At 40.4% G+C, this 135,791-nt stretch overlaps 1 protein-coding gene across 13 annotated transcripts; it reads right to left on the reverse strand.

The window, feature by feature from the left end:
- Nucleotides 1-31,584: 31,584 nt before the first annotated feature.
- On the reverse strand, nucleotides 31,585-121,496 carry LOC126491516 (transducin-like enhancer protein 1). 13 transcript variants are annotated; one of them, XM_050127246.1, is made up of 21 exons: nucleotides 121,333-121,496; nucleotides 120,633-120,733; nucleotides 119,195-119,258; nucleotides 119,051-119,095; nucleotides 87,572-87,634; nucleotides 86,029-86,103; nucleotides 73,131-73,332; nucleotides 72,391-72,407; nucleotides 60,129-60,239; nucleotides 56,824-56,877; nucleotides 56,172-56,324; nucleotides 54,401-54,545; nucleotides 53,714-53,815; nucleotides 53,234-53,430; nucleotides 51,659-51,735; nucleotides 39,693-39,942; nucleotides 38,381-38,628; nucleotides 36,017-36,164; nucleotides 33,919-34,069; nucleotides 32,262-32,338; nucleotides 31,585-32,162 (listed from the first exon to the last, which is right to left on the reverse strand). In XM_050127246.1, exons 1-21 carry the CDS (start codon nucleotides 121,354-121,356, stop codon nucleotides 32,055-32,057), a joined length of 2,412 nt encoding a protein of 803 aa, XP_049983203.1. In that variant the 5' UTR covers nucleotides 121,357-121,496; the 3' UTR covers nucleotides 31,585-32,054. The 13 variants fall into 13 exon arrangements, with proteins under 13 accessions (XP_049983203.1, XP_049983202.1, XP_049983201.1 ...); XM_050127245.1 differs by having other exon boundaries at nucleotides 73,131-73,335; XM_050127244.1 differs by having other exon boundaries at nucleotides 85,999-86,103.
- Nucleotides 121,497-135,791: the final 14,295 nt, after the last annotated feature.

Consider the following 135,791-nt stretch of genomic DNA (forward strand, 5'->3'; position numbering starts at 1 on the left):
CTTTTATCATAAAGGGATGTTGAATTTTGTCAAATACTTTTTCAGCATCTAATGAAATGATCATATGGTTTTTTTCTTTCAGCTTATTTATATGATGGATTACATTGATAGATTTTCGTATGTTGAACCAGCCCTGCATCTCTGGGATGAAGCCTACTTGATCATAATGGATAATTTTTCTAATGTGTTCTTGGATTCGGTTTGCCAGTATTTTGTTGAGGATTTTTGCGTCGATGTTCATGAGTGAGATTGGCCTGTAATTCTCTTTCTTGGTTGAGTCTTTGTGTGGTTTTGGTATCAGAGTGACTGTAGCTTCATAAAAGGAATTTGGCAATGACTCTTCTGCTTCTATATTGTGAAATACATTAAGGAGTATAGGTATTAGGTCTTCTTGGAAGTTCTGGTAGAATTTCGCATTGAAACCATCAGGTCCTGGGCTTTTTTTGGTAGGGAGGTTTTTGATAACAGCTTCTAGTTCTTCGTGACTAACAGGTCTATTTAGGTTGTTCACCTGGTCCTGGTTTAACTTTGGTATATGGTATTTATCTAAAAACGTGTCCATTTCTTTTACATTTTCCAGTTTTGTGCCATACAGGCCTTTGTAGTAAGATCTAATGATTCTTTGAATTTCCTCTGTGTCTGTGGTTATGTCCCCCTTTTCATTTCTGATCTTATTAATTTGCATATTCACTCTCTGGCGTTTTATTAGTTTGGATAGAGGTTTATCAATCTTGTTGATTTTCTCCAGGAACCAGCTTTTTGTTTCATTGATTCTTTGGATTGTTTTCTGTGTTTCTATTTTGTTGATTTCAGCCCTCAGTTTGATTATTTCCAGTCTTCTACTCCTCCTAGGTGAGTCTGCTTCTTTTTTTTCTAGAGCTTTCAGGTGGGCTGTTAAGTCTCCAATGTGTGCCTTCTCTGTTTTCTTTAAGTGGGCACTTAGTGCTATGAACTTTCCTCTCAGGACTGCTTTCATAGTGTCCCATAAGTTTGAGTAGGTTGTTTCTTTATTTTCATTGAATTCAAGGAAGACTTTAATTTCTTTCTTTATTTCTTCCTTGATCCAGGTGTGGTTCAGTAGTTGACTGTTCAGTTTCCATGAGTTTGTAGGCTTTCTGGGGGTAGGGTTGTTGTTGAATTCTAACTTTAATCCATGGTGATCTGATAAGATACAGGTGGTTACTAATATGTTTTTGTACCTGTGGAAGTTTGCTTTGTTACCGAGTATGTGGTCAATTTTCGAGAAGGTTCCATGAGCTGCAGAGAAGAAGGTATATTCTTTCCGATTTGGGTGGAATATTCTATAGATGTCTGTCAAGTCCAATTGATTCATTACCTCCATTAATTCTCTTAGTTCTCTGTTAGGTTTCTGTCTGATTGACCTGTCCATTGGTGAGAGAGGAGTGTTGAAGTCTCCCACTATTAGTGTGTGCGGTTTGATGGCTGCCTTGAGTTTTAGTAATGTTTCTTTTACGTATGTGGGTGCTTTTATATTAGGGGCGTAGATATTCAGGATTGAGACTTCCTCTTGATGAATTGATCCTGTTATGAGTATAAAATGTCCCTCTCCATCTCTTCTGATTGATTTAAGTTTGAAGTCAAGTTTGTTAGAAATTAGTATGGCCACACCTGCTTGTTTCTTAGGTCCATTTGCTTGATAAGCCTTTTCCCAGCCCTTTACTCTGAGTAGGTGCCTGTCTCTGTGTTTGAGGTGTGTTTCTTGTAAACAGCAGAATGTTGGATCCTGATTTCGTATCCAATCTCTTAGCCTGTGCCTTTTTATAGGTGAGTTGAGCCCATTGACATTAAGTGATATTAATGACCAGGGGATGTTAACTCCGGTCACTTCTTTAGTAGTAGAGTTCGTGTGCGTCCCTTCTTTGAGTTGCGCTGGTGACGGGTCTCTAGATGTCTGAGTTATTGTGGTCATTGTTGGACTCCTTGGTTAGAGATTTTCCTTCTATTACTTTCTGTAAGGCTGGGTTTGTGGCTACGTATTGTTTAAATTTGTTTTTATCCTGGAAAATTTTGTTTTCTCCATTTATGGTGAATGAAAGCTTGGCTGGGTATAGTAGTCTGGGCTTGCATCCATGGTCTCTTAGTTTTTGCAGTACATCTATCCAGGACCTTCTGGCTTTCATGGTTTCCATAGAGAAGTCAGGTGTAAGTCTGATAGGTTTACCTTTGTAAGTAACTTGGCCTTTTTCCTTTGCGGCTCTTAATATTCTTTCTTTATTCTGTATGTTTTGTGTTTTGATTATTATATGGCGAGGGGATGTTTTTTTTTTTTTTTTTTTTCCAGCCTATTCGGTGTTCTGTATGCTTCTTGAACCTTCATAGGTACATCTTTCTTTAGGTTGGGAAAGTTTTCTTCTATAATTTTATTAAATATATTTTCTGGGCCGTTGAGTTGCACCTCTTCTCCTTCTTCTACTCCAATTATTCTTAGGTTTGGTCTTTTTATTGTGTCCCATATTTCCTGAATGTTTTGTGATGAGAATTTGTTGGTTTTGCTGTTTTCTTTGATCAGTGTGTTTATTTTCTCTATGGTATCTTCAGTATCTGATATTCTTTCTTCTATCTCTTGTATTCTGTTGGTAGTACTTGTCTCTGTAGTTCCTGTTCGTTTACCCAGATTTTCCATCTCCAATCTTCCCTCGGTTTGTGTTTTCTTCATTACTTCCATTTCATTCTTCAAGTCTTGAACTGCTTCCCGTACCTGTCTGATTGCTTTTTCATGTTTCTCTTGATTTTCTTGGGTATCTTTAAGCGATTTATTCATTTCCTCTACCTTTTTGTTTGTAATCTCTAATTGTTTATGGCAGTTTTTCACCTCCTGCTTAAGGTCTTCTATTATTTTCATATAATTCACTTTTGAGTCGATTTCTTCTAATTCTTCTGGAGTAGGGTGTACAATTCTTCTTATTTCGGGATCCCTTGATTCTGGAGAAGTCATGTTGCCTTTCAGGTTGTTGGAGGAAGTCTTGCATTGGCGCCTTCCCATCTCCTCCTTCAAATGGAGCCAGGAGAGGCCTGGTGTCTTGGTCCAGTCTTTGCTGTGAATGAGTCTCTGGGTGTATCTTTTCAGTGTAGAAGCAGGGACCGTCCAGTGGAGCTGGAACTCCTCAGCACCCAAATATGGATGACGGTCCAGATGGAAATCCTCAGGACCGCTCTGGGTAGGTTGTGGATGCAAGCCTGATGTCTCTCCTGGTGCGGGGTGTGGATCTCCTTGCTGCTTGGGTGGCTTGTAAACAAATGGCCTACCTAGCTCACTGCAGGCAGGGTAGTGGGACAAAGGAGCTACCATTCTCCCATTTGCCCTGCCGATTCGGATTAGGTCCTAGAGCCCGAACAGGCTGGGCTGGGAGCTGTTATGTGGTCAAAGATGGGAGGGAGACAGACGGAGGGGGGGAGGGTTGTGGATGCAAGCTGGGTGGGATAGGAAGAGAGAGGAGGTATCGGGCAGAGTAGCCCCTGAGGATGACCAGGAAGTGTAGGAGGGATGTCTGAGTTCCCTGTCCAGGGCTGCTGCCAAGGTCAGAAACTCACTCACCCCAGTGATGTCTCTCCTGATGCCTGGACCGGATCCTGAACCTTGAAATTTTATAGCTTAGTCCATGTCTTGTCCACTTTCTGGTTCCTCTTCCAAGACATGAGGTGAAGAATTTAATCTGTATATTCCAGTCATCATGGAAGTTCCTGCTGCTACAGCATCCTCTCTATGGTCAACTGTAACCCTCCAACTATGAGCTGAAGTAAAATGGTTCCTTTTTTAAGTCACTTGTAAGGTATTTGGTCACAGAAACCAGAAACTAGTTCACCCAGGAAGCATTAGGAATTGAACATCAAAATTTCAAGTATATCTTGTTGTTGCTGTGTTTTTTTCTTTTTACTCTTTGTTCTTTAAGGGCCTGCCACCCAGCTCCCAGATAAATACATGGACACCTATTCTTTCTTATAAATATCCAACCTTAGCTTGGCTTTTTTCTAGCCAGTTCTTCTTTTCTATTTTATTTTTTCTAAAAAGAAAACAAGCTATCTTTTTTTTCATTATACATACCCAATCCAAGCTTTTACTTCCTCTCCTCCTCCCATTCCCTCCACATAACCCTCACCCCAAACTCCACTCATCCATTCCTCAGAGAGGGTAAGGCACATTGCTTTGGGGGAAGGTCCAAGGCTCTCCCTACTATATCTAGGATGAGCAAGGTATCCACCCAAAGAGAACAGGTTCCCAAAAAGCTAGTACAAGTAGGAATAAATCCTGGTGCCTCTGATAGTGGCCTCTCAGTCTGCCTCAACCATGCAACTGTCAACCACATTCAGAGGGACTAGTTTCATCTTATGCTTATTCCTTCTCAGGCTGGCTGGAGTTGATGAGCTCCCATAGCATAGGTAGACTGTTTCAGCAGATGAATCCATCATGGTCTTGACCTCTTTGCTCACATTCTCACTCCTCCCACTTTGGGACTTTGGGAATTCAGTCTAGTGCTTCGATGCATGTCTCTTTTTCTGGTTTCATCAGTGCTAGCCGTTTTTCTTAACTTAAATTATCCCATCTGCCTTTTGCCTCTGGGCTTTTATCTTTCTGTTTTCTATATATCTTTCTTTATTTCTCTGTGACTTGCTGTGTAGCTGAGTGTCTGGCCCCTAGTGTCCCCTCTTTTTCTCCTTTTCTTGCTCCTTGATCCTCTCTTCCCAGATTTAGCTTTCTATTTATTCTCCCTGCCTGTCAATCCCACCTATTCTTTCTCCTCCTAGCTATTGGTTATCAGCTCTTCATTAGACCTCTCAGATGTTTTAAATTGGCAAAGTTTCACAGGTTAAACAAATGCAACACAAAAGAATGCAACACATCGGGCTGGAGAGATGGCTCAGTGGTTAAGAGCATTGCCTGCTCTTCCAAAGGTTCTGAGTTCAATTCCCAGCAACCACATGGTGGCTCACAACCATCTGTAATGAGGTCTGGTGCCCTCTTCTGGCCTGCAGACATACACACAGACAGAATATTGTATACATAATAAATAAATAAATAAATAAATATTAAAAAAAGAATGCAACACATCTTTGTATCATTAAGCAAATGTCCTACAGCATAAACAAATGTATCACATCTTCAACTAATATTTCACAACAATTCTTTCTATGAACTTCACCTTGTGTTTGTATAACAGCAAAGCTGAATTATTGTAAAGTGAACTATGATCAGATCAAGGCCATCTATGTCCATCTACTACCACTTACCTAGTTGAAAACCACACCACTCATTTACTGCTGTCTAGCACATCTGGTCTATGCATGTCTACATGTTATATTCTAGAATTTTAAAAGTCTTGGGCTTTTAGGGAGCAAATTCTTCCACCAAGTTCTTCCAAGTTCTTGATAGATCAGACTTCCAATTCATGCAGACAAAACCCAGATTCTTATGCCTCTCCAGGGAGGGAGTGGAATATGGATTTGTTCTGTGGATGATTTAATAATGTGATTCAATAAAGAGTGTCAGGAAGCCTCGCTTCCTACATGGCCACATGTCACTGTGGTACTACTTAAAGTTCAAAAAGTAAAGTTCAATTTGGTAATGACATTTGGGTTAGATGGTTTTTCTTTTTGTTAGTTTTTCTTTTCTTTTCTTTTTAAATATCAACTTTAGTTTTACTTTAAAAGATCAGGATTTCACTGCCACCTGTGGCCATGGTAACATCTGGGCCTGGGATGCTGCTGAAGATTAAGTCCTACTGCAGCCAAGGTCTGTGTTTGTCTATGGCATGTATCACAATCAAAGGGAATACAGATGCCTAGGTTCTGGTCCTCTATCTGTAGCCATGTGCCAGTCTGATTGACTTGTACAGCCACTAGTAGCATTGGAGTTGACCAGGCTCACACTGAAGTTGATAGCCATATATGGGTCTGTGGTCCTACCATAACCAGGGAATGTGTTGATGTCCATGACTCCTGTTACCACCAAAGGCTGTGCAGATGCACGTGGTCTAGACCAGCACCTGAAGCCATGCGGTATCTGAGGGTCATGCTGCCAATGGGAACATACTGATCTGAGTGTCCTGCACCACCACCCACAGCCATGGTGACATCAGGTCAAGCTGCAGCTCATAACCATGTCCGGGTCTGTGGTCCTACTACAGCCAAGTCTGTGTTGGTATACATGGGGCCTGTTACCATTGAAGGATTTGTGGTTGCTCAAGGTCAAGACCACCCATTGGGGACATGCTGGTGTTCGAGGGCCACCTTGTAGCCAGACTGATGCCAATCTGAGTGCCCTGTGCTACTGTCTAGAGTCATGGTAGCATTCAGAACCAGGATGCTGCCAAGTACAATATTTAGTTCCACGGTCCTGCTACAGATGGATCTGTCTTTATGTCCATGGCCTGTGTTGCCACTAAATGCCACAAGGATGCCTGGGTTCTGGACTGCTACCTTTGGCCATGTTGGGGTCCAAGGGATGTGCCACTGCTGGGGCCATGCCAATCTGAGTGGCCTGTGCTGCCCCCCCCCCATGGTCATAGTGTTGCCCAGAGCAGAGCTGTTACTGAGGGCCATATCTGAATCTGTGACCCTATCATAGTCAGGGTCTGCATAGATATCCATGGCTCTGATTATCACCAAGGCAGTCCAAGTGCCCAGGATATGGGCCAAAACTTGAATTCATGGTGGTGCCCAAGGGTCATACTGCCACCAGGGACATATAGATTAGGGTGGCCTGTGCTGCCACCCAGGGCCATGATGACATCTTGTCTGAGCTGTGGCCAGGGTCCATGTCTGTGTCCACGGTTCTACAGCAGCTATGGTTTGTGCTCAGGTCCATGGTTTCTATTACCATCAAATATCATGTTACTTCTGGGGATCTCAGCCCACACATGGAGCCATGTAGGAGTTCACGGACCACATGAACTGCTGCTGGGCCCATGATTTCAGAGGCTCTTGCTGCCACCTGGGGCTATGGTGACATCCAGGCCCAACATGTTGCTAATGTCCATGCCTGGATCCATAGTCCTACCACAGCTGGGGTTGATGTCTTATGCCTGTGTTACCACAGGTGCCCAAGGGAACTAAATGTGAAGTACAAGGAACATGATGAGCTTGCCCTATCCCTCACTGGAGAACTTTCTTCTCATCAGCCTTGGGATAATGGACTTTGATGACCCTGGCACAGGAGAGTTGCACCCTCTGCCCTGACAAACTTATGAAAGCTGGCCCCACCCCTCACCATGGGCAGGGGAGAGCTAGTTATGCCCTTCACTTGAGTAGGGGTAGTCCCAGCACCTGGGATTGACCAACTGAGCTACCATACAGACATACATTCAGGGCTTTAGTTAGCACTCCTCAACATCTATCCCATCTAGGACATGCTGGAATGTGTGAAGGGACTGGTCCTGAGCTACCATAAACACAGGATCTCAACGACTCCAGACAACAGCAGGATATGCCAGAGGAGTTTTGGTGAAGGACCAGTATTGACGGTGTACCAGAAACAAGAGGCTCTGGACATGACCAATAACACATTATACAATGAACATTTGTGAGTAAAGCTCTTTGGACAATTGGGTCTACATAATACCACAGTATCTCCCAATGCCACAAGATGAATAAAGAGATAATGAAGAGGTGAGGCAGGAAAGATGCAGGAGTTAAGTGGGGGTTTTTGTTTGTTTACTTTTTTGCTTTAATATTCTTATTTGTATGTTTTATTTCTATTATTTCATTTTAGGTTTCCTCTCAGGGGGTATGCTAACAAGGATGAAGGGTGGATATGGAGGGACTGGGAAATGAGTGGGACTGGGGTGCATGATGTGAAATTCCCAAAGAATTAATAAAAAATTAGGTTTTAAAAAAATCAGGATTTATTTTTGTAACTTTTCTCAAGTTTCTCGTGACTGAAATGTTGATCAGAATGATTTAAAATATATTGAATACTGGTAAAATATACAGAGTTGGAATTTTAAAAACTGAAATAGCCATTAACCATAGTAGCTAAAACACACCTGTTGACAATTGACATTTGTGAGATGACCTAAGAAAAGGCTAGGGAATCCTTCACATTCTAACAACCCAACACTGCTATATTCAGATTATGCTAAGAAGATACTCAAAGGTTTCACAATATCCAAGGTGATCCATTTAATAACCTCTTTCAAGACAGCTGTCAGCTTGTAAGGCCCAACTTTACTACATACAATGAAATTGATTAAAATCAAACCAAAAATATAGACATGTTAACACAACCTTTACCCCCACAAGCATCTCCCAGCCTAAAGCAGAGAACGCCTATATGCACAAGAGATTCAGTGAATCCCAGGCAGGATGGCCTCTTTACTCATTCAGTCACTTTGAAGAAAAGAAAAGAGAATGGGAAGGAGGGTAGTCTACTCCTTATTTTCCAGTCTGTGGTAACAGGAACTAGCTAGTGATTTATCTAATATATGTCTGCAAGTACAAGAAAAAATGGCCAACTACTGATCTACTGACCAGCTCCTCTTCAATTACCACACCCTCAGAAACATTCTGGAAAGCTTCCCTCAACTGTTTGTAGTAAGAGAAGCCATAGAAAGGAGTTCTTTAGACTGAGGTATTGTATTACATGCATTGCACAAGTAGGTGTTCTGCTGAAAACTCAGTTATCAAAGTTATCTATTGTGTCCTACCATAAAGGGCCAGTAGCAAATATTTGCTAATATTTGCTAAATGTAAAGCATTTAAGACCTCTCTCTCTGTCTTTTTGTCTCTCTGTCTCTGTCTGTCTGTCTGTCTCTCCCTCTCTCTTCCTCTACTACTACTTCTTATACCTATATACTGATGGTAGAGGAGGTTGACATTTTACCAGTTAGATCTAGAGTGCAGAGCAGATGGTCACCATGTAGGCTAAGTATGAGTACAGAAATGAGAAAGGCAAATGGGACAGAGGGATCTGCACACTGTTAAAGGAATTCTGAGAAAAGTGACACAAATCATTTGGCCATATTCTCCATGATAAACTGCTTGTTAAAACAAGCATCAAAAGGATGCCAGACACCTAGAGAGACATAGATATGCTGCATGTTGCTTCCTGTTCATAGCCTTTCTCATCTTGTTTTCACAAAAAAAGAATGTTAGATAGGTGGGGGTAGTAGAATTAGGTTTTTTTCTCAACTATTTCAGATGAAATGTTGAAACCCCTACTCTTGGCACCTATCTGAAGCTGGTTTCCATAGAAACAGAACCAGTGATGCTGGCACCTATGCCAGAAGCTGAGAACAAGAAAGACTACTTTGCTGGTTCAGAAGACAGACTGTATATGGGCTACAATTCAAATAGGCATAAAAAAAGAGAAGTTAGAAGGGCCCTGAAACTTCTTCACAAGATGTATTAGTCAGGGTTCTCTAGCCTGTAGCATCTAGAATAGTGGTTCTTAATCTGTGGGTCATGACCCCTTTGTGGGGTCAAATGACCCTTTCACGTGGGTCCCCTTTCACAACAGTAGCATACTGCCATTATGAAGTAGCATCAGAAATAATTTTATGGTTAGGGGTCATGACAATATGAGGAACTGTATTAAACAGTTGCAACATTAGGAAGGTAAGAACCATTGGTATAGAGGAACAGAATTTATAGAATAAATCTATCATCTGTCTAGCTATCATCCATCTGTCTGTCTGTCTGTCTATCTATCTATCTATCTATCTACCTACCTACTTACCTATATATCTATAGAAAGGGGCTTTATTAGAATGCTTTACAGATTGTGGACAAGTTAGTGCAACAATCACTTTCTACAAAAGGAAGGTCTAAGAATCCTACAGTTGTTCAGTTTTTGGCTGGATTTCTCAGTTGGTTTTTAGTATATGCCAGAATCAGAAAGAAGTAGGTTTTAATACCAGTGAAGGAAAGATAGTGTGAGAGCAAACAAGCAATGAGAAAGAGTTTCCTTCTTTCTTTTCCTTTATATAAACTGCCAGCAGAAGATATGGCCCAGATTCAAAGTGGATCTTCCAGCCTCAAAAGTACTGTATTAAAGATAGATATATCTTCCGACCTGAAAGGTCCAGAGTAGAAGTGGTCTTTCCACTTCAAATGACTGAATTAAAAACAAAGTCCCTCACAGCTATACCCAGTCAATTGCATTTTAGTTAATTCTAGATGTGGTCAGGCTGACAACCAAGAATAGCCTTCATAAGTACATATCTTTTCAATTTGACAATCATATCTCCTTGTGCCATGTTTAATTTCCAAATGAAAACAATAACCATTCCATAGTCATGCCTAACATAATATAATATCCCACATATAACTACAAACATACAATATACTTACACATGTCATAATTATGCCGAATATGATTTAACTATCCCTTGTACAACCACAAATACATTATAAATTTAGAATAGATGGCAATTCCCTTGAGGGACATTCTTTTAGTGTCTCAAAGTTAGATATGATAACCACTGATATTGTCTTACATTACATTACACATTACATGATAAAAAATTAAGAAAGTAAAAATATCTGCACAAACACATTCTTTTTTAAAGATTTATTTATTTATTATGTATGCAACATTTTACTTCCATGTATGTCCACATGCCAGAGGGTGCCAGATCTCATTACAGATGGTTATGAGCCACCATGTGGTTGCTGGGAATTGAACTCAGAACCTCTGGAAGAGCAGCCGGTGCTCTTAACCACTGAGCCATCTCTCCAGCCCCACAAACACATTCTTAACAAAATACAATAGAAACAAACACTGGTGTCAATTATAATGCTCATTTCTGCAACTGGTCCCATGGCCTTAGCTGGTATTTATAGCCACTTTCTTCTACCTTCATTCTGTATGTTCTTCACACACAGTGATTTGGTTCTTTTCCTGTAAGAGGGATCCATATTGTCATTCCTTAAGGGTCTCTGCCTTTGTCATCCTGCCTGGATTAGGTTGTTGTAATTTGCCATTGACTGATGTGGGATTCCCCTTTGTATGCTGTGAATACCATTGGTTAATGAAGAAACTGCTTTGAGCTCATAGCAGAGCAGGGCAGAACAGATCTAGGCAGAAAAATCTAAACTGAATGCTCGGAGAAGGAAGGTGGAGTTTGGGGAGAAGCCATGGACCCATCACCGGAGACAGAAAGATAAAAGATAAACTTTCCAGAGACAGACATGCCGGAACCTTGCCAATAGGCCATGATCTTCATGATAAAATATAAGATACTAAAAATGGGCTAAATTAAAATGTAAGCATTAGCCAATAAGAAGTTAGGGCTAATAAGCCAAATAATGATTTAACTAATACAGTTTCTGTGTGGTTATTTAGGGAGTCTTGGCAGCGGGGAAATGTTGTAAGCCTCCTTACAAAAAATTAGTGCTCCAACATGTGCTAGCTACATCCGTGTAAAACCTAAAAGCTTAAAATGTCATTTTAGACACATAAGAACAGCATGATTTCTTGGTAGTCAGCATTTTGCTTACAGCATGCCACAGCCCCTTTAAGAGAGGTTTTCCTGATTCAACAGTAGCAGAAAAAAAAAGGCTGTGCTGTTTTGAAATGGCTTCAGCTTCCTGGGCCATGCCGCCAGTATCAACTTTGACAAGGTCCAGCTATGGAGCATTTAAATGAGTATTGTGAGCAGAGTGTGGCAACTTGCTTAATGGCAACATAGACTGACTGTGTGCCTGAGAATGGGGCAATGTACTTGGCTCTGAGGCAGGGAACAGCTCCACCATGCTGGACTAGGTGGGGCAAGCAGGTAGTGCCATATTTCCCCTAGCAATGCTACAGTTTAGGTTCTTAAGAAGTGCTTAGCATTTTAAAAAACAATCCTGGTCAGAAAATAATTACAGATATACGATGAAGACAGATTCAGACAGATATAGACCTCTAAATGGGTCACAGTGTTGGATAAAGGTACATATATTTGGGAGAGAGAAGAAAAATAGTATAGAGTTAAAAATAAAACAAAGTCTTTAAAGAGACAGAGTACAGACAGTCAGATTAAAAGGAGTAAAAATCAGCCATGTAAAGAATGAAAAATACACAGAGTCTGGATTATGTATATTATTGTGTTTTCTTTGAATTTTTTGACTGAGAAGGAGCTAAGTAACAAACATATATACTTTAATGGTATTTTGTCTTCAAAATATGAATCTAAAGATATGTTGCTTTAGAAAAGAGGTTCTTCTTTTGTTTCCACAGAAGATGAGAACCTGTGAATTAATTCTAGACAAAGACATCCTGAATGATTGCTGTGAACACCCCCCAAAATACTTTGCCCAATAAACAGCAGGAAGCAGTTTAGAGAGAACTATGCCCAAATTCCCTACATGATGGTATATAACTGCTTATTTACATTTAAAGGGGTATATGCTATAGATATTTGCATTGGTATGAATCCTGGTTTATTGATACAAATTTAAGGTCATTTTTGTTATACTGTGTATTTCTGCTCTTGACTAAGGTATTGTGTTTGTATAGCTCATTTAAAAATGTAATGTATAATTAAGAAATATAGGTTAATAGATAATCATCTATAATAGTCAAACTTGTAGTCATGTTAGTTAGATGATCTAGATATATAGAGATATATTTCAGTAAGATAAGTATTCTTCCAACCTTTCAGAGACCTTCAGAATATGGCATTTAAAATGTTTTAAGAAGTTGGGACTTTTCATGACATGAGACACATCTGCAGCACCAATTACTTCAAGAGGAAGATGGGCATCGAAGAGGCCCCTTATGAAGTTTGCTAGCCATTTCGCAAGAAACTGCTCTTGCCTGGACTGCTTGATGGTATGCTGTGTGAAATGGACATGCAGGACCCACAGAGAAATGACTGATGAATTTGCCTAAAGGTGAGACTGTCTTTCAGGGTTCCTGCTTTGTCAAAGAGTTCTAGACATTCTGCAGGACACCGAAAAAAGTGACTGACAAATTGCCAATATAGGTGGAACTATCTTTGAAATTTCTTGCTTTGTGGAATACATAGTATCTGCCAAAAGGAGTAGGCTGAAGATGGAGGCCCACAACAGTACAGAAGACCTTTGGGTGACTGTCCAGGCAGCGATAAATCTCTGTCAACTCTAGAGTTTCTTACAATGTAGTTCCTGTTTACTTGGGAAATAGTATATCCTTCTGTAATCTTTGATGGAGTTGAAGAATATGTAGTTATAATTATAGTTTTCTTTAGTTAGGATAAAAGATAAAATAGATATAAATATTGTAACTGTAATTCTTGCTTAATACCTGTTTCGTTATATGTAATTTTTACTGCTTAAGTTAAAACCTTTATTTTTATATTAAACAGAAAAGGAGAAATGATGTGGAATTCTCTGTATGCTGTGAATACCATTGGCTAATAAAGAAACTGCTTTGAGCCTATAGCAGAGCAGGGTAGTACAGAGCAATGAGGGAAAAAACTAAACTGAATGCTGGGAGAAGGAAGGTGGAGTTTGAGAAAAAGCCATGGAGCCGCCACCAGAAACAGACATGCTAGAAACTTGAGTAGAACTCCCTTTTCAACACATGGATTGTGGCAATGGGAGAAACAGTACCACATATTAAATGCATATACTACCTTCTGGATAATCTACCCCAACTCTGTATGATGTTGCCACCGAATTGGTATGATAACTCTGTCTTCAAAAGGTCATTCTATCTATCTTTCTATTAGGGTAGCTGCTTCTGGATAGAGGGAAACATGGTAAGACCAGGGAATTCCATGATCCTGGGCCTAGTGTCATACTTCTCTAGCTGTGAAGTAAGTTTCTTGATTAGAAGTAGTACTGTATGGAATAGCATGACAATGAATAGGCATTCTGTAAGTCCACAGATGGTTTTGGTAGAAGCATTACATATAGGAAAGGCATATCCATAACCAGAATAAATGTCTACTCCAGTAAGAACAAAGTGATGACTTTTTCACGGAGGAAGTGGTCCAATGTACTGAGTCTGCAACAAAATTGCTGACTGGTGCCATATCTGGGGCTCTTTATTGGCCTTTGCTGTTGGTAGATCTGGTACTCAGCAACAACTGTAGCTAGGTCAACCTTGGTGCATTGCAGTTTATGTTGAGCACATGCATTATGTTACTGGGTAACCCTATCACTGCCACCCTGGCCACTTTGTTCATGGCCCATTGGCCAAGGAAAGGGATCTTCAAAGAAGCAGACTGACCACAGGATAGTTCATCCTATCTACTTGATTACCAAACTCTTCAGCTGAAGTCACCTTTTGATGAGCATTTACATGGGATACAAGTATTTCAACATCCTTCGCCCATTTGGAGAGATCTGTCCAAACTTCTTTCCCAGATGTCTTCCTCATCAATTATCCAAATGTGCTCTTTCCATGTCTCTGATCATCCAGACAGTTCATTGGCAAAGTCATGAATCAATTAACAATCACACATATAGCCCTTTCTCCTTCCAAAAGAAATGAATGACCATGTGTATCCCCTGAAAGTATGTCCATTGTGAAGATCTCCCTTCCCAGGTGTCTTTCAGAGTTATCCCAGAAAGGAGTTATAATGCGGTTCACTTCTGAATGGTGCCTGCATAACATACAGAACCATCAGTAATCTTGGCCCTATTCTTCTCTTTCTCAGTCAACCATAGAACTATAGGTACATTCTTGGCAGAAGAAGGCATTATAACAGGAGTAGAAACCATAGGCATTTGGGTAACTTCTTCATGTAATGCAATTGTGCCTTCAGGATGGCTCAGGCCCAATCACATATATTTGAAATAAATAACTTCCATTTCTTGATGGATTGTTGCTATGCGTATACTACTTTATGACTTGGTGGATCAGATAAAATCTAGGTCCTGATGGGAAGCTGAGGTCACATGGGAACTTGGTGGTCCATTGTCAAATGTTCAGTTTCCACTAAGGCACAATAGCAGGCCAAGAGCTATCTCTCTAAAGGATAGTTATCTGAAAATGATGACTGCACTTTGCTCTAAAATTCTAAAAGTCTCTTCTGTGATTAACCTATAGGGTACTGCCAAAGACTCCAAATAGCATTTCTATCTGCCACTGACACCTCAAGTACCATCAGGTCTGTTAGATCATATGGTCCAAGTGGTAAAGCAGCCAGGACTTGTTGAAGAGCCTTCTTCTGTCCCAGGACCCACACAAAGGTAGCAGCTTTCTGAGTCACTTGATACATGATCCAAGGAAACATTTGAGTAAGGAATGTGCTGTAGCTAGAATCCTAATAAGCCCACGAGATAGATGTACTTCTTTTTAATTGATGGGAGGGGTCAGATGCAGTAATTTATCCTTTACCTTAGATTACCTTAGCTTAAGTTACCCTTACCCACATTACTGGATTCCTAAGAGTAGAAGGCCCTTGAATTTTGGTTGGACTTATTTCCCATGTGCATTATGTGTTACCAAAAAGTTCAAAGGTGTTGCCTCCTACTCACTGGTCCAATTAGCATAATGTCATCAACATAGTGGATCAATGTGATATTTTATGGAAGAGACAAATGATCAAGAACCCTTTGATTTAAGTTACAACACAGGGATACAGAGTTAATATACCCTTGAGGCAAACCAGTAAAGGTGTATGGCTGCTCTTGCCAAATGAAAGCAAATTGCATCTGCTAGTCGTTATGGACAGGTATGAAGAACAAGGCATTTGCTCATCAACAGCTGCATACTATGTGTTAGGAGATGTGTTAATTTGCTCAAGGACGCTACATATGGCACAGAACTAGTCACTGTCATTCTCCATAATCTATCTGTCTTCTGCACTGGCCAGACAGGAGAGTTAAAGGGAGATGTGGTAGGAACCATCTCCACTGAATCTTACTTGATGGTGGCACTAATTACTCCAGGGATGTGTGATACTACTGTTGACTCACTATTTTTTTCCCTGGCAGAGAATAGCTCCAATGTCTTTCATTTAGCTTTTCCAACTATAATAACCCTCACTCCACAGACCACGGAACTAATGTAAGAATTTTGCTAACTTCTGATTGTATGTACCCCATTTTTACATTCTGGGACTGGGGAAATAACTGCAGGATAGTTCAGGTGCTCACAGGACCTTCTGTGAGTTGGACTTCAGCCCAAATCCCATGATTCATCTGATATTCATTAAGCCCCTATTTGAACACAATGTTTATTGGGGACTCATGGAATCAGCACCATTAAAAACAGGTATCCAATAGAATCCCAGAAAGTCTGTTTCCTTTCCCCCAGTGTACAGTTACTTTGTAAAAAGGTCATAGGTTCCACTGGGAAAGAACTGGAGAAAGGTTAAGAGTAAAACTCTTAAAAATTTTATCAAGGTCCAACCTCAGCGGAACTTGGCTATCTCTTTATTCAAGGGGTTCTGCATCTGCTAACTGACTCAAAAACTGAAAATTGGTTCACAGACCTAAATTCCCTTTTACAATTCAATGAGGACTTCTTTTCATTTGTTTCAGAATTTTTCTGCATATACAGATCAAACAAAAATGTAATAGCTTCCTTATGTCTTCCATGCCTAGTAACACAATGACTGATTAGCCAATAGTAAAAGTTCATATGAGCCAAGCCACCAAAAAATTCACTTTGCCCGTGCTGTCCATTTTGGGTCAGGCCATTATGGACATTGCTTTGTCTGTGCTGTACATTACAATAACTAAGATCACACTGTCTTTGGTGATTAAGTGCTGGTACCTGGCCCTTGCTACTTCAGGGCCCAATTAAATCCATTGCTTGTAATTCATCCAACTCAGCAGCAGCATCTCCACCCCTAAAATATGGAAAAAGGAAAAGATCAGTAACAAAGCTACTCAAATGTGCTGGTGTGCCTTTCAGTATTTTCTATCTTATAGGGTTAGTAAAGGAAGCCTTCTCATTGTGGAGGATTGAGTTTTACTCAGCATACTGTACCTATTCTAGCATTGCAATTTTCCTAAGCCTTAAAATCCCTTCATCAACACTAAGCCAAAGGATATCAGACATCTTCAACTCCTTTTCATTATGCCGTACCTTGACAAATGCGTCAGCTAACCATTCCAACTTTTGACACCTTCTTATCTGTGTGAGTTTCTATATTAAACCTAGAATTTTCACTCAGTGGACCCCTATAGCCTGATCCAGTTGATGTTCCTTCCACCTTTATACCACACCCTTACAATCTATTCCCACACACTATTCCCCAGACTTGTTCTTGAATGGATTTGAAAACTCATTAAGCTCTTTAGTAGTGTAGCACTCCTCCTTATGGACTATACTTTGTATCTCTCTTCTAGGAACCTTCTTAGCCTTAAGTCTTGTTATAGCTCTAGAAGCAAGTATAGGTGGTCCCTGAGGGACATCAGTATTGCTTTGCCTGCCATCTCTTTCAGAGGAAGTCATTGCTGGTATAGCAGATAATACAGGACTAATTTCCTCAGTCAAAGGTGGGAAAGGCATTATTTCAGGGGGTGCAGATGAGAGGACATCTGCTGAGAGTGGAGACTTCTTCAGATAAGATAAAACCTTAAGAGAGAGTTCAGAATTCTCAGGTTCAATAGTGTCCTCCCACGCATCCCTATCCCAAGTTAGTGGATCCCATTCTTTAGTATCATTACTTTAACCACGGATGCCATCAAGGCTGGGATTTGAATTTTTGCTGTAATTTAGCCAACCTTACAATGAGGATTTCAGGGTATTTTCCACCATTTGAGTTTTGTGGCAGTTGGAGAGAGGACTGTCTTCCAGGTCACACTTGGAAACCTTTAGACTGCTCATGCACATCTAGACCTGGCCAGTTTTATCACTGAGTTCATTGTTGTCCTTCACTGTATTAAGAGACATGAGACAGAGCTCATTCTTTCCCTTGGTCAATTTATCCAGAGATACTTGAAGCAACTGACCAGCATCATCATTTCCTTATTTTTCTTCAAATTGTTAAAAGTTTTGTATACAGTCATTGCCTTTAACAACTGGTGAGTTAGGATAAACAAATGTATCTGTCTCCTTAAGTTTGTAAAATAGTTCACACCATGGGTTTTCAGTACTCTCAAAGCTTCCAGGAGAAACTTCAGTGACTGTATGTGCTGGCAAATTGGAAAGCTTATTCCAAATATTTAACATATACTTAAAAAAATTCATCCTTATACTTTATTGCTCAGAAGCACCACTGGCTCCAAAATCTGTTCTTATCAAGTTTCTCTAGCAGAACAGAAATTCTAGAGAGGGAACACACTATAAAAAGGGGGGCAGTTATTAGGACGGCTTATAGACTGTGGACCAGCTAGTCCAACAATGGTCCCCCTCCCCAACAGTAGGTCCAACAACTGAGTACTTATTCTGTTTATGAGGCAGGTTGGGTGTCTCATCTGGTCTTCAGTATATGCTAAAATAGGGAAGCAGTAGGCTCTAATGCCAGTAAAGGAATAGACTTCCCATAGAGTAAGAGCACAGGCAAAGAAGCAAGTTTCCTCCTTTCTTGTACTTATATAGGCTGTTAGTAGATGATGGTCTAGATTATGGGTGGCTCCTCCCACCTCAAAACATCTGGATTAAAGGTATATTTTATTTATGGTTTCTACTGTAGTGATGAAACATCATGACCAAAAAGCAAGTTGGGGAAAAAAAGTTTATTTGGTTTATACTTCTACAATACAGTCTATCACTGATGAAAGCCAAGACAGGAAACCAAAAGTGGCAGGAACCTAGACACAGGAGCTGATGCAGAGGCCACGGAAGGATGCTGCTTAATGGCTCGCTCTCCATAGTTTGCTCATCTTGCTCTCTTATAGAACCCAGGATCACTATCTCTCCAGGGGTGGTCCCACATCAATTAGTAATTTAAAAAATTAAATTACGGGCTTGCCTACAGCTCAATCTTATGGAGGAATTTTCTCAATTGGAGTTCCCTCCTCTCACATGACTCTAACCTGAGCCAACTTGACATAAAATTATGTCAACATACAAAGTGTATCTTCCTACCTGAAAGATGTGGATTAGAAGTGGGTATTCTCTGCTTGGTATGACAGCACACATGTTTAATCCCTGTACTTAGGAAGCAAAGGCAGGACGATCTCTTACAGATCAGTGTCCAGAGTGGGTTTCAGGACAGTCAGGATTACACAGTGAAAAAAACATACCGTTTTCCATAAAACAACAAATAGAAATGGGTCTTCTCACTTCACATGGCTTAATTAGGAAAAGAAATCCCTCATTTGTGTACCCAGTTGCTTAGCTTTTAGTTAAATCCAGATGTTGTCAAGTTGACAAGCAAGAAAAGCCATCACAGAAGGTTTGAAAAAATACACCAAAGTTTTTATTATTCTAAGACTTAGTCATTCAATCAAGTAAAACACATAACAATGTAGATAAGGCCTCACACAGACCATAGAAACTGTGGCCTGGTGACAACTATCTCAGTCTCTTATCCTCAGTCCACACAGCTCTCTCTTAATGACCAACAGTTTATACATTTTTTTCTTTTTAAATTAATCATGTTCACTTTCTTATATGGGACAAAGAAGAAAACTGCAGACAAGTTTCACTAGGTCAGTCACCCATGGGTTAGTATGTCTTCACACTAACAGATTTTTTTTTATAAAGAACTACAGTTGTTTTTCTAAAAGACTTTCACTACAGTTCTGTAAATGGAGAATATATGGTATGAAAATGGCTATCTGCTTAATATTTTATACATACATACATACACACACACGCACGCACGAAGAAAGGATACACATGTATGGGGGAGAGGGGTTTAGGAGAGTTCCTCTGAGTTAAACTAACTATTAAGAATCCCTCACTTCACACTCCAAAAGTGAGGTTATGTGTTGGGTTTTTGCAGCTGTAGAACATTGCACCTGGACCCAGCAGAAGCACTGGATACCACAAAAAGAATCTGCTCCCATTTGGGAAAACTCTAGACAGCCATTCACCCACTCATTCAAAGAATAAAAGCTCTGTCTTTCTCATTAATGTTCTTTTAGAGAGAGTAGGACATGAATCACTTCACACATTTCCAAAAAAACCAAGAGCATACAAGCTCTGGCACTGACCTTGCCCAAGAGCTTACAGTTTGTATTATGGAAAAAGATGGTTTGTTCCTTCAATTTTTTCACATAAAATGTTCCTTGTGAAAGGTGCTATACCAAAAATGCTTAGTAAAAGAGAAGCCTGATTGAGGTAATTGTTTTGTTCTGAGGCAGTTAATTTCACCTACATGTTTTATTGAAAAAAAAATCATCAAAATCAAATATGGCAGGATGTGGACATGGGATGGAGGCAAAAAGAGGAGAGAGGGGAAAGAGGAGGAAGGCGTAAAAATACACTTACAATATATACTTACACTCTATGACCGAATAGTCCAAATCTTGAGAAAACTTCAAGGTAACAGCTCAAAAAAAAAAAAAAAAAAAAAAAAAAAAAAAAAAAAAAAAAAAAAAAAAAAAGGCAGCATTAGTTATTGAATGTTAGAATGTACATCACTTAAGTAATTTCATGATGGCTTTTCATCTGACTGAGGAGTCAATCAATGTGTCAACTCTGAGGACACAGAAAGTGTGAGAACTTGCAGAATATAGACTGCTTACATATGCATGTGTATGAAAATTAATTCAAGGGAGCACAACTAAATAGAAAGATTAGGGCGGCAAAGTTTGGCTCCTGTTTACCACTGCAGTTTAACACTCATAGTTAACCTCTTCCTTTAGTTACACGGCATGGATTCTGGATTAGACTCAACCTCCTACACGGTCTGCAAATAGCTTTGGATGTTGTATGCACCTAATCACATCAGCTTCACAGATACATTAAAGCTGGATCATTTTGTTGGACAAAATTGTTGGACAATTTTCTAACTAGACCTAGAGCAAAGAAAACAAGATACAGAATACCTTACTCACAGCAAGGGATGAACATTTGTAGCAAAAAGTCACAGTTCTTCAAGTAATAAATACGTATTATTCAGGGAACAGAATTTATAGAATGAATCTCTTTATCTATTTACATGCATAGAAACACAGGGTATATTAGAATTGCTTATATAACCCAATAACAGCTCACTATGAATGGAAGATTCAAGATCTATCACTTGCTCACTCCATGAGGCAGGATGTCTCAGCTGGTCTTCAGTATACACTGGAATCCTGAAGAAGCTGGTTCTAATGTCAGTGAAGGAATGGACTTGCCAGCAAGAATGAGAATGAGCAGGAAAAGAAAGCTTCCTTTTTCCATTTCCTTTATATAAGTTGCCAGCAGGTGTGTTTGAGGTTAAAGGCAGATCTTCTCACCTCAAAAGAATTGAATTAAAGGTATATTTTCCTACTTCAAAGATCTGGATTAAAAATGGATCTTCCCACTTCAAATAATTCAATTAAGAAAAAAAAATCCACAGGTACGTACAGCCATTTAGGTTTTAGTTAATTCCAGGAGTAATCAAGTTGACAACCAAGAAGACTCACCACATCCTTAAGTGAAATGAAGCAGTCTTGAGTTTACTGGTTACATGGCATGAAAGGTTCTGTTGCTCTTACCCAGACACCTATTCATGACCAAAGGCAACTGCAGGTAACCACCATTTGGTGGGTTCAAGAGTCAAACTGGGCCCAATTAGAAACGTCTCAAAAAATATATATTAATTTCTCAAAAATACTATAACTTCTTTAATCCTGTTAATAGCCCTGTGAGGTCGTTTTAGTTTTTCAGTTTAAGAAAGACCTTAACAGAGCTAAGACATAGCCAAGGTTACAGAGTAGTGATAAACGTGTATTCTACCTGGGGGTACACTTAGGAGGGCCTTCATTCCAAAGCATTCTTCCTAATACACAGTTCCCACTGGGCTATTCTTTAATGACATTCTTATCACTATTGCAATGCTACTTATCCAACTACAGAGCTATTAAAATAGTAGTACTGGACAGACTACACATCTCTGCTCTAAAGATCTGCATACTATTAAAAGTTCCTGTAGGTAGCTGGAATCTGAAACATCTCACAAGGGCTCCTATGTTAAGGGCTTGGTGCCCTGTTTAAGTGTTTTGCAAAAGTTGCTGTGGCTATGTCTTTAAAAGGGACAGTGAGACCCAGGGCCTTTTCAAAGACCACTTTCTATTGAGTTATAGGTATTTGCACCACCACACACTCCATGATGTTTAATCACAGCACTAGCAACACATTTTCTTGATCAAGAGCTGGAACTCCAAAGCCATTAGCCAAAACAGATTTCTACTTTCTACTTTTTTGTTTTTGGAGACAGATTTCTTGTGTGTGTGTGTGTGTGTGTGTGTGTGTGTGTGTGTGTGTGTGTGTATGTGTAGCCCTGGCTTGAACTTACTCTGTAGAACAGGCTGGCTTTGAGCTCACAGATATCCATGTGTCTCTGCCTCCTAATTGCTGGGATTAAAAAAATATGCCATCACTGTTCAGCTTTAACTTTTTTTTTTTTTTAACATTCGCAGAAAAACAGTGTATCATTGAATTACAATCCCAGACCGAACCTTTCCACTTTTTAAATTGAGTCCAACAGGTATTGTGTAACGAAAAGAAGATTCAGACACACTTAATTACCCCTTTAAGGTAATCAAAGGATCAGGAACACATTTAATTTTCACAAATTACTGATTCTTAATACTTAGAATACAAGTCTATATGAAATAAACAGGAGGGTGGTAGAGGGATGGGGGGGTGACTGACAGACACACAGAGACAGGCTGGCTGGCTATAAAAGTCGTTCTGTAGGAACTAAGTCAAACATCTACTGTTTGGATACTTACACTGGATGAGCTGACTTCTTATGATCCTTTAAAAGAATTAAGGTCGTTGAACACTTCCAAGTACAGCTGGATACATGCAGCCACAGAGGAAAGGACAGGTAGTGCCCCAGGGTAGTACTGAATACTGCTTTAAAAACCAAAGCAGACCTGAGCAAGGAGTATGTTAATACGAAATTGAGAGCTTCACAAAACCAGTTACCCTAACCTACCAAAAGTCTAGAGCCAAGGGTCTTGGAGAGAAAGTTCTTTGACTCTTTCCCAAGGTAATCAGCAAAAGGAGGCTGGAACAGTACATGAGCTGACCTCAACACAAAAACAAACAAAACAAAAAAGATTCCCCGACCCACCCCCACAGCTCTAGATAAGAGTCTATGGGAACCTACATGGGAAGTTGCACCGCTTAGACTTCTACCCCTGAAAGAGGGCCTGCAGACCCAGAGGTGCAAAACAGGAGAAGTCCAAACATAGAGACTCAGAGTAGGGTAAAGGGATCCTCAGCATCCTGCATCCTGGAAGCAGGAAGACCAGCATGATGTGTAGGGAAAGTACTGTGTGCTGATGGGCAGATTAGGGTGAACACACAGGCAGGGTCTCCCCAACCACAAAGAGAAACTGACTGAGAACATAATGACTATTTCAGTCTACTGTTTGAGTTTATATACTCTTAATCTTTAATTTTTATTATATATATATATCTTTTAAGTTAATTTTTTCCCTAAATTGTTTTTCCTCTTAAAAGACACAATTTTGCATTTTTAAATGTTCAACTGATAGGTTGTGACTTGTGTATTGAGAAAGAGTCTCTTCTGTCCATCTTTCTCTCCAAACCTCACAAAGAGCATTATCTTTGCTTTTTATACCTCTAGCTCAAACACTTTTCCTTATTCATACTCGATCTCCACTGCATTGCATAAGCATTTTCCCCAATCCTAGTACTCCTATCTACAAACTTCATAGGGGACACGAGTCAAAAGTGTAGCACCTTTCCTGGTAGCTAACACTGGGACTGCTGTAAAGTCATCAGAGTTGAGTATGCAGTCAGCTTTACCAAATTGAAGGCAGCCCACAAAGATTCATCAAAAACAAAAAACAAAACAAAAAACAAACATAGTGTTGCTCCAAGGACATAAAGAGGCTTTGTTGGGCTTATACCTTTTCTGAGTCCTGACATTAAAAAGCATAAAACACTGCAGAGATCTGGAAACAATACCTCACTTTCACACTATATGCTTCCTCCAAATAAAGATGAAAGCTCAGAGCTAGATCATACCATAGAACAACTCTACAAGCAGGGCTACAAAATGTTGTGCCCAACAGATAAAAAATATTGTCTTATCCGTGACACATAACATTTTAAGTAAAACTGAACACATTTTAAGCACACACTAGAGCGCAGTTTTTTCTAGCCTGGTAACCTTGGTGCAAATTGTGTAGCTGGAGGTACCCTCTGAGACATTTTTATAAGTTTGTTTTTCTTAGTCAAACTACAGAACTTATCTTTACAGAAGATGTCATATGCACTTTACAATTTTGATATAGTCATGACTAACCTGTATCAAAGAGATTTAGACAGATACAAATCCGTATGCTTTGTTGTATGTGTGGGATTGAATTAATTAGTACAAAAACAGTTTTCACCAGATTTTGCTGTCTTTAAATATGCCTAAAATAAACCATTCAGGGTTAGACTCCCTAAGTTTGAATCACCAGCAGCTGCTAAGTCATGTTGCATTGAACTGTCTTCTTGCCTCAGGTGGCTGATCTCTCTTCTGATCTCTCCTCTCAGTGAAGTTCATGGAGGCCCCAGCAATTAAAAGTAAAAGAGAAATTAAAATTTCCCATGATAAAACACATTAAAGGAATCAGTTATATAGGGGATAACAGAAGGAATAAATACTTCAATCTGAAGAGAGCAATAAATATACCCAAGGGGTCAAAAGGAACAATCAAACTAGCAATATCAGGACAAATAATCTAAAGAGATAAAGACAAAATAAACAATAACAATAACAACACACACATCAACAAAATGACAAAAATTAATATGCATTTCAACTAAACAGCAATAATCTCAATTCCCAAATAAAAAGACAAACTACCAGACTGAATAAGAAAAGGAACCTTACTATTGCTGCCTTTAAAAAACACACCTCACCATCAATGATAGACATAACTTAGGATAAAAGAATGAAAAGGAGCAGTCCCTGAAAATGGAACTAAGAAAAAAGTAAGCAATACTATTATAATATCTGATCAAAACTGAACATGAGATAAGGAAGGGCACTGCATGCTCACTAAAGGGAAAAAAATCTACCAACAGGATTACAATCTTAAACATATATGTACCAAGCATAGTTGCATTTCATTAAAAACAAAAACAAAACCACCATTAGACTTAAAAGTACAGGCTGACACTAACACAGTAATAGCAGGTGAACTGCAAAGTCATCTAAACAAAAACTAAACAGAAACTGTGGAATTAAATGCATCATAAATTAAATGGACCAACAGACATCTATAGAGCATTCAACTTAAACACTATAGAATGTATATTCTTCTCAGTTGCCCATGAAACTTGCTCCAAAGTCAACTATATTATGACACAAAACAAGCCTAAAATTACAGCAAACTTCAAATAACATCCTACATCTTATCTTGCCACAATGGAATAAAGAGCTGGGTATCAACAATAGAAACTACACAGTACACAAACTTATGTACAACAAATAAAGTCCTACTGAGTCATAACTGGGTCAAGGAAGAAACCAAGAAGAAATTTTAACAATTCCAAAAACTGAATGACGTTGGGTGTGGTGGCACATGCCTTTAGTCCCAGCAATTGGAAGGCAGAGGCAAATAGGTCTCTGTCAAAAAAAATTCCAAGACAGCAAAGGTTATGCAAAGAGAACAACAACAACAACAAAAAAACCCACCAAAATAAAAAGAAAACCAAAAAAACCCAAAACAACAAATAAACAAAACCATGAATAAAACACAACATTCCAAAATCTATGGTACACAATAAAGGCAGTTCTAAGAGGAAAAAGTCCACAGAACTAACTGCCTACATAAAAAAAGAGGTCTCAAATTAGTAAGTTCTGATACACCTGAAGGCTAGAGGTGGTTCTTTGAAAAGTTTGACAAAGCTTTAGCTAAATCAACCAAAAAAAAAAAAATCCAGATTAATACCAAGTAGATATTACAACAGACAGTAAGAAAATTCAAAGAATCATAAGGATATTAAACAAAATCGAAAATCTAAAAGAAACAGATGCATTTCTAGATACACACGACCAATCAAAGCTAAAGGAAAATGAAATAAATAACCTAAATGGAACCATAACATACAACCAGATAGAAGCAATTATTAAAACTTGCCCACCTGAAAACAGCACAGCACCAGATGGATGAATTCGGCACAGAATTCTAATGGACCTTCAGAGAACTCATATAAATACTCCTCAAATTATTACACAAAATAGAAAATTAAGGAACATTTTTAATTCACTTTTACAAAGCCAGTATCACTCTCATTAAAAAAAAAAACACCAAAGATTTCCCCACAAGGAGAATCATAATGCATACTCTCTAATGACTAAGAATATGAAAATTTTCAGTAAAACACTTGCAAACTGAACGTGAGAACACATCACATAGACTATCATTCACCACAATCAAGCTGCTTCATCACAGGGAAGGTGCTTGTGCAGGGATGGGCTTTCTGAATAGGATTCCTATAGCACAGTCATTAACACTAACAAATAAGTGGACATCATGAAGCCAAAAAGCTTCTGAAAAACAAAGAACACTACCATTGAGGGAAGAGAGCCCACAGGGGGAAAACACTTTAACAGCTATGCTTCTGATAGAGGTTAGAATCTAGAATGTAGGAAGTACTCAAAACAGTAAACATTAAGAAAACCAACAAGAGGCATAGACCTAAACAGAATGCTACGAAAAGATGAGCTATGAATGGTTAAGAAACACTTTTTAAAAAGATGTTCAACATATTTTTAGCCAGAGAAATGCAAATTAAAACTACTTTTGAAATTTCACCTTAGAGTAAAGGCAGAATGGCTAAAGATGAGAAAAGCAAGGAAGAAAGAAACAACAAATGCCGATGTAGATATGGGGAAAGAAAAATGGTAATGTACTGTTGATGGGAGCACAAACTGGTTTAACCACTATGGAAATCAGTGTGAATACTCAAAAATACTAGAAAAGATTGTCTTAGTTTGGTTTTCTATTATTGCAAAGAGACACCATGACCACAACTCTTATAAAGAAAAACATTTAACTGGGGCTGGCTTACAGGTTCAGAGGTTTAGTCCATTATCATTATGAAAGGAAGAATGGCAGTGTACAGACAGACATGGTGCTAACTGAGCAAGGAGTTCTGTATTTTGACCTGCAGGTAGCAAAAGTGAAAACTCTGTACCACACAGGGGATACTTGAGCATATATTACCTCAAAGCCACCTCCACAGTGACACATTTCTTCCAAGGCCACACCTACTCCCACAAGGCCACAACTCCTAAAGTTGCCATCCTCTATAGGCCAAGCATTCATACACGTGTCTATGGGGGACCATATTTATTCTAACTACCACATTCCACACTCCCTGGCTCTCATAGGCTTGTTACCATAACATAATGCAGAATTGCATTCAATTCAACTTCAAAAGTTGCCATAGTCTGTAATTCCTTTTAAGTGTCCATCTTTAACAGTCTCAACCCTGTTTAAATGTTCAGTCTCTTCGGAGATTCATACAATCTTTTAACTGCAATCCCCTGTACAATCCAGAATAAAAAAGTACATCATATACTTTAAAAATATAATGGCACAGGATACATATTACCATTCCAAAATGAGTAAAGGAAGCACAGTGAGGAAATACTGGACCAAAGCAATGCAGAAAGCCAGCTGGGCAAACACCAAACTCTGCATCTCCATGTCTGATGTCAAAATGTTCTTCGGGTCTCCAAAACCCTTCAGCTTTGTTGACTGTAACACACTTCTTCTCTTGGGCTCGTTCCACTCCCTCTTGGCATCTCTCCTCAGCAGGTATCCCATGACTCTGGTGTCTCTAACATCTTAGGGTCTCCAAAGAAATCCAGGCTTCACAGTCACAGCTTCACACAATGGCCTCTCTGAGCCTTCATGGAGGCTTCACATGCCTGGCCTCAGCAGCTTTCTTTGGTTGAGGAGGGTGAATCCATATTTCCTTTCTTGTATCCTTGACTCTAAAGACAGAACCACCCGGCCAAAACTGCTATGTTCTGCTGCTTTCTGGGGCTGGAACATGGTCCCCCTTATTCAATTACATCTTCACCAGATTTCTGGTTTTGATGGTTACCTTTACTTTACTGCCTGATGTTGGCTGTCCTGGAACTTGCTGTGTAAACCAGGCTGGCCTTGAACTCAGACACCAGTTTGCCTCTGTCTCCTGGGTGCTGGGATTAAAGGTATGTACCACCATACCTGAGCCTAAATTAATTCCTTTTCACTATTTGGAAGTTTAACTGGGAAGGATCTTGCCCTGAGGAATCTACTCCCTTTATTCCATTTAACATCAGGCTTTCATTTAATCTGCTTATTTCCTTGAACACGGGATTTAGCTTTATTTTACTTCTTGGTGTTCTTTTTCTCCTCAAATTGTACATTTTGCATTTTTCTTTGCTCAGCTTGCTTCTTTCCATTATAGATCTTCACAAGAGTGAATGTTAATCATACAACAGTTAATACTAGGCTGTTTTGAGATTTCCTCTGCCAGTAGAATATAAAACTCTTCACTTTACCCTCAAGCAGACTTATCAGACAAGGGCAAAAACCATCCACATTCTTTACCAAAATATCACAAGAACAGCCTCTAGGGAACATGCTAACATTCTTCTCTTGAGCCAGGTGCTCAAAGTTCAAATCATCCTCAGCACCACTGTCTTCCATGCTATTGTTATGTCCCATTAAGCCTACATAAAACACCCAGCTGTTTTTCTAATCCAAACTTCAAGTCCACATTCCTCCAAATGAAAGCATGGTTAGGCACTATCACAGCAATACCCCAGTCCCTGGGACCAACTTCTTTCTTAATTTGGGTTTGTATTTGGTAAAGATACCATGACCACAGTATGTCTTATAAAGGAAAACTGGGGTTAGATTACAGTTTCAGAGTCTATTATGATCATGGCAGAAAGCATGACAGTGTGCAGGCTGATATGGTCCTAGAGAAGCTGAGAATTCTCCATTTTCATCTGCAGGCAGCAGATACAACTGTGTATTGGGCATAGCTTGAGTCCTCAAAGTGGCAAACTTCTTCCAACAAGGCCACACCTGCTCCAAAGAGGCCAGATCTCCTAATAGTGCCATTCCCCATAAACCAAGCACTCATATATACATGTGAGTCTATGGCGCTATAGCTATTCAAACCACCACACAGATATACCACAGAACAAAGTTATTCCATTTTTGGACACAGACCCAAAGGACTCTATATCCTACTACAGAGATGCCTGCTCATCAATGCCCATAGCTGCTTTCCTCACAATAACCATAAAATGGAAACAAGCCTACATGTCCATCAACAGATAAATGGACAATGAAAAGGAAGTATATTTACACAATGGAATTTTAATCACCTGTTACAAAAATGAAGTTAGGAAATTTACAGGTAAATGAAATAAAGTTGGAAACAATCAGTGTGAGTGAGGTAACCCCAGATTGAGAAAGACAATCAGTTCATGTTTTGCCTTATTTGTGGATGCTAACTTTGAATCTTCAGATGTGTATGTTTTGTCTGGAATACCTACAGATGTTATAAATTAGTAAAGGAGATGGTTTTAAGGAAGAATATATAGAACATGGTTGTATAAAGGGTTGAACTAGAACAATAAAAGATGAAGTAATGAATTCAAGTGGGAGATGGAAGTGCAGGGCAGAGGAGGAAAAAACAGGATAAATAACACTAAAAGACTTTTGAAAGAGCCATATGTAACCAAATGTAGAAGCTCCCGTACACACACACACACACACACACACACACACACACACACACACGAGAGAGAGAGAGAGAGAGAGAGAGACAGAGACACAGGGGGTGTTAATGTGGAGTCACACTATAATGGGGAAGACAATGGACTTATCTATGCTGCATTTGTGAGACAGGTGTCACTAGATCCTGCTGACATAGCAACTATGATCCTTAAGACCTTGAGCAGTAGGCACAACAATTTTTGTCATTCACATTCTACAAGTGAGAAACAATGACCTGGACAGTTTTCCAAATTCCCACTTCCCATTCTCAGCTCCCACAGCCATCTCTCTTTAGGCTGGACACACCACATTTGTTTCAGCTAATGGACTGGTAAACGGAAGGGATATAACAGATTCTATTCACTAGCTTATTTCCCAGAACTTCCAATCCTTCCTTACTTGCAGGTGGAAGTGAATTTGTAAACCCACAGCAACACTGCTGTCCTGTGCCTGAGTCTTAAGTATGGAGAGAAACAAATCCCTGTGTTCTTTTACCACTATACGACTGGGTGTCTGGGTAGAAAGAGAAGAGAGGCACAGACAATTACTTCACAATATAGGGAAGAGGGGCAGAAATCAGCTTTGGCCATTAGGGTTACTATCTGCTTAATGGAAAGCATTTAAAACTTAAAAAAAAAATTGGGGGGGGGGAGGGTGAAAACTAATGTTTTAAAGATATAAAAAGATCTTGATAAATGAAAAGCATAAAGAACTGCTAACTCACTGAATTGTAAGAAAACAAGGACATGGGAAATTCCTTAGTTACTGGTACTTACCAGCCATTATTTTCTAGCACATAGTAGTAAAGAGCAGTATATAAAGCAGGAGTTGTGTAGCCTCTTCAAAACAAAACATGTTGGTAACTTATTAAGAGCCCAGCATTACAGATATCACCTAATCAAATTGGTAAAAGCTTGTCTATAAAAATAAAGACAAAAGATTAATGACACACTGCAATGTCCAGAGCTGCAGGGACAGTCTTAATGAGATGAACTGGGCAAGGTTTGCTGGAGTAAGTAAATTAGCATAATAGATCACGTAACTACTAATGAGACATAACCAGCTGACTTTCCACCTCACTTTTCCAGGGACATGAACTCCACAGCTTTCCGAACAGCACACATCATAAAACAAAACATAAATCATCTATACATTTCTTGAAACAAAAGGGAAAAGAATATGGGTAAAAAAAAGATTGGGACTTCCTAAAAAAAAAAAAAAACAGATTCTGCCTCTCAGTGAGACACCAGGAAAAGGCAGAACTTTAATTTGTGACCTTGAAAAAAAGCTTACGTATTTGCTCTCATAGACACAATCTAGAATTAACCATAAATATAACTCACACTTATGCAATATGAAAGCAGAAGGGGTCTCTTTCGGGTGAGGAAAGAGAAGAAGACAGTAGGGATGAATGTGTGAAACAGGTTTGTTACATTATCTAAACTTAAAAAAAGGCCAGGAAAGATGGTGCACACTTGTAATCCCAGCTGAGGCAAGAGGATTGCTACCAGTTCAAAGTGAGCCTGTGATATGAAGTAAGACCCCATGCTAAAAACAAAATAAAAATCATGATAATAGTTTGTGAGTTTTAATCATAAGTCTCAAAGAATGAGTATCAAAGTAATTTCAATTTCTTCTATTAAAGTTGTCATTCACTGACAGTTCCAGTTCTGATCCTTAGTCTCTGGTGATCCACAAGGACTTGACATGATCAGTCCCAACACAGCAGACGTCCATTTCAGATACGTGTGTGCAAAGACAAGAGCACTGAGAACTTACCTACACGTGCATGGACTTTACTCTCAAAACCCAAATCCAAAGTGTTGATTAAAAACAATCAAGGAGGAAGACCACTTACTGGTACTAAAGGCTTTACTGTAATAAACCAAATATATTTACAATTTATACAAATGTTGAACCAACAAAAATACAAAAAAAAAAAATCACAAGATGCAAAATCAAGAAACAAGTTCGTTGGAGACACCACTGCTCTACAGAGGACTCAACGTGAAGTAAACTGCAAGGAACAAAAAAGTAAGCTCACAGTTGGGCAAGGTGTGACTGACAGGCAGCAGCTTGCTCCTCTAGCCCACATTTGTGGCCTCTGTGTGGCTGTGGTGTCCAAAGGTAGACAGGTAGGTGACTGTCTATTCATAGACTTGTTGCCTTTTCTTTGTAGACTCAAAGTAGTTCTGTGTCAGCATTTGGAAACAGGTTTCTTCGAATGTTTTTGTTTGTTTGTTCTTTTTAATTATAACTTTTCTATTTCTACAAATTTCAAACATTTGGCCCAATTCAACTGTAAATACGAAGCCACAGTGTTTTCAGTAGATGACTTCATACACGGTAGCCTTTTTGTCCCCTGAGCCAGTGACTATGTATTTGTCATCCACAGAGATGTCACAGCTAAGCACTGATGAGGATTCTTTGGACTGTAAGGAAAAACAACAGGCAGAGGATATTTAATGTGTTCCATTCTAAGGTAACCTCATTAGTTGTTTCAAAGGACACAAGGTAGCACACTTCTGTACCTGGAATATGCTGGCTCCGTACGGTGTCCGCCAGGCATTGAGGAGGTTGTCTTTTCCAGTACTCACAAACCACTTGCCTAGGATTAGCAAAGGAACATATAACTCCAGCAATATTAAAATTTCCCGTTGGAATTGTTTTTAGTGTGTGTGTGTGTGCGCGTGCGCACACATGCGCATGTGCACAAATAGGTCAGGAGGCATGTGTAAAGGTGAAGTGGACAGCTTGTGGACTTGGTTCTCTTTCCCCCTTTCTGAGGCAGGGTCTCTATTACTGTTTCTATTGCTGCCCTATTAGCTTCTGGCTTCCATTCTCCTGTTTCAGCTCACTCTCAGCTCACTGTAGCAGTTTGGGATTATAGGTGTTCCCTAGCTCATCTAGCTTTTTAACATGGATTTCAAAGACTGAACTCAGGTCATGAGGCTTGAATAATAAGTGCTTTTACCCATGGAATGATCTAGCTCACCCAAAAGAGTTGAGTTTTTGTTTGTTTGTTTTTTTTTTTTTTCTGAGACACGGTTTCTCTGTATAAACAGCCCTGGCTGGCTTAGACCTTTTTGTAAACCAGATTGGCCTTGAACTCACAGAGATCCACTTGCCTCTGTCTCCTAAGTGCTGGGATTAATGGTGTGGACCACTACAGCTGGCTCAAAAGAGAGTATTTTTAACATGTCAAGTACAATGTCCAAAGGGCTGGTCTATATAATCCAAGTAAGCTCCTTAGTGTTATCCTGTTTGTAATCAAAAAATTGTCAAAGGACTGAGGAGATGGCTGAACACGTGCAAGCTTGTCCATCGAGTTCAGATTTCTGGCATGTAGCCTTGTGTACTTGGAATCCAACTCCCAGAGACAAGTTGGGGAAGGGCATAGAACAGGTAGGCCATCTAGTCTAGCAAAAAGACAAGCTCAAAGTTTAGTGAAAAGCCTTCCTCATCAAGATGATGAGTGGCTTTAGGATAAATGATAAAGACCACAGGCTTCTACACCCACCTGAGCTTGTGTGTGTGAGCACATGTGTGTGTGCATGTGAGCACATGTGTGTGTGAGCACGTTTGTGTGTGTGCTAGTACAATGAGTCATTTAATACTTTATTCAGCATCACAGCCATTTTCAGTCTTATAGAAATAATAAGAGCAAAAAGAATTAAATACTGAATTAATGTGAAATGTTTGTCAAATCAGATACCTATAGAATGTCCAATTTGGGTTAGTTACACATTCACCCATCTATCCTTAACGCCAATGAACAAATATATGACTATTTGAAGCACAAAGACAGTCTCCTCATAGACTTTCCTTTCTGTTCTCATTCAGAGAAAAAGAGTCTGGGTGCAACTAACCATACATCTGCCCCTGTATCCTCAGTATAGTCAGTACATAGTGATTCCCGCCATTCTTGAGCACTAACAATTACCTCCACCCCTACCACAAAACAAGTTGTACTCAAAGCTTATTTCAGTGCCTACTGACTTTTCTCAAATTAACAAAGCAGGCTGAGACAGACATTGCTCGCCTCTGTGGGTCAACAGAATTATAAATTAGAATTACTGCATCCAGCTGCACGGAGAGGAACATTTTCCCCCTTAGATACCATCTCTAACCATGCTTTTAAGAAGTATTTTCCATTCAGGCCACTGACAGCCTTGCAGCTAAACTCACCACAATAAGCAAATTTTAGGGACAACACGCAGCTCTCATGGAGGTGCAGCTGGTACTTGTCAGGCTTGTTCACGTGCAGAACTTCCACGTTGCTGCTTTCCATCCCCACAGCAAGCCACTCCCCAGTTGGGCAGTATCCCAAGGAGAAGATCTGTTATAAGTAGGACGAGATCACTGATGATTTTACTCAATAAATTAAGAAAGTGAAAAGGCAGCATGGGATGGCAAAATCGAGGTTTAATTAGCCAGCTCCAGTCTGGAAGAGGCATGAGATGCTGCAAAACCCAGGACCCTCTACTAAACAAGCCGAAGACTGAACAGTTTCATTCATGCTGTGAAGTAAGAAATTATCTTGGAGAATGGCACTAAAAGTCATCATAAAGATATACTAACTGACATACTTGTGCAAGAAAAGATGATGTCTAGAATCTGAAATCCAGTGTTTGGAGTGAGGACGGCAGAACAGACTGGACAGCTGCTGACAACTGCTTAGGAGAGGTAATGCACACACCTAACTCTGTACTTGTTACAGGCTTACATACATTTGACATTTACGGCCATTAAACACTTTCAAAAGTATAAAAATGATGACCAAAAATAATATCCTGAGTATTCTACAGAAGGGTAGAGCAGGAAATATAAAAATAAAATAGTGGTAGTCACCTAAAATCAGTATTTAGTGAGCAACTGTTTGAACTGGGTTGTCCTATAGGTATGCCTATGAAGGATTTCCTAGTTTTTGCATTATTTAAGTAGAAAGACCCCAAAAATATAAGTCACCACTTCACAGGCTGAGCCTTGGACTGTATTCTGGACATAGAGATTGTGCTAGCATGTGTGCAGTACTTTCTTCCTCTCTGCTCCTTGACTGTGGATGCCGGGTGACCAGCTATCTCAAGCTCCTGGCACTGGAACTTATGACAAAGGCTTCCTGTAAACTGGAATAATCATCTAAAATAATCATGGTATGTTATCAAAGCAACAGAAATGAGATTTTTACCCTATGTTTTATTTTATTACTAGTAATCAAGCAAGCAAATAAATACTGAGTAGTAACAAAAGAACAACTCTAACTATGATGAAGGCACCAGAAAAGCACAAGCACTGCCTTAGCCCAGGAAGTCTAGATCCAGACATGTGACATCTGATTACTTCCCAAAAGTTACTATGTCTTTATATTGCTTTAAAACTCCAGTTAGTAATAACAGACATCTTCAAGTCTAGTACTCCATAGGACTGCCTTGCATTTGAAGCTAGTCTGAAGATAGTCTACAGAATCAGAACCTAGTTTAAAACAAAACAAAATACCCCAAGCAAAGACCTAGTTGGTCATGATATTTTTTTTCTACTTAAAACATTTTTACACTATGTATTCTGATCATTTTCCTGTCTACCATCTCCACAAAGATGCTTTCCACCTTCTTACCCACCCACCCTCCCTACCCACTTTTACATTCTTTCACACACACACACACACACAAATACAAAAACACCAATGAGACAAAAAATGCCCAAACAAAACAAAAAGCATACCCCTACAAAACCCGGAGTCTGAGGTATGGGGCCTGCCCAGAGTTCGGTAGATCTACCTGGCGACGCTCCACTGGAGAACACTGATTTTCCTTTGCTAGTGAATATCAAAATTACAAATAGCTTTTTAGTTAGGGATGGGACCCAGTGTCCACTTGCCCCCTTAATGCTGGGACTTCGCCATGATTATTTTCAAGGTTAAGAAATGAGATGGGTATCCATATGATCTTAGACGCCTTGAAACAAATCAATTTTCATTCCACACTCATTCTGCATTTGATAGTGAGAATATAAACGCAACAAACTATATCCTGCTGAAGGAAACATGTATATTCTGTACTGCATAAACTCCTTTTACCAAAACCATGTGTACATAAGGCATCTTAATGTTTTGTAACTGTCCCCTCCTTTGGCAGGGGTAGATGAAGGGGGTGCTGTATTCTATGGTTTTAAGCATGTAACTTTAAATTTAATGTAGATCTGTTTATCTGGCTACCGTCATGCTGGGGTGGGAGAATGATCCATACAAGCCCTCTGACTGCACAGCAGGCTGGAGCCAAGCACTCACCTGTGATGTGAAGTCATGCTGCTGTAGCTGCCGCCCTTCTCTCAGGTCCCAAGACCTCACAGTGTTATCCAAACCGCCTGTCCAGAGCTTGGTGCCATCATTAGAAATGTCAATACAGCTGGCTCCGTCTGTGTGGCCCTGGAATTGCCTGATAAAACAAACCAGACTGAATAATGATTTCCTGCCAGAGCTCAAAGTAAACACTGTTGTGTTGTTGGTTTTGGACTCACTGTGTGTCATCTCAGTGTCTGTTGGTGTGCAATATCAAACTAACCTTCCCCCGAGGAGCACAGGAAACAGCCCCTGCAGGTTCTGTTTCTTTTTTCAAGATCCAAGGCCTAAAGAAATGGAATGGCATTGCAGGCTGCTGCCAGAAGAAAAGTATGCTACTAGGGCCACCTCTGATAAATAGGCCCAGTGAAACTCTTTCAAGGTCTGGAAAAGAGTTTAAGTACTAAAAGACAATAAAGATAGACAAACAAAACCCAAATCATTTCCTTAAGGAATAAAAACCTGTCCGTCAGTGGCCGAGGTTTGAACCCACAGAAAGGAAAAGGCTTATTCCAAGAACACACATTCAGAAGAGAACTGACCAGCAGTGCCCTTTCTGCTAGCACAGTGTGAGCTCTCCTGTGTACTCAACCTTGCCATTCTGAGGCAGAAATGTGGACTTCCAGAGACCAAGGGTCAAGCAGGCCTCTTGACCTCAGAGGTGCTAGGTAGAGACAAAGAAAAGGACTGAGGACAACAGACGCTTGCCAGATCCCACCCCCAAATGCAAAGCTTTCTTTATAGGGGATACTCATGCAACGTCCAAAGAGCATTCAAATCAACTGGATGGCAGGGATTTTTGACCCCTGAAAGGGCATGAGGCAATAAGACAGGCTGGCAGTGGAGAGAGCAACATGAGCACAGAAGGGTCTGGGGTTGGCAGATGGGGAGGGTACATGCAGTGGCTCTCACAAACGTGACTCTACATGCTGAGCATGCACTGGCCAGGGCAGATCAGAGAGGTCAGGACCCACCTTCAGAACCAGGAAAGACCCAGCATAGAACTGCTTAGGAATTTCAATGCCAAGAAGGTCCTTTCTTTCTCTAGGCCCCCCATACCTTATTGCCACAGAGCGCCAAGCTTAGAATTTAAAAGTGTAAGGGAAGGAAGAAAATCACCACTGCTGCCCCGAATTCTCAGCCAAGATATGAGCCAGAAATCGTTCTCTCACAAATCCAATCTCTAGTTCAGGTCCTGTCCCAACTAGTCCCCTCGCCCCACACATGCCCAGTACTCCTGCGGTTGCCCAGAAAGTGAACCTCAACAGCGCTAACAGGCCTCTCTATGATCACCACAGGCTGAAGGAGTCCTTGTGGCACCTTTCTTTTCTTCAAACAACTGTCACAACCTTTTTCCTTCATCCTGACTTCTTACCACCTCTTCAGCTGAGTTAATTATTAGTTCTTTACGCCAAACATTTCTCCGTGAGGACTACCAGCACTAGATGGGTGCTGCTCCAGCCTCCCCCTCCTTGCACACTCTACTGTGACTGCCAAATTGTTGACTGTTGAGAATATGCTGTGTCACAGAGCAGCCACTGGCCACACATGGTCGGTCCAAACTAAAAGACATACAAAACACACCTGCCCCCACCCCATATATGTATGATTGGTGCTTCTCCAGGCAGCCAGCATACAGAATGCCAGATCTGACTACAGGGCCAATGCAAAGTAACTTCTGTGCCTGGGTTCCTCATCTATAAAGTAGAGGTTAGCAATACAGACAGATGTGATTTAAAATCCTCCTGTTTCCATTTCTCAAAGGCTGGGGTAATACGCCTTTACCACTACACTTGACTTAAGTGCTTACTCTTAAACATAGTTTTTTGGAACACCTCTGGTATGAGCACTAAATGGAGCCAGATAAGCTGCTAAGAGAAGAGGGAGGATCTAGAAGCCTAGCAGAAGCCCATGTGTTCCCAAGAGCAATGACCCTCTTAGTTAGCTACAGAAATATAGATACTTTAAAGCCATTTTGTGCTTTCAATTCATGGAAGCTCATTTTTAATGTTCTTTTGTTGTCTTGTGTCAGTAGATTTCCGTTCGCACAAACAAGACTCTGGCCAAGCTCAAAACATCTACATTAGAGGCCCTTGTGCTGTCATTTATTCCACATAATATTGTTCCTTGACAAAGCAAGATCTTTCATCTCAATGTGGACCACAGAATGGGAACGTGATGTGTTGATGACACTCTGGCATATGGAAAGACTGTATTCCTCACCCACAGCTGGCCACAGTTTGCCTTTGTATCCACACTCAACAAAAGCAGCCTCTTATTTGAGGCTTCCCCTAGGAAGGACCCTGTACTCACCTCACCAGGGTCTGGTTGTGCAGGTCCCACACTGCGATGTTGCCATCACTGCAGCAAGAGAAGCAGACTTTGGAGTCAGGGCTGATGGCCAGGGCATAGCAGGCAGGGGCTGAGGATGTCAGCTCTGCCTTTATGCGAGGAGTTGGAGCTGCCAAGTCCCAGATGGACAAAGTACTAGCTTCCCCTCCTACTATGAGAGTACAGCCATCAGGTAGCAATTTACAGGAACGGATGTAGTTATCTCTATTCTGTGAAATAAAAGAATGTAATCACTGTAGAACATTGTCAACTGATAATACTGTATATTCCTAAATGCTGTTCTGGTTTTTTAACTTCAAAAGAGACGTTTCATGGACATTCTATTTTACAGGAAAGATCAGGGTCCAACTGCCATGGTTTTCTTCCAAAGAGTAAACAAATTCACAGGGCTGCTCAACCATATTCGTTCCTGATTTCCAACTGCACAGACAGACCCAAAAGCATACAGATGTAACGTAGGTGTGTGTGAGTGTACTTCCTTGTGTGGAACAGGTCTTCTCGCCAACATTTACTGTTAGATAGTGCAGACGCACCAAATACGTTTTTGTTTTCATTTTTCCTGACATTGTCCAATGAGCACTGACTACTTACCTAAGAATTTAGTGTATTGACTGTCTCAATATTACCATGGCTAATACTGGGGTTAGGGGAACAGATAGACAGACAGACAGATGCAGATCTCTAAAAGAATCTTCCCTTCTCATTTGAGACTAACATCTTGTAGATATGCAGGCAGTACAGCCGAGTCCACAGTCTGCTGAAGACTGTACAGGTCTAACATTCTTAAGGCAAATGGATGTCTTTAAACTCTCAATGGGGTGGCTGGGTACTTTGAGAGACAATTGTTTCTGTTCCTGTCTTACTGAAGCTATGGAAGGAAGGCAAAATCATCTCCTCCACCTCTTCAACAATACCAAACCTGTTTGGAAGGGTTTTCCTGCCATATTAGCAAATGTTGAAGGTTTGGTATTTATCTGGAATTTACAAAGAAATTTAAAGGTAAGCAGATTGCAGGGATCAAAGTCCAAAAGTACTGTCTTTTCTATTGCATGCGACACCATTTTAGAAAGCATGTCTCAAGAGTGAGCTCCAAACCACCACAAAACATCTCCAAAAACAAACTCATCAACACTAGGACTTAACCCACATAGTAGCAGTAATGGAAACCTGCCCAATTTGGGGGAGGGGAGGGGCTTGAGCAGCCAACAGAAAATAGAGGGGATTCTATTCCCTCCTAATAGAAGTGAAGCTCAGGCCCCTCATGCTCGCTCACCAGACAATCCAGCTGAGAGACGGGGCTCTTGTTGCCAGGGTGGCTGATGTCCCAGACCTTAACGCAGCCCTTGCCACCTGTGTACACGTGCCTTGTGGGGTTGCTGATGGTCACTGCGCACACCACCTCCCCATGGTTGAGGGTGTTGATCTGCCGAGCATGTCGGGGGATCCCAGGTCCAATGAGGGCATCAGGGGGAAACGGGACAGGCTGCATCTGGCCATCAGCAGTAACATGGAAGGAGTATGCTCTGCATGAAAGAAAAAAAGACAGACTTATCACAAAGGGAGCCATAGCCTGGAGATGGGAAAAGGTAGGAACTTCCTTGTCAAGGCTTCTCCTTCTGAAATTAAAATATATTGAAGAATTTTCTACTGGAAAACATTTAAAGTCTATATTCAAGCTACTATTTTTATAATGTTCTAAAACAGAAAACTCCATTTTAAATATTTTAATACATAAAAATAGTTCTTAAAAATTTTACAAAGCATTCTCTCAAATCTTGCTATAAAAATGTGTGTCTAAAGTACATTGGCCTTCCACATACCTTATATATGATTTCTTAGTATAATTTAAAATACTTAAAATAAGGTCTTTAAGAACTTTAATCACAAAGTAAATAATACCTTAATATTAAAGTAAAAATAAACAACAGCTTTTGGGGCTGGAAGAACACTCAGTGATTAAGAGTACTGACTGCTCTTGCAGTTCTATTCCCAGCACCTACATGATGTTTCAGAAACATCAGTCACTCTAGTTCTAGAGGCTCCAAGACCCTTTTAGCCTCCACGAATACCACATGTGTGGTATAATTAATAATACATAAACATAATTTTGAAAGACCAAAAAGAGCTCTTTAAAACATACTACTTTAAGTTTTTGACTCAAACTCCTTTTGTATAACCAAAGAAGGGGGAAAAAAGGTGATTCTTATATCAGATGACAGAGATTTCCTGCCAGCAAATTCTCATCAATTTCTCATATTTACCCAAGAACCACCAGTCCCAGTTTTATCCTCAGGCAAGACACCCAGCTAAATGAGCATCTTCCAAGCCTCCCTTTAGTCAGGGCACCACATGCTGGACAATGAGAGGCAGACAGAACATGTTGAGAGCATAGTCAACCTAATCCTTTACTTGAAAGAAGAGCAGGAGAGGGGGACATCTGAGACCTTTTTAAAATTTTGCCACGAGCCTAAAATTTAAAAAACACTTCTAAAAATTAGTGTTTGCAAGATTTCAAAAGTGAAGCAAACTGGGGGCAGCTCAGGGCTGGGCCCTTGCTGGGATGTGCAAGGCCTTAGAAGAGATGCTTGTCTTCCCAGTGCCTAACTAAACAAGCTGACTGAACTCAGGAAGCCCTTCAGACTACAAGGTGACTTTGAAGATGGGAAGTAACTGCGGAAGGAGGTAGATGTTGCCCTCGGTTGCTGACTGTCATGAGAAGTCCATGCTATTTGTCTGCTGTTCACTCCCCAAGTAAGCACAGATGAGCCAGGTACTGGCCATGCAATTTTATCTCTGGCAACAAAATTCAACATGTTTTTTTTTCTTCCAATATATTATTACTTGACCCCCAAGAGGCAGCCCACAATGGGCATCACAAAACACACAGCAAACGTACTTTAGAGAACGGCAGGCACACAATGTTTCCACTCCCTTCCCAGGCTGAAAAGTGCTGTTTCCCTCCTATCTTGGACACCACAAGATCTAGGGGTTTAAGTCATTGAGCATAAACAAAGCCTGCCAGATTGTTCTATTCCTGTAGCCTACATCTGTAAAAATGTGTCCTTTCTGGATCCTGTCCTTGACATTTTAACACATATAAACACCATTAATACTAACACAGTTCTCAGATTTTTATTTTTCTAATAACTCAATTTGTGCAAAACAAAACTGAAAACATACTCAACATCAAGTCTCTATGAGACTGCACTCAAAATGAACATTTATCAGCATGGAAATAAAAAAAAAAAAAACAGGCTACTATTCCCCTCCACAGAGGCAGAATATCAAATAAATGAAGACTTTTAAAGTTTCCTTTCAGCCAAAGGAAAGATCGTACATGTCCACTATCTCCCAGAAAACTGGCTCCAGTGGTCAATGAAAAGTGGCTGTTCTCCCAAGCTGTTAACAATGCTGTTTTATAAGGACTCCCACCGTGATAGGCAAAGAATAACGGTTGCTCTGATATTTTGGTTTTTCTTCTTTCCCCTTGCATTATAGAGGATTGAATCCAAAGCCTTATACATGCTGGGCAAGCTCTCTACCGCTGAACTGTTTCTCTAGCTCCTTTTAAAAACGCTTATTTTGAGGCAGAGTCCTAATAAGTCATCCAGGATGGCCTTGAATTTGTCATCTTCCTGTCAAACCTTCCCAATTAGCTAGGGTAGCAGGTGTGTGCCACCAGATAGTTTAATTTAGTTTGAATTACAGAACCACAGAATGGGAGCCATGCAGAACTTTCTGGGAGAATACACACACACACACACACCTATATATATTCACACCACATGCCTTAGCCCTTGTTTCTTCAATCCTCAAAATCCGTGTTTTTTTTCAACCCAGCAAAACCCTCTGTATTCTTAATACATAAATATATACGCATATTACAGTTATCTGAATAAAGAACCACACTACTTCTTATGGGATATCTGCAGCTTCAATCAAATAGTACTTTGCTGCTCTTGGAGACAAACCTACCAAAACACGGAGGTTTGAGTATATAACCCCTGTCTTAGAAGATAACTGGCAGGGCAAAATTCAGTAGTAAGTGATGTAACAGTTCAATTTCGTTTCTGTTGGATAAAGTATGCTGACAACAATCACCTAAGGGGAGAAGGTGCACCTGGCTTGCAATTCCATGTTACAGCCCACTACTATGGGAAAGTCAAGGGAGGAACTTAAAGCATCATGTCCAGGCAAGAGCATAGAGAATAAACACATGGGCTTTTGCCTCTTAATATTATTGAGGACATCCTTCCTAAGGAATAGCACTGCTCATAATGGGATTCATATATCAATTAATAATCAAGATAATCTCCCACAGACATGCCTACAGGACAACTATATCTAGATAATTTCTTATTCAGACTCTCTTTCCAGGTGATTCAAAGTGCATCTAGATCTACTATATAGAGTTGCCTTATTAACACAGTGACCTCAAATACCACGTACCATGACCCATGGCCAGGGTCCTAAAGAGACGAATGAGTATTCAATTGGTGCAGAAGAAACACTGCCATAAACGACACAACTAGATTTCACTATTTTTAAAGAATGATGGTTGCGATGTAGGGAGAAGCTGCCCATCTGAATTTCTGACTAAAAGAGCAATGGCAGAGCACAGGCAGAGGCTGAATTCTTATGCCATCAATCAAGATGAAAACCTACAGGTGAGAAAAAATCAGGTGCTGAAAAAAAATTTCAGATTTTCAGGGGGAGGCTATTTTATCTTCAATTAGATTTCTGCTAATTACAGACTTAAAAGTTTAAGATTAATAAAGTATCTGTACCAAGTAAAGATAGGAAATGGTCTGCTAGTCTTTGGGTGACCCATTTCCCGGATGTGTTCTTCTTACAACACGGGGGCCAGTAAGCATCATACTGTGGCCATTTAAAATGGATTCACAGTGCAATGAGAACTATGAACACCCGTCTGCCCCATGGGAAGCCCATACAGGCAATGAGCTCTCCTAAAGGGATCCATATGGAAAAAAACAATAAGGAAACAGAGATGGCTGGAATCATTCACCCACAAAAATAACAGAAACTTTCCACAACCCATGTCCTGACAATGTTAGAGACCCCAAAGGAGACTTATCTTCTCTATGGGTGAGGAATGAGGCATAACAACACCAATTAGGGTGGAGAATTTGCAAACAGGGAACACAACTGTGGTTCCTTATCCCACGGGGATACATTTCTGGGCCCCAGACGAATGCCTTAAAAACAAACAAACAAACAAACCAAAAACCACCACACTATTGCTTCCCAAAACAAAATCTATGGTGAATTTTAACTTAAAAATCATTAAGAATAAGACAGTAAAAATGAAGTAACAAGTATCACACATTCTAATCAAAATATTAGCACCACCCTTACACTCTGAGTCCACTATTACTAAGGACACAAACAACACCACAATGCACAAACCACAACAGATGACCTTGACTGGGATGGCACCACTCAGGGGGCAGAGGTAAGGGAACCCTGAATTTGAGCTTAGGTTGGGTAGTGTAGCAAGATAGTGACCCACTGTGTATACATTCACTGTATATGGAGCAGAACCAAGGGACAAGAGAGCAACTGATTTCCCATGTGAAATGAAGCAAATCTACTTACTACTCAGAATGCCAGAATCTAATTTCTAAGTGTCATATACCAAAACATACACACTTATACATATTCCCTCTCTAAATGCATGAAAAAAACCTGTGTGTTTATACTGCTAATAATTTCAGACTGCACTTGACCTGAAACTGTAGATAAGTGATGACTATACAGTGAGTATATTTAGACCTCAACTCCAGATGAGGTCAGACAAAAGAATGGCTTATGTTTATACAAACTTACTGATAGGCAAAATGCATAGGTTATGGAATTGGTTCCCCTCATGACTGAAGTGACAAGCAGAGATTTGGAGAGAAGGATTCACATTGCTCCTCAGTCTGAGCAATGTTCTAAGCAGTGTTCTAAGAGGCAGGAATCGGCAGTGAAAGGCAATTGAGGGGTACACACGACACATGCACTGCTCTGCTCCTGCATTACACCTGCAAAATTGATGCCTTTGATTTTTTCAAGACAAGGTAGATGGAAGGTCTCCTAACCAACTCACCTACCATATTAAGTCCATGACCAGGTTGAGATCCCAGACTTTTCTGTTAAATGGACCTGACTTGCACCAAGTGTGTATGGTCTAACTCACCAGTTAGTCTGCATCCTATGATGTATCTGTTTCCTGATCCACAAGGCAGAAAAACAAACAAAACAATACAACGTAAGCATAGTCTAATTCTAAAAAATTGCTTGACAGCACAGGGGTCTGTGTGTTATTTCAACGGCCCTTAGAACTTAGGGACAGAAGAAAGTGGGAACAAGAGAACGTACCCAGCTACGAGACAGAGCCAGGTGTCTAATCCAGATAGGCTCAGTACAAATGTAGTCCTTAATTTTACTTTAGTAATCAAGCAGCGTCTTTCAGGAGAATGTGAAACCCATCAGGATGGTAGCACTACACTAGACATGGATCCCCAGGGCCAGTACAGTTCAAACACTGCAAGCTAGGTCCAAACACTGAAGGCTGGAGTAATTGGCTCCTAAAACAAATAAGAATTATGTAATTTATGATTTTTGGAAGAATACTCATGGCCTGAAACTAATAAAGTTAATGAGGTTTGAGATGGAGGCAGTAGCACAGGAGTGCAAAAACATTTCAGTCTTACTAATCTAAGAATTTAAGGGGATAAAGTAAGTCCTAAGTCTATAATGTATCTACTTATAGGACAATCTCCTGCCAATGTAATTTATTTCCACAACTATTTAAGGTCTATAGTAGTTCCCTTTTTTGTCAACATGGCAAAATACTAGCAGACACAACTTACTAAGGAGGGATTTTATTGTTGCTCACAGTTTTCGAGGGTATAATATGGCAGAAATGGCTAAATGGGTAGAGCTGCCTGGTCCATGGGGACAGGAGCATGCTGTGAGAATTATCCATATGCTGGCAAATCAGGAAGCCAAAATGTTATTTAGGTGGAAACCAAAGGTGCCCATAATCTTTAAGGTTCACCCCCAAACCCACTTCTGCAAACCAGGCCCATTTCCCACTACAACCTCCTCACATAGCACCACCATCTGGGGAACAAATGCTTACTCAAGTCATGAGTCCATGCAGGCTAGCCCACATTCAAACCACAGTGGGATTTATATATACCTCTTTTTTAATGTTTATATAAATTAATTAGACTTTTAAAGACAGTTTTAATCTATAGAAAACTCAAGCAGAAGTTAAGGAACCCATGCACCTCTGTTTCCCTTTTTAATAGTTCATGCTATCATCATGACCGACAAGCCAGTATCAATATACTGCTATGACCAACTATGTTATTGTCAACCATTATTATAATTAACTAAAGTCCGTGGCTTATAATGCGGTTCACTGTTGGCAATGTGCATTAAATGATTCTTGAGAAATGTGTGGGGTCATACAGCTACCACATGGAATAATTTCACTGGTCTCAAACGCACCCATCCTTTCTTGACTTTCTTTCCCTATCTAAACCCATGACAAGCACTGCTCTTTTTATTCTTTATCATTTTTGCCTTTCCAGAATGTTGTGTTATTGAAGTGATATGGTGTGTAGTCAGATTGACTTCTTTCACTTAAGAACACTGCATCTAAAGTTACACCATGTCTTTTTGTGGCTTAGTAGTCTCTTCTTCATTGATGAATAGCATTCCACTCTCCAAATGAACCACAGTTTATTTATACATGTACAAGGGTATCTGGTTTGCTCTCTATATTTCAGCAATTATGAAAAAATTTGCTATAAACACTTGCATGCATGTTTTTGTGTGAATATAAGGTTTGAACTCATTTGGATAAATATGGAGAAAAAAATGTGAACAAGAAATACACCACATATATTTCTACCTCATAAATTCAAAGTCATTTCTGATAAGATAAAGAGGGAGGGACAACCTTAACTACAAAAACTACAAAAAGAAGCTCTGCTTCAAGATAACTGGAGAAAGCCGGGCGGTGGTGGCGCACACCTTTAATCCCAGCACTCGGGAGGCAGGCGGATCTCTGTGAGTTCGAGACCAGCCTGGTCTACAAGAGCTAGTTCCAGGACAGGCTCCAAAACCACAGAGAAACCCTGTCTCAAAAAACCAAAAAAAAAAAAAAGAAAAAAAGATAACTGGAGAAAGCAAGACACAGGAACTGAAACCACGATAAACTAAAACTCACACAGCAAAAGCAAAACACCAAACACACACTGTTTTTAGCAGGCAACAGACTTCAAAAGCCAAATATCACTGTGATGGTCAAGATTATGTGTTAATCTGCCCAGGCTAGGAAGTGCCCAGATGGTGTAAAGTTCTAGCTGTGTCTGGGAGGTGCTTCTGAGATTAGTATCTCATTGGTAGACAGAATAAAATGAATTACCCTCACCAATGCAGCCAGGCAACACGGCGAGGGCATTATCCAGCCCACTGAGGGGCCAAAATAGGACAAAAAAAGTTGAGAAAGGGTTCATTCACTCTCTGCTTAGGCTGTCATCCATCCCTAGTTCACAGGTCAACAAGTTTGGACTAAAACTGCTACCCCTCATTCTTCCTGTTCCCTGCCTTCAAACTTACAATTGTTCAGTCAGCTTTCTTAGGCTTTCAGATAACTGATAGGCTACAGGATCTCTCAGTTTTCATAGTCATTCTTCCTAATAAGTTTCCTTCCTTCCTCCATATCATATATTAGTTCTCTTTCTCTAAAGAACCCGAACACAATCCTACTAAGTTTGAAAACTAGGTTTTCAAATACACTAAAAAACAAAAACAAAACAAAAGAAAAACAAAACAAAAACAAAACTAGCCATCAAACAAACTAAGTCATCAAAGGCAGAGAGAGACAGAATGGAAGCTGCTGGCACTGAAACCCCTCCTGGCTAGAAGCTACGATAAAACACAGTTTCTTCCTGAGACGTATTTTCTCTCCAATGGTAAGATTTTCTTTTCCCTTTAGGCACTACATCCAAAAAGAAATTTAAAAGCCCAATTGGAATGCTACCCGAGTGGGCAGAAGACTTCACAATTATGAGCCTGGCCTTCAAACAAATGGTGAAAGAACCTAACTACCCGATCATCTAAAGGCAAACTACCATTAGTATGAGCTATGATTACCTAAAGGTGCTAGCATTGGGGTGGGGAGCATGGATTTACTCATAGGGAGAAGTGCTACAGGAAAAAACAAGCTGCACTTTTAAACTGATCCTCACAGATCTCCTAAAACTAGGAACAGAGTCACATTAAACTGACTTACCAATTACATCCTGTTCTAAGCATTTAGAAATATTTAGGATCTTCTTTTACAAACCAACTAAACAAAGTTAGGATTTCCTCTTATAAACCAACTCTAACAGTGAAATGGAAAAACCATTCATCTCCCTTCAAAAAGGATGGATCAAGGGAATCTTACAACATCCTAGGCTCACGTAGACTTATTAAATGCAATATGTTTACTACATATTTCTGCTCAAGGGACAAGGAAATTTCAGGAACTTTAATTCTACTAGGAAGAGGACAATAGAAACAGGACACATGAGAATAATCCAACGTCAAGGTATGTGTCACAGATCTAACAAAGAGTTATCAGAACAGGAATGCCTATGAGAACACATCTGCAAAGACTCCGTGAGCATGGCACCTGAGAGGGTATTTGATGGGAGAAAACCCTTCAGCAGAGCTATGGTTTGGGTAAGCATCCCACCATTGCCCAGCCTAAGCAATGCCCAGTTTAAATGTGGTCCTGGGAGGTGTTAGGAAAGACAGCTGACCATGCACCTGAGGCAGTAATAAGCAGCATCCCTCCATGATTTCTCCTTCCGTTCCCCCTCCAGGTTCCTGCCCTGATTCTCCTCAGTGATATGCTTGGTAGTGTAAGTCAAGTAATAAACCATTTCCTCTTTCCTCCCCAAGCTTTTTGTTGTTGTAGTCTTTACCACAGCAATGGAAAGCAAACTTGGATACCATCTAAATAATGTTTCTTTGCACTATTAGTATGACGGACTCTTTGTATCATCTCCCATAAAATCAAGTCCTAAATCTTCCCACCTTGCAAGTTATCACCGAAGTCTAGGAATCAATGCTGAAATCGATCAAAATAACCCCTTTTTCCATTCATTTCCCAACACCTCACAGCCCACTACAACTGCCTGCCTTGAATCTAAACTCTTTCTCTTACCAACATTCCCTTCTGTGTAAGGTATATGAGTTCTCTGCCTTGATACTTCTGTGCAACTTTCTTTTGAGGAATCTCAGGATTATATAAAACTTAATACAATTTATGTGGTAATCTGTTAGTTTAGCTCTTAAGACAATCGTAACAGTCACAAAATTACAGTTATGAAGTAGCAACAAAAATAAATTTATGGTTGGGGGTCACCACAACATGAAGAACTGTATTAAAGGGTCGCAGGATTAGGAAGGTTGAGAATCACTGCCCTAAGACCTCAGGGAAAGGACAAATGCCTCGGCCCCATCGCACACTTCCTGGGTTGTAAGCTCCTATCTGGGTTCCTACTAACCAGGCAGTAGGTCCCAATGAAAGCTGTTTGAGGTGCATAGTAAGGAAGTGACAGTGTCTGGAAACTTGAGCAGACGTGGGGACCTCAAACTGCACCCTAACCGAAAAGACTAAAGCAGTGGGGAAAAGGCTGCATGTTGCACTAGAGCCTGTGAACATCACGAGGATGACAGATCAGCAGCAGTCTGGCCTCTGGGGGTATGAATGACAAGGCTGAGAGTTAAACTGCAGCTCAAGGGCCTGAAGAGGTTCACATTCCCAAGCTTCCTGTCCTTGACGTATCTGTTCAGAGGCGTGCTGATGTATGGAAAGGCTAGCATAATCAACTTGATACAGATCTGCACCACAGATGTGAATGTCCCTCCAACCCATTTAAACCTAGAGGTCAGTCTCTAAACATCTATGTGCCCGAGTCCCTTACCTCCTGTTCTACACATGATCTGACTGTCCTGATCCGTGGATGCTAGGTGACCTATGCCTTCTCACAAATGCCTTAGCTTCATGTCTGTGTCTCATCTCAGTTCTGCTCACATGCATACGTGCATACGTGCGTGCTTGCCTGTCATCTACAGCTATGTCTCTGTATAACTTATCACAGTGCAATTGTGGTTGGTAGCTTTCTTTTAAGGGTCACTCCCTCAGGCCCTCAAAATAGGTAACACAGGGAGAGACCACTTTCTAGAGTCCTTTGTCTGCGCACAGGGCACACTGTGAGGCCATGGATCCCTCCTCTAGCAGACCTACGAACCACTCCCTCAGCTGCTCTTTCTCAGACTTATTTGCGTAACCTTTCTACTTTGTTCACCCTACCCAAGCCATGTTGATTTGTCTTTATTTCTTTTAAGTACCTCAGATCAGCTCTACTCGTGTGGTCTGTAAACATTTGCCATTATCGCTCACAAATGAGCACAGTCACTAAAAGCTTTACACAGCTGACAGTCATTTCACGGACTCTTATAACAAATAGTACTTAGATTTTGTTGTCTTTTCCCCAGACTAATTTTATCCTGTTTCAGAAATACCATTCTTTGGCTAAATCTGTCACCATAAATCTCTAAGAAGCACTGAAGCAAGAATGGTTAAGTAATAACAGATAACACATTCTCTCATGTAAGCTAATGGATTAAGATTAGCAATAAGACTATATAGCCAGAACCTAGCAATGGGGATCCTTTTATTAATCCTGTATTCCTTACATAATGACAGTCATGATAGCTCAGATCCAGATACCAATGGACACCTTAAGTCTTAAAAATCTGCTATTATGCCCTCTGTTTCTGTGCGCATTGTAATTATGAATTACAGTTTTTTTATATTATTATTGCTGTTGTAGTAGCTGTGGAAGGACTGTATTAGATAGACCAGGCTTCTTCAAAGCTAATCTGCCAGACTCTGCCTCCTGAGTGCTGGGGCTATAACATGTACCACTATGCCTGGTATTAGCGCACCTTTGAACATAAAAAAAAAAAAAAATACAAGGTACTCACAAGGCAAGGAAGGATTTAGCAGTTCCAATTAGACTATAATATTTGGAACTGCTAAATCTTATCTTTTGCTGCAATCCATGCATGTATGCATGCTTAGGTGCACAGGTCACCTGTAATCATGTGCACACAAACATACGCATATATAATTTTAAGAAATTAAGTTCTACATTAGGCAGTCCCAGATCACTAGCCCTCTATACTAGTATTGCAGATTGTAACTTTTCCTACCAGACTGCTACTTGTCCTCCTTATTACCCCATCATGCACGATCAAAGGTAAAGGCAAGCTCTAAGGGCAAGAGGTGGGATAAAGACGAAGTGGAGGCCTGAGAGGCATAGCCCTCAGAACATCTTATTTGGAAAGTCAGCATTTCATAATGTCTCCAGCCCATACCCTACACACACACACAGAGAACACTCACAGACACGCACACACACAGAGACAGAGAGAGACTGGCCTTCACGTTTCAATTCTGCTTTGTATAAAACAAAAAAATTAGAGATTCCTTGAAATTATGCTTCTAATAACTAACATTGAAAGGGAGCGAGTTTTGTTTGTTTGGTGAGTCATAATAAACAACGGGGCGTTTCCACAATCTGGGTGCCTTTTAAGTCCCTTGTTTCTCCACAAGGAAACTTTGCTGTTGAGAAGTGTCACATGGCAAAGTAAAGCACCTATCCAAACTGGGACATGGGAGCCCCACCTATAGGACGGACCAAGTAGTAACTTATTTCTACCAAATTAAGGAAAAGGTTACACTAGCCTAGGCAGAGAGATGACAGTACAACCCTCGAAGGCTTCAAGGATCCCTGACTGCTGTGCTGTGCAGAGCAGCTGTGCAAATGTGGCAGCTGCCTTCCAAGCACACACCAGAGCAGCAGTTTCCTGCAGAAGGGTCAGGCAGGAGCGCCTAACACCTCCAGCTCCTTCTTCCTACCTGTCTTCATATTCGAAAGTTTCTCCTCAAAAATAACTAAATGCATGAACTCAGGAGCTCACGCACAGGGAGAAGCCAGAGGCATGACACCTACAAGGTGTCTATTTATAGAAAAGTGTTAACACTCCTCAGAAGTCTCCTTGGAAACGTCCAAGCCTATCTTCCCCTGTGAATATTCCAGACTACTGACACTACCACCTCTGAAACAAACCAAAACCAAGGAAAAAAAATGTACTTACGGTTTACCCCCAGGTATTCCTGCCAGGTTTGGGGGAATGGAAGGTACTCTCATGTGGGGAGGAGGATCAAAACCAACCTAGAAATAAAAGCGTGGCAGACTCAGCTTATGCAAGGTAGATACTGTGTGGACATTGAGTTTATACAAGAAATTCATTTACCAAGCCAGTCGGTAGTGCATGCCTTTAATCCCAGTACTCGGGAGGCAGAGGCAGGCGGATCTCTGTGATTCGAGGTCAACCTGGTCTATAAGAGCTAGTTCTAGGACAGGCCCCAAAGCTACAGAGGAAACCCTGTCTCCAAAAAGAAAAAAAAATCTTTTACCACACAATATAAGCGGGCACTGTAACTATGGCTTAGTATTTCTGAAATGAAAAGGCACAATGTGGCAACTTAACCACCTCTAAACACCACAAAACAGACTTCTCCTTTTTGTGATGTGGAGGAGGATTTACACACTCTGGATATCAGTTTCCTAGGATAAACATTTTCCATAGATACTGGATGTCCTACCTCACCAATAAAGTGTGTAGGATACTGGCCAGCCTAGCACTAACATCCTGGGCTATTTTGTTACTTTCTTCCTTGGAGCAGTTCAGAGAACCTTGGAATGTTGCACAGCAAACAGGCTACTATCCTCAAGTTCTAAGAGCACCACCCCAACTCCCTACGCCTTTGCTGTGTTAACCAAGACTGCTGCGGGCACTCACTCATCAAGGTCAGTATTTACAGATTCACACACCACCTCTGTGTGTACACCATAAAAACAACCAGCTACTTATCACACTAGATTACAAGGAGCAATCTAGTTAAGGAGATGAAGAAAAAAAAATGCTGTCCATGATATATTTCAAATGGCTTACAGGGAAGATTTTCTGTGAGATTTATTTTACTCCCTTTCCTGGTACAATTTTACCCTTCAAATATAGCTTTTTATCTTTTAGGTAAAACACTGAGCCATTTGAGTGACGGGGCAGCATGGAAAGCCTGTATCTATGGTTTTAAAATCTGTCCATGTCATACACAAATAACATCTTGTACATAAACCAGTGTATTCACTTAAAAAGAACATATAGGCATGGAAAGAAAAAAGCAAGGCTTCTCCATTTTTTTTTTAAGATGTAGAAAAAGAAAAACAGCTCAAAAAAAAAAGCACTAAAATCATGTCAATACGTTCAGATTAAAATTTTAATTTGGTGAGAGAAAGCCTTATCTATCCTGGAACCATCCAAGAACCTCTAAGCACTGCCTTTTATATCCACAGACACAATGAAACAAAGGGCATTCGCCCTAGCTTAATAAGCCAGCACACCAACCAAGGCTGACAAGAGGAAGGTAAATACATGGCTTGAACAGCAGGAATCATCTTTACTGTTTGTTCCCAAGCATAGGGTTGGCTGTATCTTTCTCAGGGCAGTCAGGGCATGCATTCTAGACCCAAGTACCAAGGATGCAACTGAATGCCCATCATCGCAGTCTGCATACCCAGAAGCCTACTTAACCCCAGCCCCACGCTTTGGGCCCTGCACCCTTTGAGCTGCCCATTCCTTGGGGGCATGCCCAAGCAGATGACGTACCATTGGGGAGCGCCCATAGGCAACCACTGCCGCAGCGGCTGCAGCAGCTGCAGCACTCATCTGTGGAGACATGCTGTGTAGACCTGCATAGGCAGCTCCAGGGCTGGTCAGCTCTCCATTCATGCCTGCATGGGGCACCATGCCGAAGGGGGCAGGGTATGGGCCCGGCACTGCCAGGGGTGTCCTCAGGCCAGCTGCTGCAAGGAAACATGGCATGTGTGATATGACTGACCATCAGGTCAAACCTGACCAGTGAATCCAGTCTTAGTTATTGTGGTGAGGGGGATGGAGATCATCAGCCCCAATATATACACCGGGTCCATTCCTTCCCAGAGCTGAGTTCTTCTCCAAGGACAGAAAGCACAACCCCCACATTTCCTCATTGGCAAAGCAGCTGCACCAGGAAGCCAGGAGGATTAATCAACATCTTTGTACCCAATTCATGAAGGGCAAGCCAAGGAACAGATACTCCATGTTTACCTGACTTAATCTCAGAAGAAGATTTTCTGGATAAAATCCAAGATTTCTCCTTCAGTCCGAACTTTCCACTCCCTGGTACCAATTCCAAATGAAAACCAAATCCTGGATTTATGCAAACCAGAGCAGGGCTTTAGGAGGGACATTCGAGTGCTATTTCTCCCTGGACGTGGGCTGTTACTTTTTAACTTGTCCAGTGAGGAAGAACAAATTCAAAGTTATGAGTGACCTCATGGGCTAGAGTCTCAGCAAAGCCCTCCCAACTTCCAGCAACGTACCACTGATCCCTTGAAGTGAAACAAACAAACAAATACTAGGCAACTATAAGCAGCAAAAGGTATACTTTGGCTATAAAATCAGCCAGCCATTTTTGTTAGTATTAGCAACATCAGACACGTAATGGAAGATTTTATAAGATTATGTTTGAAATAATTACCACAAACTTTACAGTAATCCCTAGGACTTGATTTACTTTGAATTAAAAGAAAAGCTGAATGTAAATAGTTGGAGACTAATTGGTGCAGCTGCTGAAACCCAGGACAAATGTGTTTGTTACCAGGCCTTTTCAGAGCCTGGAGGAGGACAGCTCTAAGTGCTTAACATTCAGGGGCAAACTGTCACAGGATCAGCAAACACCACACAAAGCTGGGGATGGAAGAAACAAAGCACAATAGGAGAAGGGGTGCTGACCTGCTTGGTTGACAAGGGGCTCCATAGCTGGAGGCTTGCCGAGACCTGGACGGAGGCCTGGAGTAGCACTGGTGCCCGGGGTTGGCATATCGCTCCGAGGCGTTGGTGTGCTGGATTTTAGAACAGGCGTGTTGGCTTTTTCATGCTGGTATCATTAAACAAATTAAATGAGTATTATTTTTAATCCAAGCCATATTACACTATTTATCACAACAGCAGCTGGGACACTGGGCACCTTCTAGTTACTCCCCAGCCAATTTTCATAAATCCACAAAATGTTGACAGCATTAACTTGTGAGAGAGAAATGTTGACCTTTCCTCTTCCTGCCGGATTAAAACTTGAGCAGGAGACACAGAGCATGATCACACTTCTTCCTCCACAAATTTTATTTTGAAAAGAATTTTCCATCAAGCTTGTGAACTTTGGCTCTATGCCATGTTAGAATGACGACCATGCAGATTCTTTCCAAGTAACTTGGAAGGGCATATCTGGCTTCCAAATCTGAAGTGGAGCCCTTTTCTTAACCTCATTTTTTGGGGATTCAGATTGACGGTGATGGACAGTGAAACTGTCAATTATTTCAAAGTCAAAGCAGCATTTCCAAATTAAAAGTTCTAGAAGCACCTGTCCCACAAAGCCCTAGGAAGAATTCTCCTTTGGAGAGACATGTAGCCACCCATGAGTTAATGAGGCTTCACTAGTGCAGATAGGAGACTTATCACCTGCCAGAGATCTTTATATCTTGAGACAGTAACAGGATAAAAAAGGATATTTTCTCTTATCTCTCAAGATTCCTTGGGTCCCTAGAACACAACTCAAGAACTAGCAGGGTGTAGAAAAAGAGTGTGCACCAAATACCCTAGGTCTGGCCTAGGATATGATAGAATGTTTTCAACAAGTCGTTCAGGTTTGACTTTACTCTACTTGGATAAAGGGATAACGCTGAAGCCACCATGAGAATTAACTTCGAGGTAGTTTCATAATGTAGCACAGACTCGACTTTCACCTCAAGAGCTCCCCTTCCTGCGTATCCTCTCAAGCACTAGCACTGCAGATACGTTCCACCATCCTCAGCTATATGAAGTTCTTCAGTTGAATAAATGACCACATGAATGGGCTATGATGCATTCGCTACAATATCCCAAGCCTCCATACCAATTCTGATTTGACATTCCCTGGCACAATGGCTGTTTTCTAATAAACAGCTGCTTAACAAAATCAAGATAGCTTAAGCCCATGGTTCTCAATCTTCCTAATGCTGTGACTTTTTACTACAGCTCCTCATATGGTGATGACCCTCCATCACCATGACCTTAAATGTAAAATTAAGTTTCATTGTTACTTCCTAACCATAACTTTGCTACCGTTAGGAACCGTAATATAAATATCTAATATTACGGTTAGGAACCGTAATATAAATATCTAATATGCAGGATATCTGGTAAGTGACCCCTGTGAAGGGTCATTTGAGCTCCCAAAGGGGTCAAGACCCACAGGTTGAGAACCACTGTCTTAAGACAGTTATTCTCTGCTAACTGTTAAGTTTCACAGAGTCATAAACATATCTAAGAAAGAAAATGACACAAAAAGAAGCCTGCACAGCCACTCTCGCCGTGGCCCAGTAGACAACTGACGATAGCAACTCGGACAGAAAGGCTTCTTCTCAATACTTCAACTTTTATGCAGCCAAATTACCAATTTACACACTTCAGGGTTCCAAGTTTCACAAAGATGGCAGTGTCACCCAGGGGAAGACCAGCTCCTACCTACCAGGCTCACTTCTTTGGATTTCAGGGAAGAGGAACTTCCAGAGGAGGCTGTGGATGCCGGGCTGCCTGAAGCATCTTTCTTCAGCAGGCGGTTTTTGTCAACGCCATTTTCCCGGGGTGAGTGTGTGGGACTGGCATGTGGAGAAGAAGGGTCCTCAACACACAATAAGAAGTTGACATGTTCAGAATGGACATCTTTTTCCATATTCTCAATTAAAGGGTAATACTGAAAATCTTTTAGAATTGATAAGTATCATACTCACTAAATGAGCAAGATGATATTTATAAACATAGGACCACAAGAAAAACAATCACATCTCTCCCAGGTGTGTTGTCTAGCCAGATATCCAACACAGAAATTCAAAATGAATTGGGAAACAGTTTTTCTTTCTGGCAGTGCTGGGCATCAAACCCAGGTCTGTCTGGGCCAATGGTAGGTAAATACTCTTCAACTGAGCTATGTCTCCAAACCTCATGTATTAAAAGGGAAATTATAGTTTCAGTTACCTTATGACTACCCCATTCCCAAAGAGCCATTAAATTCTTGATATGTGAACACATAAGACAGAGACACAGTGATTCAGCTTCATTCACTTACAAATGGATTTTTCTCAATACTATTTGAAAGAAACCTTGATGAAATGCATGGTTACCTCATTAGATACATCCACAACTAAATTGTCATCACTCTTGTCCCCATCACTGTCCTGAAAAAAAAATTAATTTTGTTTAGAAAAGGCAAAGAATAAATTTTGAATTGTGCAATTTCTTTCAACAGTTCTTGGTAGCAGACAAGCTAAACACTTAGGACATGCTTGCAGGCTTCCTTCCAGACTACAGGCATTTACCATCAGCCTCCTTGCCTCTTCCTCTAACCTGGGGTACACAAAGCCCCAGCAGGAATATGCCGCTGCAGTGAAATCCGGTTACCAAAACCAAATTTGCTCATGGAAAGTACACTCTAAGCGCTGGGTGTCTACAATGGTAGTATCTTTCTTAGAATCTGAATTTTATATACCATCATACCAGTCTACTGGTTTCAAAGAGCAACACATCATTTCTTTTATACATATCAGTTTGAAGATGCACAGCTAGCCAATATGGGGCTCACAGACAATTCATGACTATAGAGATAAATTTACTTACATCATCTCCCCATGAGGCTACTAGATATAACAGAAAACCAAAGATCTAATCTCTTTTGGGGACGGATGATTAAGCTCAGTTCAGAGTGCCTACTACTGACAGAGCCTTGAGTTTGGTCCCCAAAACTGCACAATTATCAGGTGTGGTGCTGCACACCAGTACTCAAGTCATGTAGGTTTAGGTCAAGGCCATACTTGGCTTCAAAGTGAGTTAAAGTCATCCTACCTACTATAAGAGATCCAGAGAGAGAGAGAGAGACAGAGAGAGAGACAGAGAGAGAGAGAGACAGAGAGAGACAGAGAGAAAGGGGAGACAGAAGGGTGGGTGAACAGATGTAAATCAGTGGCGAAAGTACTTGCTATGCAAAAGGACTGGCGATCAGATCCCCAGAAGTCACAGAAATGCCACAGGCTGAGGTCACCTGTAATCACATCACACAGCAGGAATAGACAGGTGATCCCTGGGCATTCTAGGTAGATGGACTCTGAGAAATTGGTAAGACTCTGACTCAATAAAACAAACAAAAAAACTGGAGAGCTTCAAAGATACACAATGGCAACTTCAAGCATGTACATTCAGGCATACCAACATACACATGGGAATTACAAAAAAGATAAGGCTCTTTAGCATGAAATATGGAGAGATGGAACTACAAAGTTGGTTAATCACAGCAAATTTCTAGGTTACATTCAGTCTGGAAAGCATTAAGAAAAGTTGTTAAACTTAAGATGAGTTCACACCCATATCAAAGTTTGAAAATTTCTCTTTTCTTAGCATGCTGGTTCAAATAAGAATGCCCTCTATAGGCTCAGATGTCTGAATACTTGGCCCCTAGTTGGTGGCTATATTTGGTAAGTTTGGCTCTGCTAAATGAAGTATGTTACTAGAGCGGTAGGTCTTTGAGGTTTCAAAGTTAAGTACCACTTCTTGTATAATATAAAAGAGCCACAGAGTTTACCAACAACATAAATTGACAGCCAGTGCTGAAGTCAGAAGCAATTCAAATTAAAATTTTACGGAAACGCTTTCATTGAAAAAAAAAAGGGATAAAGAAAATCTATTTTCTCTTACTATCAGATAAAAGCACAAATGCTCTCAGCTGTCAAGAGTAGAAATGGTGAACAAATACAAACTAGAAAAGTTTTGCTTTTAGAAAAAGAAATATAAAGGTGATCATAGTAGAAACAGTGAATGGAAAACTACAACAAACAATTTACTGCCACTCCATTCCTTTTTAATTCAGAAAAAAAAATAACCTTTCTCCTTTCAATGAAAAAGAAATATATGAGGTACACCTATACAGTATCACAATGATAAAAGTAGAATAATTAGTATTCCCATCTTTTTATCACTTCTGTTTGAGACCTCAAACTCCTGTCTTATACTTGTTCATAAACATATAACAGGCTGTGATAAACTGAATTTGTCTTACTTTGCAATATAGCACTGTCTTCCTCCTATCTAAGTGCTCATACTGTCTAAGTACTTTGCACCATTATCCAGATCCTCAGTTCCAGCACCCCCTTAGTCCACTAAAGGAGTATTGAGGTGAATCATTCATGTCTTCTGCAAGTGAAACATAGCCTTGTAATAGACCGTTCTGCAAATATAAGCCAGTATTATACAGTAAACTTTTGTCAAAGAGTCCTAGGCTTTGCCTCCCACATGTTACAATATAATCTCCTTATCTCATTCCAAGCCCATTTTTCTAACCAGACAAGACCTAAGTACCATAAAACCATAAGGGTAAGATATTGATTCTCAGTCCAGTCCTTCATTGTTGAATTAAATACACAAACCTCATGGAGAGCTAGTAACACAGAACTGGGTATCAGAATATTTCCTACCTTCTGAATATCACAGACCACTTGTTTGATTGTTAACATTTAATGTTAGAAATGAAAGCAAATACAAGCACCTCTAGGCAACAGATAGGGGCAGAAACATATTTAAAGGGCTTGGGTTAAAGTGGAGAGAGCCAATGATGAGTTCTTATAATATATATTAAACCACAATACAAACTGTAGACTGATCTTGGACCTCTAGGGAAATGCCAATTCTAAGAAAAGGTTGAAAGTTTCAACACAGCATAGTTTTGGCATAAGGTGCTTCCCGAGTTCCACTAACCATGACCTCTGGTGAAACACAAGCTCTGGGTAAGTTTCTTTAGCTATGAAATGGAGAGGATACCCAACTTGGCAGGTTAGAAGAACTAAATAAAATAATCTGTGTCAGTGCACAGGGTTCCTGGCACTAATCCTGGCATGCAAAATGTTACTTATTATTAGCTGAAGCCTTGGGCAAGCCCCAGGAAACAGAAGCCTGTGTTTAAACTTTCCCAAGTAGAGTTCTTCCTCCAAGGACCACATTTTGTTTGGAGATTTTTTTGGTGTGTGTGTGTGTGTGTGTATGTTACCATGCTGGAAATCAAACCCAAGGACTAATATATGTTAGAGAATTATTCTACCATAGAGCTATCTCCATAAACACTGATTTTCACACACACACACACACACACACACGTTTGGAGATAAGGTCTCAGTGTGTAGACCAATTAGCTGTGACACTGCAAACCTTGTGCTTCAGCCTCCAGGTACTGGTGCTAAAGCCTTACACAACAGATACTCACAAAGTGACTAAAGTAATTAAGTTAGAAAAAAACTAAGCCCAAATGAAGTGTATAACACACAGCCCTGAAGGGAAACAACATTTCCAATGTAGGAACTTACCTGCTTTGCTATATGAAGTGGTACAGAATTACGAAGAAAGCAGTAAGTAAGCAATTATTATAGGAAGTCCTTTATTCACTTACATAATTATCCTTATCATCCACCTTCCTTTTTTTGATGTCACTGGAAAACTCTGGACCATTTCTGCGTTTATCTGTGCCTCTTAGACTGTCTGGGACCAAGAGGGAATTACTCTGTAAGACAAAAAAGTACTAATAAAGGTTTCTTCCTAGGCTTCTTTGTACGTATGAAAATGCAACCTGGAAGAACTGCTTAAGAAAACAGCATCCCAACAATCTTGCACCCCTGTTAAATCACGTCTTAAGATTTCCATGACAAGCATTTAGACAGAGCTTAAAAGGAATCTTATATCAAACTGTTTAAACCCTGGTGGATCCTTGAGGCTCTATTCTCTTCTGTTTAGCACTGGAAAATTAGACACTTGATTATTACTGTGTGTAGATTTTTTTTTCTTTTTCACTGCAGCTTCTTGGTAAGGAATATGAACAGCCTTTAAGCAACTCCTGAGATCATTCCATTAGGCATACATTATGACCAGAAGTCACCCTGTGCCATTCTAAAAAGGCATCAAATACGCAGGTGGGAGTAATAGAAGTTCCAAAGCAAATCACTTTTTCCAAACACCAATAAGAGACTTTTAAATTCTTTAATTTACTGTTGAAAGTAAGATCTGGCATTGTTAGCCAATACCACTGAAATTTAATTTAAAGATTTCCTAAGAGGGAATCTTAGTCAGTAGTGAACCTCTAATATCAAAAGCAGTTCTCACATAAGAGGACTAATCCTTGCCACAAACCACACAAGACACTTTCATCAGCATATGCTGAATATGAACTGTTGACTCAAAGAAAACAGGCATTTTAGATATTTTTGGGTCACATGACATGACCTGGCCAGCCCTTCAATTTCCATCTCCCTTCAGGCTAAAGCAGAATGTGTTACAAAGAGTTCTTTTAAGAACTGGATTAGCATATGCAAGGGGGGCAATTTGTTCAGTGATGTGTTATTGCCTTGAACAATGCTGAATGAGCTACGCAAAAAACTGCCTTTCACAAGGCCCAGATAACCCCAATTTCTGCCAAGATGCCCTAGAAGTAAGCATAGGGGTGGGGCCCAGGGTCAGCAATTATGCTACCTTTCCTGACACAAATAAGACCACAATACAACAGTCTGTACAAAAAACAAATGTTTCATGGCACTCTTTTTAAGGCCCTGGTTTTCCATTCCTTACCAGTTAGCCATAATTAACCAGGTGGCTTGCTTGCCAAGTTCCCGGGGATAAAACATGGATCCTACTTCAACGGTATTCCCAGCTTCACCACACACAGAAGAACGAAAAAAATAAAAAAAATAAAAGAAAAAAGAAACCTGGGGACCACAAGGCAGTGTGAAGTCTCTCGTCTCACTTCAGAGCTGATTCTAAAAGCTGAGTTTTTTTATTCATGATTGTTCAAACAAAACAAATGGCCAGGAAGATTAGATAAAGGGAGAGGGACTCACACAATTCAATATGGAGAGGCTCAAAGGCCCACAGTGGCCGAGGCTGCAAGGTGAGCAGACTGGATCCATGAACTAATTATAATCACCTCTTTACAACACTCAGACTCCAATCAGGGCCCAGGACAGGCTACAGATGCAGAGTTAATGCAGCTCCTGCAAAGCAGTTATCAGTATGTTCAAAAGATCTGAATCAGAGCAAATGGATCCGGAGCAGAGCTGTATTGCACTGCACAAGTCCAGGCAAAAGCGTGACTGAGTCCAGGTCTAGGGCAACTTCAAAATCTCTCCTGCAAAATCAGCGGTGATTGCCCAGAGACTGCAGTCTAAACTCCAAAGAATGCTCCACTTCTCCAGGAACACCATGGTTTCTTCTGGGACAGTAACACTGCAGCGGCAGACCTTTACGGATGCCATGCTTCCGTGAATTAAGAACATACTACTTTAGTTTCCATTTCAGCAGCTTAAATGAGGCCTGTAACCTGAAAAGGTTTAGAAAAGCTCTGCAATGTCCCCTAAATTGGTACTGGGATAGTAATTAATATCCCTGCTTACCTGAAAATGGGCCCCATTCAACTAGCAAGCTTGTTACCAAATAAAGCATCTCTATGCCTTTAAAGTTGTGAATTTAATTCAAAGCACAGAAGCAAAGGTGGGCCAGAGAGGCCTAGAGAATCACAGTCAGGGATCCCCGCCTCATGCTACTGACAGATATCTTAAACTTTATGTTCACCCTCCAAGGAAGAGACCACACACCCTTGTAGCGTTGTCTCCTGAAGCACGATTAATAAAAGCTTAGAGATAGGTTTGGGGTTCAACCTGAAGGTCAGAAAAGCAAAACAGCCAGCCATCGGCTCTTACAATCTGATCCTGCCTCCAGGAATCTTAGAATAAGACTGCAATTGAGTGCTGTCTCTTCCCATTTTATAATCCTCTCCAGGGATAGAATCAAAGGCATGCACCACTGGGATTAAAGGTATGCACTGCCGGGCTTCTATGGCAACTAGTGTGGCTACTGGGATTAAAAGTGTGTGTTACCACTGCCTGGCTGGCTGTGAGGCTGACTGGTAGTGCAGTTTTCCTCTCTGAACTTCAGGCAAGCTTAATTTATTAAAATACCAATGAAATGTCACTACAGCCTCCATGAGCAGTTTTTCTGAGTGCAATGCCCTAGCGCTGCACAGCTAGCAACAGAAAATGTCTTGGTTTCCAACTACTCCTAAAATCCAAAGTAACTGCCTGGGTACTGCTGAATTTCTTATGACAACGAAAGTACTGCTCTAGTGACCCACCTGCTGCTAGCTCCTATGGCTAAAGATGAGACAGCTATTTTGATGGTCATTTATGAGTTACCAATATATGTATTAAGAAATAAAAGACTACTAAATACTGACTGAATGGCTTCTTTGGTCCGTCAGAATTTACAAGGTATCTAGAGTCTACATTATCTAAAAAGCATTTAAAAGAAGACTGAAAAAAATGAAATTGTTTCAAGTTCCTACAGAGCTGGCCACACAAGCACTTGCCTAGCATGTAAGAAGACGTTAGATGAATCTACAGCAACACAAGCGGGGAAAGAGCAAAAATGCATCAAACATAAAAGACAGCCAGATTCATGCATGGGAAGAAGCCAAGGCTACCTTTAGGAGACATCTTTTCTGTTTTATGTTTTACCTGGAACACCAAATGTCCAGACAGTAGAGATGACTGGCCCAAGACTAGAACTATTCTACCACTTACCGATTCAAATGTACAAGTACCTCCTCTCCCAGGAAGGTAAATTCTAAGCTTGGTTTCTAAACAGAAATATTTGTATCCAAATATATTACTTAAATAAAAGCAATAATGGCTCTTAAACTAGTGATGCACATTCTAATGTGACATACCCATGCCTGATACATGCTCTCTGATACTCCTTCCTTAATATCCATCTCTTGATCTGCTTTACAGACTTTCCACACCAAATGTGGATATACAATTTTAAAAGATGAATATAATCTACTTCTAAGTGAGCACTAAGTGAGCAGACCTTACTGGGAAATATTGCATGAGATTCCTTTCTCTTTAAAAAAAAAGAAAAAAGGAGGGGGGGGAATGGGGTGGGGGGAACAAGAGAGAATGCTCAGTGGCTAAGAGCATTTACTGTGCTTGAAAAGGACTGGGTTCAGTTTTCAGCACCCATATCAGGAGGATCACAACTTCCTGTAACGTTAGTTCCAGGGAATTCAACGTCCTGGGCCTCCTTAGTTATCTGTACACACACTGTACATATAAACTCATGCAAGCAAGTAGGCACGCACGGACACACAAAGAATAAATAGAAAATGTATAACAACAAATAATAAAAAAACAGCAATAAGGGGCTGAGGGACGGCCCAGTAAATAAGATGCCCACTATGTAAGCATGGGGACAGTGCATTTGGATCACTAGCAACTATACAAAAAAAAAAACAGGGCGTGTCCTGTCACCCCGGCACTGACAGGCCACAGAGACTGGTGGATCCATTTGTCAGCAATGCTGACAAAACAAACTACAATTCTGAAACTACAGTGTTGTGCTCACTGGCCCACCAGTCTCAATGAAACGGCCAGCATCAGGTTCAAAGAGGACCTGTCTCAAAAACTAAGGTCAGAAATGACCTAAGAAGATAGCCAAAGTCAACCTAAAGCCTCCCTATACTCTCTCACAGGTAAGCACACCTCCACACACACAGTACCAAAAAAGTTAACACTTCCTGCCTTTCCACCAACAAGCCAAGATAAGCACTGGCAAAGCCCTCTGCAGAGCCACAAGCAATGATTTACTCCTACCATACCCACGGGCGCTAGTCCCTACAGACACCCTGCCATGGCAGTGGGCTTTTCCCAGACCTCCTATTTTCAAGATTTTAATTAACCACACAGAACAAATAGACAATATTTTAAAGTATTCACCTACCAGGTCAAGATTTAACATCAAGTCAGATTTTGACCAACATGCGAACAAAAACCAGTGTTGTCATGCTGACAGGGAGGCTTTTGCGTGGCCAAGAAACCAGGCTGTCAGTTCACATTGTAATGGATAAACTTAAACAATCTAAAGGGCTTCTCCAACACTGTCACTTCTCAAACACTGTCAACTCTGGGCAGAATTCTATTACAAATATATCGAGGACTGAGATTTTCAAGCTGTATATTAAGTTTTGCTTTTACATTTTTAATAAAGAAACAAAATCATCTTACTTGTCTTTATTTTTTTTAAACAAAAAAAGTAACTCAAACTAGGATGTATGCAGCCCAAGGGAATATGAAAAACATGAGCAAATCAAAGTCTAAAAACAATGTTCACAAAACAAACTAAAATTCTGAAACTATAACCTTATGTGCTGTACATGCTTATGCTCTGGAGCCAAGTACAGTCTAAGGGGAGAGACTTATCTGATGTATCTGAGAAAGAAAACAGATCAACCTTACTTGATGACTTCCTCCTCTTTGTATGCAGAAACCACACAGGAAATGGCTGGACAAGGTTAAGAGCAAAGGTGTGCTACCCAACATAAAGGGGCGTGTACATCAGCCACAAAAAAAAAAAAAAGAGTATTGCAGATATTTGCTTCTTAAGAGTGACATCTACCCATGCTACCCATAGAACAGCTGTAAAGTTCTGCAAGACAGGAGCTCCTAGAAACACAACCTGGGAGGTGGCAGACTGGTACAGGCCTGGAATTGCAGCATTCAGGAGGTATAGGCAGGAAGTGCAAGGGCAGTCTGGGCCACATGAACACCCATCTCAAAAAAAGAAAAACCATTTTTTTCCCAAAAGAAACCCTGTGTGCACTGCCTTGAGGTGACTCTCTGTAATGACAGGGAGCATCCTTCAGAAAACACACCAGGGCCTTTTCTACTGCAGTAAAATGGCTAAGACTGAGCAAGACAGTCAGCAAAGTGTTCAACCTAAGCGTAAAGGAGGTCAACAGTTTCTTAAAATATCTAAACATCCAATGCAATTTTACAACCATACTTTCCTGTAGGAAAGTACAGTATATGCATCATCTACCTTGATCTGTCATTGCATGCTGAGAAGATACTAAATAAAGTAGCAAAGACCTAGGTGCTTTGATAAGGATACAAATCAATTTTATGGTCTTGTTCCAAGAATTTCACTCTTTAGCATCTTATCAGTAATCTGATAAGATTACTATGCAGATCCTAAAAATTTAAGTTAATGGCAAGCCTTGTGAATACATTTCTCAAACACTACTCTCAAAAGCTTCACGCACCTGAGTAACTTCTGCCAAGGAATTTAAACTTTGAAGCCACGAATAGTGAACAGGAAAAGTACTGTGACAGAGTAAAAGTTACACAGGCTTTCCTAATATCAAAACAGCACAATTCCAATGGGTTCTCCAGCTGCTATTCTGATTCCCAAGGGAACATTCTCTGCCCTGCAGGACAAGTGTTTGTGTGAGACGCACAGATTGGAGACTCGTGACACCTCATTTATCCTCGGTTACACTAAGACAAGACGGTGGGAACCTAATTTGATAGCATACTCCACACTGATAATTAACTTCTCGGGGAACATTAAAACAATTAGGTAAGGATGCACCCCATCACATCTGTCTGCTGTCTCCATCTACACATGACGGCAATTAAGCCATCACCCTACACTCTACTTCTGCAGCAGTGCAAATCAGCCATTCACATTTTCTGATACCCACTTCAAATATATATATAATATATATATGTATATATATATATTTCATCTCATAACCATAGGGATTAACTACTTGTCAAAGGCATAGAAAGTACAAGATTGTGTCTACAGAGCGCAAACATAACTTCTCTAACTCTGCAGCAGGCGTGATGAGTCTGACTCATCTGTCTCTCAGTTACATGCAGAATGTGGTTAAGTTGTCCCTGGACCACAGAGATCTATGCTGTCAATGCAATGTGGCCTTGAGAAGATGACAGTGAGCCTGTGATATTGTACTGGGATATCACGATCTAAACTACAAGACTCTGTCACCACCTCTCAAGCCGCCATTTACCCTTCACTCTGGAGGAGAACAAATACATAATGCCCCCAACCCATAACTTAAGAGACAGCAAAGTCAGTGTGCCAAGCCTTTCTTGTTTGGTGCCTTTCAGTTTTCTACAACCCAGATACGGATGAGAATCTCTACTATAAATTCCAAAGCTCCTAAACCAAAATTTTTGAGCACTTTGGACTTTTTGAGTGCCTTGGACTTCAGAGCCTATATGTATTTCCAAACAAAAACTCAGATCTGATACACTTTCAGACCCAAGCACTTTAAATTAAGATGTTCAAACTGTTTTCTAATATAAGAACTGGTCCCACATTGACAAAACGTTAGGCCAGTACCTGAGTCATTTGGATTTCTGACAGCACTTTATGTCCACAGCTCTCCTCAAACAAGCAGAGGTTGTACTAGTTGCTGATCTGAATTTCCAGTGGTGAAACAGCAATCATCAGAATGACAAAAGAGTAAGGGAAAAGAACCACATGCCTGCTCACAAAGCTTTGAATTATAAGGCACAATATGAAGTCTAAAACTGGCTATGGAGACTGGACTGACGGCTCAGTGGTTAAGAGCTCTGGCTCTTATTCCAAAGGATTTGGGTTTATTTCCTAGCACTTATGTGGCAGCTTACAACCATCTTCAAAGCAAGATCCAATGCCCTCTAGCCAGTGAGGCCACTAGGCACACTGGTGGTGCATAACATACACACAGGCAAGTCACCTATATATACACCTTAAACACACACCCATGCACACACACCACAACAAAACCCAAATGGCTGTGGGTGAAAGACACCAGTTTTTGTAATAATCACAGTGGCACAGACCTAAATATTTTTCTAGGTGGCACAGGCCTCAGCATTCATCTGATGAAAGAAATCCCACCCCCAACCTGTTGCAGGTACACACAGCAATCCCAGCCACATAAGATCACCAGGCCTGCCACCTTCAGGTAACAGCAGTGATGTCAGTTCCAAGCAGTTTTAAATTCTGCCAAAACAGTTATGTGCAGAGTGGCAACTGCTTAAGAACACTTCACATTTCCTACTGTGCCTGAAAGTTAATATTTTATAGGAATCATCTCAATTTTAGCCTGTATTTCCAAGCTATCTCTTCACAAGTCCAGTCAAAATTTAATTAGTCGGCGATCAGGCAGAAGAGTCCTTGTTATCCTTGCTTACTTTCAACAAAGCTGAATGTACTATACTGAGCATGTCTGCTTGGTTCGGTCAGCTCAATGGATAGATAATATACTGCCATCCAAGCAAATGGATCCTCACATAAACAACTGCACTGTATAACTTGAAATTTTTTAACATAGTTTTGCTTTCTGAGTATGTGCATGTACCCTTAGGGGTAGAGATACCCAGCACAGAATTCCCGTAGAAGTCAGAGGACAACTTGCAGAAGTCAATTCTCTTTTTACCACGTGGGTCCCAGAGATTGAGCTCAGGTCATGAAACACCTTTCCTTGTTCTTACTTGTATTTCAAAGGGGAGAAATACCCACACTTACTGGAATTTCAGATGTGCACTTACCACATCTACACTGTTATACCATTTCTTTTTAAAGATATATAATTATTTGTTGGTTCTCCAATGCCAAGTATTTCAAGTAATGTGTTTAAGTGATACTCCTTTTAGTCAAAATGTAATGCAAGTCACCTTTAAACCAACTGAAACATTTGTACAATAATTTCTTGGGGTTTTTTTTGTTTGTTTGTTTTACTATTAATAGCTAAGTGGTGAAGAACACTTGCTGCTCTTGCAGAGGATCCAGGGGCCACACAGTGCTTAACAAATGTCTATTCCAATGAATCTATCAATGCCTTTTTCTGGTCTTGGCAAGTAAGAGGAACGCATGAGGTGAACAGGCATGTGGGCAAACACTCACACACTTCAGTATTATTTATTTGTTCAATAGCTGTACTTAAAAATTAAAAAGCAAAATGACAACAAACAGGCATGTTAAAAAGGAAGAGGCTAGCAAGTTGGCTCTGAAAGTAGAACATAATGATAAGATGAATGACTCAAGTTTGATCCCTGGATCCACTTGCTGGAAAGAATCCACTCCTATAAATTGTCCTCTGACCTGTCCATGTGCACCATGGCATACCTGTGACCATACACATCTGCACACAAAATAAAAAAGGCAGGCAAAAAATTGATTTGGGGAATTATAGGTTAAAACATATGACAATCAGGACAAGTCCAGGTGATACAAGTCCTTCATGATTATTTATTACCTTCCGGCTCATCCATGGGGACATTCTGTTCTTAGTATGTTTTTTTTTTTTTTTGTTTTTACATTAAAACATACTGTCCATGTTAAGGTTCATTTATTTTCTAAACTAAAAGCATAAACAAACAAACTGAGTAATATTATCATTGGAAGACAAAGATGAAGCACCTACCAAACAGTGGTAAACCACATTGCATTTTCTCTGGGTCTGCGCATTTTTGCACCTGACTTAAGAAATACTGATATCAAATAGCAGGAAAAATAGCAGTAAGGAGTCAGTATATTCATGGTTTAAGTTGTCTAAATTTGAAGAACCACGGGCAACAACCACCTTACCCCAAAAAGGTACCAGAGACTTTCACTTTCACGTTAGACAAATTTTCATGGAGAATGACAAATGGAGTTGGACCGTGGTGGCGCACGCCTTTAATCCCAGCACATGGAAGGCAAAAGAGATTGATCTCTCAGTTCAAGGCCAGCCTGCTCTAGTTGCCAGACAGGCCCCAAAACTATGGAGAAACCCTGTCTCGAAAAGCAAAACCAAAAAACAAAACAAACAAAAACAAAAAAAGGAATGACAAATGGAAGCAACTGTACCACAGACTGAATACACAGAACCTAGCCAAGCTTCTTTTAAGCCAGCATTACAAATATTTGCAAAATGAAAAAAGCAAATTCATGAAAAGCATTTTTAAAAAACATTGCTTTTTCATTAATATTAAAAAGTAACTAACACAACTGAATAGCTCTGTACCTATTTTTCTTTTTAAGTTTTATTCTAATCTTGTAAATATCAGAGCATCTTGCCAAGAAAACCAATTCCTTAAGGGTACTCAGTAATTTTAATTAAAAAGGAGAAACATTGAGTCCGATCAATTGGAAACCATCAGCTTGTAGCAACCACCTTCTTCTCTCTGGTGAAGGAAGACACCAGCAAAGAGACAAATAAATTCAGATAAATTCGGACTCACAACTCCAAATGCTTTCTCAAGAATAATACTGCAATATTTTAGACACTAAGAGTACACATATCTCATTACCCATTGTTTCTCATATTCAATTTTACTCCAAGTTGAGAAGCTACTTAGTTTTATATAACTGCATCAAAAAATAACTTAGATAATCATAACAATTTAGCTCCTCTACAGATTATGTTAATGTTTGGCTCCAGTTAATATACTTTCCCCATTTTATCTCACCACCCAAGATCGTGCAGTTATGAGGCAGGAAAAGCAGTAGATATACATATATACACTTGTAAATATGTCAAAACTCTGATATGTTAAAGGACACAAGTCATCACTTCTTTTATATTATTCTGTGTGCCTGGAATCCTCCACCTATCTATGATGTTCACTGACTCTAATACACACTTAGAAATAAGCCACAGCTTCCTAAAATTCGAGAACTGCTTTCTACTCCATTAAGGATACAACGAGAGGGAAGGGCTATTTCAAAGAAGGAAGGAGACACAAAGAGAAGTGAAGGACAAGGGGAAGGGACAAGTAAATATGAACAAAGAAATACACATAAGTCTGAAAAGGCATAATGAAACCTATTATTCTATATGCTACCTAAAAAAAACTAATTTAAAAATAGAGTATGCAAACTTATCCCCTCCTTCCACATCCTTACCTCCTCCCACGACTAAGTACTTGTTTACATCTTTCAGCCAAAATTATGAGGAAGTGGCCACTGTAGAAATTATATACAGGTAAGGCCTCAAGCAGCCTCAGCATGAAAACCTGTTTGTGCAGAAAGCATTTCTGAGTCCTGAACCAATGGAAACACTTGCAGAGCTGTGACATCACAGGTGTGTCTTTTAGCACTTCTGTTACTTGTCTTGTCCTTGACAGATAAAAATGCCTTTGTTGCATAGCTACATATGTATAACTGTAAATGCCTCACATGTAGGGAGCACTCAATGAGTGCATTCACATAAGGTGGAAGAGTAGAGAGGAGATAAATATTAAATAAGAAAAGTCGCCTCTCAAATAAAATGAATTCACATAAAAATAACACTCTTCCACCACATCTGCTGATTTTATAGGTCCAAAGCTGGGTCTTAAAATGTTGTACTCCACTGAATAAACATGGAAGAAAAGACAACAGTCTACAATAATAATACCAAAATAACAAAACATGATGGTCACTTCATAACTCAAAGCCAATTTCCTCAACCTTAAACTCTTGTCTGTCAGGTACTTTAGTTCCCAGTTAAAGCTTTTGTCTATCTTCTTCCTTTCCTCCTAAAACCACCCAGAAAACCCTACACTACAATAATTTAAAACCTCTCAGCTTAATAATTACCCATATCCCTTGACAAATCCCTATACAAGAAGCACAGAAGTAGCTATCTCAAAGAGAAATTTTAAAGCAGTCCCTATTCTAAATTGAAAGGTGGTAGCGGATACTTAGCTTGTCAAAGTGCAATCTTCTTACTATACTCCAAAAAGTCCAAGATGCGGGATCACACCTACGACCCAGCACTCGAGGCTACAATGTGAGGCATAGCTCATAGGATTGTGTGTGTGAAAAAAAAAAAAACAAAAAAAAAAAAAAAAAAAAAAAAAAAAAAAAAACAAAAAAAACACACACACACACACACACACACACACACACACACACACACACAAGTATGCGCGCACACCTGGGGAGTGGGGGCAGTACTGGGAGCAAGTTCCACAATATATAATTCTCCTTCCAAGCATGAGGCCCTGGGTTCAGTTCTCAGCACAAGAAGAAAAGGAAGAAAGAAAAAAGAGAGGGAATGATTTAAAACTCAGCATCCCATTTCATTTTTTTAGACCATGCTTTAAATATAAGCAGGAAGAATCTGTAGGGCACCTCATTTAAACAGAGCAGGTCTCATTCTGCATCCTTAAAATGTGTCTCTCTCCCATTAACCGGCATGTGCTTGCCATCCAGCACATGAAAGGGTATATATGTGAAAAGATGAGCTCTATAAACACACAGCCCTGTCTTTGAAGCTCCATGCTTTCAAGAAGTTATGGTTGCCAGACACAGTCTTAGCTCTAAGGGAAATTTTGATCAAGTTTAGACTTGAACAAAAAGGATACAAAAAAAAAAAAAAAGCAGAGGAAAAACAGACATGGAAAATTAGCAACTAAGATGCAGTCACAGAAGAAAACAAACTGTTTAGATAGAAATAACAGTAATTCATTCACAGATGGGCAATAACTGTAAAGGTGATGTTAAGAGAAAAATGAATATTCTCCTAACTACATGGAACCTAGACTGCACATATAATGCATACTTAAGCAGGTCTGGGCTATACATCGAGTAGTAAGGAATCACAGCAAACAATTTCAGCAGGCACCTCTCCTCAAAGGCCAAGATTATAAAAGAAACAAGAGGGCAAGCACTCAAAGAAATAAAATGATTTTTAAAAAGAAAAAAAAGAAACAGAAAAAAAAAAAGAAGGAACCCAGGTCTCTACACACGGGGCGTCTGTGTGTCTGCTTGGTGCTTGTGTTCGAAGAAAGGCAGTTTGGGACGCAACTGGATCTGTGTTCATGTGCAACAGGCGCTGGGGTACTTACCGTGCCCGGTTCTCTGTCTGCTCCCGAGGTTACCAAGAAACGCACAGACACGCCCGTTCAGACACAGAGGCAAGAACAGAAATAAAAAAAGGGGGGAATAATTAGAACACAGGCCCCAGGCAGTTTTAAAAATGGCTTTATTTATATAAGTCATTGCACATTCCTAATACAGTGATTTCCTGAAAATTACAGTATTTTGTAAACATAAGATTTACAGTTTAACCATACACAAAGCCTATTTTTAATTTCTTGACAGAATAAATTACTTTTCTTCAAAAAATTAGTCAAGTGCAATTTGCCCAATATTTAATGCATACTAGGATTAAAGCCTACAAAACTAGTAACAGATGCAACTGTCAAGCCTTTCATTTGAACACATTCACTTTCAAATTTAACTTCTTATTTCGCCCCATTTAACAAACATCACTTTCTTTGAAAATTACCCAATTAAGCAGTTAACAGTTCTCCATAATATGGTACAGGCCACTGGCATTAAAAAGGCAGTTACCAAGATGTCAGGATGCCTGCAGGCTAGCAAGACAGAAAAACCCACAGCTGCCCACAGCAAACCTTGAAGAGTGGCAGGGTGAACTGAGTGTCAGTGGAAAGCTTTTCAACAGCTCCTGTTCTCTCACTGTTTGCTCTCTGTGTGGGGCTGGGGCTTTCCACAGCGAGGCACAGCTCTGCAGCACTGTCTGAGTATGAGAGCAAAGCCTAATCTGGCTTGCCCAGCCTCTCACCTCTGTGGCGTTCTGCATCGTGGTGTTTCTTGTCATCTTTTATTGCCAAGTGAGACTGCCCACTCAGAGCACTAGACAGCGCTAGAAGGCTGGCACTGCCCCCAAGGGGCGGGATGCCTGGAGGCTGAAGTCCTGAAGGGTGAGGCGTGAGAGGTACTGGGGGTCCATGGCCATGAGAGAGATGCTGAGCTTGCAACTGCTGCTGCTGTTGGCAGTGGTTGGAGAAAAAGAAGAGGACGAAGGGCAGAAAAAGGAAGAACAAAAGAAGGAAAAGGAAGAAGAGGAGGAAGAGATGAGGTAGAAGAGGAGAAGTAAAAGCAAGAAGAGGAAGAAGTGGAGGAGGAACAGGGGGAAGGAAAGGAGGAAGAGAAGAGGTGGAAGAGAAGAAGGTGGTGGTGGTGGTGACAGAGAAACCATTCAGGAGAAGATAAGAAATAACAGAAGATGTAAGAAAGAACAGAAGTTGGACATAGAGAAGGGAATGGAGACAGAGGTAGGAAAGAGGAAATGAGGTTAGTGCTTTTAACTCATCAAAAGTTTTTGCCCCTCAGTACTCATCCCCCAGCCAATCCCAAAATCTAACCCAAGAGTCTACACCTGCCACTTTATACTGTAACCAACCTGGACAATAAAACTTTATTATCAGGCAAGTCCGGCTACTTTAAAAGATTGATGTGCGAATCTCATCTACATTCTAAGTGCCACTCTGTCACTGAATCTAAGCTGTGCACTGCTTCTGAGTTTGCTGAAGTTCATCAGGGAACATAGGTATCCCACAAGGAAGTAACTACACTATTTAGAAAATGAGTACATTTTACCCAACATTAACTATCACAATGATGCCATGAGTAAAAGTCAGAAGCCAGAAAGCAGGAAGTGCTGGTATTTGGAAGACACCCTGCACTTGTGTCCTTAACTCAGCCAAGCCCTCTGAGAACTGTAAGGAAGCAATGGTATCCCCATTGCTCAGAGCAAACAAGCAACCATGGGCTGGGAACTCGCTGAGGTTCAGTAGCGTGAAAAAGTGTCAGTAAGCGCTGCACTTGCGCCCAAACTACTCTACATGGTACCTACTCTTCTGACTGCTAGAAGAAACCCTGCAGCCAATTTTTTTAGAATCCTTCCACCCAACCCTTCTTCCTGAAATCCAGCCCCACAAACCTCTTCTAAGTTAGAGAACAAAGTGCTGAGACTAAGAGGCTGAAACCTTGAGAAGTAGTTTTTGACTGAAGAGATCTAGAGAAACCCAGGTGCCCCCATTCTCAGGTTCTTTTTCCCTTTTCTAAGGTCCACTTGGCCTCCACCTAACCCACTCCAGAAGTTATAAACTTGCAAGTAAGAAACCGTTCTCTTGTTCTCATGTATTACACTTAAACAAATATACAAGAAATAGCCATGAACCATCTATCTGGATGTGTCTCAGCTGTCCAATGTAGAATTTGTTTTTGACAGTAAAAACAGTTAAATCTCAATGTCTACGGTTTAATGTTAGAAAATGCTTAAGATTCTAATCCATATTGATTTCTCAAGACGGAACTGCTTGTTTATTTACTGCCTCCTCCTCACTGGAACACACAGGAACACTGAACTCCTCACAGCCTCCACCCACACCAAAAGTCCATCTAATTCCATTTCACATGTGCTTCCTACCCTCAAGAATAAACAAAAGGCAACATCTTAAGCACTGAAAACCAGTGATTTTACAGTAAATCTTCAACCACTCTCAGCACCCTTAAAAATCTTTAGGAGCCCACCTTCTTTTCAAACTGCCACTCCTTACTAAGAGAATTAGTTTTAATTAGAGGGGTAAATGGAAAACGGGTGAGGTCTAAGTAGACACATTAATAGCATTCTTGGAAATTATTTATAAATTACTCATTCTCCCCTTGAGCTCACAATCACAGTTTCTTTACATGTAAAATCACCTTCCCGTCATCCAAAAGACACTAATTCTTGCTCTGTCACCTTTTCAGAGTTCGGCAGCAGTGAGACATAAAACTGAAGAAGCTGGCAGTAGCATCGCGGTCCAGTAGGCATGCTCATTAGCACTTAATTAGAAACGAGACACCTGCCACAAGAAATGTGCTTGGAGGAGGATGAAGAGCAGGTCTGCCCTACTAGCAATTACTATCATTACGTGGCGAGCACGAGCCACGTCCAGCTTCGAAGAAGCAGTGAAGCAAACACAAGCCCACCACGGGTCATTAGGCACAGCATTGATTAGAGGGAAAGAGACTGCACAGAGCGGAACAGACAGCCACAGCATGACACCCCTTTCCATCTACAAACTTGCAGGATGAAACCAATGGCTAAGGACTCAGAGACAGGATTTTAGTTGGTAGCAAATCTGTGGTAGGAAACAAGTACGACGTACACACTGTAAAGACGTTCTCCCCCAAAATCCAAGCTAACTTTAAGAACAACAACAACAAAAACCCCTAAAAAGCAGATTATAATACACTATTAAAGAGGGCTCAGCTTACTTAACCATGAACTTTGTCATAGCTGTGAAGTAGTTCTGTGGTTAAACCCAAGAGTTGAGGTAATGAAGATCAATGGGAGTATTCAACAGACTAACTGGCCTCAGAAACCTTCCACTTCTACCCTGTCCTATTTTCTCCAGGCCCTGCAAAACCAGTTGTCTGTTACCTAGAAGTAACTGGACTCATCCATCCTTGGCTTAGGAAACCTGAAAGCCTTTTTGATTCAAACAAAATATTTCTTATAAATAAAATTACATAATTTATAAAAGCAAAATATTATGAAGTAGTAAACCTAAAGAACAAAGAAAGAGATGGGTCACAGCCATCAAGACACTCTAAGCTCCAAAACCTTGAATATATGCCTCCCATCTTCCTCTTGAGCCAGAGTAACACTGACGTTCATTATCCCATCTGAGTTCTCACCTATGGTAGGGTGTGTAGGCAGTGGGCTCAAAGAGATATATGACACAGTGCTCAGAGCCACAAGCACTAAGACCTTTTCAGCTACCCAAAAACAAGGTCAAGTTCACATCTGTAGCACAAGGAAAAAGAAGGCAACCTCCTCCAAAGACAACTGTGTTTTTCTCCCAGTGTAGCCAAGATAAATGCTCTTGAAATTACACAATTCCATGTACTCAGTCATAAATTCACTTTTACCAAGGAGCCCAAGGCAGGGATAAAGACAATCTAGTTCTTTGGTTTCATGAGCACACCTCCTCTCAGTTGCACTTCTTAATGCTTGTTCCTGTATCCCTGCTCTCTTCCAAGGAGACTTGTAAAAGGCAATCAAGCTCCCAGACACAGCATTGGCCTTTCTTTTAAAAGAAGATAGATAATATTGGAAAAGTAAAGGCCTAAGATAAAATATTTATTTACATAGAGGGCTTATATCAGAATAAGTTAACTACAGAAGGGCAGCCCAACTTGACTCCATCTCTTAATAAAGGAACATTTTCTCTCAACAAAGTTTCCAGAGACAATCTGGTACATATCACCTTTGCCCAGAGCAAAAGCGGCAATACCATTTAAAAACATGTCTTAGCACAAATACATACTGGCATTGCTAGACAGCCACATAATAGTTCTACCATTTAGAAAAATTTTATGCACCTGCCCTCCCCAAACTCAAATGTCATCTGTCACTTTTTTCAACACGGCAGCAAGGATAAGATAATTCAAACTCCTATCCAGACACTACTATTTAAAAAAAAAAAATCAGACCTTTAAGTTGAGGTTTATACCATATAGAGGAACAAGACAAACAGTGTGGTGTACAGCTGTCGTTCTAAAGCAGAATTTTAAAGCCCGGAAGTCAGGCTTAATGGTAGAGGGAAGCCTGGCATGCTCATGCCTATTCATTCACCTTAGAACCTTCATCTGGCCATGGATCGAGATAGAGACAGAGACCCAAATTGGAGCACCAGACTAAGCTTTTAAGATCCAAATGAGGAGCAGAAGGAGGGAGAACATGAGTAAGGATGTCAGGACCATGAGGGGTGCACCCACACACTGAGACAGTGGAATTAACTGATCTACTGAGAGCTCACCAAGGCCAGTGGGACTGGGACTGAATAAGCATGGGATGAGACCAGACTTTCTGAACATGGCGGACAATGAAGGCTGATGAGAAGCCAAGGACAATGGCACTAGGTTTTGATCCTAATACATGAACTGGTTTTGTGGGAGCCTAGCTTGTTTAGATGCTCACTTTCCTGGACCTGGATAGAAGTGGGAGGGAGGACCTTGGACTTCCTGCAGGGCAGGGAATCTGGACTGCTCTTCATTCTTGAGAGGGAGGGGGAATGGAGTGGGGGGAGGGGGAGGAGGCGATGTGTGGGAGGAGGGGGAGGGAAACGGGGAGGAGGCGGAAATTTTTTTTTCAACAACTAAAAATAATTAAACAACAACAACAACAAAGAATTGGGAACAGGCTGAGTGAGAGACAAAAGCAAACCAAACCCCCGAGTTAAGGGTCCTGGAAACCCACAAGAAATAAAGTAGCCTCATGCATACCACACAACAGCCTTGCTATTAGAATCTAGCTATATTAGCCATGCTATAAAGAACCTGGCTGTGCTGCTAACATTCGGAACTATATTGCAATGGTGTGTATGGCCACTGGCACTTTTGTTCTAAATCACAAGTGTAATGAAGTACATCACTACAGAGCTACCCAGAAAGGACACAAACTATGGAAAGACTCAAAACTCCATGCTACCAGCCACCAGATTCCAGAAATTTAATTCATTTTACAAACCCAGAAAAAATCATGTAACAAAATCATACTTAGCCCAACTGGACTGAAAGCTCCTCAGCTGGCATCTCCATGCCAAAATTATAGCAAACAGCACTGACAACAACATGTAGGTAAACAGTTGTAAGGAAGACAAGATGTGACAAGTGGTATTACTGAATGCTATAGAACATTCTTCCTTAGTCTCTAGTTAAACACTTAGTTCTTACCTTGGGAATGTAGAGGACAGAAGAAAACAATAAATTTGTTCAGTGCATAAACAAGTGTCTATCTGGCAGCAGTGGCATCAAGGCCACTACAGCAGCTGCCTAAAAACTTCCTATTACATGAATGGCTTTTCTCTACAAGAGAAACAACGGTGACAAACAGAAAGAAGCTGCTTACTGGGGCCAAGAAATCTCCAGCCACTTATAAACAATAAAGATATAGTAGTAATGCACTAAGGGGCCCAGAAAAAGACATGGGAGAAAGTTCCTACGAACCATACATCTGAACTTAGCTCAACAAGAAACAACAATTTAACAAACATGAGGAACTCTCAAAAGAAGAGTCATCAAGAAAATGTAAAAAGGCTTCCCATTGCTTCATCAGTCTCCAGTCTGATGAGTGTGAGAGGCACTGAGATGCCTGTCAGGATGGAGATAGCAAAAAGAACCAAACCAGTTTTAATAAAAGGTATAAAGAAAAGTGAACCTACGTGTTGCTAGGAATCTACACTAGCAACTTCGTTAAAGAAAACACTGGCAGCTTCTAAAAAAGTAAAGTTAAAAACAGAACTTCCATGTGATGCAGAAACCCTACTCAGAGATATACCTGAGGGAAATAAAATTTTCTCAGAGACATCCGCACTTATATGCTCACTACAGTATCATTCCCAACAGCTAAGATACACAAACAACTGAATTCACCAACACGTGAATAGACAATGAAAACGTGATATACACATATAGTCTTGGAAAAGTAGCAAACACAATGAGGTATGAAGCAAAATCCTGTGTCAACCAAAGCAAACCCAGGAAATCCAACCATTTATAACAACATGGGTGACTCTAGAAGGCATCACACTATCTGAAATAAATCTAATTTTAAAAAAAATCAGCCAAATATAAATGACTAATACGTATTTATTTATATAGTGTCTTGAACAAGCCAATTGATGGCCACTAAGTGTTAGAAGACATGGGAAGTCAATGATAATAATACAAGGCTTTGTTCAGTGGTGATCAAAATATTTTAGAAGGAAATATTAATGGCTGAATATACTAACTAATGATCTCTATAACAAAAGGGGTCAATTTAATGTGAACTGTATCTCAATTAAAAAAAAAACATATACCCATGTACATGTTTAGCCTCTAAATTGGGATGTTTTACTTTCTATGGAGCAGTTTCTCCCTTTTAAAAACATTTTTAATTATGAAATGGCTTTATCAAGGAATAAACTAAAATTCATATAGTAGCACCTAGCAGGGTGCTAATTAAAAGAAACAAACATACCACCAACTTGTTTACTAACTAAAATGCATATTAACTGTGGGAAAATCCAGACAGCAAGGCCAATTCCAGATCTATTTGAGATACTAGGTAGTATTCTATTTAAAAAACTAACAAAAATATCAGACTGACTTAACCTGGTTTGATGTGGGAGTCTTCTGTTTTGAGTTGATTTCATTGGTTAATAAAGAAACTGCCTTGGCCCATTTTATAGGCCAGCCCTTAGGTGGGTGGAGTAGACAGAACAGAATGCTGGGAGGAAGTGAGGCAATCCCCATGACTCTCCTCTCTGGGCCAGATGCGATGAAGCTCCAGCCCAAGATGGATGTATGCTAAAATCTTCCTGGTGGGTCACCACCTCGTGGTGCTACATACATTAATGGAGGTGGGTTGATAAGGATGTGAGAGTTGGCCAAGAAGAGACTAGATATAATGAGCCAGGCAGTGTTTAAAAGAATACAATTTGTGTGTTGTTATTTCGGAGCATAAGCTAGCCAGGAGGCCAGGAGCCGGGCGGCAGGAACGTGGCCCACAGCTCCATCTACACTGGTTGAATAGTATACACAGAAATAATGATTTTTCTAGCTGGGTGTGGTGATATACACATCCTTATATGAGGGAAGCAGAAGCAGATGGATCTGAGACAAAGGCCAGCCTGAGCTATATACACAGTGAGACCGTTTTATGAGGAAAGAAGGGATGGAAGCCAGAAAAGGGTAGGACTTCCATGTAATGTTGCCTTTGTAAATTTAATACAGAGCTAGACTATTGTGATTTAAGAAGATTTCAGTCTTTGGAACTAGAAGACATACATTTATTGTACCTTCTCAGTCTTCTCCGAGTAGCAGGACACCTACTCTTCTAGAAAGGCACTAAAGGCTGGATTTAAGACGGGCTTTCCAGGGATTAGCTGCATAGTCGTAAAGAATAAGAAGCTCATCCTCTTTAAACTTCACACACTGCAATCTCATCGATAGCTGACAGCTATAGCTAAAGGAGAAGGATAATCCAAAGTGTGCTAATTCCTGAACCAAGCACCTCATGTAACAGTGGTGCACCTTTTAGGTCTGTAATTGATTATTTTAGGCATACAGTCTCCTCCCTCTGCAGATATACAGCCACGCCATACACAAACATACACATAGTACACAGCTACCTAGCACACAATACTCCAAATAAAGTTGTTTATACAAAGTTGTTTTCAGGTATAGAGAGGTACAAGCTTGCCTATAAAGCAGGAATGTAAAAGTTTAAGCAATAACTGAAGCCTCCTGGTCTTCATAGAAATTTTATGTATGAAAAATAAGTCACACTGTATCCAAATCATTTACCAAGAAGAGTAAGTTTACCTAGGTTAGTCCCAATTTGAGTTCCCAGAGTTCAGATACTGCAATGTAACTGTTCAGATTTTCTTATTCAATCAACAGTGAAGCCAAAATCCAAAAAAAGCTAGCATTTTGTGGATAGCAATCTCTCCTGTAACTCCCAAAATCTCAATAGCAGAGTACTCTTCTGTTGAGTATGAGAAACAACACTGGTCTGTCCTAACTCTGTCTCCAATTGTCCTCATTTTAAAGCTAAACAGAGGCTGGAGGGATAGCTCAGCAGTAAAATGCTTATACAGTACATTCAAAGTGTAGGTTTGCAGAGGGTGGGAAGAGAACAGCAGTGCCTTTTCACTGCTAAATCATACTGTAAGGCCATGCATTCCAGGAAACACATGAAACTCATGAAAAGGGCAAGGTGATAGATGACGATCTAGAGCAACCATACATACAAGGGCACACCCAAAAGCTTAGGCAACTACATTCAAAAATCTATTATAAACACTCAGAAACAAGACAGACAAAACTACAGTTCATGAAAGTGGGATCACATGCTGGGTGAAGGGTTTCCAGCCAAGGTTTTAGCTCCTCAAAAGGTATCAAGCAATGTGTTATCTAGCTACAGATTAGGAAACTGAAATGTTCCTATCTACAGTGTATGAACACCAGAAAATTAGGGAACAAGTGATTAGAAATAAAAATATACAACCAAGAAATTGTTTTCTTTAAATTAAGAGATAAATGGCTCTCAGCTTTTATTATTACATTATTTTCACTCAAAAACCAACTATCTTCTCTCAGTATTCAGTAAAATATACTAAAAAGCAAAGAACATACTGGATGGCAGAAACCACATGTTCCTTATGAAGTGTGGTTACTTGATATATGAAGGAGCCATAGTGATCAGATAGACATTTCAAACATATGTATTTCATGGCACAGAAAACATGTATTAAGTAGAGAAAAAAACATGCAGCTGTGTAGCTTATAGCATATGGAGATCCACAGTAAATTTTAGTGATAAAACCTGATTGAAAGAAAAATTTATTTCACTCTAAATTAAGTTTGAGCAGGGTGAAAGGAGCTTTTAGTTCCAATCTCAAACAGAACATGGCATCACCCTGAAGTTCTTTAAGTCTATGTTTCAGGTAGCTATTAGCCACCCCACTAATATGATATTAAAACATGAACAGCCAATTTTATTTTAAGATTAATAAATATTCAATTTTTATTGAAAAAAGTTTTAAGAATATTGCTGTAGGTTCTTCCTTCAAGAACAAGGTCTCAAAACAATGCACTCCCTTTCCTACAATGCAGTGTTTTCTAACAGTGTTTGTGTGTGAAACCAATCAGACCTGAGCCAACTTAAGATCTTTGCCCTCTATAGGCCTCAAACTACTACTACTACTACTACTACTACAAAAAAAAAAAAAAGCAGCTTCTTTGATGAGGGGTGAGAACTATTCTGATTAGTGGCTATAAGGATAAGTAAGTATTTTAATAAATTTGGGATATTATAAAGTGGCAGGAGTAGGTTCTCCTAAGGCCCATGATCTAATTAGCCACCCATAACTGGCTGGGTTTACAGTATAAGGCATGAATTCCCTTCTATACAGTGGGTCTTATGTTCAATTAGAAAGTTGTTGGTAACTGCCAAGCTATAAGTGGCAGTATTGTACCCTTGGTGTTTTCTTGCCATGATAGAGATTGCTGTGGTTCGTAAGCTTTACAGCTGTATGAGATCAAGCTGCATCCATGAAATCTCAACAACATGACAACCTAAAACAAGACCTGCACAATGACAACACTGGTTGACACTCCAATGTGGATAGGGAAATCTCACCAGGCCCCACCCCTAGATGAAGAGATTAAAATCAATTAATGGATGCTAAAAGTGATAATCCACAAGCTCTTGATAATTATCTAATCCAAGGTGGTCAGCCCTAGACACATAGGAACAACACAAAATAGGCATGTGCACACGTGTGTGCATGAGCACATGTAAGGAAGAGAGGGAGGGAGATAGAGAATTAATTAATTAATTAGATAATAAATTTGAAAGAAGGTGAGGACAGATGAACTTGGAGGAAGAAGAGCAAGATGAAACAATGAAAATTTAGTACATGGAAAGATTCAATTAAAAATCCTACTATGGACTGGGTGACTCAGCAGAAAAGCGCTTACCTGTCAGCCTAGTGACCCAGTTTGTCCTCTGAAATACATGTAACAGTGGAAGGAGAGAATCAACACACACACACACACACACACACACACACACACACACACACACACACAAAACCAAGCTTAAAAATAAACTTTCTGGAAATTGTTATAATAGAGCACATTAGCAGCAAAAGATTTTGAGAAGTATGATTCAAAAGGCAGTGCTATCTGCTTGTAACAGGTCAACAAAAGGCAAGGTGTGGAGACCTTTAATCCTAGCACTCAGGAGGCAGAAGCACGTGGCTCTCTATGAACTGACTCCCAGCATAGTCTACACAGCAATTTGCAAGTCAGACAGAGCATGGTAAAATCATTTCTTAAGCAAGAAAGCAAGCAAGCAAGAAAGAATAACAAACTATTTCAGTAGTTAATCCAAAAATTAACTATGTGAAAACTGTTTTTTAAATATTAATATTCTAGATAAAGGTTGAAGGCAAGTAGAAAAAATCTGAAGTTTAGTATGTCTCCTAGATTGGAGAGGCCAGGAACAAAAGCTGAGCTCACCAAAAGTTTGGTGACCTTGACAAGACCAAGTTACTCTCCTAAAACAAAATATCTTTAGCTTGGCCTTGCAAACCATAAGGGTCTTGATTGTACCTTAAATGGAAGGTGATGGTTTCAGTCCATTTGCATTTTAAAGGGTTTTCTTTCATGATCTTTCACACTTGAAATAGACATCTAAACCTTTTCTTTTCTTATTCTGAAAGTCAATGAAGATGAAGAGCTTGGCCTCCTCCATTGTTCTTCAACCCAGAACAATACTGACAGCTGCTATCAAACAGGCTGCATTTTCTCTGCACAGCTGCTGTATGAACAGTCTCCCAGTGCTTCCTCCCCTCTGGCCAGACAAGCTGGCACACTGCATGTGCAATGAAGGAGTGCAAAGGTCCACTGAATTGTCAGCCCAATTTTATGCTACTTCGATTTTCCAGGATGTGCAATTCTTTTCAAGCAAAAATCAAGCGTATGCCAAAGTAAAAGACAGGCTATTTCTGATCACTGAAAGTATTCAAAGAGCCTGTCATAAATTAATATACTGATCCCAATACTGGACACACCACAATGCATTAATTCTTGCATTGGGCCCAATTCATCAACTTGGGTTATTACTACTAAGCTATCAAAGCTAACCTGTCTTGCCATACATAAAATGTGCAAGGCATCCACCCTTCTAAAATAACCTATTCTTATTTTCTGATTCTATTCAAAATGAGTATTAATTATAAGTATCTGGTGAATACATTTCCCCTTTGGAAATGCAGATCCAAATAAGACTCTCAGGATTTGAGGTCTTTGAGAACTCAAAACTAGCATTGTATTATTGAAAAATTACACATAGCTAGCCATGTACTTCACTTGCAGAGTGCTGTACTAGTATGTGTGCGGCCCCAGGTCCAATCCCTAGTACTGTCAGAGAAAAACCAGAAAAATTACATGTAAAAAATTAGAGCCTATCAGAAAACAAACATGTCCCACACAGTTGAACAGGGCCCTTGAGATCTGCTTTGCATGTTTTCTTTTAATCAAAACAGGCTTTTCCATCCTCAGTCATTTGGGTTAAAAAATTCCTTGCTCTAGCTACAAGTACAATTGCTATTAGTCTCTTCTAATCAAACACAGTACGTGCAAAAATGCCAGTGAATATTTGATTTGATCTCTGAAATAAAGCAATTCATTACACAAGAAAAGGGTAGAGAGGGCAGCAGACAAACGCAGGCATAATTGTGTTTTTTGTTGAATGTGATTAGAGAGCCCACTAAGTAACAGTCAAAAAATGTGATACAGAAGGGGAAGAAAGACAGAGCCAGACCTGGGGGAAGGAGGGAGAACTGTTTATGCAGAGCTAAGCTGTCAAGTGCAATAAAGCGGCTTGAATAAAATCTAAGCTGAAAATCCACTGAAGCTCCCAGGTTCACGGAGGAAAAAGCTATTAAAAGGAAATGAAGGTCACCCTCCCAGTTTATTTCACCTAATTGACTGCCAATAGCTTACCACAGGCACCCCAACTGCAGATCTGCAATTGAGAAACTGATGAAAGGAGGGTTTTCAAGCTGAGGCTCATTCTTTAATCCTCCTTGGCTCTTGTGTTTTTCCCATCTCCAGTGGGGATGTAATTTTAAACCTTGATAGATTAACTGGTTCCATTGTCTGTCACAGCACTGGACTACGGCACTCTTAATCCCTACAGCAGCATGTCTAATTATCATTACAAAGTGTCTGAGGGAACTATAAAGACCAGCAGGGCATCTTCTCACAAGCAATTAACATAAATTGATAAATGAGTGATTTTGAATCCATTCAAGGAACTCACATATGAATAAAATAAAGCCCTCCCCTCCCCAATTTCAGCCACTTCTTTCCTTTAGTCTAAAAGGGGCAGAGCACATGAGAACCACCTTAGGTCCTACTGTGGGTGGGGCCGAACTCCAACAAAGAAAGAGACAGAAGGCCTGGTTCACTAGATCCCTTAATGCAGAACAAATGACTTGTGATTGACAACAGAAACCAGCTATACCAGCAAGAAGAGATGGCTAAACTCCAGAGGAGAGGTGAACCCTGAAAGGTCACAGAGCACTAGGGCAGACAATTAACACTCCTTCCCTGGCGAGGGAGCTTTTCATTGGTGTGCCACTTTAAAATTCATAAAAGGGACACAGGAAAGAAGAACCAAACAACCGCAGAGGTTCCAGTGCCCTAGAAAGCAAAAGGCAAAGGCAACTCCAGGGATAATTCAGAGTCCTATACTGACCTCACTATGGTGGAACAGTACTAGATAGAAGCAAGGAAAGTGTTTAGAAACTGATCTGCATCCCCTGCCTCACTAACAGCACAGCAACGTTGGTCTTAAGTATCAAGTCAAAATAACTTAAGATTTACAAGTTATTTTGATTCCTCTTCTAGTGTTACTCCTCGCACCCTCCTTGGGCTACTATGTCTTCTTCCCTACATATCTGCACACACATCCAAACCCCCTTTCACCCTCCCTTATTAATCAAATAAATCATCTCTAATTTACAAAAGCTTAGTTTTGTGTATGTATGTGTGTTATGCCATCAAACCATAAAGAAATGAAAGCTGATGATACACACTGTAGGAGGTAGACCTGGTAGGCCACGTACCCCGATGATGGCATTCAACTCTGCCATGGTCACCTGTTTGGCACGTTCGACAGCCTGGGCCACCTGTTGTTGATGCTTTGAAAACAAGAAGAAAATGTGTTAGCAACAGCTAAGAACTTCCCTGTTCATTCTGATAGACAGATAAGCAGGTCCTCATGCATGTGTCACTTTACAGAACACAAACGAGGGACAATGGGATGGTGCTACTATTTATTTCTGAAGGGTTCCAGTCACCACTGACCTAGTGGGGTAAGGACATCAGAAGGGATATCAAGAACGGTAACTAGAGGCTTTGGATAGATACTACAGAGACCAGGACAGGGAGGCCTGTCATAGCTCACAGGAGTTTACAGTGGTGTTTGGGCACATGACGTTTGAAACAATTCAAACACCCATCTTGATACTAAAAACACAATCAGTGACTGTGGTTTCTCTAATTAAAAAAAAAATCTAGACGCATCAGAAAATTTTTAAAAAGCTATGGGAATTCTCCATGTTATTTATTTTAGCCTTCTGCTGTTTTACCCTCCAAGGAGAAAGCACCGTTTTCAATTTAGAGAATGAAAACTCACTTTGCCCACTCCCCAACACTACACATATTTGAAATATAGCCACAGTCAATTTGAGGAGGCTGGTGGAAGCCAAGGGCACTGAAAGCTGGCAGCAAATCTATAGAGGGAGCACAGGGTGCTCTACAGCCAACTCCAAAACTCTACACCCCACAGCAGTGCCTCCCCCATGGCATCATACACTCATATTCACATACTATTCTCCTGTGCCCAGAAAGAAGATAAAACTTTCAAAGCAAAACTGAAACACAATGCTGAGTAAATCTCCAATGCCTTCAATGAAGGACTCCCTCTGAATATGTTAAGGCAACTCAAACCACATGGCTTATCTGTGTTTCTGAGTCAAAACCATGTGAATACTCGTTTCATCTTTATGATGATTATCATCTGATATCTCTATGGAATGCATACGACAAATGAACTGCCTACTTTCATATAGATCCACCTAATGCAGTCAACTTTCAAGTCAACTCAAGAAAACACAAAAGGATATCTGAATCCTATCAAGCAATTATTACTTAAACACACACACACACACACACACACACACACACACACACACACATATATCCAGGAGTGCTGGGACAGATCTTAAATCAAAGCACTGAGGAGGGAGGGGCAAGCACATCTCCTGTGAATTTGATTTGAGGTCACCTTGGTCTACCTAATGAGTTCATCATAATGAGATACAGATAGTCGCATGCATGCAAACACACACACCAAAGCTTTCTTTATGCTTGATAGTCGCTGTGCAATTTTCTAATAATAATAACAATAATAATTTGAGGTTAAGATGACACCCCTCCAGTAGCCTGCCCTTAGATGCCTTAGACAGAAGGACAAAGTTGACACACTTCAAATAACAGATGTTCATCACACTTGTTCCTTGTGATAAAATTCACATCTTAAAACTGACTAATTTGCAAACAGAGAAGCAACATAATTGCACTTTAACAGCTGAACATTTTACTTACTTCCTGAGACAGAAATGGGATGACTTGTGCACAAATGGTATTCAATCTCTTGGCGATTTCAGTCTACAAAGACAAAGCCATATATGTTTAGAACACCTCCCAATTAGTTCAGAAAGTGAAACCTGAGTCTTCAACCCTCACTCCAGAGGACAGAAAAGTGTTTACTTAAACCACAGTACGAATAATTACCTGGAGATAAACAATAGATAGCAGTGCTCCCTGTAGACTAGTGAACATTTTACTAGTTACTTAAAAGATAATGAAGGAGCTGGAGAGATGAGTCAGATTAAAAGCACTAGCCGCTCTCCCAGAGGACCCAGGTCCACTCCCAACACCCACATGGTGGTCCATAGCTAGTTGTAATTTCAGCTCCAGGCCCTCTTCTAGCCTGTGATTACTAGCCATACACGGTGAACACACATACATGCTGGCAAAATACCACATACATAATATTTAACTAAAAACAAAAAATAGAGTATATGACTTGAAAGAAATCTACATGGTTTAGGTTATATGGTCAATTAAATCTGGAGTTGGTAAGCCCCTAAGACTTTCTCATTGAGGGTATACCGTGGGACATTTTTACAGTTACAGAAAGTTTAGTCAAAGTAGTATAAAAAAACATGATGTCAAAGCGATCTGGCTTTCAAAGATGCAAAGCACAAAAGCAGAAGGGGTACCTACACCTTCTCCATTGTTTCCATTCGCTATACACTGCTGGTACAAATGCAAAGTGCTGCAGTCACTACACAAGTGTGGAGATACCTTAAAAAACTGAAAATACAACTACTGCAGGATCCAGCTATATCACTCTTGGATAAGTCAATGCACCACGTGTAATCTCACTATTCACAATTGTCAGGAAGTGGAGCCAGCCTAAATGTCTATCAATACATGACCAGATAAAGGAAATGTGGTTCATATACACAACAGAATTTTGTGCAAGCATAATGATAAATCACAACATCTGCAGAAAAGTGCATGTGTATGCATGTTCATGTGTGTGCCGTATGTGTCTGTATGTGTTTGAGAGAGACAGAGAGGGAGGGGGAGAGGAAAGGAGGGATGAGGGATGGAGGGAGGGAAAGGGAATCATGATCAAGAAGGAAGAGACCTTGCAGGGGGTAGAGAGGTTAACAGAATATGTGACATTAAAGCAGAACTAGTAGGCTGCTTGAAGGGGAAAAAGAGACCAGCAAGAGGGTGCAGGGCAGGGATAATACATGAGGGCAGCCAAGGGGGATGAATCCACAAAATATGACACATAAGCATGAAAATATCATACTACAGCCTACTACTCCGCTAACTTAAATTCCCCACTCATAAAAGGATTTTAATAAAATCCTACATTCCTTCATGATAAAAGGTCCTAGAGAAAAAAAGAAATATTTTGGACATATCTCAACATAACAAAGGCAATTTATAACAAGCCCACAGCCAACATCACTTTAAACACAGAGAAACTCAAAGCATTCCTACTAAAATCAGGAACCAGACAAAGAAGTCAATATAGTATGCAAAGTCTTAGCTATAGCAGTAAGACAACTGGAAGAGATCAAGGGAAAGAAGTCATCCGTATTTGTAGAGAAGAGGATTTTATACATAAAAGACCCTAATGAAACCACCAGGAAATTGCTACAGCTATAAGAAGTTTCAGCAAAGTAGCGGGATAAAAAATTAACACATACATCGGGAGGCAGAGGCAGGCGGATCTCTGTGAGTTCGAGGCCAGCCTGGTCTACAGGAGCTAGTTCCACGACAGGAACCAAAAAGCTACGGAGAAACCCTGTCTCGAAAAATTAAAAAAAAAAATTAACACATACAAACCAGTAACCTTCTTATATACAAATGACAAACATTTTAATAAAAAGTCAGAGAAACAGCACTTTTCACAGTAGTCTCAAAAGAGATCTTGCAACACCTCTAACCAAGTAAGTGAAAAATTTATATAACAAAAACTTTAAGAAACTGAAGAAATTGAAGTAGACACTTAAGGAGCAGTAGGATTAACATTGCTTTTCTATAGGTTCAATGCAATCCTCATCAAAATTCTTCACAGAAAGTAAAAACTAATCTTAAACTTCATATGGTAACACACAAACACAGAAAACTGAAATAGCTAATAAAAGAATGGATAGAATGTTGAGTAAAACAACTGCTGGAGGTATCATTATCCAAGATTTAAATTATACTATAGAAAAATAACAATAGTAAGGGAAAGTGATACACTGATCAGTGGAATAGAACTAAAGATCTGGACATAACTCCAAAGAAATAAAAAACACATCCTGGAAGTAATAAGAGTTAACAAATGGTTCTGATGAAATTGGATAACTGTATATGGAAGAATGAAAACAGAGCCAATACCCTTTAAGATACCGGCCCACTTTGGGCATGGTCTCATGTACTATAAGTGAGAAGAAAAAGCCTGCATGGCCTTTTGGCTGCTGGATTCAATTCCTGTTCCCAGCACAGGCAGAATACTGAAGATGACTACACTTTTTATGAGTTTATCCCCCAGATAAATAAACCTTTGTTATACTCCATTGGGGCTACTGTCGAACTCTTTTGTATATGGCCAGAGTCTACACCATTGCCAGGTCCTGCCCAGACCCCGTCTGCAGCTTTCTCCCCCGCCTTCCACGCACCTGTCTGGCATGCAGCTATGCACTGTATTGCTGGCCTGACTCAAGACAACTTGGCAATTTCCCACCTTCCACGCCCCTGCGTGGTTTGGTCCCGCCTACTAAGCTGCTGACTTACTGCTGCCCTTGGCAATTTGCTGAAACTCCTCCATAGCTTCTCTGGCTTCTGCCAACTTGCTCCAGCTTGCATTCACAGTTCAGATCCACGATTGCCTGGCCCAAGCTCCGGCCAGTAACCTCACAGCTTGCGACTGCCCGCAAGCTCTGGGTTCCTTGATATTCTACCCAACTCAAACCTTCTCCATATATGGATGTGCTGCTCTTAAATAATTAACTAAATTTGTTAGTAATTAAGTCTCAGGTAGTTCAGGCACTGATCTAGGACATGCCTTACTACCGCAACTGTGACACCTCCTGGCCAATCAAGGCTATTACACCTACAACAATTTTATATATTTTCTGAAAACTATAATGGAAGTTAATTTAATTAAAAAAAATAAGTCAATAAATTTGAAAACTGTAAACCAAACCTAAGATAACTGCAGACAATATCACCATCCAGGAAATTAACAAGTTTTTTGTTTCTACAATGGACAGAATTCTGCAAGAGCTGTGTGCTACCTTGTACATATATTTTTGTAATCATGGTGGCTATTTACTCTGTTCTTCATATTACATCCTTAAAGAAATGGCTTGATAACAGAGTCAAGAATGAGAAACTTTTAGGAAGGATATAATCCTTAGCTGAAAGGATTCATACTATTGAAAATGGTAACCTTAGTTTGACGGGCAAAATTTAATCCATATCAATGGGTTATGAATCCTTACAAAAGGGTACAGAGAGATTATCTGAAAGAATTCATATTGCTGAAGTTGACAATCAAAACCTGTTATAAAGTTATGATAAGCTCACAGATTTTAGAACATCCCTTCAGGAAGGCAATCCACATGCCATCCAAATAATATCTAAGGATGAGAAGATAGCATTAATGGAAAAAAATTAAAACCTTGGAATCACATTTGCAAAATGGGAACCAAAAATTAATTTGATGAATTAGAAACATTCACAGGTCAAGAGATTCAGGCTTTACAAAATACAGTGATAAAACGATCTGAATCAACCGAGGAACTTATCAGAATCGATAGGCAAGAAGAGGAGGTACAGGCAAAGGATTTAGCATCGCCAGTACCTCTCAGAGTCAGAGATGACTTACCAAGAGTTTTACCTACTTATCCTGTTATTACCTCTGAAAAGCTAGCAAATATTCAATACGGAAATGGATATAAAGAATGTAAATGGAAACCTACAGGTATTAAAGATCTAAAAGAAATTAAGCAAGCAGTAGTATCTTATGGCATGCATTCACTATTTGTTAGGGAGATGGTAAGACATGGGCTTCAAGCAATAAGGCTACTCCACACGATTGGCTTCAATTGGTCTCAGCAGTGCTAGAAGATGGACCACAGTTACAGTGGAAGGGCTATTGGAGAGAGGAGACTAAAGACCTAGAACAGCAAGGTAGAGTCAAAGGATTTGAGGCTTGCCAAGATGAAATTCTTGGTGAGGGTCCTTATGCTGATCCACAGTAAATGAAACTTTGGGTGATCGCCCAGGTAGCTGGGTGTCTATGCCATTTTTTGTACCTTTCAGAAGTTGCTTGATTGTATTTCCTGTATACTCAAGTAATATTATTTCCTTCTCAGGTCTTTGATGGGGTTGAAGACCAGAAAGTCATAGTTACTTTCCTCTCATGACTTAGCCACACCATGTTTAATATAAGACTTAGAATCCTGGGATACGATAACTATTGAAACATTCAGTATATGCCTCTTCTTTTTCCTGAACAGTATCTGATATCTGTTCTTACTGTATATAGCTTTGTATTAGGCTCAGAACTCTCTTATTTAGACAAAAGGAGAGATGCTGTGGAACCTCTGTCAGCCAAAAGTCTTTAAGATACCAGCCCACTTTGGGTGTGGTCCCATGTACTATAAATGCAACAAAAAGCCTGTGCGAGCTTCTTGGCTACTGGATTCAGTTCCTGTTCCCAGCACACACAGAGGACTACAAATTGCTACTCTTTTCTGTGAGTTTATTCCCAAATAAACTTCTGCTATACTCCATTTTGGGCTACTGTGGGATTCTTTTGTATGCCAACGAAAAACAAAACTTCTGGAGGTGTCATTATCCCAAACTTAAAATTATACTGTAGAAAAATAACAACAGTAAGGAAACGTGATATACTGATCAATGTAATACAACTGAAGATCTGGACATAACTCCAAAGAAACCAAAAAAAATACCCTGGAAGTAACAATGGTTAACAAACAGTTGTGATCAAACTGGATAGCTGTATATGAAAGAATGAAAACAGAACTAAGTGTATAAAACTATAAAACTCAAACTCCAAGTAGATCAAGGACCTCATAACACCAGACACCTTCAATCTGATAGAAGAGAAGGTAGGAAACAGGCTTGAAATTATTGACACAGGAAAAGACTTTCTGAGTAAGACCCTGAAAAGTACAGGCATTAAAGCTAACAATTAATAAATGGGACTTCAGGAATTTGAAGCTTTCATATAGCAAAGAATATCATCAACTAAGCAAAGAGGTAAGTAGCTTCAAGAGTAAAATACTTTATGAATTAGACATATAGCAGATATTTCATATCTAGAATATACAAAGAATTCAACAAACTGAATTTAAAGATGGCGTAGAGAACTAAACAGAGTTCTCAAAAGATGAAACTCAAAAGGCTGAGATAAAACATTCAACTCCCTTAGCCATCAGGGAAGTGCAAATTAAAACTATTCTGAGATTTCATCATACCCCATCCCAAATGGCCAAGATTAACAAAACAAATGTGAGCAAATAGTGGTGATGATCTATGGAAAGAGGAATACTCATTGCTGGGAGTGGACCCTATACAGTCACTATGGAGATCAGTGTGAAGGTTCCTCAGGAAGCTGAGAATAGATCTACCAAGATTCACCTATACCACATTTAGGCATATATCCAAAGGAACTACATCTTACTCAGAGATACTTGCTTAACCATGTTCATTGTTGCTATATTCATAACAGTCAGAAACTGGAAACACCCCCAATGCCCATCAAATGACACACAATGGAACAATGAAATGTGTAGGTAAATGGATAGAGATAGAAACCATCATCGTGTGTGTGAATGGTAGTTTTTAAGCTTTAGATGTGTATTTCATTCAGAATACACGGATGTTAGCTAGAAAAGGATCAGGGAGGAACAGGGAAGAGGCAATAGTGTCATAAAGAAATAAAGGGGAAACTAGAATAAGATTAAATGGTGAGAGAAGGGAAAACAGAGTAGAAGATGGAATACAGGGGCAATAAGTAACACTAAAGACCTATTAAAAAGTCATATGGAAACCTACTACTACAGAAGCTTCCTAAAATATATATATGAAGCTATCATATAATGGGTGAACATTACCCAACTAGACACCATAGGCTACCAAATAAAACCACAGTACCAAGAATGAGTTATATCTTTTACATTGGCTACAGGGGTCCCCTAGATGTCCCTATTACTCACTATTGCCAAGGCTACTGGTTACCATCCAGAACCTGATGTTAATACCTTATTGCTAAAGACACAACTTATGTATGCTTTCAAAGGAAAAGTGAAACTGGTGTCCAACAAGAAGATTCACTGCTACTGACTAGTATTCACAATGTCTGAAGATACTATACACACTACTGAAGGGAAAAAGTAATCATCAATCTCAATCAGCTACAAACCCAGGAACCTACAATAGCGACCTGCCTGAAAAAGACCCACAGGTACAATAACAGCACAAATTCAAGCAAGCAACTGTGCTGGATATTTTTATGTCAACTTTACACATTTTGGAAGAGGGAATCTCAACTGAGAAAATGGCCCCAGCCAGACTGGCCTGTAGAAAAGCATGTTGTATACTTTGACTGATGAGCTGGAAGGGCTCAATTCACTGTGTGCGGTGTTACCCTTAGGGGCTTTGTTCCTGGGTGCTGCAAAAACCAGGCTGAACAAGTCACAGGAGCAAGCCAGTAAGCAGCACTTTTCCAAGGCCTCTGTCTCAGCGCCTATCTATGGATTCCCACTCAGTTTGAATTTCTAACTTGACTTCCCTCGGCACTAGACTGTTAACCGAAATAATCCCTTTCTTCCTCAGGTTGCTTTTGGTCATGATGCTTTATCACAGCGAGAGAAACCCTAGAATAGTAACCAACCACCCTTTCATTGTATTTAAGACCAGTTTCTTGAAATGCAACCCAAGCCTGGCATTGTTAATAAGGCTAAGTACCTCATTACTCCACTAAACGAACATAGAAATAACATGACTCCTAATGACATCCTGCTATACCTAAATAGAAAAGCATCAGAAACTTTTTCTTACCCAGTGGAGGTGGTGCATGCCTTTAATCCTAGCACTTGGGAGACAGAGACAGAAGGACGTCTGTGAGTTCAAGGTCAGTCTGGTCTACAAGAGCTAGTTCCAGGAGAGACTCCAAAGCTATGGAGAAACCCTGTCTAGAAAAAACAAAAAAAGCTTTTCCTTGCAGCAGATATGAATTAACGCAGGGACCCAAAACAGAAGACTGTGCAAAAAGTGAGAGACCTTGGAGCACTCTGCACAAAATGGGATGTTTTGTAGTAACATTTCAATTGTATTTTAATAAATAAAGTTTGCCTGAAGATCAGAGAGTAAAACAACTGCCCAGGCCAGCCTTCCAGATCAGGCAGTGGTGACCCACTCCTTTAATCCCTTATTTATTTATTTATTTATTTATTTATTTAATCCTCATTGGATTAAAAAATCCAATGAGGATTAAATAAATAAATAAATAATCAAGAAAGCACATAAATCCTGAAAGAACAAAGAAAAAGAAGAGAGCAAAAAAATGAGGGGAGGAAGGCAGATGAAGAATGAGGGAAGAGGATAAGGTTCCATAAAGAAGCCCAACAACAACCTTTATTATTTAATCAGTGTTCCTCTGTAAATACCAGGCATGAATCTGGTATACATACATACATGTCAGCAAAACAATCAAACACATAAATTCCTAAAATAAACCTTTTGGTTGATTTTCTGTTTTATTTTGAGTGATATGTTTGGCTGGAAATGTAGTTCCAGAGTCAAGGTACTTACTTACCTGACAAGCAGAAGTACCAGAGTAGGAGTCCCAAAAGGGTAAAATGTAGAAGGTAAAATGCATCACAACTCACTCTGAACATGTAACACATACACACAGTAATACATGGGTAGAAAAGCATGACAGAAAGCTAAAACACTAAACATGCCATCCAGAAATAGTAACAGATATGTTAGGTGTCCTTGGGCCACCACCATTGCAAGCTCTCTCTCAATTCACCTAAAGCCCAAAGTAGGGAACATATTTTATTACTAACAGTTCTTATCCCACACAACTGCTTTCTATAATTTATTTTCCACCAAGAAAGAACTGCCTAGTCAATGAACAGTACTGAGTATATCAGCATATTCCACTTTGTGAGCTGACATCTAAACAATGACACCAGAAGACACTGATGTTTTACTCAATTTTCCAGAATTTCAAACTCTTTTCCAATATGCTCAATATGGATCTCTAAAGGCAATCCATGAACACACTCTGAGCTTACGGGTCAGACTGTGCATGCCTGTGAACCTTGCAGCCCAGGAGAAAAGCTCTATGGATGAAAGTGTCTGCTCTCCTGCCCATGTCAATAATGGATTTTCTGGACATCTTTGAATTCTTATCCATTAAGTAGATTTTTCTTTCTGAAGTCTAACATGTTTCCATGGATATGTATTAATCTATTATTTTTCTCCTTTTTCCTTTTTCTGTTGATGTTTATACCCTGTCTGTGTAGATATTCATATAAAATAAATATAAATACGATCATTCATTGGTTTACCCGATGTGATTTATGTTGCTGGGATATACATCATGACCAAAAGCAACTTGGAGAAGAAAAAGTTTATTTCAACACCACTGAGGGAAGTCAGGATAAGCACTCAAAAAACCTCCAGGCAAGTAAGTACTGAAGCAGAGATCATGGAGAAAAACTGCTTACTACTTTGTCCCCTATGGTGTGTTCAGCCTGATTTTTATACAATGTATGACCCAAGAGTAGAAGCCTCCACAGTGAGCTGGACACTCCTACATCAATCACTAATAAAGCCTTGCTTGCCTACAGACCAATCTGATGGAGGCATTTTCTCAACAGAGACTCCCTCTTCCCCAATTAACTCTACCACGTCAAGTTGATAAAAAAAAAAAACAACCAACACACCTAGCTTGCCGCATATCTCCCAGCTGTGCCTAATATGGATTTTTCTGCTGCTTATAATCTTCAGTACATGGTCCAACCAATGAGCTTTAATCTGCTGTTCTGGCTTTAAGGTTAAAGAAAGAACATACTGAGATTATACAAACTATTTGTAGTTTGTTTCTCTGTTGCCACAGCTATTCTCCTTATACTAATTTAACAAGTTGAAATTAACTCTGGTTTACAGAAACCAAAATCCTCACCCTTAAAAGTAGTATGTGTTATTACATAAAATGGCATCAAGGTAAACTTGAAGATGGTCCAAAGACCATTAAGGCCTATGTGTGATGGCACCAGACTATAATCCCATAACATAGAAGACTAAAACCTAGTACTGAGCTCAAGGCCACCCTGGGTTATATAGTGAAGCCTTGTCTCACAAAATAGAAAAGGACCCATTTTGAACAGAATGAACTTAACAGTATAACTTTTCATAGCTACAGTGAGCAAGAAGCAAACAGACAAAAGATTAATGTAAAAGCAATATCAGGTTAGATCAATTGAGACTGAGACAAGATGATGGAGATTAAAGCTTCAAAAGTGATGAGAAGCCATCAGAAGGCATGTCATACGCTTTGCAAATTCTATACAGATGCTGGAGAACGGATGGACACAGAGCAGGAAGAGGAAACTTACCTCAGCGGTTCCCTCCCATTGCCAGGTCTCTAAACAAACCTTAAACCATCTGACCAGAAAACCAGGAGGAATCAATCCAAGTCTTTGCTGCTTCTACTCACAAGTGACTGAGCTGCATAACTCTGTCTACCTGTACGGTAACTACAAGAGCACCTTCCTTCTGGAAGTGAAGATACCACCTGCACCTAACCATGCTTAGTGAGCTCTGTCAGCAGCCTCTCAACTGCCCACATCCACATTTTCCTTCCCTTCAAAATGTAGGTGGCAGCAGTGGGGCCTCGGGGCACATAAACAAACAAACAAACAAACAAATGAAGAATGAATAAGTAAGTGGACAAATGAGTGAGTGAAAAATGGTGATGATGATTCTTGGTACTGTCTACTGTCTAGCTATCAAGGGGACTCTGATAAAATTCTTAATTTAGTATGAATTAATAATCAGTAATGTTTTACATCCAATCTAGGTCTCAATGCTGGCAAGCAGGTTTTATCAGGCCCTACTTCAGTTAGTATTAAGAGTTTCATAATCTAGGGGCTGAAGAAATGGTTTGGTGGTTAGGTATCATTTGGTGCTCTTGCAGATAATCTATGTTTGGACCCTAGAACGCACATGGTGGCTCATAACCTATATAACTCTCTTTCCAGGAGATCCAATACTTTCTAACGATCTTCTGACATCAGGCATGTGTGTGGTACTCATATATATCTGCATACAAAACTCTCATAAAATAAAAATATTCATAAAAATGTAAACCCTTTGATACCACCTCTCCTGAAAACTATACAATCCAATAAAACACATGTGACAATTGTATTTTCCACCGACAAAGGACTTTTCCTCAAAGCTGAAAATATATTTGGTACTGCTAGGTCACAGTTGACACTTTTAAAGCAGCCAACAATAAATCAGCATTTAGAGGCCATTGCCAACTCAACAAGCAGCTCTCCACACAGAACTAGGTGTGTTGTATTAGTATGTGTGTTGTATGAACATAAAAGGTGAGCGTATCTATGTCCAATCTTAAAGACTAGTGGAGAGTGTGGGTGTGATTATCCTTGGTATTCCTCATCTGAAGCAAGCTTCATTAGCTAGGCAGGCAGCCAGGACTACACCCAGCAACCATCCTGTATGTGATCTCACATGTGCATAAGAGACTGCATGAGTGCTGCGATCAATCTCTTTTCTTTGTGATTATGTTGCAAGTACTCTTAGCCACTGAGTCACTGCTCCAGCTGTGATTATTCAGAAATGCCAAGCCAGGTTCTCAGAATAAGTCTTACATTCTGGACTAACTGTACCCACCCAGGTAGGAGGGGGCAGTGGTATAATTTACCTATCTAGAACAATCTTTTATGCTTCTGATATATATTTGATCCCCATATTGATTTACCCTTATGAAAGGTACCATAACCCAATAATTTAGATTCATACCTTAGGTGTCCAAGTTAAGATTCAGCTGCCAGATCATGGTTGTGCTATCTGAGTAACAGGGATCTGACTACTCTATCTCAGAATTCGATCAAAGTCAAGTGAACTAATGTATAGGCTACAGGTATTCTACTCCGTGGTGCTACACAAACCTAAGAGGGCTTTCAACTCCTCAAGGCTTCCCTCAGGTCCACTCAGAAGGTGCTTTGCTCATAATACAGTAAGCATACTCTTCTTTGTGCTCTTCAAGATCCTCACACTCACTGTTATTTGATTAAAAAAAAAAACTTAGATACTAAAAAGTCTGTGTTATAACTTTCTTAGCCATCCAACAAATCATCTCAGCATTACATGATGGAGACAGGAAAACATTCTGACAGGCCTTCTCCCTCCAAGATCCTACTCAAACTCATTATCAGCTCACACTCATCACACCATCCAAGTCAAACTTGAAGTACAATGTTGATTCTCCTATACCTCTCAACTCAATGGCTAAGATATACCAGATAAATCATCACAACAAAGCAGAGAGTAACATCCTGCTTACCAAAAAGAGACCATGAACAGGGTAACAGGCACAGATGTTAGCTGAGTGTGGTACCAGATGCCTCTAATCCTAGTACTTGGGAATACTAGTTTCAAACTCAGAGAAATCCAACTGCCTCTGCCTCCCAATGCATGAGCAATTAAGTATACAGGAATTTGGGACTTAGATGAAAAGCAAAACACGCTCTCAGAATGCACAAAGCCCTGGGTTTGATCCCTAAGACAACCCAAACAACAGCAATGTAGAAGTGTATGTATCATTCAAGGAGCTAAAACCATGAGATACCCCAAAGCCCAGCAATGGAAAAAACTGGAATGTTTTGTGTGGCTTTTAAACTGAAGTGTGTCCCTGGGGGAACTACATTGGACAATTACAGAATTCTGATTCCTAAAAGCTCACACCTTGTCCTATTACAAAGATTAAAGAGTCCACTCCCCGGGGATCATACACTCCCCCACTACACCCAAAGTTAATGCATAATGAGTGCTGTTTGAAGCTCGAGGCAGGGTAAGGAGGTGAGAGAATAATTGCCCATAGGTCTCTTGGCAGTCCCAGGGCTCTCTGCCCAAAGTCAGTTTAGGGAAGTGAAACTCCACCAGGATTAAATTACAAAGTGAAGGATCCTAAAAAGTAGTGCTTCCACTAAAGGCTGCCAAAGTGATTTTTTTTCTCTTCCCCCTCTATCAATCTTGAGGTTTAGAGAAAAATCAGTAAATGAAGTGTTGGTAAGTTCTTCATAAGGTGGGTCATTTGGATCTTGTTATTATCACTTAACATTATATATAACATGCATATATAATGTAACATACACACACACTGACTAAGGGTAGCAAATTGTTTGTCTAACATGTACAAAGCACTGAATGTAAACTGTAGTACCCCAAAAAAATGGGTATTATGGCACATGACTATAAATCTCAACACTTGGGAGAGGAGGCAGGAGGATGAGTTCAAAGTCATTATAATTACAGAGTGAAGCAGAGTTGAACCTGGGCTACATTAGCCTCTGTTTGAAAAAATAAACTTTTTATTACAATCTAATTTGAGTATTCAGGAAAGGTGGACTAAATACATGTCACTGAGGACAGCTAGATAACACAGTGGTCATTCTTGGTTTTGTTTTTAGCAGCACTGGGAAGTGACACTAGGGCCTCTCGCATGGCAGACAAGAGCTCTACTACTGAGCTGTGCACCTGGTTCCGATACAATTGATCTTGGCAATAAGACAGTGTAGTATCAAAACCAGAAAATTATCTAAATCCTGGAATAAAGCTCCCCAGAGCTAAAAATTACTAACAAGGAAATATTTCAAATTGAAAAGCATTCCATATGTGGAAAAAAATTCACTGCATACATTGTTTTAAAAGCAAAGGGGGAAAAAGGAGATAGATTCAATAGTAGTTTAACACATTACAAATTTCCACAGTTGTTGAGAAACCTAACATTTGCCTCCTGATAAATCAGCTGTGTAATACTTAAGGAATGGTAAAATACATGCCAACCCACAGGCATGGCAAGTAACCATTAAAATCACACTGATGATGGTTCTAAAATAGCCAATGCAAGTCACCAGATGAAATGAGAGGGAAGAGAAACCTTGTGGCAGTGTGGACACGTGTGCATGTCCTTCATCAAAGGCCACGTTTATAGCCAGGTGCTGTAAGTTGATACCCAAAACAAAAAGAGATTATGCTGCATGATAAGAAGTATGTGACTTGACTTCCTCAACATCGGAGTCTTTTGGAACACTGTTCTTAATTTATTGTTTCAATCTATTATTTATTATTTAAGGAAAGTGAATGCTATCAGCTCCAGAACCCAGACAGGCTACTTTGGCAATCCTTGATATCATTTGTACACCTGTCTCTCTGTCCATCTTCAAATCACATATATAGACATCAATACTTAAAGGAAATGATTTACTAACACAGTAAAGGACGATTACCAGTCCCATATCCAAAACTGATAAACTCAAGTTTTATTCACAAAGCAATGCAATTGGGCAGTGTGATGGTTTGAAAGAAAATGGACTCTTACAGGGAGTGACACTACTAGGTGTGGCCTTGTTGGAGGAAGTACATCACTAAAGAGGCAGGCTTTGAGGTCTCATATATGCTCAAGCCACACCCAGTGTCTCAGTTCACTTTCCTGTTGCCTTTGTATCAAGATGTAAGGACCCTCAGCTCCAGCACCATGTCTGCCTGCATGCTGTCTTGCTTCCCACAATGGCAATAATGGATTAACCATCTGAACTGTAAGCAAGCCACAATTAAATACTTTCCTTTATAAGAAATGTCGTGGTCATGGTGTCTCTTCACTTCAATCCAGACATGCCTTGCTGCCCCTCAGCTAATAATGGCATAACAAGTACACCTTGTGACCTGTAAAGGCAAAATTACTGTACTCTCGCTGCTCTGGCAGAAAGGCTCTGCATGCCAGAACAGGCGTGTTAGAAGCAACTCCCAACTATGAACTACAAGCTGAAACCAAGCAAGCTATAGCCATTATCTTTAGCGCAAAGAACATTATATTAATATCAGTCACTCTTACCTACCTATGGAGCACAAACCATAAAAACATTTCTAGTTCCTGGAGGTAACTCTGACATACCTACAGTTAGTTCAAGTCTGAACTATGTATACAGACTTTCCCCAACAATGCTATCTATGTACATAGCACTGCAAATCATATCCAGTGTGCCCATCCCCTATGCAAGAAAGAGAAACCTTTAGGACATCTGTTATTCTGTGGCTTCACATTATAATCCCTGGTTGGTATTAACAAAATGCTTATGAAAAGGTAAGGTTACACCAAATCCTAATAAACTAAAGATAGACTTAATACACCTATTAAGACTTCTGATTAATGTCAATAAAATCACTAATGACATATTAGGAAAAATACTAAAAAAAAATGAAAGGATATGGGATTGACTTTATTGTCTTGCTTCCAGAGATGGAATCCAGGGCCTAGTACATGTTAGACACATGCTGCTCCACTAGGCAACAGCCCTGACCTGTGAGTTATCTTCAAAGTGAGGTGATCAGTGATTGCTGTGCAACAATGGTCTTTTATCCTGTCACTTGTATTATTTTTAATAAAACGCTGATTGGCCAGTAGCCAGGCAGGAAGTAGAGGCGGAGCAACGAGAATTCTGGGAAAAAGGAAGTTTCAGTCTACAGTTGTAATCCAGCCACAGAGGAAGAAGCAAGATGTGACTGCCTCCCCGAAAAAGGTACCAAGCCTCATGGCCAACACAGAAAAGAACTATGGGCTAATATAATTTATAAGAATTAGTTAATAAGAAGAGCTTGAGATACTGGGTCAATCAGTTTATAATTAATGTAGACCTCTGTATGATTCTTTGGGACTGAATGACTGCAGGACCAGGCAGGACAGAAATCTCAGTCAACAAGTGATGTCTGGTCTCCAGAGCATTTCCCTTAGCTCCAGAGCTTCTGCCAGAGATCTGGGCCTGGAAACTTGCAATTCTTTCTCATGGTTCAGAGGTGTTCCTGCAGTTGTGGGAACTCAGGGTCACTTTGGGATCTAGCATACTCTACTAGCACATGTTGGCACAGCATCTTGTGCTTAACTTCAGCCTGGCCCTGTGGCATCTCTCTCAATTTCAAACTAAATCCTCTTGGAATGAACTCAAAGGTTAAAATAACCAGCCTAAGGTCAGAACAATCTGGTGGCACATCTAGGATTCTCTCCAAAGCCTTGCTATGACATCTGAGCGACTTTTTTTTATAGTTCTATAAAACAAATCCAACTGAAAAACACAAGCCCAGGGCCCAGGATCACATTTTTCTCTTGTATAAAATCTCATGTACTATCCAGATTACCCTGTCCCGTGGCAAGGCAAATGTACTCCTTCTTAAAAATTGTAACGAATATAAGACAAAGAGAACCAAATGAAAGAAAGCCTTTGGTGGGTCAGCTGTGCAGAATGTATCACAAGGACTGTAGATAATAACTTTTATGTTCCCCCTCCTCGCACCTGGTAGCCTCTACACTTGCTAAACCTGAGCCTTCCCACTAGGTTCAGGCACTCTTCCTTTCAATGCTCATCTTTATATTCAGCCTTTCTGAAAACAAGGAGGAGTTATGAGAAAAGAAAAAAAAGAAAAAAGTGCCGAAGGCTGCCTGGGTGGAGATAGCAACACTAATTGCTCCCATTCTCTGGCTCTGGAGGCAGAATGCAGAAACTCTGCCATCTCTTCTCTTCAGCAGCTCTCAGCAGACCAGCTCAAGTGCCCTTAATTGTTTATGTTCTTAATGCAGAGCCTCTTGAATGCATTCATTTTTAATAGCAGGCTTGAGTGTAGGGCTCATCAAAGAATGACAAAGCAACCTATTCACTGGGTCTCCTTCCTGCAATGATGGTCTTTTGATTTATTTGCAAATGACAAGCTTGTCAGGCCCCACTTGAGGGCTGCCCTAATTTTTTCCCCAAAGAATTCAGTTGCATTTTTAAGATGAGGTCTGAGTTTGTAATGTATTTGTGTCAGTTGCCCCCCACCTTCAGTTCCTTCTAATTAATGATTTAAATGTTTTGACCCAACTGTTGCCAAGCAGAACATTTGGGCTTTAATTTGTCACTTTGGTAAAGCTGCATCTTTGACAAAAGCATCACAGCTGTTTAGGCTTGTAACTGGCTCATTTCTATTATTCAGAAACCCTTGTTACGGAGTTCACAAAGGGCCTGTTCACAGGAAATCATATTGACTTGTTACAGGACTGAAAAACAAGACAGCTTTTGGTGCCCTTAAAGCAAAATACCTTCTGTGACTCCACAGGCTTCCAAGACAAATTCTACTGCTCTGGGTTGGACAGAGCCAATCTCTCCATAGCTACTCCAAACTAGGCACACCTCCAACTCTTCTCACAGATCTTGCTCACTTGGCAGTATATGAAAAATCAGGTACTTCATAGAACAGCCAGATCAGTAGGAGAAAAAGCCAATGACATCATCATCATCCCCAGATTAGAATTGCAACTGCTAAACCGAAACAGGACCTGTGTGAGACCACCGAGGTTGGATACAAAGAGTCAAACTCTGAATGGAAAGCTTAAGTGACTGTTTCAAAAGACGGGGGACACAGCAATGATATAAACATCATTCCCTTTACTTCAGCTATTACTGAGGCACCTGCCACTTATTTCTGGTTGGTACTGACCTCCAGTCACCTGTGACCCACTATCTTGTACTGTCCATTGTGACATAGCAAAGTTCTTTGCTCCTGAGGTTTACATCTTTGCGATAATTGAAGAAGCAATTCTGCATGTGTTTCCTTAACATATTGAAATCTTTGGCCAACGTGGATGGAGGGTGAAACTGTGGGTTTGCTAACTTCATCAACACACTATATACAACTGAATTACCTGTACACACATGGTAGCAGTTGCTGTTCTTCCCAGGAGACATCTCAGGGAAAGCTGCTACTCTACTACTACACAAGACCCAGATCAAGGATAGCCATGGTCTAGCACAGTGGATGTGCGGGTGTCATGTATCTGTGTTACTTAATTTTAGCTGAAAAGATCCAGCGCCTGAGCTGCCTTACCATTTCCCCCAGGTTGAGCTATCAGTCAGGAATAGTACCACAGGAAGGAAAGCAATGATCCTGGTTTCCCAAGTGGGCATGCTTAATTCTATCATTTTTGTTGTTGGCTTTTTTGTTTTTGTTTTGTTTTTCTCTGTGTAGTCCTAGCTGTTCTGAAGTTTACTGTTGACCAGGCTGGCCTTGATCTTGGATCTGCCTGCTTCTGCCTCACAAATGCTAGGAATAAAGGCATGTGCAACCACCACCTGGCTTGACTCTTTTCAATCAACATCAGGAACCGGAAAGCTCCAGAGTATCCAGAAGACGGAACTGTGGGGAGGGAGCAGAGGAACTACCACAGGGTCTATGGACTAGTCCCAGTCATACTTAGTCGGTACAACAGCAGTGGAATGTACTACAAGTTGGAGACGAATATGAACAGATAACAAAGTAAAGTCTCAAAATCAATTTAGAACAAATCTACAAGGCATAACACCCAGAGATGCTTCACTATGTAGAAGACAGTTTGTAGAACTACTCGGAGTACACAGAACTACTGGATAATGATGCAGCTTTGCTTGAGGCAGGCAATCAGGAATTATACTTTAACTACAAATTAAATTACTGTTTTATGGGGATGGGGATAAAACATTGAAATATAACTTACAGAGAAATCCAATTCAAATGAGAGCATCAGTCCTCTAAGATAACAACAGCCTACCTGCTTTCTGAACAATAGTATGCTGCACAGAGGAAACAAGATTCCTGGATATACAAATTAACCAAAATATGCATAAGAACAAGTGTGATAAAGAAAATGGACAGTTTCCAAATGTGCAGTCATGTCCATTTGTAATGATGATACGTGGTTTTATGATTAGGGTCCTGAGGTTCAGAGAAGTACAATGTGAATGAGACCGCAACCCAGGATTGCAGAAATGAGAGGCATTTACGTCAGGAACAGAACCAAGTAACAAGTTACTTTAAAAGCTGACAAATCAATGCATGTGGGTGTTTTTAAAAAACATCCCAAATATACCCCCACTAACTGTGTGCGTTCCAGGACGTGCCAGCTCTCGTTTCCCAGAGCATCAGAAACCAAATTTAACCCACATATTCTGTTACACTGGTCTGCACTTGTGTGGTTCCCACAGGGCTAGGCTGACTCAATAATGTTGCATTCATTCTGCAGAACAGAAGAGACTTCCTGCCATTTGGACTGTGAAACACAGTAATCCACCAGGGAATAAAGGTCAATATTGCACTTTTGGTCATTACTGAATCATTTGAGATGATCTGTGGTTAGGATGGGAAGAAAATCGAAGGCTGTGAGATTGCGGCAAATGGCTCGCCCTCAGACCAGATGAAAATCTCCTTCTACCTGACAGACAGTTGGGTAAAAGGCCCTCCCGCTGAGCTTCTGGGCACTGGGCAGCTTTCAAATCCAAGGCACAAGACAGGAATCAGTTAAACAATGTAACAATAAGGGGAATAACCTCTAAATCTTAGACCAGAGCTCACTCAGGTGTTAGGTCATCACCTGAAATTTGGAACAGTTTTCCAGTCTTCAAGTGACACCACAAAGTAGCGAATACAAAGAAGTACCTTCAGCGCAGAAGTATATGTCAAAACTCTCCTCAGTTGTGCAATGCAGACATATGCATGCTCACACCTCCACCCCCACTGACAGGCTGCCACAGGATTTCTACTGCATCTTCAAACACACAGTTGCAGAGCTGCTCGGAAAACTCACGTGGCTGCTAAATCAATCTTTTCTTTAAATGTTCAATTAAAGCCGCTTCATCTTTAAGGCATTTAAATCCTTAAATACAAAACATCGTAGGAACCGAGGGCCAATTACCATTTAAGCCACAGTATAAATGTACATGCCCCTTGATTTTTATATCAATATTCTCCTTCACTGGTTTAGCAGGGATACTTCTTAAAGATAATGTACTATATATAAAGTTTAGGCCTCCACAGTATATCAATGTCAAACAACATCGTGTCAAGCTAAGATTCAATTCAGGTAAGTGCTACTGCCAAATTTTCTTGTTCCCAGACGGGCTTTAAGATTATTTTATTGCTTAAAATTTAATTTGTTCCAACTCATGTCTCCATGACAACGTTGGCTAACCCTGCAAATCATTTGAGTAATTGGATATCTTATCTTTCTATTGCTCTCAAATCGAATGATTCTGCTAGAATTGTAACAGCCAATCAAATTTACAGTCCTCCTGAGTAATAGACTTGGAAAAGGAGCCACATTCATCTTCCCTGTACAGCCATATTAGCCAGTATGGAACAAACAGCAGAACCTGGCCTTCCAACTGTACTCCAGATTATAAACAGTGTCAATACTAATATTCTCACAATGCAAAGGCTATTTAAAAAGCACTTCCCCATCCTTGCTTTAATCTGAGAAACAACTGACACTTGCTCCATACAAACTAATGAGCAATGTCAATCTCAAGAGTGAAGGAAACTGGAAGAGTAATCCCAGAAGCTGATGAGAAAAAATGACTTGTTTTAAATCACTTCTTAGATATTGAAGCTGTGCCATAGATGGTCAAAACAATAGCTAAAATTATTATTTAAAATACTCTGCCAGTGAATTCGGGTTCTTTGAAGGGAACTGAGTTAAGTTCCCTGTCAATCAGCCAAGAAATAGAAATGAATACAGATATATAAATGAACAATCAGCTGGAAAACTCTAGGGGCCATCACAGAAATCATCAGTCCAAATATCCTTCATTTACTTCAACAGTACCCCTACACCCAAGGAAATCAGTAAGAAACAGGTTTCTTACAAGATTCAAAAGTTGGCAGTTCCTATCTTGAATTTGGCAGTACGATTTTGGCCTTTGGTCAGCTAAAAAGTATGGGTGTTGGATGCACTTCAGTGGGCCAATTCCAGTCTTCTCTACAGCTATGCAGACACTGGCTCCAAGGGAGCTCATGGCCCAGGAGCATAAGAGAGAGTCAGCATGCTTACAAATGGAAAGGCTCTGGAACCCCAGCCAACTGGCAGGCCAAAGCAGCTGTCAACAACCAGTTTTCCTATATCGACAGACAGGACAACTGGGCTACTTCACAGCTCCTTAGAACAGGCTTAACTGAACTATGCCTTTCTTCATCCTAAGTGCTTACCACAGGCATAGGAAATGTCTCCTGAGTCCTAAAGCCTCAACTGCCAGCATGTCAGCCAGAAACAGAGGCCCATGTCTGTACTTCCAGCTGCTTGGTAAACTGAGTCAGAAGGCTCATGGACCTTAGGAGTTCACGATAGTCTGGGCAACAGCATAGCAAGACCCATCTCAAAATACAGATAATAAATATCTACAACCACTCTCAAAGGTCAGTCTTTATTCTGGCCTGAGGTTTTGCTGTTTTGTTTTTACTTCTCCAAATATTAATATTTAGGCAAGAGCTGTAAATGTGACAAGTCAACAAACATCTCAAGATCAGATAGATACAGAAATATACAAGTCTTCTGCACAGCACTTGACAGATTATACTGCAAAAACATACCACATGCAGACAACACCCCCTACATATACATGCGCGCGCACACACATACCCATACACCCACACACACCCTGTTTCAAGGCTTGAAACTTTCTCTAACCACACAACTTGACCTAGCAACCCTGCAGACAAACCCCTTTATCTTCAGGAAGGCAATTTATTCAACTTCAGTTAGTTTGTTACAACAAAAAAGAAAAAAAATCTAAACCACACCTACAAACCTCTTCCATTTATACAGCTGAACTCACTTCTGTAAAAATGAACCAAGTCTTAGTGTTTGTCCATCCTAATAAATGAAAAACACAAAACAAAACCCTCAGCCCACTATATTTTCCTTTTTAGTTATGTTAATTACTTGAGCCACATTGCTGGTAGGCATGTGTTTATTATTTTAATTATTTTATATTTGTTAAACAGTGGAGATTATCAAAAGGGCTGTATTTTTGTTTTCTTCCCCCCCCCTTTTGAATCTAAAGACAAATGCTTATGATCTAGAGAAGATATCAATACAGAACATTTTAAAATTACAAAGAGAAAAATAAAAAGTGACTGAAGAGAGGGGAAAAAAATAAACATTGGGAATGCAAGACGTAAGTACAAGAGGAGCAAGACTTGCAAGGCCAAGAACATGAATGAAGTTTGAAGGGGCTAACAGATTTGATAGTGGCTTTCAACCTCCCCTCAGAAATAATAATGACCTGTGAGGGAGCTGCTTTGGTCACACCCTAATTTTACTTGTCTGTATTCTCACTTACTGAATACATCACTGAAGGTGACGGAGTTCATATCCACACACAGAGAAGGGGAAACCGAGGGAGCTGAAAGGAAGCTTTTGCAGAGCAATTCCCAAGAAGCTCCATGGGAACCAAATACTAAGAAGGACGACTAATTAAACTGGGCATGATGGTTTATGCTGGCAAGCTCTGTCTGGGGAGACAAGGCAATCTCAAATTCAAGGCAAGCCCAGCTGCAAAGGCAAAATTCATCTCAAAAAAAAATGATTAAAAAAAAAAAAAAAAAAAAAACAACAACCAGATTTAAGTCGCCAGGTGGTGGTGCACATCTTTAATCTCAACACTCAGGAGGCAGAGGCAGGTGGTTCTCTCTGAGTTCGAGGCCAGCCTGATCTATAGGAGTTAGTTCCAAGACAGGCTCCAAAGCTACAAAGAAACCTGTCTCGAAAAACCAAAAACACAGAGAGGAAAAAAAAAAAAAAAAAACAGATTTAAAAGGGGGGAGGGAGAATGGTTGTGAATACCACATGCCTATAATCTCAATCCTTATAAATTGGAAATAGGGTGACAGGAGTCCAACTCCAGCCTTCACAGTGAACTGGAGGCTAACATGGCTCCATGAGACCCTGTGCTAAACAAACAACAACAAAAAACTGAATGGAGCAAGTATCTTAACTGCAAGCTACATGTGCACAGGATGCCTTTCCTCCATCCCTACAGTCCATCCTTTTCCATTTTGAACTAAGAACATTAACATACCGTTCCTTAAACCCAAAACAACCTTTTTATTTTCATTCATGAATCCATAGAAGTCTATGAAATGGCATAAATAAAGGCAGCTATATTTTGTTTCCCAAATCAATTTCCTCCCCAGACATCAAGTAGATGTTCCTGCACAGAGAAAGAACAGCCCTTCCCTTCTAATTCAAAAATCTATACTGCCATTGCCCTTGCAAACTGCTAAACAAGCAGTATTGGCAAGTCACTTGTGTGCTGTAATATATTTACTGCAAATCCCAGTGGTTTACCTCCCTGATGCAGTTTCTTCAGTGTCTGAGCATGTCAATACACCACTGGTCACTACATTTCTAAGTGGCTCTGACTCATTATTTGCTCAAAGCATCGAAAGGGTGATGGCAAGGAACAAAAACTTGGCTCTTAAACCAACCTGGGGCCTGGCAACCTAAGCCTTAGGGAGACCACTGTGTTTCTCATACAGGGAGCCTCAGAGTTTGCTCCCTGGCACCTCACATTCTTTTACCAACTACAAATAAAATACCTAACTAGGGCACTTTCTATATACATACAAATTTCAAAATTAGCCTCCTTTTGCAAAAGCATTTCCTGTCCCTGCTTGTTAATAATAAAACAATTTCTCCCTAGCAAAAACAGTGGGCAGATTTCCAAGGTCCCTTAAAGTTACATTAAAGGGCCTAAAACAAGGTGGTGTGTATACATCGGGGCTGCTGGGTGGGCTGAAGAAAAGCACCTTAACACTATGTAAGTCAGCAATCCAAACATGCAAAAGCACAAGGGTAAGTTTATTTGAAAGAAGGAAGAATCCATTAAGACAGATACATATAAAGACTCCTCCCTCACATCAAATTAGACTAAAGTTGGTTGAAAAAGAAAAGTCCCTGTCCTCTACCAAGCCCACCCCCACTCCCCAGATCCTTCTTTCTTTAAAGAGGTAATCCAAGCTCCAAGGAGATGAACCAAGTGGGTCACAGTTCAAAGACATCCTTGGCAAAATAGTAAAAGCCAGCCTTGGTTAGGTCAGCCATGCCTCCCCACCCGAACACACACCAAGACCAACAACCAACTGGCAAGAAGTATAAAATGTTTTAATTTACAGACTTCAGACACCAAATAGGTAAATGAGTGTTAATGAGTTTTCACTGCGTTTTTCTCTCCTTTTTGTTCTTTTTGGTTGTAAGCCTAGCCTTTATTAACTGCTGAGACACCTTTCTGGTCCTCTTTCCTTTCCTGAATATTTAGTTTTTATATAATAAAGTGTTTGAGTGGCGGACATAAAATTTGGAAGTTTTTTTTTTTTAAAAAAAGCAAAACTGTGTCTACAATCATTATATAATTGCAGTAATACAATTTAATCACCAATTTTATTAGCAGCTTGACTGTCCATAATTGACAAGCAATGGTTTATTCGGTTCACTCTAAAACACAGGCTTCAAAAACAACATATTTTGTCCTTTTCTTTTAATCCAAATCTAAATAAATTAGTGTAATTAAACTCCTGATGAAGAAGCCTCCGTGGAAAACCAGGCATGGTAGCCTAAGTACCTATGAATAATCCCAGCACTCAAGGGAAAGGGAATTACATGGTGACTTTGCCACCAGTCTTGGATACGCAAGACCCTGTTTAAAAAGGCAAGGTGGAGTTCGAGACCAACCTGGTCTACAAAGCTAGTTCCAGGACAGGCTCCAAAGCCACAGAGAAACCCTGTCTCGAAAAACCAAATAAATAAATAAATAAATAAATAAATAAATAGGCAAGGTGGAGGAATGGAGAGATGCTTGGCAGTTAAAAGTTCCTACAAAGGTCCAAGTTCAACCTCGTACCCACATAAGGTGGTACACAACCACTAAAGAAAAGCAGCAGCAGCTTCCATGAACTAGTTCAGGCAGCTGTATGCTCCTGAAGCCTGGAAGCACTGGGATATTTGAAGTATAAACTACTTGTGAGAAGAAAAAGAGCCAGGCAATAACATGTTTTTAATCCCAGCACTCAAGAGGCAGAGGCAGGAAGATCCGAGTTTGAAGCCAGCCTGATCTGCACGAGTTCCAGTTCAGACTGGGCTACATAATAAGACTGTCTCAAACAAGTTTAAAGAAATAAAAATAAAAACCCAAGCAAGTTAGAAAAGATTATCAGTGCTCAACTAAACAGATTTCATTTTAAATTTCAGCATAAGGTCCATTATGACTACTCCTGACTCAGGGTTTTCATCTGGATTCCATGGACTTACTGACGGATCTCAATTTTTGCGTAGGGTTATGTTTTGTATCTGGACAATATGGGCACAAGTGGTTGGTTTTCTAAATTTCTGAGGATGAGGATCCAAAATGATTGCAACCATTATGGAACATGGAAGACTATCAAGTTTGTGATATATAACTCAACACCTGAGAATGTATGTAAACAAGCTTCCAGCAGACTATAGATGAGCCAGAGTAATAAACAAGGCATGAGACAAAACACTGATTTGAAATAAGTGGTGTGACAGCCTACTGTGGGTTTATAAACTCTCAGGAGAGCCTTGACATAAAAAGACCCTGAAGGAAGCTGAGGGAGGCCGCGTAATGTTCAAAAAAAGTCTGAAATTTTTAACATAAAGAGACCAATTTGTCTGGATTAAAAGAACTGCAGAATAGAAAATAAAGACAATACAGCAAACGAAGACCATTAACAGGGAAAATACTCAGAAGTGGACATCGAAGGTGATGGGTGAGTGAACAGCAGAACAAGAGAGAAATTAAAGAAGACCCCAACGCCCAAGCTCCTGAAGCACCCACTATGTAAAAAGTCCTAAGTTCTAAATGTGGTAACATGCTGAAAAGCAGTTCTCTGACAGAGATAGTGTGTATTTTACCAGGGGACAAACTGGGTAAGCCAGTGAAATATACTGATAAATTAGCACGGTTAGTCTGTGAGCAGGATGCACAAGGCATCACGGGTCAATACCCCGACTGGATCGCTATGCTGCTAAAACAAATTCAGTCAATACTGCAAGCACTGCAGAGGGTTACCTGTACAGCGTGACTGTGCCCCGCATTAGCATGCGATGATCTCATCGCCTCTAAAGGATGATGAGCACCTAGCAGTATCTGTTGTTCACTGCTCCTTGGTGGGGCTGTTTCCACAGTTCTTCTATTTAGCAGATGAAGGAAGTTTCATTGATTGAAAATTTTAGAAATTTCCCTTGTTCTCCATTTTTTCCTACCAAAAATGGCAAAGAAGTACCATAGAGTATTGACCTTAAACTTAAGAAAACCATTATTATACCTAATATGAAAGTTTTAAGGGAAAGGAAGTCAACGCTATGTTCGCATAATAATTCTGTGGTTACTTCAAAGCTGGTTAACAGTATGAAACAGTAATTCAAATTTTAAATTCTAAAAACTGAAATAATTATGCTAAATCACAGGTTACTTCATTACTGTATTAACATTTATAAAATATTGTAAATGGAGAGTAAGGTGAGAAAATTTGAAAATATAATTTTTTTAGTTTTTTATGATACCACATACAAAGCCCAGTAAAAAGCTTTGTAAGCAATATGCAAATGAACATCCTATCAAACCAAACAAACAAACAAAAAAACATCTTTTCCCTACCTGCACCTATCCCAGCTTCCCAACACATATACCCCAGCACTCTTTAAAATAACAAGTTAGGTTGGGTATCTGCCATGTGCGGCCCTGAGTTCCATCCCAATGAAGCACTACAACACTTCAAAGCATGACTATATATGTTTTGTTCTGTTTTCTACGGAAAGTATTGCATTACACACTATTGCCGAATTCTCTAACACTATTATGAGGGCTACTTTGACGGTATAAACATTCAACTTTGTCAAAAAGACAAAAGTGGGCATTTAAAATTGGATTTAAAAAGCCATCTAGCTGGAAACAAGAGCTTGAAATCCCAACACTGGACAGACTGGAGCAGAAGATCCTGAGTTCAAGGCCAGACTCTCAAACAAAATCAGTAAGCAGTGGAGATGGACAGAATGACTGAGTAAAGTCTCCTGAAATGCCTCCTGTTTCCTCTTATTTAATCCACTTCCAGAAACCATAAGGAGGAAAAGAACAAAGACCCAACTGTACAGAAATGTAAAATGGTCCATGAACCAGTAACTAAATCTATATTTAAATACCACTCAATGGGGATTTATTTACTGAAGAAAAGTTTTTCTGTTTGTGGTCTTAACAAACACTATTTGGTGGAACATCTTAAGTGCTCTGGTGAAGGACTCCCCTCAATCTGTACACAGAGTGCTGGATCTGTAAACCTGTGCTGGTGGGGCTCCTCACCTTCAATTTACAAAGACATAACTGGAGGGCCTGAAAACTCTTTCATGAGATGCCCAGTCCCTAATTATGTGACCTCTAACTATCCAAAGCAAACTCATACATCTCAGGAACTCTCCCAGGCCGTGCAGTAATGTGGGAGAGGCGACTTTGGCCTGGGAACGACCCAGGTTCAATTCTCCTCACCTTTGTCTGAGGCCACTGTCCTTGCAGAAAACCACTCTCAGTTTCTGACACAGGCTGGATCATAAACACCTGTAACTCCAGCTCCAGAAAATCCAACTCCTCCTGACCTCCTTCTGCACTACTTACATACACACCTGCTCCCACTGTGGAAACCCCTAACATAAACGCAACTGAATATAAATCTTTTTTCTTAAGCCTATGAGAACTTTTTTTCATTATGCGTCCTTAAATTCCTAGCCAGATTCCACACTTTTCTTGCCACAGTACAGGCCAAGGACAGAAACTAGACAAAGGGCTGGAAAAGAAACTGTTAGGTAGTACAAAATCAGCCCTGTTTGATTTAAGAAAAAAAAAAAAAATTCTGCAAGCTAATCTTGCACTTCAAACTCCAGGCTTTAAACACAGCTTTATCTCATTGAACTTATGCTTGTAAAGGACAAGCCTGGCTCATGAAAATGAAGTTAGGGGCCACTCCAATCTTGATGACAGCTACTCTCTTTGTACACGCTGATTAAAACCGGGTAGAGCTTAAATCTAAGTGCTACCCTCTGGCTAGTCAGTCATTCGTAGTCTGTGAAGGGGGGCGGGGATGCACTCTCAAGGCTGTAAGGTGTTACCAACTCAGTAGCAGATCAGATGTCTGACATGTATGGGATCCTGTGCTCCTTCCAAAAGAAGAATCTTGGGGCCAGTGAGATGGTTTAACAGGTAAATATGCCTGCCACACATGCCGACACACACACACACACACAAAATAATGTTTAAAAATTCTCAAAGCAACAAACTACAGACAAACAACATACACTTTTCAAAAAATAATAAAAAAAAATAAAGAATAAAAAACAGAACGTGGCCACATATATCTGCAATCCCAGCACCTGGGGAGCAAAAGCAGAAAGGTCACGAATCAAAGCCATCCCTCAGCAAGAGAATGAAAGCAGAAACAATGGTGAATTTTACAGAAAACTAGGAAATGTTTCACTGCTAAGGAATGAATCCCTACCAGTTCCACCTAAATAATTCACAGGCATGCACACAAAGAATACTCTTTTCTAGGAAAAATCAAAAGCACGCATCCAAATGGTAAACGATAGTTTCACTCCAAAATTCATTTGATGGGAGATACTGGGCTTGTGCTGAAATACCACATGCTCGCACCCAAAATCAGACCTGAAAAAATGGTTGTCCTTCCTTCCAGTGTCAGGCTGAAGTCCCAGAGCTCATCTTGCCCACTCTAACAGAAAGCAGTTACAGACCGTGTCTGCTTGACTGCCATTCTCCCACAAGAATCCTGCCATGTTTCTTTTGTTCCTGAACACAATTTAGGATGAGAACAGTATTGCTCAATGGTATACAACTTTCTACCTTCCCATGGCTAGATCCCCACAGATCTCAAATCACAGAAAACCAGTGCTGCTGACTTCCCTAGCTTACAGAATAATTCATCTAGCTACCTGTTTTTGAATAGTAAGTTGTAAAGTTAACACAGAAACAGTGAACTGGAGAGATACACAGCAAAAAAGGTGCAGGTCATGACACAGGTCCAAAATTGATTCTGCAACTGGCTTCTTGTTTCCCAAAGCAACCTGGAGGGTACAGGAAGCAGCTCTGGTAACTCTCTGGAACAGGCAACTACAGCTAAAGCTTCCATGATGCTGAGCCCTGATCTCCAAGTTCTGAGCAGGTGTCAAGATAGAGCAAGCCACTTACCCAGCTCAACAGGAGGCAGACTGCCATTGAAAAATGGTACAAAGGCGAGGAACACCACTTGCAGACACACACACACCCTTTCTTTGAGAGGTGGTCTCATTATGCAACCCACACTGACCTCAGTCTTAACCCCTGCCTTACTACCAGACTGGTATTACAGGTATTTGCCACCACATCAGGCTTGTAGCCTTGCCCCTATCACCATGCAGAAAAGGTAATACCAGCACATCTTGTTTCCCAAAATATTAAGGGACACACAGAACACAACAACAACAAATTATAGCTCATACACTGGGGACCTGCTCCTGAATGAAGACTCACACCAGCTTGTTATTTTCAATGTAATTTTCAACACTTTGGTGTTCTCAGAATTGCCTTGCTTTCTCACAAACAGGTCCCACCTCTCTGTGATCAGAAATAGAATTTACCACCTACACGGGCAAAGACAGACAGCAGCCTATTAAAAAGCACTAGGGGAAAAAAAAAACCTGTCTCAGTAAGCTGCCTTTTCTGTAACCAGCCGAGAATGGAGGCGAGCAAGTCATGGGAAGGTTTTATCAGGAAGTGTTGACACAACATAAACATGGATTGTGGGCACCACACCAAGTTAGGAAACCACAATTAGACCACTCTTGATTTGGAGGTACTTCCACTTTAAACCTTCCAGACAGAGAAGTCGGCAGTAAGATCCTGACAAAGCTGCTGAAAGCTGGGCCGGGAAGGCAGGAGCCGCACTAGAGACAAATCTTATCGGCATTAAAGTGCTCTCCGTGCAAAATTCCCCCATTGCTACCCTTTTTTTATGGCTACCCTTTTTTCAGTAACAAAGATGTTGTCAGAAATGACAATGTTTTGTGTCCCCTGATGATGCCTTGCTAGCATTTGGTTATAAGCCATAAAGCAGGAATAATTTCAGCCTGTCAGGAGTCTCGCTAATGCCCAGTTTCCCCCCAGAGAGAATTCCTGTCAAATCTAATGAGAGCTCCAAAGGCCCTCTCTACAATATAATGAGCACTTAGGCCATGCTGGTGATCAGGCGGCAAAAAGCATCAATTTGAGCCTGGCTACACCCTAGGGGCCAGACGTCACTAGTTTTAATAAGAATTATGATCACTAACAGCACCAAATGACTCCTCAAAACTTACTATTAACGTGTGACACTCAGAAGGATGTTTTTCAAATGTAAGACCACTTTAAACTGAATTACAGCACGGCTTTGCACACCACTCTAGTGAAGGGTCTGTCAGCATTTACAATATAAACTAAATTTCAGGGGGCTTAACACTCTACTATGAAGAACATGATGTCTCTTAGCCTCCCACTTGTTTCAAATTACCGGCGAAATTACACACAGTGTATTATTAATGCATATTGTCATACAAAGAGACAGTATATGCCCAAGACAGAACAGTACAGAACCCAAGAGAAAACTCTGTTCACACCAGGAGTGTCTGATCCTCCTGGCCCCTTGCTTCTTCTCTCATAAATAAAAAGTCACCAGAATCCAGAATTAACACACCTCTTTCTGCTTCTCCAATAAGACCAGCACATCACAAGAACTAGAGGTACTTGTTCCCTTGTACAAGAGTGTGTGGGTATTGAATCCTTCCAGTTTATGTGTGAGAAAAAGCTCAGTGCCCAGAATACATAATAGAAAAGAAAAAATGCCGTACAGAGTAGCATAGAAGATGCTAATCAGAATTCTTATACCAAGTTTACTTACATACTTAAATGGCCATAAACCAAAGCTGTTCCAGCTCACTATCATTGACTTAAAAACCTCAGCAAAGCAGGCTAGCCACAGAAACACCAAAAAGGGAAAAAGAAAAAAGAAAAAAAAAAAGACAGCACCACATAAAGAATTGCAAATGAGTAAAACAAACATTTTATGAAAGGCTCATTACAATACTGAAAGGCTCTGACTTAGTGCTCTGACAACATGTATCAGAGAACAGATCTAATGTACATAATTATGAAATCCTTGATGAATTAAAAATCAAAGACTGCAGAGTTACAAAAGCAGAATTCAACTCTGAAATGGATTTGCTTAATGAAAATCTTTGAATATAAGGAAGATCTGAAGGCTGAACTAATCAATTTCTCCACCATGCCCCAGCCGGTCAGCCATGCTCTTTAATTTAATGAAACAAGGGTCTAAGATGAAATAACACATATACATCAAGTAAGAATTGTATTGTTGTACTTTGAAACATGTCCAACTGTGCAACTTCATCTGATGATAATTTTTTAAGAGGCAATCGATTTCTAAAAGACTTATTGTACCAGCATTTTGATAAAGTGAATGTCAGCATATCTCCAGAACACTTGCACCCTGCCATTAATGCTTTCTTTGGCAGACAATGACTACTCAATTGAGGGCCCTTTGGGCTGAGCAATCATTTAGCTTTTCTTCTCTTATGAGGTCCTTAGTGTCTTGTTCCAGCTCAATACTCTTTTTATACACCATTATAGTAGCCATAAGTGTGAATTTTATGGGAACTTGCAAACTCAAGTCATTGCTAAAGCTTTCCAGTCACTAATCTTCCATGCTTTTAAAACCACTACGACTGAAGTACCTTCCGACACGTTCGTCAGGCGTAAAAGGAGATTTTTTTTTTCGCCTTCAAATCTGCATCAACTGAGAAAATTTTCAAAAACATGTTTGCTAATAAGCCACTAATCCTGAGTGTCACTTTACGGAACACCAAAGTGTAAGAGCACTCTACAGACATATGCTTTATTAAATCTGATTAGACAAACTCCCAAGTACCCCTCACTCTCCACATTTTATACCCAAACATATAAAAACATTAACTATCCTAAACTCCAGCAACCACAATATATCTGAGATCTTTAAAGGATAAATCTATCCATGTGGAAAAGTAAACGGAGCTCCGTTCCTGTCTGCATGTAAACGTTTCCAGAGCACCTCAGCTAGTCTTTTAACCACCGTGAAGGAGCAATCCTTGCTGCACAGTATTAACACCAACCCGAAGAAGGGTAGAAAACAGCCCAGAAGCACCCACCCCTACCGTACAGTGACTGAGGACAAAACCAGCAAGGTAGAATCCTATAAACTGCTTTCTCAGCTTAACATTCAGCTAAAGCTTACCTGTTTGTGCATTTCAATGTTCAATCCATAGGACATTTCATAATACTGTAAAGAGAAGAACCAAGCGTGTCGTTAACTCACATTTTTGTAGAAAGAACACAGACGATTATGTGAAAAGAAAAAGGTCCCATCTTGGATACCTACCATCACGTAGTGCCTCTGCATTTCTGTCTTTTCACTTGCCAATTTCTCACACTCCAATTTAAGACTACGAAAACAAAACAGGCAGCTTAGGGTAAACATTATGTCACTTGTTTAACATCTGCCTCACATATTTGCACTTCAAGCAAAAACAATTTGGAAAAGTAATAAGCTAGGAAAACATCCCAAAAGCTGTCTTTGTATTCAATGCTGGAAAAGAGGGTGAACAACAGGGAATATCCACCAATACTGTTCTTTTTGTTCATGGGGGCATGCATCATGTTGAGAGAGCAAGATGGAGAAACCCATCAAAACAGACTGACTCCTCATGTGTCCCCATCCTACTCGAACACACCAAAGACTGTCCTTTGTACAACCATGCTCCAGCCCAGGCAGTCTTCAGGTATGAAAAACTTCACTGGGAAAGTCACTCCTATAATAACTAGTGCCTTTCAGAACCTTTGGTTTTGAATCCCTGCGAAAAAATATGACAGACAGCTACAGCAACGAAGTGGGTTGAAGTTCTGCCCCTGTTCAGTAAACTGTGTGTGCAAGTATGCCTCAAGTTCTGCAGATATCACCTGAAAGTAGATAAAAGATCAAAAATCAAAAAGCCACTGGCAAAGTAAAAAAAAAAAAAAAAAAAAAACTCACATCCAAGCCACCAAACCTTAAAAAGTTTGTCCTTTTTCTTAAGCATGACAAAGGTAAAAATCTCCTTCAAAGTCACTGCTTAGTTCCAATGAGTCAAAATCCCACAGAAACAATATAAGTAACCTTTCTGCATATTCACTATAGATGGGGGTATTAATAAGAGTTTTCACTACCAAACCCGTTGAAGAAGGTATCATTACATAAAGAACCCAGAGCCGAGGTCAATGTGAATTTGAGTCTATACCCCTGGCTTATCCAAACACCCCAGAGTGTGGGCCACGCACGTTATCTACATTCTACCGCCTAATCACCCATGATGGGAAGCTAAACGCATGTAGTCTTCCCTAATGGACTTTGTCTCATACAACCCAATTTTCTAGTATGGCAAACAGCAATTTCAACATGGCTTTGCTTTCCTGAACGCACACTCCAGGGCTGAGCCATTGATTGAACCCATGTTTTAGTTCAGCCTGTTGCAAAATAAATAAACGAAGTGCAAATATTGACGGTTCTCATGCAACTCCAAAATACACGAAAAGGGACTCCCTGGAACAGCCACAAATGCGCAAAGGCGAAACAATGGGAGGAGGAGGAGACAACAGAAGGGGCGGCCCAGAAAGAGCTAAGAAAGGGGGGTAACATGAATGACAGGGCTTAACTGTGACTCCACACGCCACCGCCTGGACACAAGCACTAAGCACACAGCCCAAGCAGCCTGGTCGGGTGAGAAAGAACCCCCCCCCTCTCCCCCACAGGTGACCACCACCCCAAGCAGATCGACACGCACCTGTGATACTGCGCCTGCAGGAACTGAAATTCCTCTTTAATCCGGTCCAGGGACTCCGGGATAGTGAACTTAAAGGGCTGGCCTGCAGCCTGGTGCGGCGTCTGCAGGTGACCAGCAAGGGGGACCAAGGAAGGAGATACGAAGATGAGGACGTAAAGCAGAAAAGTCAAGAGGAGAGAGAAGCGGATGGGACATAAACAAAAAATAAAGTTAGAAATAGTGGAAAACGAAGCCCCAAACTCGAGCCCTCGGCTCACTTTAGAGAGGGAGAAAGCGGATCTTCCCGGGGCCCTAATTTTTCAAGAGGCTCATGAGCAAGTCTACCTCCAACGAGGACCGTTCGTGCCCAACGCCCCTGGGGTCACCCGGCCCGGAGAAGCTGAGAAGGCCCAGGCCAGTTCTTCGCCGTCCAGGCCGCCCCTCCCCAAACCGTGCGATAAAGACCCCGGGGACCGGAGAAGACATGCCAACTCCCTCTCAGCCCTGAGTCCTGGAAGTGACCCGGGCCGCACTGACTGCATGTAAACAGGCGAGAGGAGGGGGCCACGCCAGAATCACTCCGGTCTTGGGACAGGCGCGAGGGGACTGCGAGACCCCCCCGTCTGCCCGTCTAGACATCCAGCAGGAGGGGCGGGGCAGAGGGAAGAGGGCTTCGTGGGCTCTCCAGAGGGACGGGGTCCCAGCCGCGCCGGCGACTCACTGGGTGCCGGCTCTGCGGGAACATCGCTCTGGCGGCAGCAGAGGCTCTGTTCCGGGACAGCTCTATCCTCCGCGCCACTTCCAACTTGAATCCCGCCGGGGAACGCGAAGCAGCGCAGCAGGCCGGCGCGCGGGGCGCACAGGATACAAGGCCAGGGTGCGACGGCTGCGGCCCCCGCCCTCAGGACCACATCGCGGGCCGAGCCGGCTTAGTCTGCGCTGCGGGGGCGCCGGGTCCCAAGGCGGTCCTCCACCCGGTCCCCCGGCCGCGCTCCCTCCGGCGGCTCACGAACGCAGGCGGGCTGAGAGTCTCCTCCCTGCGGCGGCGGCCGCGCAGGTGGCGCCTTGGCTACAACCCACGTAGACAGCCAGCGGCAAGCGCGGCGTCTCAGGTCGGGAGGTCACCCGCTCCCACGACGGTGAGCTCCGGCTCACCGGAGGCTCGGCGACCGGCGTTGCAGAGTCTCCGGAGCGACGCGGAGCTGCGGAGACCAAGTGCGGGCTGCGCAGGGTCGCGGCAGCAGTACGCGCCCTCCCTCCGGTCCGCGACTAGTGCTCGCGGTGCAGCCCCGCGGCCGCCCGCCGCTCCTCCAGCCCCGGCATCAGGCTGCCGGGCGCGCTCCGGGCTCCAGCGCTCCCTGCGCCTGCCTTCCCCTCCCCGATCTCGGCGAAGGGTGGACGAGCTCCAGCCGCTGCAAAGTTCTCTCACAACCCCAAGGCAAACGTCCACGCGACGGAGAGCGTGCTGCCGCTCGGCCTCCCTCTGCTGCGGGCCACGTCGAAGGCGAGTCCCGGCTCCTGCCCCGGGACGCGGGGTCCCCGACGCTGCTGTTGCCGCCGCCCGCGCCTCTCGCGCCGCTTACATTAACACGCGGTTTCACACTCGCTAGCAAACCAGCGCCCCGCCCGAGTCGAGCGGCGGGGGCTGCGAGCGCCAGGGCCGCCGCGGACGTGGGCGGAGCCGCGGCCTCTCAGCCAACCGTGTGCGCCGTACCAACGTGGGACGCTGACGCGGGCCGGCCACAGCCAGTGCTGGGCTCCGCCCCGCCCACCTCCCGCGGCCTCTGAGGGCCCGTTTCTCCGCCCACCCGCCTGCGCCCCACCTCCGCCAGCGCGTCCTGTGCGCTCCGAGGGCCGCGGAGCCCGAGGAGCTGCGGGGCGCACACGCCAGCCAATGGGGAGCGGTCAGACGCTGAGATTGGCAAGCCGCCGCCGAAGGTCGGTGGGAAGGAGAGCGGCGAGCCGGGCTGTCAATCAAAGTAACGTGGGCGAGTTGGGGGAGCGCGCGGGGTGCGCGCGAGCTCGAGCGGCCTGCGCGCGGGAGGCGAGGAAAGCAGGGGGGCTGAAGTTTGCCAAAGACTGCGGCTCGCTCCGCTTTTCCGTGAAGGGAACCTCTGTGAAAGTACCTGAGACAAACCATGGAGTTTCTTGTTGGGGGAGGGTATGCATCTTGGTAAGAAGAACAGAATGGATTTTCCTGTATTGGTTCCCTTGGTTCGGTGTTACTCCGAAGGTGAGGTTCCATTCACAACTTTGTCGGGAGCTTATTTTTTCCGCGAGCTGCCTTTCTAAGGACGCACGAGAAGTGAACTCTGCCTTTGATGGGAAGTGCGTGAGCATCGCAGCTGCTGGGATGCGCACAGCGTCGCGGGAAGAGTGGACCGCTGGCTGCTGAGGCTTGGAAAGATTTCGCACCACTTCGTGAAAGGTCGACCTGGCTTCGTTTGGCGGGGAAGATCTCTAAGGTGCCGACAGTATTAGTCATTCGGGTCCCACGCGCAGAGGAGATGCTTTTGCTCCCCGAGAGAAGTCTGGGTTCTGGTCTTCAAATGATTTCACTGTTTTGATAGGAGGGAAGTGGCCGAGAGTTTTAGGAGACTGCCGGGAGAGCACTAGTCAGTATCAAATTTCTGGGAAATGAAAGACAATGGAATAAACCAGCGTTGAGACCTGAAACTTGCCCTTCCCCCTCCCCCCGTTGCTTTGGTTATACTCCTGGCAGAGGCGTGTGAACCACTGAGAGTTGGTAAATAAAGCAGCTTGAGGGTCTTGTTTAATGAGGATTGACATAAGAGGAATTTCCAAGTTTTAAATAAAGGAGACATGCTATGGAACCAATGCTGAGAGCCTCCGGTTTCTGTCTGGTTCTGTAGCAGAAAACCTGCAGTATCGCCACACGTGTCATTTTTTTTTTTAAAGAGCAGTTTTGTTTTGTTTTCTTAATGTAAGCCACGAGTGAATGATGCTGTTTTAGCCTCCTGGTGGTTACTTCTCTGGTAAGAAAGGCACCGCTTGGGCAAACATTTATCTTTTGTTGAAACCTAGTTAACAAATTTGGGGCATTAATACCTCCATCCCCATTATTTTACTTTATAGAAAGTTACCAGAAGGAGCATACTGAAATAGATGTGAATTTGCTTTTTGCTTTTAGCAGATTCTTTTCTTTGAAATATAAAAATTGGTCATACATTACAGTATTTAGAATGTTCTTTTTACACACGTATGCTACTGATATGTCTGTAAGTGCATCCGTTTTACTATCAGTTATGAATGAACAGCGAAAGAACACTATCAGCCAATCTGCAGACCACAGTTGACTGTTAAACGGACTTGGTGTCATTTGAGGTTGTTTTTTTTCTAGTCGAATTGGGAACAGGTTTATGTTACTCGTTTTCATGGCATGCAGAATGGAAAGAAGGAAAGACAGGCCTCTCATTCCTTGGTTAGATTTCATGATGCCTGGGTTGACCAAACGGGATTGTTTGAACTCCTGTGATTCCAGGTAACTAACATGTTCCTTGAAATCATCCTTCAGTGATTTATCACCTTCCCCAACCAGTAGTCTGTCCGTTTGGTCAGCTCCCAAGCTGGGTAAAAAGTGCTTGGGACTCCACAAGTCTATGTGTGGCACAGCTTGTGCCTGCTGTGAAACTTCTCCATCGGGTTTCAACCCCAGGCTTTACCTCTCAGGTGTCCCTCCACTTCCTGGAGCACACTGATAACTAAGTTTTAAAGTATTAGATTTGGGGTCAGAAGCAAAAGTGGTGCTACAAGCCCCACTCTCCAAATCAGTTCTAACTCCCTAGCTTTCCTCTCCACTCTCTGGAGTTTCCATTTTGTGACTAAAAACTAGAATTATAACTAGTGCTTTTTAGTACTAGCCTTTGACCCCAGCCCAGCCCTTCTGATTGCTTGAAAATGCAGTATGGGGTTGTGGGTACATAATGGTTTTAAAATTGGGAACCCTTTGAGTACGCATGGAAAGACGATGGAGTTTTGAAGGTGTCTTTCCATTCAGATCAACTTTCTTGAGACAAGAAGAGGTCTGTGTCCCTTTTCATTTTCAAGGTCATATTTACTCTGTGATTGGTATGCTGTAATAATTATATTACACAACGCTCATCAAACTGCATTACAGATGATAGTGCTTAAGACAATCAAGTTGCTTTAACCGTATGTTTGAAATGAATAATATATGTGCAGTTACCTGTAGTTTATTTAAAAGAATTTGGTTTTGCTCATTAAATCTATAATTTTGATATTTACATTTTGAGTATGTGTGTGTTTTTGAGACAAGGTCTCTTTCTGTAGCCCAGCTAACTTAGAGCTGAACCATGTAGACTACGCTTGAATGTGTAGCTCTCCTCTTCCCGCTGGCTCCCAAATGCTGGGATTGGCTGAAGACATGTATCTCCATACCTGCTTTCATCTTTTAATTTGAAAACTGTTAACAATGTTAAATATACCAGCTCCATAGGAAATAGTCTTTGAAAAAAATAATACCCATTTTACCTCTGTGGAGATGGAGCTTGTTAGTGTAACTTTATCTTAATGCATATATAGGTGTTCAAGAAATGCATTCATTTCTTGCTATTTACAGTTTCTCAACTCAGCATATATAATGATTTGAAACAAATGATCATGGCTATTTTGTCTTCTTTTGTTTGGGAGGCAGGGTTTCAAGTGGTTCTAGCTGGCCTCAAACTTGCCTTGTAGGTGAGGATGACCTTGAACCTCTGATTCTCTAGGTTCTAGGTTTGTGAGTGTTCCACCACCACACAGGGTTTGTGCAGGCAAGGCAAGTATTCTACCAATTTAGCGATATCACTAGCCTTTCTTTTGTTTTGAGCTATTTATTTGTTTGGTTTGTTGTGGATGTTGTTGTTAATTTTAGATGGGGGGTGGGGGGTCGCTTGCTTATAAACCTGCCTAGCCTGGAGCTGACTTTGTAAATGCAACTGGCCTTAAATTTGTAACAGCCCTCCTGCCTCTGCCTCCAAAATAATGGGATTATAGGCATGAGTCAACATGCATGGGCTGGGTTGGGTTGAGTTGGTTTTGTTTGGTGAAGTGAGTGTTTTGTTAAACTTAGGAATGGAGTCCAGAAGAAATTTTCTCAGCAATGCTTGTAACATTTCATTCCGACCCCATTCCTACAGAGTGGAGGTAGAGGAGAGAAGGCAGAGAAGGAAAAGAAATCAGTAGCAGATCCATGCAGCAGTAAAACCGCAAATAAAATCCCATCCAAAGGATCTCTTGTGGTTTCACACAATATGGTAAAATTAGAGATTGCAGGAAACCAACCCAATTAAACTGGGAGCATTTGAAGAGAAACCAGCAGACGTTATGAAAATTACACACTGACTGACCAGTATGGTTTTTATCAACAATTCTTTGTTAAGAAGAAGATCAAAGGGACCTGCATATGTTTTCATTTTGTTCTAACTAGAAAATTACATCCAGATGTTTAATAGTCATTCGGTTGGTTTTCAGCATTGATTAGATACGTTGGTTCTGTTTGCTTACAAGTGTGGCCGGATCATTAGCTAATGCAAAGAAATGTTTGCTGTGAGTTGCTAATTAGGGCTTTTGGAAACTCTCCATGCTCAAGAACAATTTGTACAGTGGCCAGAAGAACTTGAGGGACTTGGGGAAGTTGTTTTTTCTCCTCTGGCATGGTGGGCAAAGGCAGACAGCCCCATTCCCTAATCTCCCTGCTTAGGGGGATTGTGATGGATCCCCTAGGACAGGAGAACAAATAAATTAGGAAGAGACCACACAGGCACTCCTAAATACACAGATGAATGTGCTGTTTCTGGAACCACCACTAAGTTGTAAGAAGGAGACGAATAGCAACAACATCTGAAACGCTAAACATTAACATGTGGAAGATGCTTGGTGCTAATGTTATCAAATACACAGCATTTCTAAGTATGCTTTAGAGACAGATGGGAAAGCCCTTTATGATAAATGAGTGTACTTGAATTCATTACGGTAGTACTTATAATTAAAAAGGTCTCTTTTGCAATTTCAATACTTTCACAGGATAAGACACCAAAGTTGAGAAAACAGGAGCTAGTGAAAGGAGTGGAGAGGAGTTCTGGAAAGTGGGACAAGCCTGGGAGGCATTGCAGTGTTTAATTTTGCAGTCCCGCCATTTGTTTAGCTCATTAAAGCCCCCAGACTTGTAAGAGATTAGCTATTCAGTCAGTTTTCAAGTAAACTGAGAACAAGAGGTGCTATGCTCTGAAGCTGGAAACCAGTCAATCAGGCTGTTAAAGAGGCTTGTGTCCAGGGCCCTAGAACACTACCTCAACCATGGACAAACTTGTTTAGTTAAGTCTGTGTTTCAAGAGAAGTATCAACCCAAAGAGCATGTGTTTATAAGTAGACAGGACTGTGCTCAGATATAAATGCCATTGTACTGTGCATTCTTTTGCATATTGCTTCCTTCTAATCCTGTTCACTTCTAATGTACTGGGGTAACACATTCCTTCAAGTTAGCATGGTCGAATTCATTTGGGACTTTTTTTTTTTTTTTGACAAGGAAGCCACATAGCTCCGTTGGTAAAACAGTTGCCTAGCTTGCAAGAGGCTCTGGGTTCAGTGCCTAGCACTACATTAACTGGGCATGGTAACGTAGCCCTATAATCCTAGCACTTGGGAAGCAAGAGGATCTAAAAGTTCAAGGTCATCCTCCTGAAGTCCAGTCTAGCCAGAGTCTTTAAAAAAAGAAGTGAAGGATTTTCACACCAATAAAACATTCAAGATTAGATTCTTGGAAGTACTTCAAGATGAAGAGGTTCCTGTTAATGATTTCCTGTCTGCTCGCCAGGTTCCTTGGAAAAGCAGAGCTATTATTTGGGAACCTGATCAAATGCAGCCTGGAGCTCCAGTTTAGTAAAAGATCTCAGTGATCACACCTCTCCTGTTATTTTAATCCACGGTATTGTGGATCAAAGTTCAGTATTGCCTTGGGCTGCACTGTAGCTGAAGGACTTTTAGTAGACAATACAAAAGTGGTTAGAGCTGCACTTTAATGCTGCTTCCTAAAATTTACATAACAAGAGGTAGACCTGTAACTCCTTTAATGACTAAAAGGCAAGGAGTTGCTAGAAAATCAACAGACAGGTTGAAACAGATACTTTCCAGATCTTGAAAGCTTTTGTTCAGACAATATTATTTGAATAAAGTTACTTTCTGGAACTAACCAGGCCTTTGAAGAGTTTAAGACTTAGCTCAATTAATAGGAGATACCTGGTGTTCTTAAGGATAGACAACTTCTGGGGACCAGAGCCCACAATCAACGACAGGGTATGTTCAAGGTACCTTCATGTTTCTGAAATGTAAAATCTAGGTCTAGAAGAAATCAAGTGCCATAAACTCAGTGTTGGGACATTCTACAAAACAACTATCCTTGGGCTCTTTAATCATTAAGAAGGGAAGGCAAAATGATTCAGGGCTAGCCTAGCCTACATTCTGATTCCAAAGCCAGCCAGGATTATATACCCTGTCTTAAATCAAAATCTGCTATGGGATGTATACCGAGTGCTTTTCCATAAGTTTGATTCTCAGTATAAAAAATATAAAGTCAATGTCAAGAGCCAGATGGAAAAGAAGTGAGAGAATTATTTCCTAAAAGCAAAGATATCTCAGGAAAATAGACAGGTAGGATTGCTCAGTGGTATTGTACTTGTTGAACAAGCCTTGCAGCTTGAGTTCAGTTACTAGAACCCTTGTAATGACAGAAGGAGAAAACTGACTCCAGAAAAGTGTCCTCTGCCTTCTACATCTCTTCCCACATACACTTCATATGCATACACACAGTAATAAATACAGAGATAAAGTTATTTAAAATTTTATGTGTACAAGTGTTTGGTCTTTGTAGAATATTCCTTTACACAGTATAAATTATGCTGTGATTGGTTAAATAAAGAAGCTGACTGGCTAATAGCTGGAAAGGATAAGGTTAGGCAGGAAAATCAGGCTAAGGACACTGAGAAGAACGGTAAAGTTAGAGGAGTTTCCAGGAAGACACAAAGAGGAAACAGGATGTGCAAGATGGAAGAGAAGTAACACCACATGGCAGTATGCAGATTAATATAAATGGCTTAATTAATAAGAGCTAGTTAGTAATAAGCCCGAGCTATCCGCCAAGCATTTATAATTAATATTGAAACTCTGTGTAGATTATTTGGGAACTGGCAGCTGGGAAAGAAAAGTCTGCCTATAGGCCTTTAAGTGTGTATCTACATACGTACTACATATACTGCATGTGTGCTGGGTGCCTGTGGAGGTCAGAAGAGGTGGTAGGATACCCTGGAAATGAAGATACAACTTATGAGCCACCATGTAGGTAATGAGAACAGCTCAGCTTCTCTGAAAGAATAGTAAATGGTTTTAACCTCTGAGCTATTACTCCAGCTCCCAAGTTTATTTTTAAAGTCAGTTAAGAGAAAAAAGAAAAAGAAATACAGCTTGTTATGTAGAGTCTTGTCTAGTATGTTCAAGACCCTGGATTGGATCACCAGCACCCAAAGCAAAACCAAAACCTTGATATCTGCCAAGTAGCTGATATTTTGTGATTTTGCCCAAAGCAGCCTCACAGGCCTGTGATACCAGTGGCTCAGGAGGCTCAAACAAGAGAATGATAAGTATGAGAATGTCGCAAGATCTCTGAGACTGGCGGGGGTGGAATAAAATGCAATGTGTAAATTGTATTAGCTCCTGGATTGAAAGCCTGGAACAGGTTACAAGAAGTTTTGATGTGGGTTGGATATTAGGTAATAGAGAACAGTTTCTTTTGTCAATGAAAGTGTTGTGATTATATCAATAGGTTGTTATTATATGCAGTTAAATGATAAAGCATACAAAGACAATGTCTATAGCCGCAAATAAGTAATGAGACTAGAGAGAAAAGAAATCAAATTTGGCAACAGGTTTACTACTATTGAATTTATAGGATGAATCTCCAGCTATTCATTTCATTATCCCTTTATCTTTTTTGTGTCTAAAATTTTTCATGACGAAAAGTTCAGAAAGAGGCTTTCTAGATGGTCTAGCAAATAAAGCCACTTAGAGCCAAGCCTACCACCTTAGTTTAATCTCAGGAATCCAACTGAGGATTGCACCATGTTTTCTGACCTCTAAAGGACCACTATGCCATGCACAAGTGACACATACACACAAGAAAAATAAATTTATAAGCTATTTTTATAAGTCAGAGAAAATATATTCATTGCCCACACCAATTGGTCTTTTTAAAGCTTATTCATTTATTCTAAGTTTGTGTTTCTCCTGCATGTATTTATGTGGAACAAGTATGGGTAGTGCCCAAAGGGCCAGAAGAGAGCTTTAGATCCCCTGGAGTTACAAGTGGTTATGAGCTGTCTGGAGGTGCTGGGAATGGAACCCAGGCACTCAGGAAAAACAGCTGGTATGCTTAACAGCTGAGCCAACTCTCCAGCGCCCACAGCTATTTTTCTTATGGTAAGTGCCCTGCTTCACTTCAAAAATTGATTTAATATCTCTATGGGAAAAAAAGTATAAGTTTTTTTTTCTAATCATGGAAAAACTGTCGTAAGTAATAAAGTATTACCCAATGGTTTCTGTAGCACAAATAATAAAAATCCAGAGACATATTGGGGTTCAACATGAAGATCAGAAAAGCAAAGCAGCCAGCTACTGGCTCTTACCTCTACCTCAGACTGAAAAAGGGCAACCCTGACTTGATGAATCCTCAGACTGAGACTAAGCATGAGGCCTGTCTCCTCCCATTTTATACTCTCTAGCATTGGGATTGAAGGCGTGCACCCCCAGTGCCTGGCCTTTATGGCTAACAAGTGTGACTGCTGGGATCAAAAGTGTGTGCAACCACTGCCTGGCCCATATGTCTGACTAGTGTGGCTGTTCTGCCCTAATCTTCAGGCAAGCTTTATTTATTAAAACACAATAACATACCACTATATTTCCCCTTTTTTGTCTAAAAAAGAAAGCTGTAACCAATATAAGAAAACTATATAAAATAAAAACAATAACTGTACAATATATACAGGCAATAAATACATCAACAATGTTTAGTCCATTTACATTTAACAAATTCAAAAAAATCCTCCATTATCTATCCTATCTTGGTGAGTCCAAAGTCCACGTGGAGTTTCTTTGATGCCCATTGACATCTCTGAAGTAGATTGGTGCTGCCAGGAAGAGACATGGCTCATTGTCATAAAAAAAGGAACCTATGTTATTAAAAGTTTGAAGATGACCTGTCTATCTAATGTATATCTTTGTTTGACCTTGAAAACATACATAATTCCGTGTGGGCAGCAGACCTCATTACAGATGGTTGTTTCCCATTACGTGGTTGCTAGGATTTGAACTCAGGACCTTTGGAAGAGCAGGCAGTCAGTGCTCTTAACCACTGAGCTATCTCTCCAGCCCTTAGGAGAAACCCTGTCTTGAAAAATCAAAAAAAAAAAAATACATAATGTGATTACAGGTTCAATTATAATAGGTGGTTAACACTAACCTATATTTCCTTATTATCCTAAACAATTGGTAATAATAATTTTCAAAGACCAGAAATTTGCATTACATCGTTAAATGTATATGTACAATACCTTGACCAAGAATAGAAATGTTTTTATAATATGTTTGAACAAAATTAATTTTAATTTTGCATCAGTATACAAAATTTGTATGCAATATACAAAAATCCAACTCATTGTAAAACATTTAAAACTAGTGGTTGCTTTTAAAAAGTAGATTCAAAAATCTAGCCTTTTTTCTAATCAAATCTATATCCTCCATTTTTTCTTTTCAGAGTAAATTCAATCTACTTTTTTATACTATCATATCTAAATCCCCCTTTTTTCTTTTCAAAACAAGAACCTTGAATCTAATTTCCTTTGTTTAGCTTTTTTCTTGATCATTACCAATAACAACTTGTAACCAATTGCCCTAAACAATGATAAATATCTGTAACCCAATGAAAGACCAAAACCCAGCCACTCCACCTCTTAGAAATGTGGGTATCTTGTTCTTAAATTTACTTTCTACTGTCTGGGGGCAACAGTATCTTTAAGGGATCCTGAAAAGAAAAATTTGGATTAATTGTCAAGTCATAGGAGAAGGAACTGTATCAATTGTTGTCCAGTCTCTGCATAATGGAAAAGTTCAGGGCTTGTCTCAAGTCCTGGCCAGAATAGTCTGTTAGGCTGGAATCATTTCAGTTAGCCAACTCGAAATTGTTTGGAGCAGTTTGTAGTCAAAAGCCAATCTTTAGGTGGTGTTTTTCAGTTTAGTGGTGTTATCATAGTCCTGGAGGAATCTTGATTGCAGGGCTCCATCCTCCTTTTGGAGCCTTCAAAGGTTGCTGTTAGGCATCCTCATGGTTCACTGCAGAAAACTGATAGACACTCAAACACAAAATCATGTACAGAAAAGTAGATGAAACTTTTTTCTAAATTAGTACTCCATATGACTATTAATATTATGATACAAGTTTAATTATATATGTATATATACTCATATATATTATAAATCTTATACCTTAAAGAAAGCTATTAAAGAGTCAATATAAACCAATGGAATATGAGATTAGTGGCAATAAAATAGTCCTTAAATATTTGTTTTTCTTCTGTTCCATATCAGGTGGCTCTCCTGACATGAGACAGAGATTTTGGATTTCACTTTAATAAGTAAGCTTCGGTTTAGAGGAGGAGAGAGCCACAATTCAACTACAAATCTAGCTTTAATCTTTAAGTGGAATGAGACCACAAAAAGACCATTTGCATTACATGTCTGTAGAGAACAGCAGAAACAAACATTTGGGAAGTTTTATGAAATTTTATCCTGTTGGAAATGTAATATACCAATATGCCAATTTACTCTTTTTTTTCTTGAGACTTTTTTTTCTTGGATGATTTGTCCCTTTTTCTTCAGTCCACAGATTCCTTAGCTGCATATCTTTATTCTCCTAAAAAGACAGAAATACATCCTTCCCCTAACCCTAATTTTGGGGAGATTCTTTTTTGGCAAGTTTTATCTGATCAAAGGAAAAGCATTTGTTAGTTTTATAGGTTAGTTTAGATTGAACAGCAATGGTGCTTAATGAACTCTCTTCTAATGAAAAAGTGATTCTTGTTCAAATCAAATCTTTATCAATTTTGATGGCATCCATAGCTTTCCTTCACCAACAAAAAACAAAGCTCCTTCCCCAACCTAATACATGTCCTTGTTTCAATTCTTAGTTCAGTACATCTTTAAAGTATGTCGATTGATTTAATTCTGTAGTCTTTTCTACTATCCAATGTCTCTCCATAGTTATTCCTTTCTCATTAGTGTTTGAAAATTCAAAGCTACTAAAGCAATCTGCGATCTATTCCTGGAGATATTTATCATCCCATGCTGTTTATTTAACAGATCCTGCAGAGTTCAATTTGATCTCTCTTTAACTGCCTTTCCTGTAGGAATGTGTGGTATACCTGTAAGGTGCTTTATATTCTAAAAGCAAAAACCTGTTTTATTTTCTTAGAGACATTTTTTTCTGGAGCACTGTCTGTGTTTATTTGTACAGGTATACCCATGATGGCCATAATTTCTAGCAAATATGATTACCTAATCAGGCTTTTCTGAACTCAAAGCAGTTGCCCATTAAAAGCCTGAATAGGTATCTGTGGTGTGGTATACATATTTTAGTTTTCCGAATTCTACAAAATTGAACAAATCCATCTGCCAGATTTCATTCGTTTGAGTACCTCTTGGGTTACTTCCCACAGGTATATATTTGATTGTATAAAGAATAAGTAGGACATTTCCTTATAAATTCCTCGGCTTATTGCCACATGATGGAAAAGTCTTTTCTTAAACCTTTGCTATTGACATGATTTTTTAAATGAAATTCTGAGGCATTCAGCACATTTCCAATTAATAATTGATCAATTTCTACATATCTTGTACTAGAGAACCTGAGAGACCTGTATTTGATGTGTGTTATGTATATGAGATTTATTTCTATTCCTGATTGTATCTTGTAACTGAATAAATAATAAAGTTAATTCTGTATCATCTGGTATAAATTCCATGATTTCAGTATATTCAAAACAACTCTTTTGGCATATTGCAAATTGGTAACTAAGTTAAGAGGTTCTTTAAAATCCTTTAGTACCATGAGAATAGCATATAATTCTGACTTAAATTTTCTGATTTGTAATCTGCATTTCTTGATTTATTTGCATAAGGATAGAATAAAAGGGCTCCAGTTATTGATGTGTCCTGGATAATGTGAGGAAAGTTCCAATTAGTTCTCTTTATAAGTTGAATTATCTTGCTTTTGTGATAGTTGTTGTTAATCTCTCAAAAAAATTACTACAAGTTTTTTGCCAGGGTTCATTTTCTTCCCATAATTTTTCAATTTCACCATTATTAAAATGTACTATAATTTCTTCTAGGTCTATTCCTGTTAATTGACAAAGTCAAATTTCTTTTTATAATTGACTCAGATGCTGTAGGAAAATCTTCAGCCGATAGTCTTTAAGTTACCTGCCCACTTTGGCGTGGCCTCTTATACTATACTATAAATGCCATTGTAAAGCAAGCGCTCCCCCTCTCTTCTGCCTCCTGGATTCTCCATTTGAGCAGAGGACTGAGATCTGTGAGTCTACCCCTAAATTAAAAAACTTTTATATACAATTCTGAGCTAGTGTGTGATTTCTTTTTAGCATCCCTCTTCATCTGGTACCTCACGTTGGGTGCCATTGTCCCACAGCCATACCATCCCAAAGAAATTCACAGAGTTCTAAATTAATTATAAACTGGTTGACCTAGTAACTCAGGCTTCTTATTAACTCTTTCTTACATCTTAAATTATTGTCTTGTGTTAGTCATGTGACTTGGTACCTTTATCAGTGAGGCATTCTCATCTTGTGTCCTCTGCATCTGGGCGATGACTGCCAACTGAGTCTTTCTTCTTCCCAGAATTCTCCTGTTCTCATCGCCCTACCTCTACTTCCTGCCTGATTTCCCCGCCTATACTTCCTGTCTAGCTGTTGGCCATTGTTTTATTAAAATACAAGTAACAAATTTTTGCAAAGTACAAAATCATTGTCCCACAGCACTCAGAAATCTTCTCACATAAGTTTTTAAATTTTTTACTCAGTTTATGTGGTAAAAAGATCCATTCTAAGATAATATTTCCCCTCTGCATTAAAATTCCTATAGAAGACTATATGGAGAATAATATGACCAGAATGCAGGTAAGATTCGAATCCGCATCATCAACATGTGCTTTCTGCAATTTCTGTTCAATCAAAGCCAGTTCTCTCTTAGCTTCAGCTGGGACTCTTTAAGTCCTTGTCACCATCTAAGGTTTTGTTTAAATTAATTAGGTCAGAAGGGCCTATCCCAATAGTGTGCTGTAGATGAGAAATGTCTCCTAGCAACCTTTAGAAGTCGTTAAGAGTCTGAAATCAGTCTTTCCTAATTTGCACTTGTTGGGGTCTAATTTTTTTATAAACTTATTTTATAACCTAAATAATTAATAGAAACTCTTCTTTGTATTTTTTCAGGAGCAATTTGTAATCCCCAACAAGGCAAATTTTTCTACTCCTTCAAATATTCTTTCTAAAGTATTTACATTTGAATCAGACAGTAAAAAGTCATCCATGTAATGGTAAACTGTTGGTTGAGGAAATTGCTTACATGTCAATTCCAGTGGATAACTTACAAAATATAGGCACATGGTAGGAATATTTTAACATTTCCAGTGGGAGAATCTTCCACTGATATATCTTGGCAGGCTGAGAATTATTATACGTAGGAACTGTGAAGGCAAATTTTTCTCTTTTTCATGTAAAGGTATAGTGAATAATCTTTTAAATCAATAACTATAAGAGGCCATCCTTTAGGCAATAGAAAATGCAAAGGACTTTAGACTCCAGACTGTAGAGAGCCCATTGGCTGAATCACCTTATTACCAGCTCTTAGATCTGTTACCATTCTCCATTTTCCAGATTTATTTTAACAACAAATATAGGAGAATTTGAAGGGCTGGTTTATTCTTCCATATGGTAAACATCTAGTTGCTCCTGTGCCAGATGTTCTAAAGCCTGAAATTTCTGTATTGTTAAAGGCCATTGCTTAACCCATATTAATATATATATATATATATGTATATATATA

Source organism: Alexandromys fortis, unplaced genomic scaffold (genome assembly GCF_014885135.2).
Source record: "Alexandromys fortis isolate MF-2015 unplaced genomic scaffold, M_Fortis_MF-2015_v1.1 scaffold_244, whole genome shotgun sequence".
Taxonomy (NCBI): domain Eukaryota; kingdom Metazoa; phylum Chordata; class Mammalia; order Rodentia; family Cricetidae; genus Alexandromys; species Alexandromys fortis.

Coding starts and splice junctions, on each gene's coding strand:
- LOC126491516 (XM_050127243.1), bottom strand. CDS start 121,356: ATGTTCCCGCAGAGCCGGCACCCA. Junction 73,336..85,998: donor TACCAGGTCTACCTCCTACA/GTGTGTATCATC, acceptor CACTGCCAACAG/CAGCAGCAGTTGCAAGCTCA. Junction 32,163..32,261: donor ACGGAGCCAGCATATTCCAG/GTACAGAAGTGT, acceptor TTTTCCTTACAG/TCCAAAGAATCCTCATCAGT.